General features: G+C 39.6%; 3 protein-coding genes across 3 annotated transcripts; 1 reads left to right on the forward strand and 2 right to left on the reverse strand.

Moving 5' to 3' along the window:
- Positions 1 to 10467: 10467 nt before the first annotated feature.
- Positions 10468 to 47767, forward strand: IL16 (interleukin 16; the record flags this gene model as incomplete). The annotated part of the gene is made up of 21 exons (XM_082004904.1): positions 10468 to 10514; positions 15062 to 15473; positions 25062 to 25198; positions 25917 to 26025; positions 28288 to 28381; positions 28833 to 28975; positions 31147 to 31257; positions 32563 to 32677; positions 32892 to 32965; positions 33055 to 33268; positions 34314 to 34431; positions 35630 to 35762; positions 36589 to 36676; positions 37427 to 37902; positions 40364 to 40502; positions 41612 to 42707; positions 43205 to 43388; positions 44992 to 45093; positions 45793 to 46045; positions 46948 to 47073; positions 47338 to 47767. 21 exons carry the CDS (start codon positions 10468 to 10470, stop codon positions 47529 to 47531), a joined length of 4365 nt encoding a protein of 1454 aa, XP_081861030.1. The 3' UTR covers positions 47532 to 47767.
- A 3846-nt stretch (positions 47768 to 51613) lies between these two features.
- Positions 51614 to 55081, reverse strand: STARD5 (StAR related lipid transfer domain containing 5; the record flags this gene model as incomplete). The annotated part of the gene is made up of 6 exons (XM_082005062.1): positions 51614 to 51761; positions 52325 to 52418; positions 53409 to 53526; positions 54637 to 54769; positions 54865 to 54914; positions 54992 to 55081. 6 exons carry the CDS (start codon positions 55079 to 55081, stop codon positions 51614 to 51616), a joined length of 633 nt encoding a protein of 210 aa, XP_081861188.1.
- Positions 55082 to 56409: 1328 nt separating this feature from the next.
- Positions 56410 to 78976, reverse strand: TMC3 (transmembrane channel like 3). Its single transcript, XM_082005063.1, has 22 exons — positions 78776 to 78976; positions 77248 to 77391; positions 75822 to 75897; positions 72812 to 72893; positions 72009 to 72115; positions 70881 to 70979; positions 70646 to 70788; positions 68720 to 68867; positions 67773 to 67816; positions 67454 to 67601; positions 66553 to 66662; positions 66317 to 66395; positions 65569 to 65814; positions 63839 to 63967; positions 63091 to 63158; positions 62714 to 62842; positions 61781 to 61891; positions 61139 to 61264; positions 59705 to 59783; positions 59466 to 59508; positions 58033 to 58381; positions 56410 to 57275 (listed from the first exon to the last, which is right to left on the reverse strand). The coding sequence occupies exons 1-22, from the start codon at positions 78883 to 78885 to the stop codon at positions 56435 to 56437; spliced, it is 3411 nt and encodes a 1136-aa protein (XP_081861189.1). The 5' UTR covers positions 78886 to 78976; the 3' UTR covers positions 56410 to 56434.
- Positions 78977 to 144179: the final 65203 nt, after the last annotated feature.

Below are 144179 nucleotides of genomic sequence, written 5' to 3' on the forward strand. Positions count from 1 at the left end.
AGTGTGGGGCGGTAAAAAGTAATAAATGAATCATTTCAACTTTGGGCAAGTTTAGGTGTTGTATTTGTACCATGCAACTACATAAACACAGAATGAGCCAGTTAACCAATGAATTGCAGGAATGAGAAGCAATGAGATGATCTAAAATGTTTTAACACATTTTCCATATATTAGTCCTTGGACTAGTTGTGTTTTGCTTTCTTACAACAGACACAAGTCAGTAAAAGTCCAAAAGGAAAGTCTGAGGTTTTACATTTCTGTTTGTGGTACAGGAAAAGGGTTACGATCTCAGTGGTTGATTCAGTGAAATAACATCTCTTTTATACACATCTGCCTAGCAAGTAGGGCGGTAGTTGGAAATACCCAATCTAAAGCATTAAAGATTTGCTGGCAAATAGCAAGGCATTTTCTGCAGAGGAAAAGTTGTTATATTGAGTAGTCACTTTGAATGCTTAGGAGTTACAGTCAAATATCCAAACACTGTGGAGTTACACTGCATTTATTATTTTGTCAAGTATTTAACACACTGGGAATTGACTCTGCTGTGTATTTCATATCCAAGAAGGCATGATAATAGTGGATTTAAATCAGAAGATACTTGGCAATGGTAAGTGATATTTTTATAGCAAATTATTTAAGCATCATACAGTCAGCTGTTTTTACATGTCAGTATGTATCATTTTCAACTGTTTTAATTTAAGAATTTAGAAGAGAAACGTAAGCAGATAAGAGGTAAAACCAGAGGTGTTTCATAAACTATGTTTTTCTCTATCTATTCACTGTCATTGCTGGTTTATTTTTAAATTATACGAGAAAATTGAAGTAAATTATTGTTGCTCAATTATCATCATTATGACGTAAACCAGAGATGCTCTACCTGGAAGTACCTTAATTTAGGATGCTTTTAGTTTGCTGTATAATATTTCTCCTGACACACATAAAAGCCAGAAGAGTGGACCAGAGCCTTTTGTGAGTTTGTAGCTTTCTTCAGTTTTGAAGGCCTCTCTAAACCTGCGATATTATAAGAGGCAGAAAAGAAACAAAGTCACAAATCAAATGATTCATTACTCAAAAACATTTTAAATCTACAGAATCTCTCTCACTGGCAATTAATCCTCATAAATAAGAGAAATGAATTAATTTCAAAACCAGATAAAAAGGAGAGAATATAGGATTTTTTTTTTTTTTTAGCTTTTACTAAGTCCCTTTTTTTCCAGAATTATTTCTAACTTTTCTACTCATTTCAACTCTGCTATGTAACTGCAGGCTATATTCTTTAAATATGTTATTTTTCCTTAAAGCAGCAATGCAGAAAAATGCATTTCTCCATGAGAGCTGCATCGGGGTAGTATCTAATCCTCTGAAAACGCATACACATTTCCAAATGATTTTAAAATTAAACATTAATATGATTATCTACTAGTTTCAGAGTGTAGTTCCAAGCAAGACATCCAAATGCACTATTTACTTGAATCTTTGTATGAACTAGCCTATACAGGAAATCAGTAAATTGCTCCGGAGTCTCAGCCTCAAAGGGGATACGTATTTGTTTAGTCATATACTATAAATAACATCTGTAGACTTGAAAACTTGCCAGCATTATTAATGCAGTGTTCACTTAATAGTACCCTTTATTATGAGCCTCATTAGTAACTGATTCATACAGTATGAGCCTACAGAAAAAACATAGGCTAGTATAGCACACACGTGTTGATGCTATATCATCCATACTGCCAGCGTAACCTCATTTGTTGTGGAGCTGGTACGCTCTGAGCGCGCCGCTCCTGGCGAGCGGCCCTCGGGAGGCGCAGGCAGCGCAGCGGCTTCCGGAGCACCCCTCGCTGCTCCTCTGCGGGGGGGCTGCTCTCCGGGGGCAGGTGGGGCCAAAGCACTCCCCTCGTCCCCCACCGCACCAGCCCGTGGCTGTGAAGAGATGACATAAAGCTGCGGGGCTGTCAACTTGCTTCAATTTATGCTGGAGGACTGACCCAACAGACGATGGCCTCTTCATCCCTTTCACAGCTCTTTGCTATTGGAGAGCACCAGTGATGTGATCGGCTGCTTTTATTTGCCCAGTGCTGTTATAATATTTATGCTGTCTATATTACAGTATGACACACAAAATAACCTTCATGCTTTATCACATAGAATAAACTTCGTATGCAATAGATTCTGCATAATACAAAATGAGTTGGTGTAGCATATCATTACTTGACACCAGCAAATTCTTACTGTTTTCTGAGAGTGGTTGTTAATCGTTTTGTTCTTTGTCCCATTAAAAGAATCACAGAATCACTAAGGTTGGAAAGGACCTTTAAGATCATCAAGTCCAACCATTAATCCAGCACCACCATGTCCCCTAAACCATGTCCTGAAGCGCCACATCCACACGTTTTTTGAACACTTCCAGAGATGGCGACTCCACCACCTCCCTGGGCAGCCTGTTCCAATGCCTGACCCCCCTCTCAGTGAAGAAATTTTTCCTAATATCCAATCTAAACCTCCCCTGGCGCAACTTGAGGCCATAATACCACTTAATTATCTTATAGTACTTTTTATAGTACTTCTCGTCAGAGAAATCCTCACACATCCAAGACAGCCACAACCCATTTTCTTTGATGAGGACAAGGATTCAGAAGTGAGGGAAAATAAACCTATCTAAGGTCAAAACAGCAGGTCACCATCAGAGTGGGAAAGACATCTCCATACTCAACAGAGTGTTCTGTGAAAAAATGAGCTGGGGCAGGTTGTTACTGCTTTATAGCGAGTGGTGTGTATTAGATGTGGTTGGTATGGTTCGGTTATAGTAGTCTACGCCATTGCCCAAGGTTAATTCTGAGCCTAAACTGATACTTATCTTAATATTTTTCCTCTACGCATTCTATGCATTTAAGCTTCTTTGTTTTAGCCAGAAATAGGAAAAAACCCAACTTTAAAACTCCTGTTCTTGTATGCAACCCCCAAAGTTCTGGATATTCTTACCTCTTGAATGTTTGTGTCAAGTCTTTTAAGATTCACTCCATGAATTAAAAGACAAACTTTATAATCAGTTTAAAAGATGTTGAAGAAAAATGAAAGAATGAAAATGGAAATCCTGGGTTATGTTGGTGGTTGTATGGTTGTCTTGGAACACAATTTTGGGCAATTCCTTGGGATTTAAATTCCAGAAGAGGATGTTTCTTTTGGGAAATCCAAAGTGATATAGTATTAATTCTTCCAGATAGATGCTTAGATATACTCTGGATCAAAAACAAGGATACATGAGGAAAGGACACTGGAAAATTTGACCTCCCTGAGCATATCTCTGCTCCAGTGTCCAGGTCATTCAGTGGCTGCCCTCAGGACCAAGCCTGCTGTAGTACATGGCATTGCATGAGCCTCAACGTGCTGCTTTGCACATTCACAGACATACCGGCTTTTTGCGCGTATCCGGACAGCCTTTCCAGATAAGTCTATTCACAAGACAGCCGTGTGGTCAGGAGGCAGACAATCTGTCACACAATCCAATCGTATAGCTGCTCTTGTCCCCTCCATCAGGCTGCAAAATAAATACAGTACCTATGATCTGAGTTATACCAATTTCTTATGGATTAAGGTATCCCTTCCACTTCCTCATGCTACGGAGCTTAACTACTTACTATCTGGTAGTCTTGGACTACAGACACTGTGAACCTAACAGTTATTTTTCCGGTGTTTAAACTGAGGTCATCACAAAAACTGCAGAGGGATCAAATATTAGGTCATGCAATAAAGTTCCATGACACCTCCCACCTCATGGTCCCCCTTACTGATCGTCACAAAATTAATGCTGGGGAAGTCGTCATGGGCCTTTACTGTGCCACAACAGTAACAGTCAAGTTCTTTTGGACAAATACAGAAATAAAAGCAAATGAGCATCTGGAGTAGCAATATTTAAAAGAAATGGTAACTAGATCATTACACTGTTATCTGAAGATACAGCATGTTTTCAAGATTGGTGGAATAATGTCTTTACGTTCAGATTTAGTACTTATTTTAAAATATACGCTTTATCTGGAGCAGATGTTATTGCAATCAGTACAGGAATTGCAGGTTAAATTTTTCTTCTGGGTTTAAAAGCTGATTCTGTAGGAAAAACGAAATCCAAGATCAGGAATCCTCAGCTGAGATCTCTCGGTCACTGGCTCCAAGCTATGTAACATTAGATACTGCTCTGAAGATGTAGGCTGATTTCAAAACGTGGAAGAGAAGTCATCTCCCAAAGACATTAGATCCCAGACTGTTTAGGATCCTACAGCTGACTCCAGCGCTGTCTATCACACCTGTGAGCAGGGTGTCATCAGATCTCATGAAGCACCACAAGCATTGCATTTTATGTCCTACCAGGGAGCTATTTATGTGACAGATTATACTGTTTCATCCATGAGAAACCTGTAAAATAATCTAGTCTCATCTTGCTGTCAACAATAACGCTCGTAACATGTGGTGTGCATTATGACTAAAGTTAGTGTTAAAAGCTACAGTATTGCAGAAGTTAAGAGCAAGAGAGCTGCCATTGGAGCTTTATACTGTTATCTTCAACACCACAAAAAAACCCATCTGCTCAGCTTCATTCTGATTGTCACAGCCTTAGAGATAAAGTAAAGCAGCAGAAATGTGAAGGGTCCTCAAGACTTCTTTAATGCAGTGTTAAGCAGCAGCCTGTATTAAGTAGCTTTGCCTCTGCCAGGCACCAGGAATGACAAATACAGAGAAGTAGCTAATCCTAAAGCCTTGCAGTTGAAATGACAACAGTACTTATAAACGTGGTAAAGTCATCTTACAGAGGCATAGATATCCAAGAGAAGAGATTGTGTAATCCCTCATCAATCACTGACAATGCTAATTAAAGCAAACAAACAAAAAACCCTCCCAAACCAAAAAACTCCTTAACAACCCCTCCTAAAAAAACCAACAAAACAACCCCCCAAACGGACAAACCCAACAACCAAGACAGTACCGTGCATGCTATCTGTGAAATGCTAAAGGATAACAAGCCTGTGACTTCAGCGAGACTGAGATCACACTGCTGTAGAAAGTGGTGCCCAAGTCAGAGTGTAAAATATAGAGCAAATTCTGCCACTGGTACTCAGACAGACTAAATATATTCACCTTTTCAGTACTTCCATTCATTCATATCTGGCTGTTCAAGGAGTAAAGGAGAAGGTAGTAGCAACGTATATGACAGAATCCAACACAGACTCACAATAAAATGTAAAACCAGACAGGTCTAAATACTCCTTTTATACTGAACTCAGAAAAAATATAGAGGAAATTTCAAACGATTTTTGTATGTGGAGTAAGTTAATTTTTCTTTTACTCTTTACTTTTTTTCCTGATAAATCATAGTTTTGGCAATTGATAATTCTCCTTTCATTCAACCTAAAGGGCCCCTTATGTCAGCCTACAGTTCAGGGGAATATAAATCAAAAGGAATGCAAAGTCAGGTGAAAAAAGAACATTATGTGACTGGAAATGTGGAAAGAAAAGGTAAAGTCATAACTTTTTAAAATATTTTTTTTTAAACTAGAATGACACCATACAGGGGAGCTCACATAATGTTTTTACTACTCTGGTGCTGCAGTAAGGTATAAACTGTGTATTGGCCAATGGCTTTGAAAAAATTGATAGACCTTTTCTGCAATACCAGATATTTAGCAACTTCATAGCTCACACAAATATTCTGTAGCATTTCTCCAAGCCCAACATAATAACATAAAACATAGTCTATATACCCAGTACAAAAATAATAAAATATCAAACAAAACCCACAACACTTTGTTAAAAGGATACCATTCTTGCTATGCCTCAAATACCACACCATGGCTACAGTCAATGCTCTTTACACTGATAGTGCTGTAATTTTTCAATCACACACTCTTAAGACAATACTTACATAAATCACATGGGCTACTCTTTCTGTAAACAAAGCATGGTATGTACACAGTAATATATTCTTCATAGAGTTCTAGGATATGTTCTAACAATGGGACAAAAATACTTTTTGATGCATGTACACTTAGTATTAGACCCTCTTCCCTGGTACTATATAAGCAATATTTCACAGTTTATCTCTAAGGTACTGCGACAAGTAAGGACACCAGAATAATGTTAGCAATCATGCGGAGTGTTGAGTGCGTGTCATGCAACACAAGCATATTTGGTAAGACAAGGTCTAGGAACTTTTATTAACTCACAGAAAGGCAAATCGCTGGAAAACAGTCTAGAAGGCTGCAGAGCTGGATACCATTATGAAAGAATCAGGTAATAAAGTTCAAAAAAGGAAGTGGATTTTTGAAAAAAGATCTGAAGAAAAAGGAGGAGATCTAAACATATGAAAGCAGCATGAAGTTGAGAGAAAGGAGAAGCAGAAGATGAAAAGATAAAAGTATGTACAAGATCGAGGATGACATCAGTACGGAGATCAATGAGAAAAGGATTCTACAGAGACTTGAAGATCAGGATATTTTTCCTAGTACAAGAACTGAACAAATCTTAGAGGCAGTGAGTTTAAAACAATTACAAGGAAGTACATTTTTATGTAACACATGAAACTCATTGCCTCTGGATACTCTTGAAATCAAAAGCTTAATGGAAGCCAGAAATGGATAAATTACAGTTACATTACACAGGATTCATTTCATCTGTGGAAGAAAAAAAAAGTCTTTGTGCTTCCTGGCAAAGTTAGGTATTAAGTGACGAAAGGAATTAGAAAGAGATTTACCTAATTTGACATAATGTAATACTTATCCATTACGGGGCAGCTGTAGCTTCTGCTAAAACAAGACTATCCAATCATAATGTAAAAAGCTTCAGCAAATTTGGAATACATACAAAACCTCAGGATGCCAGCCTACTCTTACCAATAAGGCACTCGGAAGAAACACTTCCTGAAAACAAGCTCTCTCCTGATTTTTTTTTTTTTTCTTTTTACAAGGTAATCCCTTTGAAGCGATTGCTATTAGCCATTGCTGGAGAAGGATACTGGATTAATGGTGCTTACAGGGTGACGCAACATGCCATGTTGCTATGTTTTGATGGATGGAAGGGCAGAGTGAAAGTTGCGAAACCCGAGACAGAGATGACTAATCCAGTCCTGGCTTAGCAGCAATGAGGGAATGGATTGTCCTCTGCAACATAGCTGTTGTCTGGGGTATGGGAAAATGTGAAAATTGTCACTGTGTTTAAGGCAACAGTAATTCATCAATTTGCTGAGCAACATAAGGACAGGATGAAAACTAGAACACTCCAAACTAATGGCGTTTTTTCCTATTCACACAAGCAGTATTTGGAGTTGGGTGGAGATCAGGACTGAAGCTAAGCTCCATCATTACTTAGATTTGCTTTGCCCAGTACTAATGTTCCGTTTAAATTTATATGCTCCTTTTCGGAAAAGGTTATCACCAGTAGCAACAGGCAAAATATTTAGTACTAAATAGTCTGCATATTTGTCCTCTAGAATCCAAACCTTAGATATGGAAAATAATTTGGGGAAAAGAGGGATCAGCTCCTGTATCTGCTATGGTTCCAGACACATCCTGATTTTAGTCAGACACAAGAGCACAACTGTCATAAAAAATAAATTCAATGGCTCCTCTATTTCCTTTTCCCACCTCCAATAGACACTAACTCCAGAGGTCAGAAAAGTTCACCCATTTTAAGGTAACTAGAACCCTATCCCAGGGCAGAATTACCACTACCTATGAATGGCACTGTCTGACTTCTATTCTGAAGCAAGAGTTGCTGCCCCTTCTGCATGCTATTCCCTTTAACTGCAGATATTATTTTCATCAACTCACCTGTTGGGGTGACATCTCTGTCCCACTGAAATCAAAGGCAAAACCGTTAACTTCAAAGTGCTCATGATTTCTGCTATCTTCTGTTCCATACATTAATTATGCTTTAGGTTTCAAGTATTTCCTTTTATATGTCTGAACTCTCTTCATTTTACAGTATTCTTCTTCTCCTGTCCCTCACATGAGAAGGCAGTAAATAAACCCAGCTGATTTTCCTTAGAGTACCTGTTATCTCGTAAGCCTTTACCAATGCAGCTCCTGTCTGCAAAGGAGAGTTCTCATAATTTCAATCTTTTAACACAGAATTCCAGCCTCTGATCAGTGTTTGTTGCCCTTTTCCTGGTACAATACCTTTGAGCTAAGTAATGAAGATTGACCACAGTATCCAATATCAAAGCATACCATTAATGCAACATGGCAGGCACAGAAGTTCTCTCCCTCTCTCCTTTTCCTTATGGTTTTCAAAAAACGTGCTTTTCTGTTCACCACTGAGCACTGAACAATTACTCTACAGAGAAGATGGAAAAAACTGCAAAAGGTTAGAGTGAAAGAACATGAAAAAATGGCCCCTCCTTGTGATATTTATGTTTCTGCTGCTGGCCCTGGCAGAAGTCCAGATTCTGAATGAACAAAACTCCCGGTGGTTTAGGGACTACAGTACTCAGCCCATAGTCAGGAAATGCAATGGCATGTGACAAGGGGAAGAAATAAAAAAGCTTTCCAATGCTTTCAGCTCAATCGTTTGTATCAAAACTCAGGGGCTGTAGAGATTTTGCGTGAATGAGTTATCTACTGCTAAACAAAAACACGTGTGTGTTACAGCGTAAGACAGTTAAGTGGTAAACAGTACGTGGCTTTGCTTCCCTGCTAATATTTCTTTTTTACAGTACTAGCACCATAAAATCCCATTTTATGTACAAGGCCACTTGTCCTCTCTATTCAAATACAGTGAGGAACTGTTTCCAAAAACACAAAATTAGCTCCCTATTTCTCCTCCTTTCCGGGAAAGCTACTTGATAACTGTTGTTCACGACTCAATGTCAAATCATGGTTCTTCTACAAGATTATAATTTAAGAGAGTTGGGTAATGTTCCATGTTTATTGTCATCCAATGATCCAGGTTAAAACCATTTCCTTCACAACAGTTTTCCTTCGGGCAACTAATATCCTGAAAACTTAATTGTTGGGAAAATAATGTCAAATTATTTTCTTTTTGTAAACACTTAAAATATGAATTAGCCACAATTGTATTATTGGGAACAGAGGGCTTTGAGGCTCCTATAGACACTGTACAGAGCAGAGATTTCATCTACACTTTTTCTCCCAGTACGTACATTGTTGTCATGGGGCAGATGCTTGTCTTCACAGTCCGTGTTTTATCTGGAAGCCACAGGACCACTAAACATGAGGCCATATCAGTGCAATATTTTAAACCTATTTTATAATTTCTCTCTCTTTTGCGAGTTTAGTGACAGACCAGTAAAACCAGGACCTTCAAGCCACAGAACACAGAAGGCAGCAGGTGTCTAAGCACTCTTTTGTTGACCATTTCCATGACCAGATAGGGCCAGCTGTAAAATTCAGGTTGCTGTTTACATTTTCCTGAAAAGTATAGGATTTATAGTTTGTGAGAACATACCAAATAGGCCTCACTATTTCAATAAACTAATATTAACTGTTTCAGAGACAATTCTTTCTGTTATGGATTTTTTTTTTAATTACAAACTCCTTATGTATCTTATTATACAAATTCATCAAGAGAAAGTAGGTTTCTGCAGCAAGATTTTTATTTGTCAGTGTGAGCAGAACTGAGGATCAACAGATGGGGACTGACACACTGATCTGTGTGATCGATGAAAAACACCTAAGTGTCCCTAGGGATGCGGCAGAAAGGTGACTGCCGGCTTCCACAATTGATGGTAGATGCAACTCAAGCAGCGTTTCGTGGGGGGAGTTGCCACAATAGTAGAATAGACTGTGAACCACTTACTTGTCAGAAAATGAAAGGTGTAACTGAGGCAATTTGCAGTCCAAGGCACAGTTGTTCTTTATGAGAAAAGGCAACAATTTTCTGAGTCCTTGATCAGGTTGGATCACAAAATTGTGGTCTAACCCACAGAGGAGAGGTTAAAGGGCCCATGCCACTTCATGGTGTACCATGCAAGGGTTTAGCGTTCAAAAGCAGCTCCTATTATGTTTTGCTTCTGGAGCAGAAGTGGCCTATGAAATTCTTACTACCTTAATGTTTAAAATGTCTGCTAAAAATTATGAGAAACATGCTTGCCATCTTGGCCTCCAGCAGGAAATCCTGCACTTGATTAGCACAGATTCTGGCTGGCCCCCCTCACCTCCCCCAAGTAGGTTTAACACGCCTGAACCCCATCAATCCTAGGACCAGAGAGCGATGGGTAAAAACAAATGACACAAACTCCTTAAATGGCCTTGCCTTCCCCGGGTAGCTGGGAGCCTGCTGGAAACAGTTTCCCCAATGCTTCATCCCATTGCTTTTGTTTATCTATCCTTGCTGACATTTTCTTCAATTAGGAAACAATAGCTCTGTTCCAATGTACTGAGCAGAATTACTGAAACTGAGTCACGTGACACCATGAGAGTGTGTTTTCAATTATTCACTCTGTCTTTTTTTGCCAGGCCTATGAAGAGGAACAGCCTTCTGCAGGAGTCAGGTTTGTCTGCCTTGCTGTTCTAAGTTCCTCCTTTTGATTTTTTATTTTGCAATTAAGGATTTATAAATTTAAAAAAAAAATTTTAACAGTAAATTCAACTCTCCAAGAATTTCTTACTCTGTATTAGAGAACTTCCAAATCTCTAACTCTTCCTACTGCCTGGAAATCCTAGACATCTGCAATAGCTCAGTGCTAATAGTACTGCTCAGTAATGAATCTGACAGAGATCACAAGGTCTAGATTAAAATTGGATGCAAGATATCGCGCTGTTAGCACTTGGTAATCTAAAACTCATCTTGTTCTTGCTAGTAAAGAAAAGTTCTATCTTTCCTACTGTCCGGTTAACAGCAGAGCATTCACATTCAATCTGGGAGCTACACCAAATTATTTGCATCTTGTAAATGCTTGGTTTAATATCCAACCAAAAATTTGAACCAAATGGGCACAGCTCAAATCATGTATTTTGTTTGCAGAAGACAGACCAAGTTAGGGCTTTTTAGACTTAAAGCTGGAAAAACAAACTTGGGGGGGGGGGGGAAAAGCAGCAGAGAAAGAACATTTGGTTTGCATTACAAACCACAGACAACTTCCATCAGGCATGCTGGAGGTATAAGAATGGCAAGAGAAAATGACAAGCAGTGAGTGCACTGGAGGAAAAGATGAATGGTTTGGAGAATTGACTTTGAAGTAATTGTCCATGCCACCAATACCTTGAATTAAATTTGGTGGAAGATAGCAATGAATCACTAAGCTTCTCTAGCACTTGTGATATTGTTTTCTATGTACAATAATATTTCTGGATTTTTTATTGGAAAACTTATAGACTATGTTTTTGGTACCTCCTATATTTCTGTCACTTATGCAACCCTGAATCAGCAGCTCTGGAAAGGATGTTGCCTTAGTTAAGATGGGCTGTGATCTAATACTTAGAGCAAGTACTTAACTGGAAGTCTTCAGGTCTACGGGGTTTATTTTCACCTCAGCCCGCTGGCTTGCTTTGAGATACTAGGTAAGTCATTCAGAGTTAAACTTGGTCTTTGAGCCGATGGAGCTCAGATGGGGGTGGGGGTGGAGGAAATAGCTGATGCAGCAGGGCCAGAGACATGTTCCCTCTGCATAAAGTAAAATTCCTCAGGAGCATTGCAGGGAGGGTGGGATGGCAGAATGCACTTAAAACAATGTTTCCTTCACTGTTTCAACAGGTGCTTCTGTGTATTCTCTGCATCCCAGATGCGTATCACAGTCAGAGAGGCACCTCTTGGAGCATTTAGCACTGATGGCAGTACTGCCTCTTATGCTCAGCAGCTTCAGGCACAGGGAGAAAGGGCTCCTGCACCTCTCCGTCCTTCGTTCTAGCAAGCTGGTCTCCGGAGAGCTGTATTTTCACCATTAAGCTATCAAGTCCTCTGCTTATCCATGTGCTTAATAGCTCTTTTTTAATTCTTTCTCTTTGGGGAAGTAAGAGTGCAGTTAATGTTTGTACAACATTGAAATCCTTGAATGACAAGTGCTATTTTATTTTCCCCCCTAGGCAAGATTGTTTAGGTTTGAGTGTGTAACTTGGGCTCATTTCTGACCTTCTTATTGCTAGTGTCTAATAGCGGCTGCCAGAATTGCAGAAGGAGCAACAATCCCTGCTGCAGACTTTCAAGTGATGTGCATTCCATATACCTTCATCAAGTTAGCCCTGTTGCTTCCTACCCAGGTGCGGAGGGGAGGCACTTGCAGAAGTTCCCCTCATCCTAGCCATCCTATTGTTTTTTCAACTCTGTATTCTGGTCTAGTGTGCCAGACTGCATTTTTACCTACTTTCAGGTGTACAGAAAAAGCAACATCAAGATTTACAAGATTAATTTCCTAATACACTGGGAATGCTAACAGTGATTCCCCAACTCAAAACTTGCAATTAGGTACATATGTATTATGGTAGACTAAAGCTTTAGGGTTAACAAAACACTAAGAATTGTCTTTTCAAAAATAAACAAACAAATTCTCCAAACCTTGAAAGTCTTCATGTATTAGTAGGGATAAGAGTCAGCTTTTAACTAATGCAATCAACAAAAAAAGCATACAAAAATTGCAAACTTGTGATGCTGAATTACACCAATAACTACATATTTTAGTTCTCAAAATTATTGTTCTAATATAATTCATATCACTTTTCATCTCTTACTTAAAAATCAATTACTGCACAGAGGTTCTGAAAAGTAGTTTCTTTCAATAGCGCAGGAAGGGAGATTAATCCTGGAGAAATAAGACCCCATATCAACCACAAAGTTGAGGTGTTAAACTGCTTTGATGTCATACCTTTCCCCATCCCCTCTGGCTTCTGTATCCTTACACATAGGTTTAGATGTCCTTTTATTCAGCATGTGCTCTCCTGCTCATAACAGAAAAGGAGCGTGTCTGTGCTGTTGGGCAGTCCCCCATCCACACCGGTTGCAAATCTTGTTATTCGTAAGAAGAGAGGCTACTCTGGGGGTGGGGGAGAGAAGTAGAACATTCTGTGTACTGAAGGGAACAGAGAATATGATAGTTCAGTTTGACCCTTAAAGCTTCCCTTATGCCAGCGTGGGGGAGGCTGGGATCCCAGTAACCTCAGTATCCTGTGGGGTGAGACTCTCCCAGAGGAGTGGAGAGGATCCCAAAGACAGACAGGAGAGGGGCAGAAAACACACCAGCATTGTGGAACTGGAGATGTTCTCTGGATACTTTCAAACTTAAACTTTGCCCTGGAGTAGTGTCCTGAAATCTGATGAGTTCCAGTACTCAGGGCATGAGTTTCTGAGGTGTTAGGCATTTTGTTTTGCAAAAGAGACATCAGGGAGCAGAGCAATATTAGGACTGGTATGATGGGAAATAAGTTATTAGGGAAGGCTGTAGGAGCATTACTTATCAAAATGCCAGAAAGGACTGCACAAATAAACAACCTTCTCCCTGAGAGATGAAGGGACCTCTTTTCTGCTCCTGAAAAATCTATGTGCAAATTTTTTTTTTTTTTTACAAATCCAAATTCAAATTCACGCTGAATCGTGTATTTCTCCAGCAATGCCATATAGCTCATTTAGACGGGTACTCAATGGCATAGTGTTTATCATCTGGTTTTGTTTTTCCTGGTTACTTTGGCGGGGGGGGTGTGTGTGTGGGGGGGGGGGGAGCACCGAAACAGAAGAAAAATCCTGTAGATTCATTATAAGCCTGGCTTGGATTTATTATATGAATCTGGCTTGGTCAGCACTTGCAAGCCTGTTTTTATTGTTGTGGCTGTAAGAAGCCTTTAGAAAATCTGATGCCTTCTATTTCTATATCACCAGTGGCATTTCAGGTACAAAGCGTATACATACCTACCTAATTCTGCACAGAAGCAGGGGAAAAAAACAAACAAGTAAACACAACCCAGTTTAAAGCACAATGTACAACATTTTTCTCTCAATAGTATACTTGAGAAGTGCTTTTCAAATTACATTGGTTTTCAGTTTTCTGTATAACACCTATAGCATCTTTGATATGCAAATCCTTCAGTTTCAATAGATATTTTCTCTGGAATGGCAGCATACAGTATCAGTTAGGTACTGTGAAAAGATAGAAAAGTTTATATAAAAAAATATTATAATAAAAATCGAGTACATCAAAGTAATTAATTTAGACTTCCGCTTATTAAATTTTCAGCACTGACACATACCTACCAAAATATTTCTAGAAAACTTTCTGAAAGAAAAAGGAAACAGTTTAACAAAGCTCCCCTTTGTTATAACACACTCATTACTTTACGCATTTTGCAAAAGCTCAAGCTTTTGCCACATTTTGATTGTATAGCATTTCTTCCATTTCATCTTAATTTTGTATGTTGAATCATATGCTGAAACAAACCATTTCTGTTAATGGGACACTTTTTGATTGATGTATTGGAGCTGTATTCCTTTATAGAGTTCAATCCCTAATCAGATATTCACATCTTAAGTGCTTTACTGGATCTGTCTGTTACTGTTAAATGCATGGTCTTAAGTGAGTTCTGCTCTGCAAAGGTAGGAGTTTTATAGCAGCCTGACATTCCTTACTCTCTCATGGCTAAGATCTACTTTTGCTAAACCACTTACAAATCAGAAGTGCCAGGCAGAGAATGTAACCTCGACAATTTGATTAATCTTCTTTGAATTATAGTGGTTTCATGAATCAAACTTCAGAAGGGGCTTCCTCTTTCCAAATAACGTTAGGAGGATAGAATAATGCTTTTAAAGTATCTTCCTTTTCAATTTGGGATTTCAACATGCAAATTCAGCAGAAGCCCAAAGGAAGCAGCACAATGGAAGCATCAAAAACATTTATTAAAAGCACTCCATTGTGCTTGGGGAGCATGGGAAGAGAATGAAAAGGTGAAGGAGAATTTAGTAGTGCACTGCACAGAAACAGAATTAGCAAGTCATGAGATATCACGTGGCTGTTAGCAGACTGAAAGGCTCTGTTGATTCGATTTATTCATTAGGGCTTTTCAGTAGTGTAGGTTATTAAGTGGGAGAAAGTGGGGTATATTACAACTTACTTTTTATATTTCCTTTCCTGGAGGATACTTAGCACCAGAGAAGCGGAGAAAGTTATTGAAAGTATCATGCCGCATAAATGGGAGAACGATAGGAAAAAGAGCAGCACCACCAGCTCTCTGAAGATGGATCGAAAGAGCAATGCTGGGAACAGGAAGTCAAGAAAGTTTCGCTCCATTTCAAGATCACTTATACTTTGCAATGCCAGAAACAGTGACGATGGGTCAAGTCCTGATGAGAAATACTCTGATCCCTTTGAGATCTCTACCAGTTGGGGTCAAGAGGATTTTGACTGCTGTCCTAGAACACAACTGTCACGCACATCAGAGACAGAAGACAGCCCACCTTATCCTCCGTGTGTGATCACCAGCATGGTCCAGTCCAGAGCTGCAGCAAATGACAACTGCAACAACATGAGAAGAAAGTTACTCACCAAGGTAGGCAACTCAGTGCAGCATATTATAATGTTTCCCATTGCAATGGTTCCTAAATGGATTAATTCATACTTCTCAGGAACACAGGATTCTACTTGGCGTTTTCAGAGCCTATGAGCCTGCAGTGTTCCTGCTCTGTATAAACCGCATGAAAATATATTAGCTTCCCTGCTGTGCTGTTACACTCTTCTGATTGACGTTCTGCTGAAATCAGTGACTGCTAGGCCACTCGGTATATTCAGACTGGTGCTTTCTACCTGTAACATAGTATTCAGCACAAAATATAAGTTGTTATATATAAGTTATATATATATTATATATTATATAATATATATAAAATATACTATAGTAAAGTGCATTTGTAAAGTGTGATACCATGAGATCTCACAAGCTATGCAAATATGAATTATATTAATACTATGAAAGACATAGGAGATTCAGTAGGCAGATGTTCTTTCTCTCTGATTCAGGAAGGAGGTAGTTATGGCTCTAAAACCACCAGAGATGTCACTTTTTCCTAGAGATGTAAAACTCTTAACAGCCTCATGTTACAATATTATTCTTTAATCGAGAAGTGATTGTATTAACCCTAATGATCTGAACAATTTTTTAGTCTGAGCAATATTTTAGATGTTTTTAGAAAGTTCTTTTTCAGTGACATATCTTAATTTTTCCACTTTCTCTCTACCTGTTGGTGTGATGTGTAAAAGGGACCTTACTGCAAGTATGATGTCTTTTAATACAATTTTTGTCCTCCTGGCGCCTCCCTTATTATATGCCTTTTGCCTGTGCAAACAGTGGGTTATGTGAAAGAACTGATTCACTTAAAATATTTCTTTCTTATATATTCTATTTTATTTTACATACTTTCAATATAAATTGGCTAAAACTAGACCGCTATGTCTAAATACACAGCGGCATAGTGGTACTGAAAATCAGAATCTTCCCTTACTCCTCAAGTTTCTTGCTAATGATCACAGCGTGCAGCCCAATATTGCAAAGACTGCAGCAGGACACGATTCTGGATGTGAGCCCCCAGCAAAGTCCTAGCATGAGGACAAAAACAACCTAACTCTCTATTTCATTCTGACAGAAAGCATAAATAGGTGACACTGACCCAAGTCCCAAAATACACTCGGTCACTGGCAAAACCACACCACCTTCTCCCTTCTGGAAACAGTCCATATGCCCTCTGCTGATTTCCTTCTGTGAGCGAAGAAGGAGCTGGCCTCTGTGGACTCCCCTCTCTTCTCTTTTAAGAAAGCTGAAGCACTTTCTTAGGTGTGTGTCAGCTGCCACAGTCTACTTGCTTGCAAACCTCCAAAATATGCAGGGCTCCAATAACCGTTGTGATCTATACACATATGAAACTAGTCAGTATCTTATTGCACACTGTAAGTTTAGGTAATTTCTTTTATAGCTGGCAAGCAACTCAAATAGGGATCTGGGGAACAGAATAAGTCTCATAACTAATGCCATTGCATAGATAAAATATAACTGCTAAGTGTGTAAATCCACTCTTAGGCTGGTGTGTTAATGTCACTGAATAGGATGCATCAGGAGCCTGGATGGATGGTGACATAAATTAGTCAGCAACCCAGCCCCTTACACAGCAGCGTTTGGGTTGCTTAGTGCCGTTGTAGACAATGGGTACATTAAATTCCTTCTCCAGAGCTCTCATAGCAATATAAACCTCTTCAGATGCTACTTTCTAGTCTTCCATACCTTTCAGAGTCATGGATCAGCGAACAATTCTAAAAAGGCTTATCTCAGCATGCTAAATAGGATGAACTTTGGTAACAGCGACACTGACCTTATCCTCTATTACTGTTGCTGAGGCTTTGCCCTATATTATGAAAGCAGTGATCTCTATCTTCCATAAGGCACAAGCCTGTCAGAACAATCTTCCTGTACCACTTGCCTTGGAGAGCTTAAGCTTAAAACCTCTCTCTTTAAGAAAGGAGTCAACAAGCATTTTTCAAGTCCCAGCATAACACTCGCTCTCTCCATCCCCATGTGACACTTAGAAATTCATGATGTGTGACTCAGAACTGAAGGATCCTTGTCTTTGTTCAAGAAAATTGATTCCATTTTTTCTGTGGTGTTGCTGAGGATATTCCACTATTATTCTGCTTTCCAGTGCCTGCAGCCCTAAGCATGACTCTGAAGGTGCTAATAACTGCCACAGAACTGAACAACTTAATTTTTGCTGTCATATTAGAAGGAGAAAAGAATGTTTAAAAGTCCTACATGACTTAATGCTCCCTTCTCCCCAGAGCTATGGGGCAACCTGGAACATCAGTATTCCAAATACTAGTTCCTCTCTTCTGTTCAAAAACTTTATCTCTCTGAGCCATACTCAGCCCACTGCGTGGGATTCACTATTGCATTAAGCATGAGCAAATCAAACAGTGTTTCAGGACTTCTGCATATGTATTAGAAGCACATTTTCCTGACTCCAAAATCTTTAGGATCCAAAACAGTCAGTTGTATGTCCCATTACTAACAGTCTGAGAAACTAGGTCCTATTTACAACAAGGAAATGAGAGGTAAGAGGAGGATTTTTGAAGAGAGAGCATCTGTGCATCATGACATCAATTCCCTTCACTTCAGTCTCCAATAGAAAGTGTTGCTGTAGCCATTGAGGGAAGCACTGCAGCATGAGCACAACCTATATCAGACTGATGAGAATCCCCACAGAAATACTTCATTCTTATTGCATTACCTTTAGAAAAGACTTTGAGCTTCAGATCTTATTATATACCAGAGAATTTCAGAAGGATGAAATTCTTATGATACCAGGTCTTGTTCATTGTTTTTTTCAACAAAACGCGCACAGGTTTTGGTGCCAATATTACTATACTGATTGGGGTGGGACTGCAAAGTGATGTCACCACTTATCTGTCATCTGACTCCTAGCGCAGTGCTAGCAAGTGTGTGTGAAGGGACCACAACCTTGGGTAAATTTGGCTCTTGTGAGGAGTATTGCAAAGGGTGGACCACAGATGAAAAAAAATAACTTGTAGCTGTGCAGATATTTTTGCTTTTAACCAAAACATCCATAGTCTGGATTTATACCGTTAGTGCACCAAAAGGGCAGAGAATGGACATTATTTACCTGTGATGCTGCCTACCACTTTTACTGTGATGGTATGTGAGCAATACCTGATGATAGGGGTTTCAGTTTATAACTACAATCTTCTAGGCAACTTCTTTCCGACAGTATGTGGATGGTAGCAGACTCAACATGTATAGCTGCCAGCATTGACCTTTCATCTGTACAGAAGTTCTAACAGGTGGAAGGACATGTGGTTAGGACAAGACTTAAATGGGAGCCCATCAAGAACTATTCAGTGGTTCATTACATTCAGGGCAAAAACCTCAGTCAGTGCTACCTCCATGTGAACTATGCAGTTACCTCAGACATTTGGATGACCAGATGGTCATTTACATCTTGCCAAGACATGACCACTGTATGTCACATAGGGCCCTGTGTAACAGTCCTTAGTGGTTATGTTCTGCTTTGACCTCAGCCTACCCTACTGCCACAGATATCTCACTTCCCTGCTGGAGCCCTATTTCCAGTCATTTTTTGTCACAGAAAAGCTGCTGCCATGACATACAGAGAACAGAATAAAACAGGAGATAACCTGGGAAAAGGGAAATAGAGAGGGAAGAGAGAGCATTGCATTACAAAGACAGGAGAAGAGGAAACAGTGGACCATGGAATACTTTAAAGCAAGTGAAGTGAGTGGAGGAGAAAGCAACAGTCAGGAGCAGTGAAGGAAGCAGTGCATCACCTAACTACTCCCCGTTTCATACCAAATGCCACATTCTTCCTTTTATTCTCTGTATCCTCAGCACGTTTTGTGTGTTGCAACAGTAGCTTCATTCGTCTGCATGTTGCACAGCAGAAAGGTAAGCACAGATGTTCCTACTAAGGACTATCACTTCATAAAGCTCCCAGCCATCTCTCTCCTTCTGCCTGGCTGATTGTACAGGAAAGCAGTAGAAGCAAATAATACATCAGCATGTACATCCAGGCAAAGAAAAGCTGTATCAAAATCGTATAGCACATAACAACTTACGCTTTGTGAGATAGTACCTGGGAAAGAACATCTCAGTTTCCATTACTCTCCTACATCCTCTTCAAAGTATCTCCTTTCATTATATATTCTAAATAGCAAAGATTTTTTTTCACTTCTCTATTGTACTGTCAGCAACAATGAGAGCAGATGAACAGTCTTCTAATTAATATGGTTTCTGTGTTCCAATATTCACTCACATTGACTATTACCTACTGCATCTAGAGCACCCAGGATTACCTGGGTATCATCTGTTCTGCCAGCTCCCAGACCACTTAGCTTCCAAGATGAGGTGTGCTTAGTTTGGTATGGACAGCTTGTCAGTCTGTAAACGAGCAGATCTCCTTTATAGTTCACTTCTCACAAAATCAGCAATTTTCAGGTGGCCTGAAAGGAAAAGAAAACAACAAAAAATTATAAGCAGTGTCTGGTCCCTTGTGCACTGTCACAGCAAACACTGTGGGAGATGGCCTTGCCTGCTCATGTCATTACAAAGTCTGAAATTACGCCAGTCATAGGGAGAACAGACAGGACTAGATAATATCAGCTCTTATTCTTCAGGGAACAACAGTCTCTGCTGGGTTTGAGAGCTGCTTCAAGAAGCATTCTGTTACCTCTTCCCTGCACCACCAACACCCTGGGAAGCACCAAGAATTACCAGCCAGAGGGGCTGGTAGTAGAGTTGAAATAACATCTAGAATAAACTATAGCAGGGAAGGGCTGACTCTTTATGCAAACATTGGATCCAAGCTGATCTGACTGCATGGCTCCACTCAGTTCTAGAAAATTCTCTAGCCTTGTCTCCATTGGTCCCTGACCCTCTGCTTGAAGGAGGGAAAAAGCAAAAGGTCATTTTTCTCCCTTGGTCATCACCAGGGTATATTTTTATTAACTTCCCTCTCTGCAAACACCAGTTAGCTGGCCCTTTGGTACCAGGACAAGTGTTATGAAAACAAACTGTAATGTCTCAAACATAAGCAGGATGGAAAAACAAAGCCAGGAGAGAAGACTGCATTTATTTAGACATTTACGTGTTCTCCTCCCTTTTCCTACTTGTCTTCCCAGCCTTCTTACATTTGTGACATCAGGGCCATGTTATCCCCAGAGCAAGTTGGGAAAGAGGCTGTTATATTAAGACAGTGTGTGCTGCAAAATATGGGCCAGGGCAAAGGCTCCCAGAAAAACATACCAAAGGCCAGATGATGGGTGGAAAGGTCCATCTGTAACATCTGATGTGCTGAATAGTCTATCTAGGGCAGAACCTGAATCCCATGCAACTTCTTGCATCATCCAAAGGTTTTATAGCTTTTGCCATTTTATTAATTGCAAAGGGAATATGCTGCTGGGAAAATGAATTACATCTACTATAAATATTTTTAAAAGACCAAGGCATTGGCTAGGGTACGTCAGAATCGGTGGAGTCACATCAGTTTATGCCAGAGAGACTGTGGCCCATTCTTTGTTAGAACTGATGCAGAAAATACTTCCTGAAGAAAATCCCCCAAAACTGTATTCTCTTAATCTTCAACTTGGAAATCCCAGACTTCTCAGTCAGGAGGCCAGAAAAGCTAAATATTTAAATTCATTACTGTACTGCTGTTAGATTTTTTAAATTTTTTTTTTTCTTTTCTAAAAACAACAGTCAATCAGCTCATTGTCATATGCTTGCTTAACCGAGTCAAAGACCTTACTTGAACTAGCCTTGTATAACACTTTACTTCATTTCAGACAATCTAACTACTGTGTCTTACGTTAAGAGTGCACAAAAGTTTTTCAGTTTTCCACAGATGCCATGGTTACCCTTATTTCTAAACAACATCTGGAATTCGATGTTTTGAGACAGGACTCTGGCCTAGAAATGTCTAATGAGAGCATGAAGGAAAAAGAAATCTTTTAAAAGGCAGATAGAAAAATGTCCTCAGAAGTTTTGCATTTTGCATGACAAAAAAGGGGAGCAGGAGGAAAGAGTTGGCCTGGATGTGCGAATTACTTTTCCAGAACTAAACACATAAAACATTAATCTACTCTCACCTGTGACAAAAACACATTCAGGAAGGCTCTTGAATTCCACCTTTGATTTGTATCTTTGAGCCAAGCAAATTCAGTTTAAAGACAAATTTTGCTTCTAATGCAGTCCCACAGACTTTCATAAATTTATTTTCACAGCGATGAGTGGATATTTTTAATGCAGATACAAGTTTCTCCAGAGTCCTGAAGTGCTCGGTGGCAAAGCATATAAGCAGAGACATTTTATTCACTGGCAGCAAATATACGTTTAAACATATGTGCCAATAATGAGTAGGCAAGGTTGACGTAGAATCACCTGCCCACACACCAAACCTGCCAAACTTATTTTACCAAATTTTCAGCATTTACTTCATTCAGAGCTATAAATCACCTTTCAAAATGAGCAGGACACTTTAAAAAAGAGGAGGATGCAAAATAAACACTGTCTTTACTCTTGGAACCGTAGCAGTATTTCTATGCATAAAATAATAAGTGAGACAGGAAATAAAAGATATTGAAGAACAAAACCCAAAGCAAATTGACTGCTGGCACAAGAATTGATCAAATGTTTATTTTTCTAAAGAACAGCTTTTATTAATTTTCTGTCATGTTGCAATAACTTGGATATGAATATATTTATCTATATCCAGGACCCAAAAAAGTGCAGATGTTGACAACATACAGATATTTGCCACATGTCCCTACAGTCCAATAAAATCTTTTTTTTTAAAGTAATTCACATAAATGAATTGCAGAAACGATTGACACACAGAGCTTATTTGAAATGTAGCCCAACTTGTTAAGATGACTACAGATTTAAACAAAAGTTGTTCCCAAGATTTTTCTGCAGTGTACAATGGATTTAACCTCTACTTTCCTTCTGACTAAGCGCATGCAACTTCATGCTCTCAGAAAGAGTATACATATCAGTTTATATTTGATGTCATTTCACATGTATGTCCCAATTCAAACCAGAATTTCCAGCCTGGCACATGTCCCACTGTATAAAATGCAATGTCTTCCCCAAAGGACTTACATGGAGCTGCAATGAAAAACCTCAGAGCTAAACTCGCTGCACCCTGTGATGTCCTGTGAAACTGGTAAGAGCCAAAAGGCTTTTGGACAATTAATTATGAAGAATTTTATAAACACCATGAACACAGCAACTGTTCACAGAGTACAAGTTACAGGAAGGGCATAAGCACAACTGTCCTCTTAACAGGGATGAGATGGGGACAGTCAGCAAAGGCCCACTATTAAGGTAAAATCAAGAACAAAATGAAGCGTGAACAGCTATGCAAAGTTCTGTGTGAGTGCCTGACCAGTATCGGTGAGAGGATATATAGATATTTCAAGTGAGGAGTGCACAAGAGTAAGGACTCCTAAGCAGAGAAGTTGGCAAGTCCAAACTTGAATTCTGACTACAGAAAAAAAAAAAAAAGGAAAACAAATTTTTTTAAACACTGACCCTATAATACAATTATTCTTTCAAAACAGTCCCAATCCAGGATCAGCTGAGGTCTCAAAATACTTAGCCAACCAGAAGAATAGTTTTCTACCTTTAATATCTATCTTACTTTTCTCATGTTTTAGAACAAGCACACTATGCTATTCAAAACACGGTGAGCTTCGTGTATGCAGAATCTGGCCTGTAATTTCTTTTGGATACCTAAAACAAAACACTAATACAAATAAACAGAAGAGGTAACTCACATTTTTGCTACTCAAGATTTGAAATTTTAAGACATCAGAATTCTGATTTTTATTTTGTTGCCATGCCAAAGACTTCAAAACACTGCCATAAGATAAAAAAGAGCATAACGTAGTCCTGATTTCAAGTATGTATATCCCAAGATATTTACCTTGGGTGAAAAGTAAATATAGACGCTCCAAAACTAATACTAGAGTTCAAACAAACTGGTTTAAAATAGAACTCTGTCCATGCTTATACACTTACCTCTTACTCACTAGAAGCACTCTTCATGAACAAAAAGAGGCTTCGTAAAATTCAGACACTCCTCATTAATGGCAGACAATCTGGAATGCAAGCAAACCCACAGAGTTAACAAGTCGGTCAACACAAGTATAGCCCTTATGCATTAACTACTGAATTCAGCCTGCAGCGAGCCTAGGGCTCAAAGTTAAATAATTCATTCACAGCTTTAGATTTATACTGGCAGCTCTCGGAATGGGAGCCAGGCTTCAACAGTCAACCTGGAAGATAATGACCTTTATTGACATTGCTATAAATTTGAAGTTTGTGTAAGTCAGGTATGATGTGATCCCTATTGATTTGTGGTGAAAGGGCATAATGATTCTAACCCTCAGGGCTGGATGAACTCTGCTTAGGGCAAAAGAATGAAACCCTACTGATGGTGAAGGTGGTTACACAGCTTTCCTTGTGCTATTCAGACGACTACAGATAACTGGAAACAGCTCATGCCAGTCTGACCAGCAGACCCAAGAGCAATACAGACAGTTGACCACTGCTATATTTTGTGGCCTGTCGTAACATATGAAATTTGCCTCCCCTTCAGAAATACATACCTCAGTCATACAAAACTCTTGGGAACCAGCCCGGATCCAGGATACACTGAGAGCCCTCTTCGCCATGTGGAGTATCAAGAGGCTGGTAAGGGCAGAGGAAGTGGGTTCACCTGGGAGCAGAACAAGCGAATACTTGAATTAGGAGATTTACTAAGCAAATAGAAAAGAAATTGTGTGCAAGCTTTTTTCCAGCTTTCCTTGTCTCTTTAGAATTTTTAAGTCTTCGCGCATTGGTGCTGCAGTAGTATATTTGCTAGACAAATGTGTTGTCTTTCATGCGCTTAGTCAATCTATTCTTTACTTTACTTATTCATATGACTTAGGACTCTTTCTGTATGGCCATATGTTAATGATTCATAACTGAGTTAAAAATGTGCTTACAATTAGCCTTCCAGATGCAACACACAGACTACAGCAACCTCAACCAGTCTGGAGTGGACAAAGAATCTTCCACTGCTGCAGTTCTCTCTGCTCCCCTACCCCCACTTAACAAGTCAGCAGCCAGGGTGGAGCTTCTAGTGTTTTGTATACACTTATTTTCCATTCAGACCTCTTCTGTTTTCCAGAGTATTTCCCTTTCTGACATATGTTTATTTTCCTCCCTGTCTTTTCTTATAATAGTTAGCATAGGCAAAATTTACCCACTTACTACAAAAAGTCTATTATCTGTTCTCTTCCCCTCTATGCAAAGGGGCACTCTATTCTAATACTTCCCCCTTGTAGCCAGAAGCCACTGAAGTCCTAAGAAAAACAACTTCTTTTAAACACTGACTCTATAATACAATTATTCTTTCACAACCGCACAGGCCTGTTCCTGTTCGAATTGGAGGGGATCTGGTTCTAAGAACAAGAACAGTTTCTGCATTTCTTAAAAAGACTCAAGATAACCGTAAGTAACTTTTTACATCCTTGGTACATTTTCTTTCATGCAACCTTTCATCTTCTGAATCAGGACAGCTGCATCTGCAGGCTGTGTACAACCACAGGGAACAGCAGCTCAGGAATCAAGCTCTCTAGGAGTCCAAACTGTGCATCTCTCTGGAAAGGGTTCACAGGCAGCCACGTGCCCACTGGAGGCGCAGCAAACAGGTACAGTACATGTGAAGTCAGCAAGCTTATTAGGCAGTCATTTGCATGGATTTTGCATGACCAGCTTTCTGTGACAAGCTATGCCTTGAAGCTCAGTTTCAGAAAAAGGCAGTGATGTTTGGGAATCACTTCTTACAATGCTTCCACAGTTGGAGAGACAGGTCAAGATTACAGAAATATAAAACTGTGACCATTCAGGGATCTAATGCTTCTCAATTACACTAAGAAATAAGACATGGAAGAATGAAAGAATGTACATAACATGAAGTTTTCAAACAGTATTTTCCTAGTTGCCCTATTAGAGGGCAATACCAGATATCACCAGCCTAGCAAGGCCACCGGCAAGCAGTATGAGCCAAAGTTCCTGAAAGGGAGTAAAGTGTATCATCTCTGATCAACTTGCAAATGCAAGATGGTGAGAGAGGAGGAATATTTTGCCTGGCTTGGGCTATTCTATGCTGTCATCTTAGCCTGGATGTAAGCTATATGTGGAAAGGCAGCCACTGATCACCAGGACTGAGCAGAAGAGAGCAACAACAGGAAAAAATCCTAGCAGGGCATAGGGTGTATCACACACCAAGACATCTCATGAGAGCTCTGTTCAAGGCAAAGGGAGGATTGCAGCTGACTCCTCAGTTAATGAGACAGGTAGCACAATAGTGCCATATTGTTCTTTGTAAAACAATATGCAAGCATATTCCTTTTTTCTTTTTTTAAGGGATGGATGTCTGAGCCAAAGGGATGAACTGTTAACACTAAATGGACAATCACTTAAAGATATGTCCAGCAAGGAGGCTGAATCTCTCATTCACCCAACAACACGGCTGGTGAACATCATGATGTCTAGCAAAGTAAGCGTGGAAGTTGTGGTCCCCTCCCACAGCTGTGGGGTGATTTGACATTTACTTGAGAGAGAAGGGGAATTTGTGCACCAGACATTTGAAGAACATGATTTTGCTCTTCCTGACAAAACCCCAAACCTCTTGTGGTCAGATTCTGGTGACTTTCAGCATAGATTTTTCCCAGATAAACAGAGGCTATGGGGAGGCCAAGGCCCTTGGAAATTCTAGCAAAGGCTGTACAACCCCTCCTTTTAGAAACACATAGCTTGCCAGTGTTATTTTTCCATTTGGAAGTTGAGCAAAGGCAGAAGTGGGTTTAAGGGAAGATCCATGAGTCCAGAAACCAGAAAGCATGCCCTGTACTGAAGTAGTTTTGTGGATCTAGCATCTATAGCTAGAAAATTCCCATGGTGAATGTTACTGGAGTCTGCTACAGAGAGAGGGGAACAGGAGGCAGCATTAATGGGTCAGCAACCCCACATTATCACCAAATACTTCACTAGAAAACCATTTTGATCTTTCTTTCACAGAGTCCATTTCATTTCAGGCTTCTCTCATCCCCACCCCAAACTAGATGGCACCAAAGGCTTTTTACTTGCACATTCTGGATGAAACTCGAGGCTGATGACTGGACAGAGTCAGTCCCCTACCACACAGTTGCCACTTTGAAGACAATAGAGCTCAGCCAGAGATTTGTTGCAGGCTTCAGATCTTGAAATTAGTGGAAAAAAGGCACTTTCTGCTCATTATCTGCAATCGTGTCACAGAGACATGATGCTAGACTGAGAAAACACCCCTGACTGGAAATGCTATCAGGTCTGAGTGTGCCTCTTTCTAGGACAGCAGTGAACACTCTGACCCAGATGTCTGCTGGATTATGCCAAGATTTTTGTTTGTTTTCTCTCCTTATAAATTCTTAAGTGCTCAGAGGTGAATTATATTAAAATTTTGTGGCATAGCACCACCCAAGATGCAGCCAGGTGAACTGTGCATTTAAAGACAAGCCTGCACCAAATTAATTAAGGGTTAATAGCAAAGTCTTTTCAAGCTAGCTAATCTAGTAAGAAAAACATTGCAAAATCATTTTCAAAATGGCTCTGTAAAGATGATCTCTTTCTTATTCTGAAGAGTTCCCTAGGGGAATGGGCCTGGAAAGCCCTAGCAGGATTTTGCTACTTGGCAATGCCTCCACCTGCTGTCGAAGAGGAAAATTATCATTCGTTAGTTCTTGAGGTATCTCCGAACAGCACTACTAAAGTCAGGCTTCTGGAAGAAAGGCTGTGTCTTGTTTGGCTCCAAACAGATTAGAACATATAGATCCTGCTCTGATGATGCTCTTGTGGCCTTCTTAGCCCCTGCAGAATATCGCTGAGCAAAACCCTTTTATATTCAGAGGTTTACTATATTTCAGTCACCTTCCATATGCTGTCTGTATTTAGTAACGTTCTTCCTTTAACTTTGATTGCTTCAGGATCAATAGCATTTCCCATGTCACAACAGAAGCAGGACTTTCGGGACCCATACATGTCCAGAAATTATTCCTAACATCAACTTTTATTCAGATGTGATCATTTATTTATTTTCAAACTGTTCTAAAAACTTGCATTTAATATAATACTAATGTTTTGCCTACAAGCTTTTCAATACTAGAATTAGTGGCCATATTTTCAAAAGCAACTAAGAGCTTCCAAGTAGAAGGGGTTGAATTTTTGGAAAACACCAAAACCTAGTCCTCAAAGGCTTTTAAACACCCAGATAGTATTTTGGCTAAAAAAAATTCCTCTGGAATCAGCAGAAGTTAGACACTATCCACCATTGCAAAGCTGGGCCTAAGAATTTTCCTTTTGAAAATAACACCCTTCTAAGGTGATGGAAACCAAGTACCCAAAAGCACCAGTTATCTCCAGAAATTAGACAAGCACGGCTACAGCTTACCCATGTATCAAAATGTTAGGCTGTCTGAAACAACTGGGGGTGTCCAATTAGTTTTCCGTCCATTTTAACTAAAGACCAGAATCTATTTTTATCTTATTACTTTTGGCAAGTTACAAGCATTTTTATAGCAATGTTTTGAGCTGTGTCCTCCTTTATCATCGTATTTATTTTAAATAATTAATTTTGCTCCATTTTTTCTGAATCAGGCTGAAAGTTGTGCAAGCTAAATTAGGAGAAATTTTATTTTTAAGTTTAGAACACTTCCAAGAATTTCTTGCATAGCAAGCCTTTTTTTTTTATTATTTATTTAAGGAGATGCCAACCTGTAAGGAAAAGCCTTTGGAAATACAAAATGTTTTCCTGCACAGTAAGGCTGCATGTCAACGGACTCGCAGTAACTCAACCAGTAAGTTGCAAAGAAGTAATCTTTTCTCTTGTAATATTCAGGGAGTGCACAGCACAGCACTTTATTGTGTGATGGTACTGCAGTGTCGAAAGCAACTGCAGCTGTTGTCCAAATTTAGTTGGCACCCTTAGCTAAGAATTGCTGATGAGTAAAAACATCAGCTTTTATATTCTCAATATCCTACAGTCAGAGGTTTTTTGCATAAGATTCCATTTTACATTTTTAAGATGTATTCTAAACAGGCCAATGCTCTTTTGGTAGGGCACCTTTGCTTTCTACTATATTTAACGTTAATGGCTGTCCCCACAGTGCAGATTGAAAGGATCACTCTCTTCAGAGAGAGATTTACAAGAAGAAAAACATTTCTAAGTAACATTTACCTGATAAAATGAATGTGCAGAAATGTCCGACGCTTGAGAAATAACCCAGCCTCTCTCCCCACGTCTGACAGGTATAAACCCGTACTGGGTAGGGGAGATGGACAGTGCGGCGCCCCGGAAAGCCGTGCCCCTCAGAGACCGGCAGCCCCACGGTCTCCATACCAGCCGCAAATCTCTTTCCCAACAGCTGGACTGCTCTGCAGGGAGAACCCCAGTAAGTGCTACAGGAAATCACCGGAAAACCAGACAAAACTGCCTCCAGTAAGAACCTCTCAATGACCCTGGCAGTCACCTTCCCACCAAAATCTACCTTCCTCACAGGCCCTGAAAGGGAAGATGGCGCACTGTGCTTCCTCCACTTTTTAACCCCACCCCTCCTCTGCGAGGAGTGGGAGAGTGGGAAAGGCTCTGTACCAGCAAAACCCCATTTCTTCAGCAGCTTCTCCCTCCCGTTGCCCCAGCAGGTTTTACAGTGTGTGTAAATCCCCCTCTGTGTGGTTCGCACCACCTTGGTAGCCACCCTGAGCCGCCTCAGAGCTCACCGTCGAAGAGGCCCTTCCCGGACGTCTCCCTGCCGCTGGCCATGGAGATGCTCTATGCATGTGGCCGATAAAACCCAGGCCTGAGCTTTGGGCCCCACCGCCGCGAGCCTCCCGAGCCACCTCCGTTGGCCAAGCCATGGCCACAAGCAGGTATGGACTCACCTCGTGGCTGGTAGTAGCTGCTCCTAGCTGCGCTGGCTGCGTGAGGCATCCCGCTTTCTGCTCCACAATGAATCGGACATATTTAAACAACCCCGTTAACATAAGCTAGAGACTGACAGTCTCTTGCTATCCAGATGTGTGCCAAGTGATTCACCACAGTCTGGGAGAGGGGAGGCTGGGCAGGGTAGAGAGGGCATAGGTATTTATGGACGAAGGTCCCCAGGTTCAAGCCTGGAGCAGGAAGATGGAAGTGAAGCTCCTCACACTCAGTGGCCCCCTCCTGCCCTGCCTGAGGGACCTGCAGCTTCTCCCCTGCCCTTTCCCTCAAGTGGGGGCACCACAGCCTGACCTAGGGCTTTAACAGGGGTGAGGAGGTGGCAAACTGGAGCACAAACCCCAAACACCACCCGTACAGACCGACTGACCCTCAGGGATTTGCTGGGCTTCCTCCTGCTGGAAGGTGGCAGATGCTGCCCACTGGCAGAGGCTCTTCGGCGGCATCCTGGTTTTGGGTATCGTTACCCACCACACAGAAATACAAAATGCACCCCCTCACACAGAAGCAAAAGAAATTTGAAAACTTCCGATTCAGATTCAGAAGATCCACAAGGGAATAAGCAATCACCCTGACCTGGCAGACTTATACTTTTCAGAGAGTATGCTTTTGGTGTTGCACAGACATTTCCTTCTTAATCATGTTCCCAAGGCCACATTGAATAAATAATCTTGTTTTCATGTCAAAATTGAGACTTATTTTCTCACATATGCAAAAGCTGAAATTTTGGCTGATGTTCCACACACTTCAACACCTGTTAAAGTTTCACTTTGCTGCGTTAAAAAAAGGTGTTGAACTCTCTTGGACTTGTAATGAGTGCAGTTAACTCTGGCCCTGCTGAACTTCATGCATAGTTAGTTTTAGGTAATGACTTTTGTCAGTGCTTAAATTAGTTCATAATACCCAATTCCATGTTCAAATAGGAGTTTTTCTTTATATATTATATTAAAGATTCATTAAAATGGGTCAAATCTCAGGGGCTGGAGTTAAAAAAATCCAATACCTGTGTAATGGAGGGAGGAAAAGCACTGAGAAATTGCTTGCCTTGGCTATCAAGCAAAAAGGATGTGCTTCACTGCTTTCAGCAGCAGAAAGAAGCCTATGCGATAGCTTAACGGAGGCAGCGCAGGGTTGTTCAGAGTCTGAAAAACTTTTGTAAGCACTAATTCATATTTTGGGCGAAATGCTGAAAACAGGTGCTATATGTCCCAAGATAAAGTTATTTAGTGGCAAGATGAAGGAAGGAGTTAGAACTTCTTTCTTAGTTCAGTTCTTAGAGGCAAGTATGAGAACACTTGTTTAGGACCCCTAATGGCCACAAATGAGATTTTGACATAGGAGAATCAAGTGAGGGCACAAATATATCTTTCTACACCATTGCACCACTTCAAGGCCCAACAGTCTAGGTTCACTCTAGTTTAGTCACTGTGGGGCAATTTCAGTAAGTAGTGATTGAATAACAAGCGGCTTCTGAAAATTAGAGAGAATTGATTTTTTTTTTTTCTTTTAAATCTTTAGTACCATCAATTGTAAGGAGCAAAATTTTAAATAAATAAGTTGTCCTAATGTATATAAAAAAAATTCTGGTTCTGCATTAAGATGATTTTTTTTTTTTTATGTTCACAGGCAATTTCAAGGCCATCTAGATCACTAAGTACAGCACAGCTAGTGCACACATCCTGTGGCTCCCAGGCTTCAGTAATCTCAAACATCGTATTGATGAAAGGACAAGGGAAGGTGAGACTGGCTCTGTTGATTTACCATAAGGTTTTACTTCATTTCACAGATGCAAGCTGCTAAGTGCAGGAAAGTGACTTCAGGTATTAAGGTTGCTACTTCTGTGTTGCCAATTCATATCCAGGCTTTGCCAGGACTGATTAGTTGTCATCACTTGCTTCTTAACCTCTTTCCACATCAAGCTAGCAACACCAACACTGACATTCACTGCCACCCTTTTTGGCATCTGGAACTAGGCTTGAAATCATAGACTGTGTCATCCATAAGTTGCACTAGCACAGCAACCTTAGAGCTTCCTTCAAGTCAGAGCTGAACCATAACGATGGTTCCGTTGCAAAGGAAAACAAGAGCTATCAGGAACACACAGGACCTCAGAAAAAACAATAAAGATTTGCAAAACCCACAATAAAGCCTGAAGAAAAAAGAAGATAGTTGTAGCTACAAAAGTAATGTAATTTAAGATGCTTAAAAACAGAATACAGAAGCTACGAACTTAAACACATAGCTTTTGAGTTTGAGTAAGGTTCTAAATTTATTCATTAAAAACCTTTTAAGTTAAAATATTTAATATTTTATAACTATTTAAGCTGTGAGGTAACTCACAGAAATCATTCCATGAAGTATCGTCATTAACAAAATAATCATTTGTTGCCTGTATTTTGGGAGCCTATGAGGATGTCACCAGCTCAGTACTTTCACTTTTCATTTGAGAGATGTTAAATGGCTTCAGAGGTGTGGATTAGTCTTGTAACATCCTTCTAAGGGTAGCAGGGAGTGTTTGATTTTCATATAAGTGGAAAAAGGGCAAAGAATAAGTAGAGGAGAAGTATCTACCTACAGAGATCTATTGGCATTGCTTAAACTTAGAACATCCATTAACTCTGGTAGAGGGTAAGAGAGAGATATCTCCACAAGATCTCCATTTGTGTCTGAAATTAGTAGTAATATCAAGACCTTATATGGTGGTTTTTATCAATCTCATATATGGGAGAGGAAATTAAGGAGAACAGATAAATTAAAGTCTCAAGGTTGCTTATTGGTTCAAGGGCAAAAAAAAAAAAAAGAATGTGGACACCCTCTTGTGTGTTTATAACAGCAAATTAATTGACTGCAACAAACAGAAAGCAGATCATGAGGGTATTCTGCTGAAATTTTCATTTGCTTTTACTACTGGCATGTGGTTGACTATTTTTTAATGGATTATACTACTTTGTTGACTAGTACTGCCCACTCAGAAGAAGCTGCAAATGAACTATTATGAGAATTGGACATGGAGTCTCACACAGTTTTTCTTCCATAAATTAGGGTTTGGGCTTCAGTATTGTTGGAGGCAAAGACAGCATTTATGGACCAATAGGCATCTATGTCAAAACCATCTTTCCTGGTGGAGCTGCTGCTGCTGATGGAAGGCTACAAGAAGGTGGGAAATCCCTTTTCTCTTCCTTTTCCTACTCCAGATTCCCAAAGAATGATACCTAAAGGCAGATTAAAGCGAAGCTGAAATGAGCCATAATTGACTTTTGCACCAGCATCCATTATTGCATTTGCAAGACTCCTTTTGAGTACATGTATCATGTAACCTGTTGCACAATACAGTAACAGTAACATAGTACTATTTTTCTCTTTAAAACCAGGTGATGAAATCCTGGAACTGAATGGAGAATCCATGCATGGATTAACACATTATGATGCTTTACAAAAATTCAAGGTTACGTACTCTCCTTCCAGAACAATTTCTGTCTTTACACACAATGTGCATGTGAACTCCACCCATTCATCATCTTTTCTTTCTAGCAGGCCAAAAAGGGTCTTCTGACACTTACGGTCAGGACAAGCTTCAGCACGCCTCACTCTGCTTCCAGCTGTCTGTCACCCCACTTGTGTCAGTCACTGAGCTCCGATACATGCATAACCAAAGAAAAGAGCTCTTTCAGTTCAGAAACTGCAGCATTCACATTAAATGCTACAAAGCCCAATGACAGGGTCATAATGGAAGTTACCCTAAACAAAGGTAAGTGCTAAAATTAACTGAGCACTCGGAAACAAAGCACTGATTGACAAAACACTCTTCATTTGCTCTTAGAATGTCTTTCCTCACTAACCTGATTCTTTTCCTGAACTAAGTTTTTTTAATACACTAAATTAGATGTTGGTGCCTGCCAGTGCTAACAGCTATCTATCAACAGCAGGATTTTTGAACACCATCTGTCCTCAAGAGCCAATCATTATTTTTTTTTCGCTCAAGCATTAGTCACATTCATACGCTTCACATGAAAAAGTAAACCTCTCGGCAACGATTACCAATTATTAAGTAGATTATGCAACTGTTATCCATAATTATGCAAGAAGTTAATTTCATTCTTGAAAAGGCTTAAAAACAAATAAAATACATATCTATATCTTCTTGTAGTTCTTTCACCTCCTTTCCAATTGTCATCATCTTCTATTTATAAACAACCACTGGCAGAATGAAATAAACTTTTAAATATTGGAACATCAAAGCAACGAACAAAGCAAAGTCTCTATGAGGTAACAGTATGACTTACCAAACACACAGTATGGGATCCGACATCAGTGATTGTCCAGAGCAAAGAGGGTAAATTCACGAAAGTCTTAAGCTGTGTTATATAAAACAGAAAGGGGATTGAGATGATATAGCAAATAATAGCTACACATCCTTAATTTTTGTTTGTTTTTTTTCCTCCTTAATTTTTGTTTCTGTCTTCTTGTAAAGTCATTTGAATTCTTCTGTAATGACAGATATTTTGCAAAATAAACTTGCATTGTGTCTGTGACACACCAGTAATGAATTGCAAAACGGATCTTGGAACCCCACAAGCCAAGTGGTGTGCACTCACTTTAATCATGAGGGGAAAAAAAATTAGAAAACAAAAAGAGACAAAAGCAGTAGGAGCAGCAGCTAATATTGAACATAATACTTTGGTTCTGGTTTGTATAGAAAAAAATGGAATTGAAGACAGTTTAAAAAAAGGTCTCTCCCATGGTTTGTTTTGACTGTTTCTTATGTCTTTTTTAATTAATATTAATTCTTTTAGAGCCAGGTGTTGGCCTTGGAATCGGGTTATGCAGCATCTCTTACTTCCAGTGTATTTCAGGGATTTTTATTCACACCCTCTCACCAGGCTCAGTGGCACATATGGATGGGAGACTCAGGTAGGATGAGAAAGAGTGTCTATCTTATGCCACAAGTTTTGCATTTCTCTGTTTTATAAGTTTATTTTTGACCTGTTTGGACAGGAAGTCATAGTGCTCTCTGTGAGTTTTGGGTTTAAAGCATATGCACTATTCGGAGGGTTTGAGCATGCGTATTTAGGATATGTGGGATTTCCAAATATATAGTAACCCAGTGAAATTATTGTCCCTTGTCCAGGCTGGGCTAGCTTTGGGGATCTTAGACAAGCATATAGCATGCTTCCTGGAGGAGATTTCCAAATGAGAAAGTATTTGGAAAAACCCAAGCATATGGCATATTCTGGCTTGTTTGAACACGAGTTTTTCCTGACACAAGCTCCTCAAATTCTATCCCTTCTTGCCCAACAGAAATACAGATTTGCTGAACTGAGTTTTAGTGGGAGTGCAGAAATTCACTTTGTAGGAGTTATGACCAATTAGTAGTGTTGAACATATTTAGAATTGAACAGAACACAGCACTTGCAGTGAAAGCTTTTGGATTTAACTTTAAGTGCTCTATAACCCTCCTCTCTACATGCCTAAGGCTTCAGCTGAAAGAAATGTGGTCTTACACTATTTGAAAGTTTGTATGATACGAATCGGTGCCTTCAGTCAGCCTCTTAATGTGTGTGGGTATTTGCAGTAGAGCAGAGAAGGGCAGTCTCAGTTTCCATGTAGGCCAAATTTGGATTTCATCTAGAAAGATTCAGCCTAGCAGTCAGCAGGATTACAATAATTTGTCACTAGAATTTTTCTGTTAACAAGTTATTCATATGTAGCAGAAATACAACATCCTTCTCACCTCAAATAACACTAGCAGACCATAAAAACGTGAAAGTAGTGTTAATGTGAAAGGGAGGAAGGAAGATGTAGGTGGAAGCAGCAGCTGAGCTGCATACAGCAGAAAGATCACAGACACAAAGCATGCGGAGCTGAACATGAAGAAAGCTCAAAAATTGCATGCGACAAGGCAGTTAGATCAAAAAACCTTGACATCCAGTTCATTCCCATTCTGTTTTCTGTAACAGGAAGAGACACATAATGATATAATCTGTGATCAAATTAAAGGTCAACCACATGAATTTGCTTTTTGTATGCTTTCACATGGGTGAGACAAAGTTGGGAGAAAAAGAAAATCTGTTTTGTTTACACCGTCTCTCTTTTTTTAATATCTCTGTAGGTGTGGAGACGAAATTATTGAAATTAACGAAGCCTCAGTACAAAATACAACTCTTAATGAAGTTTATGCTATGCTAAGCCACTGTGATCCTGGTGCAGTGCAAATTATTATTAGCAGACACCCAGAACCACAGGTAGCACACTCTATATTCTTTCTGACTTTCAATAAAGCACTTCTTGAGAACTGAAGGAGCAGGCGCCAATCTCAAACAGGTGGAAAAATGTTAACAAAAATGCTGATCTCTTTATAAGCATCGCTGCACACAAACCTGAGATGTGCACTGTCTTACATATAATCATGTAAGATTTGAAGCTCACCGGAGACAGTCCTACATGAGTTCCTGTGCTGTGAATAAGGAAACTATAGAAATAAAATTTAAGGAATAACCCAAAATATATTTCTTATTTGAGAAAGAATTCCCAATAATAAGAAAATAATTTGAAAGAGGGAATATACACCCCCAAAAGAAAGAAATGTTAACACACCCATCTTTTAGTAATTAAAATTTAGGTCTTGCCCAGCCAATATTTACAATTAAAGTAAAATATTTTATTCTTGCAATGTTTTTCTACAAAAAGTTTCCTAACACCAAATACTGTATAAATCAAGCTTAAATTGTTGTACAAGTTACCATGAAAATGTAGTATTAAATTATCTTATACTGGTAAATCCAAAACTCCACTTCTAGTGAAATATGCAAAAGAACTTTTATCTTTGAAAGACCCCATTTTATCTAAAAAACAATATAAGCAGCACATCCATAGATATACTTCAACTGTACTGGAATACATACAAATATAATGGTGTGCACTTAGCTTTAAAATTAACTGATGCATAATATAACTAGGTCTATTAATTTCCATCAGAGGACTTGTAAATCTTTGTGAAAGTAATAAATGTTTAAATGTTGCTCACCCCACAGCAATCTCATGAGGCTATAATGGCATGATATTTCCTAGGTGTCCGAGCAACAGCTAAAAGAAGCTGTTGCACAGGCTGTGGAAAACAACAGATTTGGAAAGGAGAGACACCAATGGAGTACTGAAGGTAAGAGGACAAGTGCATTCATTGAGACATGGTAATTTTGACTTAAAAGATATATAGGATGGGTACATGCTGTACTAGAATCCTTGGTAATAGTCAAGAAACCCAGAGCAGAAAGGAAGAGGAGGAAACCTCACAGGAGAGGACTCCTAACATGCCTGCTAAGATATGTTACCGGAGCAATGAGAAAAGACCAAATCTGTCTGATAGCCAGCAAAAATTTTTGTGCAGACTTCCTCTCGCTCTTGCTCATCCTTTCCAATTAGTAACCTCTGCTTAAAGCTTTTCAAACAACTGTCAGTAGTCCTGTCAACGGGACTGATAGCAAGGAACTGCACAATGCAGGTGATGTGCTGTGGACAAACACCTTGTTAATCCCCTTGTGAGGAAAACTATATGCAGTTGTGGTTAGAGCTATTTGCCCAGTCCAGCTATGATATCCTCCCACAGTAATGTACTGCAATGATACTCCTTTTAGTGTCCTCATTTCTTCTAAAATACAAAGCTAAGACAATAATCATCAGTAAACTATACTGCTGAGATAGATAGATATATATGTATATGGAAAATGAATGTTATTTTGCTGTCCAAGAATTTAACTGTTGAATCTCCAATCTACAAGCCCTTAATGCATAAATCATACCATGATCGGTTGATGCAAAGGTATTTAGCTGCAAATTTAATCATCTGAACCTTAGAAGTGAGCACTTTGCATGCATCTGAATAGACATTCTGAACGTGTTCCTGATACAGGTGTTAAAAAGCTAGAAATGAGCTGGCATGGAAGACACCCATGTGAAAAACATATCGCAAGGAATGCTGCTCATTGCGACCGCAGGACACAGAAGCTAATGACCCGCTCCAGCAGTGACAGCAGCTACAACCCTAGGTCCTCATGTAGCAATGGTGCTACATACCAACTGGCTGACTTGAAAGCAAGAGTACATAGCATTGATGTACCAATTACCAGACAGCCTGGCCTGGTGTACTCATTGTCTGGTAATAGTTCAGAGAGACTTTCCCCTCCTAATTGTAGTGAGGGAGATCGACCCTTGCAAAACACTAAGAAATCATCGGAGATCCTTGTTAGAAAACCTAAATCATCAAAGCCCAAACCTCCGCCAAGGAAATATTTTAAGCAGGACTGTACATGTAATGACGAGTGTGACGCAGACAGAAAAGAAAAGCTTGTATCGGAAGTGGCTGTATCACCTTCTGCAAGTGTTCAGGTAAAGCAAAATTTGCAAAATTTTTCTTGTGTTTGCATATTTGTGAGGCAGGGTAAGGAGGAAGGCAAAATGACTTTGTATAATGTCAGGAAGAAAGGCAGGGAAGAAAGAGAAAGTGTGCATAAGTATGTGAGGACTGGGGGAATGAGGCTCTTCTGTTTTAAAAACAATGTATGTATCTTAGTGAAGCTAGTGTAGGTCAAAACATGATGTTCAAACTAAGGTCAGAAGGCAGAGAAGTGCCCAAAGGAAATTTTCTTCCATTTCAAGGGATCTGAGTTAAAATCCCAGTGAGAGCAGCAGCAAGAATGAATTTGAGTCCCTCACTGTCACTCCTTGTGAACATGCACAACTGGTGGTATCGGACACTCTGGTTCCAGCGCGACTGGAACAGTGGTGTGCTCTGGGCTGACACTGGAAGAATTTGCACAGCCTCTGTCGTCAGCTTGTTGATCCTAACCTCAACATCTACAGAGTCAAATCATATATGAAGTAGACAAGTTGTGAAAAAATTTCTTTGGTTTAGTAGTGGATTTCTACTGGAAGAAAGCACTAATATTATGTACAGCAGGTAGTCGTTGGTTCATATACATTTCTTGAGACTAGGAGGTACTAAACTGATTTAAATTGTGAGGCACATACATATTTGTTGATGAGCTACAGCATTTGAAAAGTGAGTGTATATTTGTACATTACTAAATTTCAGTTCCCTCTCTTATCTAAGATAGAACAGAAAGACAGCTTTTCACATTTGCGCGACTGTAAGGGATTGTGAGATCTGCATGTTGAAATGAAGTTGTGGTTTGTTTAAAAGTGAAACCTCTTTCCCCTGGGTTTAGTAATATGCCAGCAGAAATGAGCAGATCTCAGTGCAATGCAAACAACCCCCCCACAGTTCCAAGCTAAAGAGATCAAAATAAAATGCTATAGCTCAGACTGAAGTCCATGTGTAATGTCAACATCCAAGAAGGTTTCAATTCAGCACCTCGCATAAGGTCACTCTTTTACCATCCTCTAAGAAGACAGCAGTAGAAACATATTCATCAAAACCTACTAGAAAATCACCTTTCATAAGTAAAATTCAGGAAAATAAGTACCTGGTTGAAGTTATCACTGCATGCAATTAACTATTCTTCAGTACTCAGTTATTCTAAATGATACGGAAAAAAATAAATCTTAAGATCAATAAAGTTTATGAAAATTCAAGCTCTGTTAATGAAGGTAACTCTAGTTAGACAGTCTGTATATCTCAGGGCAATAGCTCCTTTTAGTCCCCAGGAGAGAGGATTTCTTGTCAGAATGTATTTCAGATCACTAGGACATTACTGTCTTTTTTTTTTTTTTTTTTTTTTTTTTACCCTTTATTCCCCAAACATTTAGTATTAGTGAGTTTGACGATTGCATACCACAGTTTTATGTGGGTGTTCTGCAGACTGTAAGGTTTTTCATAACCAAGAATGCTTAATTGTTATTTTCGACTGTGACTTAAACTGCATTAATAAAAAGGTAGGTATAACTGCCATCAGTAAAGAGTAAGATCAACCTGTCTGTTCACAATGCTTCCAAATTGGCTACTTCACTTACTGAATGTCTGATATCCACATCTAACAGCAGCAGAACACAAGTGCAACTTTCAAGAAGGACCGTGGTAAGCAGGGGATGGAGAAAGGTTTTCCTAGAATAAGAGTGTTGCATAACAAACACCACCCCATTACAGAAAAGTTATCAAATTGTTCAATTACTGATTTTTTTCAGGACAATCTCATTTGTTTCTAGACCTTCATTCTCTGCCCTGTTTAGTTTTGGTTCCTATTGGTAATCCTGGAGTTTAACTACATAGCAGGGAGCAGTTCCAGTGTCACAGCAAAGCAGATGGTAACTTAGTACCATTGGTTACAAAGGAATCAAGTCATTGCAGAGCATGTGTTAATGATGTGAAGAGTGGCATTTACTGCAACCTCAAACTAATCCTCTCATCCTATGTTTCCAGCCAAAAATGAGAAAGGGAGAGCTCTGAGACTACAGTAACAATTTAGCTTGTCTAGCTTGTGCTTAAGGGCAAAAGGCTTCAACAGAAAAGGGTTTAATATGAAGTTAGAGGAAATTCGCTTGGCTGGTTTGCAAAAGTCTACTGAATGGCTGATTTTACAAAAATTGAAAATTATAGTAGGCAGCCCTTTAGTTTATTAGAAAGTTTATTACTAAATTTTTGAGATGTTAATCGCATTTTTCACAGTCTCTTTTCAAGTGCAACCATGAAATATTGTGCCAGCACTCTTGAAATTTAGAATAAATTAATTGCTGTGAGGATTACATCCCAAGCAGAAGTGAAAACTTGATTTTTATTCAATATTTCTTTTCAGATTAAAAACAAATGAAAAAACTTCTTTTTCAGATTCATGTGCAGTGTGGTTTGTATAATTACATTCTGACACATTTCTGTTTCCTGTTTGTTCAGCAGGAAGTTGGCGAACCAATGCTAGAGGGACATCAAACTGATGTAACCCACAGTGTCTTCACCACTTCTCCAACAGCATATGATACTGAACACATAACTACTGTTCCAGCGGGCAGAGATCAAGAAAGAAAAGCAAACTTAGGTATGTTTAATTCCATGAACTTTTTTTTGCAGCTGAACCTAGCATTTAGTTTGGATTCCAAAATGGGTATCAAGGGGACTTCACCTTTCTCTTTAAATGCAGACTCCAACCCAAATCAGTACATCTTGGGGTGAACAGATGAAACTTCAAATTATTGATTAAGCTTTGAAAAAAAGGGAAAACTATGTCAAAAGAAGCACGATAGATGATTTATTGTAAAAAACTGTTAATGGACAGGTCATTTTTATGCATGGTTTCAAGGCTTAAGTGCTGCAACGGTACAAATCACTGATAATAAGTTAGTATCGTGTAGTGCTAGTTAGAATCAAGGAAACTTGAGTGCTAAGGGAACTAGACAATGTCGAGAGGTCTCTTGCAACCTAAACTGTTACGTAATGGTTTAACTTCCCAGATCATTAAAAAAAATGGTGTCTTAAAAAAAATATATATATATATATTTACAGTGAAGCAGATAACAGTAACTGTGCAACTACATAAAAAAAAGTTTGCTGCCATTCAGCTCTACCATGTCTAACTATTAATACTAATCAGTCAGTGATGTAAAAAATATTCCTACATTAGAATTGAGTTTTTATTTACTAGAAAAATACAACTGGAAATGCTTGCATAAGTTTAAGGAAGAATAAACATTAATCAAAGATCTTCATGGGATATTCTTTTTAGAGTGGGATATATTTATAAAGATAGGAAAGAAAAATCATTTTTTAAAAAGAATTTACTGTAACACCAGCTTTTTCACTATGTTTCAAACAACATTGCAATTTTAGCCTTATATTTTAACTGTTATACCCTAGATAATGACTTCAGCAACCCAAAATTTCAAGTTATCTTTAGAAGTCGCAGGCCTTTTAGAAAAGGTATCTTGTATTTAAGCATGGAAGTGCTTTATTTTTCAGTTAATTTCAGTGTCAGGAATTGGAACTTGTAGATCAAGAGTTGTGAATTTTAAAAAAGTTTAAACTTTATAAAAACTTTTAAAAATACCTATTGGAGGCTTGAATTAAATTCAAATTTAATTAATTAATTACAATGCGTAGATAAGGGATGGAGAAGGAGCATTGTTTATAATCAATGTTTCTCTAATACAGGGAATCCACTTTCATCAATACAAAGGCCTATACTTAAAAGACAAGCACGGGTAGATTACAGTCTTGATACAACAACAGAAGACCCTTGGGTTAAAATTTCTGACTGCATAAAAAGCTTATTTAATCCTACGATGACCGAAGACAATGTCCACTTAGATTTGCAACCTGGCATCAACACAAGCAAAGAGTCTCAAAATCGATGCAGCTCAGAGACAGATTTGAAGAAATCAGAATCGGAAATAGTCAGTTCAAAAGTTCTAAAATCAGATGAAAATGACAGCGTGAAAAAGGGTCCTCCTGTTGCACCTAAGCCAGCCTGGTTTCGTCAAAGTCTTAAAGGATTGAGGAAAGCAAATTCAGATCTAAAAACACAGGCAGATCAAAGTCCTCCTGACCTTCAGAGTATTTCCAGCAAAGAACTGCAATCCAGTTTATCTCGTGTCTCTCCTAGAGGGTCATCAATAAAACAAAGAATAAGCTCATTTGAATCCTTGAGTGCTCCACAGTCACCTGAAAAAATACACCGAAGGTTTAGTCTGAGACCATCAGTCCACAAAGAACACTCTCCCACTGCAACAGGGTCAGAAGTGGCTCCAGCTCATTTAAACCAAGCCTTTCTCCAACATTGTGAAACTAGCCAACAGCAGTCAAAGACACCTGTGGTCATGGGTACAAAGAGCCTAGATAGATCTTCCTCTCCCAGGGAGGTTCTTGCAGCTAGCTCAGAGAAAAGCAACAACGCCAAAACTGAAAATTCCTTGGGTGTCTTAACTACAGAAACCATTACAACTTCCCATCTTGTATCGGTAGCAAAAGCACACAGCCTAAGGTCACGAAGCTTCCCACTTACTGCTACCCAGACTTGTGAGATGATGAAGCCATATGATGAGAAGTATAGCAAAATCTATTCCATCAGTAGCCAGGTGTCATCTGCTTTAATGAAATCTTTGCTTTGCCTTCCTCAGTCTCCAGTCTTTTCTGGAAACAGCGCATGGGAAACTCTGGACACATTGTCTCGGTCCTCTTTGGAAGAGGATGGGACTTCTCTCTCACCTGCAAGTGAGAATCATCACCTGGACACTGGGTTTTCACTCAAGTAAGATACCATGTTTAAAAATCAGATTTGCAGATCAGCATTGGTGAGCATCTGTGCTGATCCACTGTCAGATTAACATTCTAAGGTAGTAACACACAACAGTAAAGCACAAACTGTTAAGAACTTTTTAGAGCACAGGTTGAATGACTCACATGACCGTTACACTTGTTTGTAATTTGTACTATATAAGCACACATCTATCTCACGCTTCCTCCTGCTTAAGGAAGAATATTTCTAGCATCTGCATGATAAAGGAGATTTAAGTCTGTTTTTGCCTGGGGCCAAGAGATTATTCCTATTCTTTTATGTGATAGATCCTACTTCTGTTAGGTGATTAACTTGATTAATTTACATTTTTATGTATTTATAATACATACTATAGGAGCTACCACCCCAATTAAATCAAAAGATCACCACTCCAAAATTGTGCTGTGCTTTCGTAGGTATGTTCTTTCATAACTCAACATTTCTTTTTTATTCTTGTCACAATGGGACAGCCTCTCCGAGTTGAGAGAATATACAGTGAGCCTAGCAGACAATGAGAAAGAGGAAGAGAAACAGCAACAGAGCTCACCTCAAGCACCTGGTGTGTCAGGGCAGTCTGTCATCTCTCTGCTTTCCCCTGAAGAGTTAGCAAAGCTTATAGAGGAAGTCAAATCGCTAGACGAAGCAACCTTAAAGGTAAATCTGCTTTTTCTTTTTGTGCATGATTTTCAGAAATCGTGAAAGAAATTGAGAAAGCTGTGGAATGGATGCACCTGGTTAATCTTTGCAACTTGATATTACAACAAATAAAACAGTCGTCTCAATATGTACCAATAGAAATGTTTAGGTCTTTTGATCAAAAATCTTTAGGAAGTCCTTAAAGATAACTAAGCAAGAGTAATATTTAAGTAACGGGATAACAGTTATTCAGCAGGTAAGGTCAGTGTATGCAGAAGCAGGCATTGATATTTTGGAGGCCTTTCTTTTTATATGGGTTGCCAATCTGATACACCCTCATTTTTGGGATACTGAGCAACCTTTAGTCTTACTGGACTTATCTAGAATTGTGTCAAAGCTCAGAATAAGTCAAAATCGAGGTTAAATGTGTGCATTCCAGAACCATAAAGGCTTTTAAAGACTGCTCACATTGAAAGAAAGAGCAGGTAACATCCAGAGCTCTGCACCGAAAACAGTTCAGCTTCTGCTGGCAGCTACATGCCTTGCTGCGTTAAGACACTCCAAACTGTGCAAAAGCAGCATAACTGCAATAACGCACCAACAAGCCAAAGTTAATTAGTTTTTGCCCCTTAGCTGACTGCAGTGGCATGTCTGCCAGGTTAGTCCTGGTTTGTGTCTGTACTGCATGGATTCACATCTTCCTATCAGAATACCAGCTACACGTGCTCTCATGTCAGAGACAAATTCTTGCTGACTACATCAAATTTTACTGGTAAGTTGCAATCAAAAAGCAGTTTGACAAGCAGAAGTTATGAAAGCAGAGTTTTGTGTTTCTTATCAACATCCCACGTTGATATTTTTGCTCTGATTAGCAGTAAAAGCTATGTTGCAATGTTGCCCTCAGTGGGACATTAGGCCCTGAGGTGCTAATTTCTCATACCAAGGCATCTGTTTTCATGGAATTTTCAGGACAATCTCTGAGCAGCACATGCCCTCTGTCTGGTTGCAGCTGGCCAGTGGGTTCAATTGTGGAAGAAAACGAGACACAATATCAAAAGATGCAATTACAATTGCTCGCATACTGAACAAAATTGTGAAATCGTAGTCAAGAAAGCCATTTTTCCTTAGGAAACTAGGTTGTTACCCTATTTGGGGTAGCACAGTCAGAGACAGCTTACTCTACCTGTTACTAGAACTTTGTTTAAAAAAAAAAAAGGACTAAGAAGCAATTTTTTAAGCTGTGACACTTATATCCACGAATTGCATGCCAAGTTCTTTTTCCACTTTTTCAATGAAAAGGTCCTCTAACACGATTCAGCAATATTTTCTGTTTCCACAGTACATGTCTATACTCTTTAACACAATTCAATTTATGGTCCAGATCTACCTGATAACCTGTTTATCAAATCAGAACAATTTTAGACACAGATCGGCATTTTTTAAAATAGGTAATTAATAGGTAAATTTGGTCAAAATCAAATACTAAACATGTCTCAGTATTATGCTTATGCCACTAGGTCTCATTATAAAATGCACAATGGACAAAAAAATCACGCTGATTTTCCAATGATCTTAAAATATCTGTTAGGATCTTCTTAACATTATTTTTTTTTCTGCCTAGGAATTTGATGATATTCATGTTACAATTTTGCATAAAGAAGAAGATACCGGGCTTGGATTCAGCCTGGCAGGTGGCATTGATCTAGAAAACAAAGTGATAACAGTAAGTAGCATCTTCCTTAAAAAAATACTCTAAAACCAACTATTCTATCTAAAAATATGTAACATAATGGTTTTCTACTACAAAGGTTGGCTTTTGGCATAATCAAAGTAGGTAGCTATAGTGATAGAGTCAGAAGAATCGTGATCTTAATGGGTGAAAACAGGATCCTTCTGCACAGAGCTGCTCTCTCCAGGTGGTTGGCAGTGGTGTCCCGTTCCTTTAGGCACCGTACTCCCCAACAGCTCTGACACCCAAGGCAGCACAACACACAGCCCTCAGCAGGAAGTAACCAACACCTTGTTGCTTACAGAAGACCGTGCAGGGTGATCAGGAGGAATGAGGTGAGCACATAGACATGTAAGGGGACTGGAAGCTAGAGACTAGCTTCACACCTTCTTCCTCCTACTGGCAGAGCAGCAAGAGGGTCAGGACATAGCATAGGCAAGGTACATACACAGGCAGCAAGGCTTTGGCCACCTGATACAGGGGATAAACAGACTGCCTAGCTGCTTGAGGAGGTCTGAGCCCAGGAGAACTTCTCTGTACAAATTTATTCATCCCTCAGTCCTGAAATGTGCTAGAAGCAACTTGGTCCTGGCAAAGAATGGAAAATGCACATGGTAAAAAATATTAACTATGTAATTTATCCTGTTTTTTGCTCTTTCCTTGTGTGTGTGTGGTGACTGGACTCTTCAATAGGTTCACAAAGTGTTTCCCAATGGACTAGCATCTCAGGAAGGAACTATTCAGAAAGGAGATGAAGTACTATCCATTAATGGAAAGTCCCTTAAAGGTGTGACTCACAACGATGCCTCAGCAATCATACGACAGGCTCGACAACCCAGACAAGCTGTTGTTGTCACTAGAAAAGCTAAAGATGGAGAAAAAAATCTCAACATTTCAATCGACTCTAGTACATCTTCAGTAGCAAGTGATGTCTCACAAGAGTCTGGTAAGTTCAAGCGGCATTACCTTGCAGCCCCCACCTGCTAAGTGTTTACTCATCACCTGAAATCCTGGGTGTTCCATAAAGCAGCTGAGCCTTCGCTATATAAATCTGAGAACTGTGATAAAGACAGCATGGTTAATAAAACATTCCTGAAACAGACATTTGGAATAAATTTGTTGGAAAGGGAAAGAATTAATGGATTTCTAAAATAAAGGAACCCTCTGAAAAAAAACCAAGCGTGATCCTCTGTATGAATTCCTGTAGACATACAAAGATTATTATTGTAGTAACACATCTAATTGAAGGTATAACGACAACTCAGTGAACAGCGATTCTTTATTCTAATACTATTAGATTCTAGTTTACAAGCCTTTTTCCTCTGTGGAGGAGAATTTTGGTTTGAACAAACAATGTGCTATTGTTTGATATAGCAGGTGGCTGTATGTGAAACATAGCAAGGTCAGATTTTTGCAGAACATTTCACGTACTTAAGATATTTTGGGGGGGGGGTTTCTAAAGCATAATCTGGATACCTGCAGCTTTATTTATGTACTACAAATAAACATTAGCACCTTTGTAGTTGATAATAATATCATAACTAACATCAAATCAAATACGTTTACCTTAAATTTTGTTCATTGAACAGATTTTTCTATTTCTAGTAAATGTCACCAGCTTTCATTTTTATATTTCCATTCTGCCATGAACTCAAACACAACTTTCTCCCCCCAGCTTCTCAGAGGGCCTTAGAATGACAAAAAGAGGAATTAAAAGTTATAATTTTCACTTTCATTTGGCAGTTTATGGTGCCTTTGCAAATAAAACAGAAGTTCATTTTTTGTAACAGATGTTTTAGCTTTTCAGGCTATGTGGTGCCCATCTGCTAACTTTCCATTTGTTTCCAGCAACTGAAGATACAATCTGCACTGTAACTCTAGAAAAAAACCCCACTGGTTTAGGATTCAGTCTGGAAGGAGGGAAAGGCTCTATTCATGGAGATAAACCCATCATCATCAACAGGATATTTAAAGGTAAACACACTTAAACACATACATGGCAGGTTCTTAGCTGATGCAAACTTGTGCAGTTCATAACTGCTGATTTACACCCATGAAAATGGTTTGGTGTTTTTTTTTTTTATTTGGAAACGCAGCATTATCCTATGCATTGTCAGTAATTTGTTACCTGATAAGACCAGGTGGTTTATTCCAAACATGCTGGTTATACTTAAGTGAAAGATACGTTAAAGACTCCTCCACACAAAGAATTAAAGAAAATTAATTTTCTTCTTCCAGGGACTGCATTAGAACAAAGCAGCCCTGTTCAGCCTGGTGATGAGCTATTACAAGTGCACACAACCGCCATGCAAGGACTCACTCGTTTTGAAGCATGGAATATAATTAAGGCATTACCTGATGGGCCCATAACAGCTATCATCAAGAGGAAAAATCCAAGCTCTGTTACTGCCAAGTCATCTGAAACTTTGTAGGAGAAGGAATTAGACTACTGACAACATTACAAAGAAGGATTTTATTACTTGCAGCCATTTGGCTAGCACAGCAAGATACTCAAGAAGCACATATGAGAAGTACACGATCTTACTGCCAGTTACAGAGCAAGCTGTCTGGGGTAAAATAAGATGTGTAAAATAAAATGTGTATGATTCTTATTTCAACATTCAGAAACAGATGTTACAAAGCGTAGAATTATAAAATAATGACTTTATTAATAATATACTGGTTGTAATAAAATATGTGACAACTATAGTACTCTCCTATTTTAAGCCATTAACTTAATAACAGAAGCACCGTCTGTTTTCAGTCCTACTCTACAAGTCTTGCTCCCTGCCTTGCCCTCCTTTCCCAGGAGGAAAAAATATGTCTACAAGCCTACAACTAAGGAAAAGCCTTAGAGAATGTGTAAAGGGCAGAGAAAGGGGGATGAGACTTTGTGTGTCAAAACAACAACATGCCCTGGAATACTCCACCTTTTCTATTCAAACAACAGAACAGTCAAAACCTATCTAGGGTAACTTTCTAACAGCCACTGACAGAGCCATCTCAACTCCAGCAGCCAAACACAGGGGTGTGGGGCAGCGGGGAAAAGGAGTGTCTCACGATATTGCAAGGGTGAGGCAGGAAGCTGAGGGTAATATTGCAGAGGTTTTTCTAACCTGCCTCTGGCCAGAGGTCTCAGAGGACTACGGTAGGAGACTAACAAGGCCACTGAGAACCAACTCTTACCTTCTAACCACACACATTTTTGAAAGGTCTGTGTGTTAATTTTGTAAGGGAAAGTACCAGTCAGAGTATTTGGGAATTAAAAGTTCTGAATCCAAATGTTTATTCCGGACACACTAAATAACTTGGAGATAAATCTATGCTTCAAATGCTACTATCAGCATTTTGGCAGTGCTCTCTAAGCACTGTATGAAATTCTACCAGCAGCTGCATGTGTATCTGTGGCAAGACAGTCTTGTGCACCCAGTCTTCTCTGACCTACTTCACTGAAGGGAGAGATACAACATCAGGATGAAAGCAGCGACTCACCAGTTGAAAGCCAGATGACTGGACTGGTTATTGCCCTTGGCTGTTCATCTTCTCATAGTTGGGAATTTGCTGCACCCTTCTTCAATTACTTAATTTCACCAAACCATAAACTGCAGGAGTTCAGAAGCTATTTCCATGCACTTTACACAACGTCACAGAAACAGAAATTGAGAGAAAGGAAGGTAGGATAGACAGCAGAAGGTATCAGCTGAATCCAGGCATAAAACTTGCTTTGGCCTTACCTCATGAGTCAACTCTACTTTAATTCTTGAAAGAACATTTTTAAAAAGCCATCTGCCCCCACACTTCCAAACTCCTTCCCAATTGAGTTGTCTTTTCAAAAAAACAATCAATTCTCAGAACAAGAACAAAATTTCTATGAATTGGGTAGCAACTGGAATAGGAGAAAAATGTGAAATGGGATATTTTTGTACATTTTTCTTTAACTGGCACCTACCTGAAACTCTCTGAATATTTCGATTTTTGTAAAATTTCTTTTCTTTAACTTAATTTGCTTTGTTGGATTGGGCTTAACAAAGTCTTAACTAAATGCCTGGTACATATAAAACATTCCAAAATTTTTCAACCCACTTGTCCGTATCACCAATATAGGAAAAACATTAATGATTTCTGTGGTGCAGAAAACCAGATCTGAACTTTTTAGCACTGTTAAAAGCTATTTCCTGTAAAAGACAGGTCACACTTTTTGGTCAGCTTCGTAACTTTAACAACAGAGACTGGACTAGCTACAGCCATGGCACAGAATGCATTACTTCAATGTCATCTGCTGAAGGTGTCCTTACCTGAAACAGCTATTTAATTTCATCAATTTAAGAACTGACATAGAACCCCCAAGACAGCTTTGATCTCTTTTTTTTCTAGAGGTGCTTTTCTCACTTCACTTCCAGTTTTTGCATGCCTCTGCATTTCCTGGCATCTGCCAAGATCAAAAGCAGACAAAACAAGTGGTGTGACAGGCAGCGTCTCTCTCTGTGGAGTCCTCCAAGATCTTACAAGATGATCTTTGCCAAGGCATTTCTATCTCCAATTTGGCAGGGCAGAAGGCTGCATGTTAACAGCTCTTAATTCCTTCTGGACAGATCGTGTTGAGCACTCAGAAAAGGGATCCTTAAATTACTCCAAGGAAGAGCCTCACCTTCCACCTTTATTGCTCAGAGCAATTAAAAAAAAAAAAAAAGGTAATAAAAAGTCCCATTGTCTGCAAAAGGTTTACTTGCAGGAATAACGAGTGGTGACCTGAGCTCTGGTCCTTGAACTTTTCGCTAATTAAATTAATCATAATCCTGCAAAGACTTGCCGAGATGTTGAACTTCATGCCTAACAACTTTGGTACATTTAGATAAATATGTATGAGCCTCTCTAGTATCAGGGCCCAAATCTCTCCTCAGTGAATTTGTTGCTCTTAAGTACAGAAAGCAGCAATCTAAATTGGAAATAAGGACCAACCAAGAGCAAAGAAGTTGGGAGAGTGAGTGCAAAACACCTTTATCCCCAGTTAGTGGGGAGTGTAAACAGGAGTGAAGGCTTTTCCCTGCCTTGTTGCTTTTAACTCAGAGATGCTGGAGGTCCAAGTGCCTCTTATGTTTCCTTGCTGACAAAGCAGATGCATGAGGAACCATTTTAAACGATGATCCAGGAGAAATAGCAAAATGTGGCAGAAAAATATTTATTTCATCACAGTCATACAAGTTTTTATATCTTTGTACATAAAGGAGACTAGATGAAAAACTGATTTCTTGAAAAATCTATTCCATAAAGTGAGATTTACAGTAGGAAACTTTTTGTGCAAGTCCATGCCCTATACCAAATATAAAACAAATACAAGGACAGAAAGCAGAGCATATCAACCTTGTCAAATAATCGAGTTACAGCATTAAAATCACAACTTGCATTTAAATTCCTACTACAGCAATTAGTTTTCCTTTTGTAATTATACGTAATCCATAATAATGTCTGACATTCCTGCAGCAACCAGCACCGTAAATATTTTCTAAACCTGGACATATCACTGCATACAAGATCAGAAGTTGATTTCCCAAGATAGTGCTGTGAAGAAAACCAAGTCTTAGAAAAAAGCAATGTTCTTACAGCCTGTCAAGTCACGACTAAGCTACAGAAAAGATTATTTACCTGTTAAAACCTCTCACCACAACTGACCAAAAAAGCATTCAAGTACATTTAAAAATGGTCAGTTCAAGTGCAGTTTAAAAAATGGCAAGTAAAGTGCTTAATCCTCTTTATTTATTGCCACTATGTCAGTGCAGTTTGTTTCATGACATTGTTGAAATCATCAGGTTTGGTACAGAGGGGAGAAAGGAAGAGTGTCTATTTGGCAACCCACAGACCTATGAACTGATTTGCACTGCCAGACCTTGATTTAGGAAAAAAAAAGCACTTAAGGCATATTTACCATTAGTACTGAAGTCTGCTGGAACAAACAAGTGGGATCCTCCACACAATCCAATTTGTTCTGGTTTTTACCGTTCGCTGGCTTGGACCCACTGAAGCATCGTAGAAGCTCTATGACTGCTGTCAGCAAAAGAGCTACCTCTTATTTTGGGGAAGGAACATTGTAGGAGCCTACAGGGACCTTGTGACAAAACAGGGCTGGCCTGCACCTTGATAACATTGTAGTGCCAAGTGGATTTTAGCAATGCTCCTCCACATGGACACTGACAAAACATGGCCAAGAACAGATCTAGTACGTGCATCTTCTCCCTGAAGAAAGCCCCCAGTGCTGCCTCCAGGATTCTTCCAGCCTCTGGTGTGGTATTTTTCTAATTAAGAAAATGAAGGATATTGTGTTAGAAAAGAATGCGTTGCTTTGCATACAGATAGGTAAAAAATGTGGTTTTAAAAATTTGCTTTACTAAATCCATTGTTCCCCTTTCACAAGTATCTTTGCTGGTAGCAAAGTCCTGTAAGGCCCACTTGGTATTTCTACCCTCAAGCTGCCAGGTTTTTTCCTACCCTCAGCTGGTGATGTCAGCAATTGGTCTTGTCACACTTTTAATGCCTTAACAGCTTTGGTCAGGTTGCTGTAAAATCCAGCTATGCTAGCTGGAAAGAAGGAATCCACCACCGTCTGGGGAAGATAGCCACCAAGATCAGTCTGAAAGAAACTGAGGAGCTGAGTCCTGTCTGGCTCCCTGAAAAGACAATGCAAGTGATTTTATAGCCAGCGGTTTAAAAGCGTTAAGAACTTTATAATGACTCTTATATGTATTGTCTGGTGATAGATATTTGTAAGTACTTTTTTTTAAAAGAAAAAAAAAAAACAAACAACAGACATTAATTTCAAACCTCAATGAATGCGGCTATCCCCACAAGTCAAATTACAGTCAAACTAGGCCTTAATTAGGTACATGACTGTTTATGAATTATAGCAATGTAATAAACAACCAGATATTCATTTACCAAAAATTCAGACCATACTTGTAAGTTCTGCTGAATCTCTGCTTAAGACATCAGCAAGAATCCTACCATGATGATCCTGTAACATTAAAGACTTCCTGCTATGAAATGAAGAGAGACTAATTCATTGCACACAAGAGAGAACAAAAAGGGCACTCATTCATAATGATTACCAGCCAAAGGAAGACAGAAACACATTATTGCCAAGAGGCTACAGATCACATGTGGCCACATACACACCACACAATGGATAAGAAGGGCTTTAGAATGCATAATGTTCAAATAGATTGCTTCTTACCCTGGAACAGGTATACAGAAACAGCCACAGGGATAATTAAAACCTCTCACGAAACTTGGTTGAGGAGGACACAGTGGGTGTTCCACATTGGTGGCTATAAGAAAAAGCATTCAAGAAAAGTGTCATTTTCACAGAAGATGGGAAAGAGTCCTTGGCACTCAAAGCAACAGCTGAGATGCAAACTCCCTAAAAGAGAAAATATTTAAGAAGAATAGCAGTATAACCTTTTCAGTGTGGGGCTGTGCCATACAAGCGGTCAGAAAAGACCATGGCCATGGAACGGGGCAATCAAAGCAGTGTTGAATTTAGAAGCAGTTGTTACTTCAAGCAAGACACTTTGAGGGAGTTTCACTTAACCCAATGCTGTGTGAGGGCATTGCTTTTCTTGAGAGGTCATTCAAGTTACCTCCAACAAATCCATGCCACAGAGGTGTATGCCAGTTGACTACTGAAGCTGAGCTCTGGCAGGTCTATAAATTCCTGGCAAGGCATTCCAGAACAAGATGGGAAAATGAGACAGCTGAACAGCCGGGCAGTAAAAGCTCTGAGTTGTGACAGGTAAACAACAGGATGAAATTGAAAAAACAAAGCAGCATCCTTCCACATGGTGACAGCCCCTTAAAAATCATCACTGTTTGATTTCATAAGAACAATTATTTCCACATACAGGAGTGGTACATTTATTCAATGACTTCACCAGAATCAAGAGGCAGTGCAGAAAATGTTAAAACAGGATTTAGCCTAACAGGACTCCTTTTAGAAAGTTCTGCAAATTCTTAAAAAAGCAACAGCACAAAAAACTCCAGAACTTCATAGTAAATGAAACACACACCCAATCTCAAAAGCGTAGCAAAGGAAGAAACCACAGGCCAACAATATCATCATCATCATCTGAATGTTAAGATGACTTACATACTCTGAGAACAATGATGTAAGGAGACCGCTAATATTTTATCTTTTGATCAAGATCAGATCAAGAACTACTAAACAGCATGCAACTTATTTTTTATTGTATATTTATTTCTGGCAGCTGCTAGTTATCCCCTAACATAATGTGAAGATGTTGAGAACACAAGCACCTTACCAGCCGATAGCATCGTCCCATCTTCATATTGCTTCACGAGTACCACATCCACAAATTCTCTTGGTGAAATAATCCTCATGAAAGCTGAAGGGGTTGTGGTTCTGCAGACAGAGACAGTCTGGAAATCACAAAACAGAGTTATGTCAGCTGACACTTTCAAAAGTACAGCAGAAAAATGCCTGTACTTTCTGGTACTCTTTCAGTTACCCTTTCTAAACTGTATCAAGGAGTTCTGTTACACCTTTTGTTGAACAATACAAATCATCAGAGTCAAAAGGCATGACAGCGTGTTGATGAAAGACAGTTTAATGGAAAAAAACCAATGTGATACGTGTTGTTCTGAGGTTGTTTAAGGACAGATACCACAATTTAATACTAAATGCCTGTAAGGTTCTCCCAAGAAAAATAATCTTCTCAGGACTTCCACAAATATCCCTTGGACTGGTTGTTTGCATCCTGGCTGCCTCCAAGCACCTACATCCACTTCAGATTTGGGAATCTAGATCCAATGCCTTTTTAAGGTTCTGATACGCTTAAAAATAATTTAAAAAAAGCAAATTAGACTGTACAACTGCAGCAGCAGAAACTACTGCTCCTACATAGCCCTTTTCATCTGTAATGCTCCAAGTGCAGCATCTCCATTTTAGTGATAGAACCACCGAGGCAAAGCGCTGGGTCCAAGGTCAGGCAACCAGGTAAAGGCAGAGCACGACACGCGCAGCACAGAGCATCGCGTGCTGCAAGGCAGGGCCCAAATCAATGGCTGATGACATGAACACTTCACCGGTCAGCTACACCTATGTATTCTCTAAACTTCCTCTTCTCTCACAAATAGCTTGTTAAAAATTATCATGCTTAACTGGATTTGCAGCATTAACAACAATGTAGTGCAGGAATCTTTAAAGTTTTGCATTTACGTATTTTAAGAATGCAATATTTAACCAAAACTGGGTTAGTAGTTCCTTTCAGAAAGACAAGCTGTTGTTAAGAGAATATATGTTAAGAGAATTTATGGAGGAGGGCTGAAAAAACCCCAAGATTCCTAATCCCAGTATTGTCAGGCTGATCTAGACAGAGAGGCTCCACACCTTCGTGAGACCTTTTCACCCCCCTGCACCTAACCCAGGCCTCCTCGCGAGGCACTGCAGCAGGCAGGTCTGTGCAGCGCCAGAGGCTTCTGAACCCAAGGCGGCACTGATCGCACCGGCACGGTTCTTAAGGAACTTACGTCGCTGAGGGCTTCGACGACCTCGAAGTCCTTCACGTTTTGGTCCCACTTGGTCCTGGGCCCGCCGGCCGCCGGCTTGATGCACTCCCAGACGTCCCGGGGGCTGGCAGGCACGATCCCCTCTCCCCTGTACCTGCGGCGGGGCGAAACGAAACCACAGCCCACCGCTCTCCCCAGCCCGGCCCCCAGCACCCCGCGGCGGCCATTCCTCGCCCCGGGCGTACTCACACGTTGCCAGTGAACTCCACGGAGGGTCTCCAAGAAACCGAAACCTCGCTCTGCGGGGAGACGAAGCTTTCAGCCTCCGCGCTGGGCCCGGCCAGCAACCTCCCGCCCCCCCCCCCCCCGCGCTCACCGTGCGCCGGCAGCCCCGCCAGCCACCGGGGTCCCGCCGGTAGAGCCCCAGCTTCTCGGCTGCAGCCTCGGCCCGCCCCGCGTAGTCCATGGCCGGGCCGGGCGGGGCCGCCGCTCGGCCACCGCCTATGAGGGCGCCGCCTCGCCCCGCCCCCGCGGGCCGATGGCGGCACCGCCCCGGCGCCGCAGTGGCCATCCCCTCCCACCGGCCCTCAGGAGGCCGCTCGCCTCCCCTCACCGGCGGGGCTGGGGTCGGCCGCCCGAGCGAGGCCCTCCGGGACAGCTGGTAACAGCGGGCCTTCCCTTCCGGCAGCCTCCGGGCCGCAGCCCAAGGGGAAGAGAGCCACCAGGCGACGGGCAGCCGTGAGGAAGCGTTACTCGGGTCGCCTCCGGCCTTCAGAAATGGCGCGGAGCCAGAGCCGAGGCCTCGCTGTTCTCTTACCCGACATGGGGCAACCCCGCTCACCCGCTTACCGCCGGGCTGTGGTGCAACCGTGCCGGCTGGCGGCTGCTCGCACGCACCCCTGCAAGGCCGGGGGCCGCAGGTGAGGCGCCGGAGCCGTCCAGCCTTTGGCGACGCCACACAGCGCGGCTTGGCGGAACCCGCTGGAAGGGGAGGGTGCGGTTCTGGCTAAAGGCCAGCAGTTCTTCTGTCCTGGTGTAATCCAGTAACATGAAACAAAAAAGCAATCTCCAGCATCTAAAGAAGGAGTAAAATTGCAGCGGTGTGCAAAAAAACAGAGTAGAATTAAATTAGGAGTAATGAAGCAAGTTTTTTAAAGACCACGGATAGACAGTTTTCCACAATGAAGCTTATGAGGCTGGGCTGGAGACTGTACCAGAAAATTAGCAGAAGATTGAGGATTTCATCTAGAAGACTGGCATGCATTGCTATGACCAAATAACTCCATTGCCCATACAGTACACTCCGAAGAAACTTGCTATTCTCTTTATTTAACCTATTGCCGATTTGTTCGAGCTACCCCATATTCAAACTAGGCACAGTCAAGATACCATAAATTGTACTATAGGTAGCAACTCTATCTGTAGGAAGCTGATACCTGCTGAATTTATCCAGAGGAAGCATTTTTAGCTGTGACAGTGTCAAAGAGAGCCTCATCTGACATCTGTTTGTACTGGTTTAATTACAGTGCCCCAAGTACATAGCTTTTGATTTTCCAGGTTTTTGGTTTTTAACAGCACCACAGTAAGTAATAAATTGGAATAATTGTCTCTTCCAAATTTTGCAACTCATCAATTGTGATATTAAAGCAAGGTACAGTTACCAATAAAGCACAAGGCTAACTATGCTTTTCCCACCTCTAGTGGCTACATGTGCTGTTGTTGCACAGACTATTTCTTAGTTATTCTAATAGACCTCAAACAGCAAGTACAACAAATGCACGGACACCTGTTCAAAACACAGAAAGGTTGGGGTACTTTCTCAGACATTTGAGCATACCAGTTCATTAGGCTCAGACGTATTTAGATCAACACTGTTTTTTGATTTCTTTTTGGTGAGTTTTGTCCCAGGTTTCGGATACTTTTCCTTCCTATGAATGACCTGGATATACTGGTCATTGCTGCTGTTCTGTGGATCACTGCTGGATTCAATGGAAATGGAATCAGATTCTGTGAGAGATTGCTCCAGCTTTTGCTTTGATTTTGGTTTCACACGTGGCTCAGGATAGTTCAGGTGTACTTTCTTGTAAGCATATGGAGGCCTGTCCAGGTCTAGCTCAAAACCATCATCCCAGGATTTGTAATGCACTCTGGCTAGATCCTTGCTCATAAGAATGTGGCCATCGGCATGTTCCCCAATGTAAAATCGTGGTGCTGGGCGAAGATCAGACAGTGAGCGAGGGCGATGGGATCTGTTCATGAATTCTCTCCCAAGTTCCTCTTCATCCTCCTCGTTTTCACTGGGATGAGGGGAACACATCTGGTGTGGTGTTCGAACCACGTATCTTCTGACATTGCGCGGATACAACTCAATAATGTCTCCCGGTTCCTCCTTCCTGAAGTGCCTTTGGAGTCGGGAGGTAGAACGGAGCAACTTTTTGCGGGACTCCTTTTCATTTACAAGAAAGTACCTGGTAGCATATGGTCTACGTCCCACAAAAACAGGAGCCCCTGCCCCAAGGGCATCCGGATTTACCTGCCGAATGCCTTTTCTGAAGAGAGGCTCAGAATGAACATCTTCCGTGTGCTTTTTGAAAGTCACTGGTGTGTAGGGCTTTGCTTTACAGACCTCGCTTGTACTCCCATGCACAACACTTGGGTGCCTTTAGGAAGGGGAAAAAAAGGAAGGCAATATTGAGATACACACTCATCTATCAATCTACTTAATACATATAAAAAAATTCATTTCTCTGGAACTCACACGCTAGATGGTAAGGGTGGAGATTATGGAATCTCTGTTATTCCAAATTTTTAGGAATAGTTAGAGAAATGTACCCTAGAAATCAGGAGATTTCAGATTTCCAGATTTGGAAGAGGCAGCAGACAACTGACCTCAGGTTACGTTCCTGCTGTATTCTCTTCTTATTCTAGGAACAGTTCAAAAATGTTCTTTGTCTGATCACTTGAACAAAACCAGGTAGCTTAAAGCATCAGTCTGCTGTCTGAAGCAACACCTCCAAAACTGGTTGTCCTACAGCTTAGACCTGTGCAATCATTCTGCACAGAGTTCCTTCGCTCTTACTGTGCTTGTCTTGTTCATGGAAACAGTATCCTGCACAAACTCTTTTAGTTATATGCCAGAGGGGGAAGCTTAGTAGTTACCTTTGCTTGAGGTACGTCTAAACTCCATCAACTACATAATTTCAAAAGTTTTATAAACCCATCTCAATTAAGGAAAAGTTAAGGAGGTGGTGTCACCAGCAGTCTGAATAGTACCCATGAATGAATCTGCTTTAAAAAAATTCCTCAGCTGTTTTACTGCTCCAGACAGTCTGAATACACAGCTATTTTGTAACTAAATACATGGTATGTCATGGAGGTGCTGGAATAAATGCCATTTCAAAACCAAAGCAGTCTTGCCTGTTTGTGATATGATCATTTATTGGTTTCTGTACGCTTGATAATGAGGGAGCTGGCGTTAAAGAGGTTGAAGTTGTAGGAGTTGTGTTGACAGGTCTTGCAACATCAGTTGAGGGCACAGTTTGGGGCACAGACTGGGAAATGGTTTGTATTCTGGTGCCTTTGCTCACAGGAGATTCAAAGTTCAAGACACTGCCGTTCTTTCGGGGAGTTGAGGACCGAACAGAAGACTCCTGGCTGATGATATCACTTTCTTGTTCTGGTCTCTTGTCATTCCCATCCAGATTTTGGATTCTGGCTAGAAAACAGAAATTATTACAGCAACTGTCCAGGTCTTTAAATTTAGAAGCTGCTGTGTAAATGCAGTGGCTCAAATTCACCCTTCAGTCAGGGGAGCCAATGCTAACAGAACCCCACTGTGTTCATAGAAGAGAAGCTGGTGTCACACTGGGAGACACAGTGATAAAGGGGTGGGTGGGCACACTACGCTCCACAGCAGACATAGTATTGACGTAGAAAAAATATATATGCTACATAGCCATCGAAGAAACACTGCACATTGCACTGTAGCAGTCCAAAATGGGCAACAAGCCAATGACTCTCTCCAAGAGTCGTGTTTTAGCTCACCATGTACACCACTTCCAATATGAAAGTGGCCAAATTCAGCAAACTGGCTCCAGTGACTGTGCTGGTCACAGCCAAAAGTTGAATTTCAATTCTGTAATAAAGGAAATCCAACTAAGACACATACCTCATTGCCCTTAATAGTCACTCTTGATGACTATATTGCTATACATCAGGTATTTCACCATTTATGTGTCTGCTGGAGAGATATAAGGGGGTCACAGTAGCATTATGATCTAGCCATAAGGATACTGAATTATGTCTTCTCTTTGGCTTGGCAAATTTTTACTTGTTCTTTTTACTGGGAGGTATTAGAAGGATGACATCCTCTCTGTGGTTTCTCATTGCTAAAGTCTGAGAAGTGGGAGGTACAGGTTCAAATTCCCTCAGGCACAGTAGACAAGTAAGTCTGAAATCTTTTCATTGCTAATGAACTATTCAGCCCGCTCAGGTCAAAGAATAGGGGCCAGTCCCTTCCTCCTCTTCTGCGTACTATACTCTGAATTTTATGCAAGGTCTGATAGGATTTGAATCATCAAAGATACATCCCAGGTGCTGCCCTGCTGGTAGTAAAAGCAGGAAAATACCCAGTCTAAAGATCCCAGCAGAATTTAGGTATAAACTACACACCTTGTCTTTCAGTGCTGCCCAGATTAAGTCAAGCTGAGCTCAAAAACCATCTAAAAGGAGGACTCTACAAGAAATAGTTTTAAAATGTAGTTGAACTTCCCTACGCGTATGAGATATCAAAATGGTTTTGCATCCAAATACTCCATTAATAGTAGCATTTCAAAAGCTCACCAACTTACCTACTACCATCTGAACCACCTTTTTCTTATCTTCAGTTCTTTCCTAAAATACATTCAGGAGAATGAGCAGCAGTAAATTATTATGGATTAGTGTGTAAATCCACTGCTGTGTAAGGATGAAAAATACAGGATTGGTTTTACATTGTGAAACACTGAAAGTGAGTTTAGAGATTCAGTTAGGCTGGTACTGTACTGAGACCCACCAAATTGCATGTAAAAGTGCTTTGCGCTGTACTTACCGTTTGGATCTTCATTCTCAGTTGATTGTTGGTGAATTTTAATGATCTTGCAATACTTTGTAGGTAATAGATTAGCATGCTAGAAGTGAAAGAGGTGATTATGAGTCACTTCAAGCATTTTTGACAGTTTTTGTCTTTGATGGGTTTATAGGTCAAAGTGATGTACACGTTCCGTTGCTGCTTTGTAGCATTTCCTTTATACCGTGATAACGGACCACAGATTCTTTCAAGCAAACAGACATGAAGGAAAGAAATGACACTGAAAACAGATTAAACAGCAGTTCTAATTGTGCCTGTAGTTTTTGCAGGTCTTACTGTGAATGCAGCCCTGGGTGCATTTCTAGCTTTTTGTGGTCTGAATTCTGAACACGCTCAAAATGAAAATTTTGATAAATATTTTCTTCTCTTTTTTTCCCAGTCCAAGGTTATGGAACAGAGATACGAGAATTACAGCCGAGTTTGTGCACTCATACCAGTGTAATTTTGTTGACTGACTGGAATAACACCTTGTTTACACTGGCACAGCAGAGATCAGATTTGGCCTGACATAATGGATTACACTGGCTTTCAGATGACGTAAAGTCTTATAGCTAGACTTCATACCACAAACATTTACATATGTGCTTAGCTATCAGTTTGAAACAGTCAACAGATCTACTTAAATTTGTAAATATGTTATCTTTATGTGGCTGGGAAAAAGTTACAAATAGGAAGTATTGCTTCAGTGTTTTAGATTTGTCTGAAAAGCCCCCTGATGGGACAACTGCATTGGTCTGTGGTTTGCAGGGGAAAAAAAAAAAGATACAAAGATATATGCAAGACAAATGATACTTCATAGAAGAAAAGTGAATTTCAAACAGCTCAAAGTAACTATTCGTTCCCAGCTGTGAACAATTATTTAGAAACTAGAATAAGAAAGGACTTCCAGTAGAAAGTCTGCAGCAAGTTATATTACATTAACACTTAAGAGCAGACCTTCATAATTAATTTATCTTGTCAGAAATCAGGATGACTGAGTAGCTTCTTTAAATGATAGACTGAGCCCTGTTCACAGGCATAAACTGAACTAATGACCAGGAGGAAATGGAAAATTAATTTCTGAGGAGCTCTTCACAGGGAAGAAGGATCTTAAAACTTCTTGAAACCAACAGCACTGCAAGCCCTGACACAATATAGTGAACTTGTTCTAACACAGTATCCCAGAACAAGAAATTCCTTTTGAAAATGTGATAAGAGTCTTTTTAACACACTCTCAATTCCTGTCTGATCCATACACCATATATTCAATAAGGTGGGTTTTTTTTTTTTCACATCTGCTTAATAAAATTACAATAACACAGTGTTTGTTCCTTAGTATAAACATTTGACTCTCCAGATATAAGACCAGTATTAATACAATCAATTTAACCTGCCTGTGAAAACCAAAGTACTTACAACAAAAGTAGCAGTGCAGGGAGGACCACCACAGGGCTGCTGATGTAAGTAATCACTGTGTTGAACCATGTGGGAAAATCATTCTGAATCGTTTCAGAAACAATATCATATATTTTTTCTTGTCCGCTACAAGGAGGGGGGGGGAAAGGTGGTAAAATTAAGTTATAAGAAATACTAGGTACACCAATTCCGTAAGCAGTGTTGCACTGAATAAACAAGGAGTTTTATCCAAAACTACTTTGGAACAGTACAGTGAAAGGGCGGGAGGGCAGGGTAGCAGCAACTTTGTTCATCATTTGCCTTTTAACAATTTTTCCAAAGCACAAAAGCATTTCCCAGGCTTGGAGGGTGTTCGAATTGAGACACAAGTTGGTGACATGTGCTAGATCGCTCGGTAGCACATTATATAAACATAAAATAACTGAACCACGTGTATAAAACAAAATGTTGAGCCTCACTCAGAACGTTGACATATTCGCCTAATTAAATCTTAAACTGGAAAACACTGGCAGCAGAAAAACATTGTTTTATCATTATTTTTTTTTTAATAATTGGTAATTTGGGTATTATTGAACCTGATGAATTTATTGTGAAAGGGTGAAATAAAATCTTAGCATTTTTCATTAGTCCATTATAACTTACCTGAAGGGACCACAGCTTAAAGATGGCTTATATCGGGCAATAGCAAAAATCGTTGGTAACATGCATAAAAACAACATGAACAGCAACATGGCCAAGTAGAAATTATTGGATCTGCAAGAAGGCATAACCATGTTTCAGATTATACTAATCAGAGAGAAAAACAGAGACAACATAAAAGGTGCAAGTCTGTAGCCACCTAACAAGTTCAAGATCTAAATTTCTGAAAGATCAAAATCATCCTGCTATGATTAGAAAGTCTGACCAGAGCCAGTTTAAACAGACTCTTAATGATCAAAGTCCTATTTGCACTGCTGTCCAGATACCACTGCTGCAGCCAGAGAACCGCTTGTAGCACCCTTCTATAAAAGCTGACCTTACTGTCCAGTTGTGTCGGGAGAGAAAAAGAACAGTGGCAGAAGTTGATTCATGTTCAAAACGTGTTAGAAATGAGTCTTAAGAATTAAAGATGCCCAAAATTACTTCTATTTTGAGTAAACAAGATCTACATCACGATAGAAGAAAAAATGGGGGAAATCTGTTCTGTGGTGCAACAGACAAAAGCAGATACTTCATAGCTTTCACAGGAAGAAACATCAAGAAATAGGATTTGCAACAGTTAACACATGTAGGTTATTGTGCTCCATCAGATTTGTATAGAAGTAAAGCATTTATGTTAGGCCAGATACATTAGTCTAGGAATATTCCCTGACATATTTTTCAGTTCTTGCATATCGTTAACTACCCCGCTTTACAAACCTTCTGGTTTCTCAGTAACGATGTTTTTTCGCAGACCTTTGCTATCAGTATTACTGTCAAATTTGATTGTCAACTTTCAGAGCTAGAATCTCCTATCATTTTATTCCTATGCACAGAAGACATTTCCATTGTCTACATTTGATTTATTCTCTATCTTTTGTTCTTATTTTGACTAACCGAGATGCTCTGAAAACCTGCTGATGTGGTACATTACACGTTAACACAGCCCAGCTCCTCAGGTACATGAGTCCAATCAACTTGAGAACATTGAATGCTGGTAAGCAAGGTGAAAAGAAAGCTCCCATCCTGGAAAAATAGTATCATGTCAGTGCTCAGTGTTGCCAGAAGCAATTTTAAGAGCAACAGGACATATGAAAAAAACAGGTAAACATATGAAAAAAGCAGCTCACTATCAAGAGACAATCTCATATTGTAATGAAGTATAGAAGATTGCATTACCAATATCCTACTTGAATAGCTTTCATTGGAAATAATCAGATTGACTTAATAGTCAGCCAACAAAGGACAAGAAAAATCGCTTGTGGACTACATACCAGATCATTCCTTGGTTGTAGACCAAATGCAATACGTTCTCTGCAATTTTGAATTCTCCATATTCTGGCTACAAGAAGAAGAGTAGGATGAATACCTTGTCTTAATCTTTTTTTCAGATCATTCATTAGAAGCATTTGACCAAATCGGTTTGCAGACAGCACATAGCCTGAAACGTTCAGATCAAATACCAGCTTTCGTCAGGCAGCTGGAGCACAGAAAAACCTACTCTGCAGCAGGGGCTTAAATAAACTAAATTCCTCTCTAATTTACTTCACATCTTTAGTTAAGGACAAAGGGACAAAGACCAGTCCTCAGCCTTTCGTGCTGCCAACAGCTTCTTGCTAACCAAGTATTAGTTACCATAATGTTCTTAAAGGTCTGTATGCTTTTGGTAATTGTTTCTTGGACTGCTGTCTACACTATGGACAGATGCTACAGCTACAGAAGAGAGGATGTGGGGAGCAACTCCATGCCCACATCTCATCTTTGACTCTGGGATTGTCTCCATGATCTCATTTTGGGAAAGACAAAGATTTTTGTGCCACGGCCATGGGAGTAGGCTTTAGGAAAACATCCAGTCTCAGCATTTACCCTGTGTACATAAACTCAGTGTGAGCTGTGCCTTTATGGATGTGTGCTAACAATAAATTATTTATCTGTTGAAAGGCTTTAAGGACATTCAGTACTAAGGGGTGGAGCCTACTCAACTTCAGCATCTTAGTTTGATAAAACAAAGACTGTACTTACAAACTTGCTTTCTAGATCCCAGCACCAGCAATCACTTAAATATCGGACACACAGTCCACGGAAAAAATCAATTAGCAGGATGCTTGCAACTGTGAAAATCATGTCGATAATTGAAAGCTTTAGCATCTCCTGAAATAGATATTGTTCACACATTCTGAGTCATTCTGGAAGCAAGTGGACTGCATCTGGCTCTTTTACATTTGTACGTCTATTTTGACTCAAGCTTAGTATCCTGATAAAATATGATTTGAGTATATAAAATATTTCCTTTTAAACTTTTCCTGTTTGACTTTTCCCTTACTTGTCTTTGTTCTAGCAAAGAGAACAAATATAATCAAGCTTCCAGTGCCTTCTATTGCTTGCAGGAAAACAACTCTGGTCACGATGGCTTCAAGCCGCCTTCTTAATGACTGTTCTGAAAATTTATCTAGATAAACTGAAACACATTGTATTGATTTTACACAATCCTTTATTACACTAACTGCTGTTCTTGCTAAGTGCTTCATAATAAGAAATGCGTATTATTCATACAAAACTAGAACCCAATGACACGAGGATCATCAAGCCATAAAACAGACCTGTTTAGTGCTTACAAATGAATGGCATTATCCTATATTTAATTGAACTTTAAAAACATACAATTAAATAGAACAGATTAAATTCCAAACATCTCTAGCCTTTTCTGTGGAAAAAAACAATAACAAAAACCCATGAACACAGATTCTATAAACTGCCCAATGCCGGTGCAATAGGGAGAGGCACATACAAGAATACTAAGTCAGGATAATAAACCTAGGAGGGGTCTTTTTCTCCAGACGATCAAACAAGACCTTTAATATTGCTGACTCTGGAACATTGCTCAGCAAGCGAGAAGCACACTAGCATTATTCTTAATCTAGTGGCGTAGACATAAGTGCAACAGTGACAGAGACCAATGTACATTGGGATCAAATGACATCTTTTGAATTTTGTGTGGTTAAATTCCTCTCTGTATGTGTTATTGCCACTGCTAGTCACTCAAAATAAAGGCCACAAATAATCTACGCTTCACATGCAGGGAAGCAGAAAGTGACAATATTAAGTCTGTAGATTTTCTGCAACTTAACTGTGGGAACATGCATACATGGCACTACCACCCAAGTGGGTCCATTCTTATGAACTGACAGTATTTTGAAACCTTTTGTTGTTGTCCTCTTTCTCTCTGAAGAAGTGAAGAACCCTTGATTCTTGAGTGATTTAGTTGAGGCAGAATGAACAGAGGCTTCAGAGGTATTGTACAAATGCCGAAGGGCACAATCTCATGCTTGGCTCGGGTCTGCATCCCCACCTATTCAGGCAGCGCTCTGAATCTGCACAGGGTGCAGGTTACTGCTTATACATTTTATAGTCATGTTTCTCTGTATGAGTTTAATAGGATGTATCCTATTAAAATAGGATCTGTATCACGCATCTGTAGACATCTGCCTGTGCAGAGCTGAAGACAGAGACCGACGCCTGGCAAAAGAACATTTACAACGCTAAACACATTGTAGATACTGAGTAAAAACCAAAGCTTGTGTCTGTGGCCACATCACTTTGCATAGTCTTTACTGTTCCTACACAATCCTTAACTAAATTCTGGATTTTATACGAAGAAAAGCTCTAAAATTGAACACAGCACAACATGATCTTAATTTTTTGTCAAATGTGGATTAGGAATAAGTTGATGACATAATAAAACAATTACGTACTTGACCAACATACGTCTCCCAGCACTGATCCTGTGGGTTCTGGGTGTTATAGTTAAAGGAAACTGTTTTGTTAACCAGCGAGTCAGAGACTGTCAAGCTTTGAGCGCGAGACTCTTCCAATGTGACAATGATGTTTCTCTTAATTTGTACATCAGGAATACTTGTAGATAAGTTGTCGTCTTTAGAAAGAGTTTTGGTTGCTAAGAAAGTGGTAGAGTTGCTTGCATTGCTGTTAATGTCAGAGTCCTGAAATAATAAATGTCCCAAAAGCTACTTTTTTAACTGTACATGCATGCAGATGACTGTACCTTCTACAATGCACACACGTAGAGGCATTTCTTCATGTATTTTCAAGCAGCAGTTAAGGTGACTGTTAAGTAGCTGTCAATGTACAGATGCAGATGAAACTCTTAAGGACAGTACTGAAAGCTTATTTTAGGTAGCTGGAAATATTTGGCATAAAGTGATGGCTTTTTTCTTTTAATTAGTTAAACAATGCACAGAAATCTATTTAATGTGCAAATAAATCAACTAGCAATCAACTGGATCCAGTTATCCTAAAAAAGTACAAGTACTCGTAAATGAACATTACAAACTAAACTTAACTTTACAATCCTACCAAACTGTAATATGTTTTAATCCATTTCAAACAAACTTTCATCTGACTTCCATCTCTATCACAATAAATGGAACTCCCTCTAGAAAGTCTACTAGCTTTACACATCAGAAAACATCAAGTTAAACTTACGGTGACACTCATACTATCCACTTTATCCAGGAGAGCAATGATTAAACTGTAGAGGTTTCCCAGGTATAGAACAAGAACCCTGAAAACAAGAATAAGATATGGGTTATCGGCATTGTTGTCCCATTGACTTCTCGTACATTCTGTGGTTTGGCTGCACGAAAACATGTGGCAAGAACATGTCTCTCCTCTTCCTCCCTTTCTCCCCACATATTTTCTGCACTGCGTAATGCCTGTACCTGGCAAGCTGGAAGCGAAGAGTGGTCCTTGGGTGATACATCTCCAGAGCTGCCACAAGTTCAAAAGCAGAGGGTGCAATCATTGTAATCAGTGACACAACGACGCTTACCTACAGAACAGAAAGATGCAGCATTTTTGTAGCTTTGCGTGTAGATCTTTCTGTAGTACCGTGACTGCTGATGGAAACAGTGCTGATGCACATGCTTTGGTGATTACTTCTCTTGGAGAAGATGCTTTAAAAAGTTATTATTGACATTAGTAATAACAGTAGTTGTGATCCAAAATTATAGATCTGGAATACCACTCAGGAATCTTCACTCCAAACATCCTAGCTTTAAAGTTACTACTTTACTAATTAAAATAAAAACTTAACATGTGGGAAATACGAAGCCAACATCTTCCTCTGAAATGGATGAGTCGCTTCTCCGTATCTACTCACCTCCTACTCTCAGTATCCACTCATTTCTCTGAGTGGAAATATTCACAGAACATTCAGTATCCCCCAGCTGAAGACAATAGCTATTGTCAAAGCTGATTCCTTTCTAGTCTGTTGGCCCGGTTCTCTCAGCTTAATCATAGGTGCAAAAGCAGATCCGTAGGTGACGGGAGAGCTTATGCTTTGTCCTCATGAAATAGGGGCCAGGTAGGACCGCAGTCTCTGTGAGGCGAGGACCTGCAGCATCCCTCCGCCCACCTCAGCTCTGCTAACTCCTTGCTGCAGAGCCGAGGCTGCAAGTGTGCTAAGAGAGATCCAGGTAACGGCCACTCCGCCCTTTCATTCCTCCTTTCTCCTGGCTAATCTCTCGCCATTTACACCTCAGTGCACACTATCGCGACAGAAAGCCCCGAGACAATAATCCTAATTCTAACACAGAGGTGAGTGACAGAAAGACAGCGTACCTCATTTTTTTCCCAAAGAGTCAATTCCTTTTTGGTGCGCTCTAACCTTTGGGATCGATCCACGACGAAGTATATGATGTAAATACTACCAGCAAGCGAGAGGAGCACAAGGATGTTTGCAATAATTCTTAAGCTTATGGTCACTGCCCTGGTGGGGGGAAAAAAAGAAAAAAAGAGACGCAGCCAAATCAGTAGGTTGTCTTATGACACCAGGGGGTCTTTTCTAACATGTTTTTTAGAAGTACGAGATAAGCAGATTAGCATTGCTATCTGCATTGAAACAGTGTTTTGAAAAGTATCTCTGGTCTTATATACATACAAGTTTTTGCTTTTCTTCTTTTCCTGCTCTTCCAATATAGCTTCCTTGAAAGAAACACAGCATTATCATCTTAATAGTGTTCAGCAAAAATAATGCATATATCTTTCACAGAAGGTATCAAGTATACTAATAAAAAACTTCACATCCTAGACGTGCAAGTAGTTAAATATCGCTCTGTCCTGCATAGCGTTTTAGGAGTGATAAGTGAGCTTAAATAGCGAAGGAGATTTCTGAGAAACAAATGCAGAGTAATCAAATACTTGAGCACTTTCAGTCATGCGTGTTCAGTGGGGTACAACCAGAGGTTTACACTACCAGATCTTTTTGCAGGACGTGACTATAGAATCCATGTATCAGTAATGTAATACACAGAACTGTCAAAAATTATCCTCAGTCATCAAAATAACTAAATATCATAGCCTAGTAATTTATCCTTGATGCAATTTGAAGTAATTTTGTTCAATGACTTAATGAGAATAAACCAAAGTTGGGAAATAAATAACTTTGGATGAAAACCACATCTGTTCTTAAATTCTAAATGGAAAACATCTGTATTTAAAGCAATTTTGAGAGCGCTGTGAGATGTGCCTGGACCATTGAGAGATGAAATAAATGAGTATTTTCACATTGTTAACATGAATTTGATTCTATTACTCAATGAAATTGCATCACAAGCAAATTTGTTTCTAGTTGTCTATCTTCTTGTCGCACATACAGTGGCATTAAACAAAGCTCTTCTGAAGAAGAGCACAATGGCCTTGCTGGGACACGACGACAGCATCAGCAAGCATGACACGACTGCAATACCAGCCCTCCCCTAGGCAAACAGATCTGTAAATGAATACCCAAAAACAATAGGAAATGCAAGGGAATGAGAGGAAAGACATATATAACTTACAGATTAACAAACAAATCAATCCTAAATAATTTGAAGGTCAGTTGCTCACCCTAATGCTATTAACTATGGCGGCAGCTTTGCTCTCTGCAGCCTCGGGGTTTCCTATTAAATAGTCCCAAGCACAGAACAGTCTCCAACAGAAAGTGTAATTTTCATCAGAGGCACTTGCTAAACTCATTCTTGAGTTCTTTGCCATTCTGTAAAAAAATAACAAATACTCAATGTTGTTAATGTGTGAAGATGAGTGTGAAGGAAATCACTAGTTTGGTTGATAGTCTTCAGATGTCTACTCCTTCAGAGCTACCAAAACTTTGTGGCAATTAGGGTCATTGTTAGCAGCTTTCCGAAGACAATAAAACGGTTCAGAGCATGAGCTTCACTTTTGTTCTAGTGCAGAAGTGACTCGCTGTGGAAGGGCACTGTTCTATTTACATTCTTTATAGCTGAACAAATAAAGCAAATAAATCTCACTAGACCTGTGGACTTAAACATATTTTTACGATCTCCAAGTAGGATCCAGCTAGAAGATACTATCACTAAGATCACTATTACTGTGATTACAAGCAAGTTTGGCAAAACTAGTGATCGTGCACAAGATCTGTTTGTTTTCTGTATTGTTTTCACTCTCAAAATATATGTTACTGTCAAACAGAAACTCAGTCCTATTCTACAGACCTTGGGACACAGAAAAAAACCCCCACCTAATCATCTCAGATAGGCAAGATGGCAGAACATTGCAAAGTGTAAGAAACGACATGAAGATTAATAGCTTATGAACGAAAGGGCATCCAAAAGGACAACGTTAAAACGGGAGCTGTAAGCAGCAAAGCAAAGAGTCAGTGGGCTGAGACAGAAGGAGAAGAGCTAATCATATCCAGAAACCGCAGATGTGTAGATCAGCGTCAAAAACATCCGTGACCCTTGGCACAAACCAGCAGGTAGAATAAAAATAAACGAAAAGGGAAGGTTCGGCTTCAAAACTGAGAGTTATTACAGGCAGCGCTAAAAATGTCCCTGGACTGCACTGTGCTGGATAAATAGGTAACCAGAAGGGAAGGGAAGGCAAGTCAGGAGAGGATAGAGTGACCTTGCCCCTCTCCAAGCATTGCACGTTCCTAGATTTATGGTCAGTGCTAGCAGTCTTGCGCTCTCTGCTAAGAGCCCACTCCTGGCCCTTCAACGGCAAAGGAATTAAGCTCACATTCGAACGGGATGCCTGGTACCATCTGAAACAATGCAAATGCTATTACTTCTAGGATGGAATTTTTATATTTGTATTTCAATAGATGGGAATAATAATGTTGAAAGCATTACACTTAAAATATACATTTCTGTCATAGCAATGTTTATACCAAAAAAAGATGACCTTAGAAAGAACTTCCATGAGTGTTGGACCTTACACTATAAAAACACAAAGAACACAGATCATCTTCTGTGCTGCCCCTCCTTTTATAAACTGGGAAACTGAAAATGAAAAGAGAGCAAAGATAAATAATAGCAAGATAAAGAGCAAGATAGAATTAAACTCAGTCTGCCTCCCTGATATTAGCGGACTTGAACAGATTAATGAAAGGAGGTTGTAGTGAGGTGGGCATTGGTCTCTTCTCCCAAGTAACTAGCGATACGATGAGAGGAAATGGCCTCAAGCTGCGCCAGGGGAGGTTTAGATTGGATATTAGGAAAAATTTCTTTACCGAAACAATGGCCAAACATTGGAACAGGCTGCCCAGGGAGGTGGTGGAATCACCATCACTGGAAGTGTTCAAAAAATGTGTGGACGTGGCGCTTCGGGACATGGTTTAGTGGGCTTGGTGGTGTTGAGTTGGACTTGATGATCTTAAGGGTCTTTTCCAACCTTAATGATTCTATGATAATAGAACTATGCAGAATAAATACAGAGGAAATGGGATAAATACACCATTAATGATTGCCTGAACACACAAGCTTATGAACAGCAATAAATGGGAAGTCTTACTTCTTTAAGAGAATGATGAAGCTGTAAGCAAACACTGCCATTCCAACAAGGAAGTAGGCAAGAGGCAGCCGATATCCAGCTTTTCCAATCTTCCTGTCACGACCGTAGTAGCCATAAAACAAAACAGAGTACTGGAGGTAGCCCTGCAAAGACCAGAGGCTTTAAGTAAGAGCAGTAACTAACGATTACAACAGAACAGCAATAGTGACACAGTAAAGAGTGGTTTTAGTCTTGCCCCTAGTGACCAGATGGTGTCCAGGTCTTGAGCAGATGCAATATGCTCCTTGGGAATGGTCTTGCTGACCGTGCTGCCGAACGGTGCTCCGGCCAGTAGCTGGGAAAGAGAGAGAAGGTCTCGGAAACTGTGCGAGCCCGGCTGACCCAGGGCTGCACAGCAGAACCCACCAAGAGCTGCCCGCACGGATGATACTACCAGGACAAAAGTGAGTTTTGGGTTGTTCCTCGTCCTAAACTAGAAACTCCATGAGAAATCCCGCCTTCCTTTTCCACTAAACCAGATGCGTTTTTTTTTTGCTATCTGTGCGCTACCTCTGAGGAAATTTAGTGCTCTGTAGACATCTTCAAAATGACTAAGAAATTACAAGAGAGATCAACTGAAACCACTAACAAAATAGCTTTGAAAGCTATGTTTATTTTAATTTAAGCATTTTTATATTAAATATGACATTTGATCTGAAAACGCTATTTCAAGATTAAATCTACTCCTTAAAGAAGTAAAAAATGCAAGTGAATGCCTTTTTTAATTTCAGTTTGCTTTTTTATCTTGGGGGTACTTACTTTTTTTTTAGTTCAGTCAATGAGAATAAAAATCAGATATTCCCATGTTTTCTGACAATGTTATGAAAGCACAGATTAGGTGAGGCAGAATAACATTTATGAGTAATTTAACAAAGTTAACAAATAGCCTTACTTGCACACAAGGACTAAACAAAGTTTGGCTGTTCAGGACTTCCAGAAAATTATTTCTAATAGACAATAATCCAGAGCCTGGAGAGGGATGTGATTTTTTTCTGCGTGTAAATGACACTAACAGGACTTGAGCTTACTCAACACCAACTACAGCTTTTAGGATTTGGTTCTCCATTTTAGTAATCGGATACAAACATATTCTGTAAAAGCATTAGTATTATGTTGACAAAATATAATTTCTAACACTAATAGAAAAAAATCTCTTATCCTTCAGCAGAAAGAAACCTCTTAATAATGGAACTTATTTTAAATAATTCATTTTAAATTGCACATTTCAAATTGATGTATGCCTTTAAGTGTGGCCTTTGTTTAATTCAGAAAGGAAAGTGCAACCATAAGCATTTTTCTGTAAATGTTAACAACATGTTCTTACCTCTGGTAAGACTACAAATGCTCCTGTCATTATGGTAAGTACAATATTGATTCCAAATAGCCATCTCAAGAAGATGAAGTAAGAGGCAACTCCAGACCCAAAATGACCTTAAACCACAGAAAATAGTTATCAGAGCTACATAGTACATAAAAGCTCATATCATTTATTCATGAGGTATTACTTAAATAATAAAACAAAAGAAAACCTTTCTTATTCACACAGGCCATACAGCAAAGTAGAGAAAATGTTAACATGTCATGAGGAAAATATAATTCCAACAGAAACTCTGTTGAGGAAGCCTCACGATTACAACCAGCATTTACGCAAGAAGCTGCTATGCGAGGTGACACCACGCGTCCGTTTTCCTTCACCACTGAAGGACAGCGATAGGACCCGACTGCTGATGTATGTTAAGGGCTGCTTTAATTCCATTCAAAGACTCAAGAGCTGGTGATGCAGGTTACAACCACACTTAACCCTGGGCAGACCTGGGGATGTTGACCCAAGGATGCCGCCCCATAGGCTGTGATAAACTATAACCAAATCTTGCTGCATTTTCAGAACCACAACGGGACAAATTTGACTTTTCAAAAGTTACCTCCCAACTAAGACCATAAATGAGAACCGTGCAGAGTCTAATGCACCAAGAAAAGAAGAAAAAGCAAAGTTTTAAATGAAAACGTCACTGCTGAAAGTCTCCATTTAACTCTTTCTCCCAAATATTATTTAATTCAGTAAAACCCCAAGACCCACCATTTTAGCAAGTGCTTTACTGTTCAATACCATTAAATCTTTATACTTACTCTCGATTTTCTTTATTCTCATTTCCCAAGGAATAAAGATTACCACAAAATTATATGCAAGTCGAATAAACTTCCTCCAAAGCTGAGCAAAAAAGCAGAGAAATGAGAAATATGACACTTCTGTATGTAAAAAAACCCAAAACAAACCAGTGTTTTTCTCACATCTCTTTCACCTTGTACCACAAGAAATCTTACAAGCATTAATTACTAAGATCTTAGAGCACGCCTGTGGGTAAAGCAAGCCACAGAGGGTTTTAGAAACGCACAAAAGATGGGGGGCACAGGAGTCCTTGACTTCGCCAGCCAAACGCCAACGTAAATGAGACAGAGCTCCCTTTATGACCGAGGGTACAGTCAGGAGCCACCGATCTCCACCTTTTGCGCACGAGGACCATGAGGAACCGACGGAAGGAAGCCAACGGGCGCCACTCCCTGTCGCCTTCGCCGTGGTTGGGGGCTGCCGAGAGGTCGGGGCAGGCGCCGCGGCAGCACAGCCCATCCGGGCTGGGTGTTGCTGGGACGCTCAGCCGCTGTGCGACTTACAACGGATTCCCGCTGCGCTACGCAGAAATTGGATTTCTAGGCTAAACAAACGAACACGCAACTGAAGCGAAAAATTTGAGACGCGAGTCGCCAGTTTTTCTTAGAGGAAAAATAAGCTTTCATATTCAACAGCAACAAATTCAACTACTATATTCTCATCTCTGTGTATTACAACCGGCACCTGCAGAAAACGTGTAGTTTTATTTTGTAGAGTCTTTATTTAATCTCCTTTTTTTGCCTGGTCGGAGGAAAGCACCTTCCTGCACACAACGGGGTGTGCATATGCACGTGGGAGAAGAAACAAAATCTGCATGTGCGAAATTGAGTGCGGTTTTTCGTTTGTTCAATTAGAGATATAACTTCACAGTATCAACAGAAAAATAATGTTCGTATATCATTCATTATAAAGTATTTTTAGTATAGGTAGACATTAAACCTCCCCTGTATTTTAGTCAGCAGCATTATCATTATTATATCATGTAATCTAATCTCCTAAAACTAAAGAGAAATAAATAACCTTTTAATTACCGAGTATATCATCAATCACGTTGGCCAAAGTTTATTTTTTATGGTGGCATGGGTATTTTATTGCACGAACAGGAAGTGTTTTAATTAAACAAAGAGACTGGAGATGCTGTGAATTGCATGGGAATTGCTGGGATTGCTACTTTCACTTGAAAACAGGGTTCACAAGGCTCAAAAAGGAATTGAGCAGCTTGTGCCAGTTGTACTGCAGATTTATAAAGTAGACAAAGCTGTCCATGGGGGAGTAGTATTTGTTAAAATTATAGTTAGGTATCCATCATCTCTTTTTCTGCCTCCTGCGTACCTGAACAGATAATTTATACTCTTAGAATTCAGAGTATAGGCATCTAGCATTAATTGCAAATGTAAAAAAAATACAATGCAAATATAAAATAATTGAACTGAAAAGGAAAAATGCTTTCTGTGTCAAAACAGTAAAAGGTATTTTAACTTCAATTTTCTTAAATAATAGCATGAATGGATTGTCCAATTATGAACAGTTTGTATTTTGCCAATTTTAAAAACTTGCTTAAAAGCTTATACACTTACAGCTGTGTTTTGTTCTTAGCCCCTGTTCAACCATCGAGTTCTTAATTTTGATGTAGTGCTTGTTTTGCTGTGCTACAATTTTTGTCTCCTTGGTCACCAAGCTATTTTCTGAGAAAATACATGAAAACGAAGACCTTCCAGTTAGTAAAAAAATGCAACTCATTCTGTTGCATTTGCTGAGTTTATCCCTGATGTAAAGGCTATATTCCCTAATTTGTGCTAGGAAAAAAGAATACAGTTCCCCTAAAGATAATGAGTGGTACTAATTAGCTGCTGAATTATATCCCTCTGCTGAATGTTTCCAAGGAAATACACACAATAAAGGCAGTTCGATTAGATAGAAACTTTTAATCATTGTGAACTCCAAGACGAAAGCCTTGATTTTGTTATAGGAAGGGGACTATGAACAAGTAACAAGCCCAATCTCTGATTTACTGACATGTGTTACAGACCCTTAGTGCTTAATTCTCTTTCTAGGTAACATTCTAATTCTGCTCAAGTCCAAGGCAAAAAACAGTATTTATTTTAACAGCATCCTACTTCCACTGCAATTTGCCACACAAAGGCAGAACAAGGAAAAATTGCTCTTTCCTACCTTGGAAAGTAGTACTTTTAACCTTTGCTGTGGGCCAGCATAAGAGAGCAATGCATACGTATGCTGCCTTTCGCTTGTTCACGTGAATAAAATGCATGGTGTTCTATTTTACTGTTACAACTCTGCCTTTTTGAATTAAGATAAGTTACTCATTAGAAGTCTACTCATTACCATGACAAAAATATTCGTGACTGCTTAGGTGACTAAAGATGTCTTCTCTGTTAGTTGCATATTAGGGACAATTTCCTACATGTTCTTAATTTCCAGCAACTAGGGCCAAGGTCTATTTTCAGTGGTGTAAAAATAATTTGAATCTAATCTTAGAAAAATCTATGAGTATTAGGCAAGCAAAAACCTTGTTTAACAGTGTATTTACCGTAAGCTGTTGTAGGGTTGTCTTCCAAACTAAAAGCTAGACACATTTTTCATACTAAACTATTGAACTGTGGCCCCAGAGTCTGGTGAAATAGCTCTTCGGAGAATACTGAATCATGTTGTTGGTATCCCATTCCTGTCGCCCCCTCTAGCAGGCATCAATATTTGTAGATTATTTGAGAAGGAAGCTTATACTGCATTAATAGAGAGACGTTCATCCCTCAACACATCAAATTAGTCTGCAAAAATGTAATTACTAAATTCACAATAGAAAAAAAAGAAGCTTTTAACTGCTTTTTCCTCCCTCTACAGAGTTCCTGAGTTGGAGATCAGGACTGCACAGCAAGTGTGCTTCTGTGAATGAAAACTGCAGATGACCATTGGTATAGAAAAGAGCTGTAATTTAAGAAAAAGCAGCCCTACCTCTGCCCCAGCGGCTTGGTAACCTCTTGTTCTCGTGAGCCTCCCTTCATACTTCAGCACGATCTCCTTCGCCTGCCTGCAGAAGAAGGTGGCAGCTTGTTTTACATCGATCCCATTACTCGGAGCCCCTTATTCTGCACAAGCAGCAACTAGCAAAGGTGTCAAATGCTCTGAAATACAATCATGGACTGTCTCACCATAAAATCCTTAACCAGGCAAAGCTTTTTTCTTTTCCTATTGAGGTGTGCACTGACACTTTAAAACCACTGAGAATTTTGTCTGAGTTTTCAGCATTCAGAAGTTTGACTGCAGGTAGAGTTTCCTATTCCTCTAATTTTTTTCTCTGTCCTTTTGATTCAAAGTCTTTCTTTTAAAATGGCACAACCTAAATGAGTAAACTAAAAGGATCCCTATCACAGTCTGGTTAAGCCCATGTGGATACTAACACCTCTTCTGCAAATATGGTGTGGCGTGCTTGCTAAGATGCGAAGAGGTGCATGTTCATCTGGTCCTGCTTCTGGTCATATGCAGTCTTTGACTGCAGCAGAAGGTGGATGGGGACCACCACCATCTCATCAGCAGGAGCAGGAAGGCAGCGACTCACAGACTCTGCGTAACAAAGAAAAATCTCTCTTTGCTTCGAAGATTGCACAAGGGCTCTGCTGCTGGTAGGGCTTCCTTATGACTAAAATGCCGTTCTAGCATCAGGCAGGGTTCTGAGAGAAAGATGCCAGATGAAAAGGAAAAATAAAGCAAGCCTCAAACAGACCACCCTGTGAAAGACTTGACACAATTTAGGCAGCCAGTCCAGAGTGAGGCACTTACTCTTTCATGGTAAATTTAGAATTATTAATATAATTGCAAACTTAATCTGTGAAACATGTTATTACTACACTGAAGATACTCTTTAAACCTACAAGTGTGCCGTATTTACTGCCATTTATGATACGTTACCTGGGGATTATGACCAGCTTCTGTTCTCATTCTATGCAATCATCACGTGCAATTACCTTGAAAACTGTAAACTGTTTTCCCTTTTGGGGACAGAGTTAATTTTAATATTTTAATTTAGCTTAAAAAACATGTTACTGAGCGTTACCAACAGCCTTTCCTTGGACCACTGAATAGCTGACACACTGTTGTAATAGCTAACAGGCAAAGCGTGGTTTCTTGCTCTCTCTCCTGTACCGTGACTGTCTAAAGGGAGCCAGAGGCATGCACAGGACACAACTGCACCTGCAGACTTCCCACCCCGAGGCTGCTGCCTTCAGCCAGCTCTTGGATCTCATCAGAGCATCCTCACAGCGTGCTCTCCTAGCAGCTCTTAACCATTTCCGTGCTCAGTCCCTTCCAGCTTACGCTGAAAAGCTTCTGAGGCTGGAGGTACAGTCAGCGAGCCTGAAAGCTTTCATGCAAACACCTTTACCTGAGCGCCCTCAGCTTCTGCCTCATCGGCCATGGCCGGCAGCGGATGTTGGACATGATCTCCTTCTGGTACTGGATATTCTGAAAGATCTGCTCTGGGTCATGGCGCTCAGCCTTTTCTTCACCAGTATCATCGTCGGAGTTGCTGGCAGCCCAGCACACACCCCATGAGAAGAAAAACAAGACAAATTAGTCTCACTCAGATCCCCAGCAAACTGTTGTTTTGCACAGGATCCAACCCGTTACAGCAATGTACCAGCCAGGTATAGTGAGCTAGGGAACATGCATGACCTTTTTGTTTTAAAGTTGATAAATAGTTCGGATGATTTCCTCATCTCCAGAATGTGCCTCTCTCCCTCCCCACCACTTCTGCTCGGTCATAAATTATCCCTGCTCCCCAACACGAATCCCAGTCTTTCCTCTCCAAGCATTTCCAACCACACAACTTGCACATCATGCTAGCAAGACACTCTGTGTATTTTTATGGAACGAAGTGCTGTCTAAACATCTCCAAGCATTTCCAACCACACAACTTGCACATCATGCTAGCAAGACACTCTGTGTATTTTTATGGAACGAAGTGCTGTCTAAACATTTCCAGCAAGAGCACTTAAGATTATTTATTCACCACATGGCACTGGCCTTTTATTTTGATTGTAATAATGATAAAATATTTTCTTGTTAGAATGGGGGCCACAGAGGCTTAGAAAGTGGTTGCTCTTCATCCCCGTTCCCTGCCAAGGGGGTCGGGAGTATGGGACTCCAGAGCAGCAAGAATTACTTGTCCCCATAAAAAAAAATTCACATGCTTTGTTGCAGATTTCTGTGGACGATTATCAAATCTTCTTTTCTGATGCTGTCACCACATTTGCTAAGCTACAGCTCTCTCTCAATTCCCTCTTTGAAGCAGGGTACTGTGTATGAAACTAGTAACATTCATTCTTGCTGACACTTATGTCTAAAAACCTGTGGCAACTGTTTCCCCTCAAATGAAACGACGAGATCTGAAGTACTGCAACAACCACCAGCTAGGAAGTTTTCTAACTGTAGTGCTACGTACTTGTTGGGAAAGTCTCCTGCAATTTTGCTGAAAAAGGAACACCTTCTAATCACTCAGAAATAAATCATAACCTAAACCATGTCGTGTAAGAACACTCAAAGGACATACTTCGTCAGACCACTGACCCATCGGTCCACAGTCCTGTCGTCTTGGTCACAGGAGACCTTCCAGGGAAACGTATAATACACAGGACAAATACAGAGAGATTTCTTACCCTGCTATACCCTGAACTCATTGGAGTTACACTGTTCTGTGTACAGTGTTTACGTTGCAGTATGAAACATGACTTTTGTGAAAATTATAACACTAAAAAAGAAGGTTAAAATACATCCAAATATAGACGAAAGAGTGACTTCTCTCACATTCCTTTTCCTGTTACTACACTGCCTAAATGAAAGGGAAAACACCAGATCCCGCTTTTGTGCTAGAGAAGGCAGATCTGCGCTCCGGGCGAGCGGGGGTCTCTCACCTGTGGGGCGGCTCCCGGTAGCTGTAGATGCTGGCGGGCCGCTTCACCGGTCGATGCTTTTTGCAGGACTTGGCGCTTTTTGGGGCTGCAGAGCCCGTTGCCGCTGCCATGGTGGCAGCCGCCGCCCGCACCAGGTGAAGCTCCGCCGCGCTCGAAGGGAGCCTTTAGCTCGCCGGTCGGATGGCTCGTAAGCAGCCGAGCGGTGGCGAGCGGCGAGTAGCGAGCGCCCTGCGCGCCGCGGGCCGGGGGCTGCGCCCCGTGCGGCGCCCGCGGAGCGGACCTCCGCCCCGCCGTGCCTGCGCGCCTTAAAGCGGCAGCGCACGGCAGCGCCGGCCGGGGTGCTTTTAAGCGAGAGGCCCAGAAGCGCGGTAGGGAGCAGGGTCCAAGGGTGGACCAGCTGCAGTCCTTAATTCAGAGCCAAATTTCGCTTGTCACGGATGAGGTGTTCCTTCAGAGCGCCATCCCATCGCGTCGGGCTGGCCCGCTCCGGCTGACGCCTCCACCGAACGCACCAGACACGCTGTTGACATCGTTGCCTCACATGCCTGAGAGAACGTTACAGCTTGAGGGAAGCGAGGCAGTTTGCATCTCGACTAACAGAGAAAAGTGCAACATCATTCTCCTGCAGGACTTCCAGATCCTGAGGACAGCCCCGACAGCACCTGCGGTTGCAGCTTTCCTGGGCCCTGGCCCCAGGCTCTCTGCATGGCCGTGGTTCATTATGCCTGAATTTATGGCTTTTCTCTTGGAGGTAATCAAAACACCTGCTATTCAGATCAGTACACATTACCAAGCAATACACTCTTCTTTGATAGTTGTAATATCTTAATTATGCTCAGTTCCATTAATTACTGTATCGTCTTTAACACTTACAACAAGCATTGACTAGATTATTGATAGTAATAAATTATTCCTAGAGCTAAAACACTGGAAAACATTACTGTGTGGTGCTCATTTCCCATTTCTTCAGCTCTACTACTTAACTACTTTTATTACAAAATTAATTTAATAGATGCTAAAAGTATATTTAACACAGAGAATCACTTTAAAAGACAACAAATGGACTGGTGCTGTGAGCTTGAGGACCCTGTATCAAATAACTATTCTCTCACTTTCTGTATGCCCTGAGGTCAAGTCTTGTACTTTTATGCCTCATTTCCCACCCTTAAATAAGTTAAATAAACAAGGTAGCATTTCGGCATTTCACAGGAATGATGCACTCAGTGCCTGTCATATGATGCTTACATGTTATTATATCATTAACTAGCATCATATGGGCATGAACTTCCTAATTCACACAAAGTATTCATGCGCATGGTAAAACTGATAGCAAAACACCAGTTTTTAGTTTTGAATGTCTCAACCACCAAAATACAGTAGCAATAGCTTTGACTCAGTTTACATCTAGTCAAAAAGTAATCCATCCATTTAATCCAAGATTAACTACTGAGCAACTGACATAGCGTACTTGCCAGCAGTCATATTGTCATGGTGGAGAGCCCCCTGACACCGTTCCTATAGTCAGCGCCAACACCACCTCTTCGTCAGCATCTCTGATACTGGTGTTGGGTTCTTGGGACAGCATAGACTGCTCCAGGCTTTGCTGGGGCCAAAGAACTTCACATATGGTCAAGTGAGTTTCCAGAGCCTTTCTCCATCGTATAAATTGTGGGTATTCTGGGTCACATCATTAAAACTGAGCAAAATAGAGCAAGAAAACTTGATGTGAATAGTCTCTATGGCCACAATTTGACACTCAGAATGTGGGAGAGAAAGAGTTTACAGGAGTTTTAACTTGTTCCTAACTTGGTATTTCCTCTCCTTAATAGCTATGTGCACAATGCAGCAAGGGTTTCTGTTACATAAATCAATGGTTGTAGTTAGCTTTTATTTGCAGCCTCTGACAAGAAAGAACATTAAGTTCTCTGTGCAAAATTTCCTGTAGAGAATAGCACAGGCTGCTTTTTCCCTCTGCCCTGAGTTAATCTAAAATATGGCCACTTGCTGAGAAATTTTACTTTTCCATGATCATGGTTCTGTCTATTGTACTATATTTACTCAGTTAAATAACTAAAGGGCTAAGCAGTCACAAGCCTCATTAGTTATACTCTGAGAGTTACTTGCATGGTTTTACAGTTTTGAAAGAGTGAGTCCATTTGGTGTCATCTAAAATTGTGAAATGAATTACAACAAAGGACCAGGTTAGACAAAGACAACTCTGCATTTCCGAAATGTAGTCAATAGTAAAGCCCAGAGCCCCAGGTGTCTCTTGTTTGTAACGTCCCCAGAAATCTGGGACTTCAATTGGCACAAGTCAGAAAAGCATGAAAACAGTAAAGAAATGCCCCTAATGCCCTTATTCAGAGCTCAGTAAAACCAGGCAGCTGTGTTCTGCACCACCCCTTTCACTCCCCCTTTTGTCACATATGCATGACTCTCAAACCTGGTAAAAACCACTGGTGGAAACACCACTTAACCATGTTCTACTTGCTACGCTGGTTTTTCCAAGAACTGAACTTGCTAGTCCCAACTCTGTTCTGAGCATCTCTTGTACACACCTCCTTTAGCCACAGTAGAGACTAAAGGGTGTGGGCTCCAATTTCTAGGTTCCCAAGGAGGATGGGACCATAATAATTTTACTTTTTCTGTGCTGCATTTTATTATTTTTCATGGTGAAGTCTGTAAAATAGAGGCTGTTAGAGCTTTGACATCTGCACCATACTTAAATATACCAGCCTTGGAATGACTTTCTTTTTTGGCTTCTAGATCACAGGACAGAAGCAGCATCCTACTATCCTCTCTGTATGTCAGACCATCATCAAGTGAAAGCAAACAGCCAAGAGGAACAGGTTTCAGCCCAGGAACACTAAAAGGCTTATCACCTCTTGCCAGCTGGGGAAGCAAACAGAGGAACTATTCTGAATGCCAGGAACGCCCTTTGAAGCTTTGATGCTCAGAGTGTACTGCAAACACGCCCACATCACCACTTTTTTTGACCTGCTGCAAGATATGCTTTCCATTTTAAAATTTAAACGCAATAATAATGCCAGTTCAAATTCAAAATTTCCTTGGTTGCAGTTATTCCTCTGCCTCTTGGCCAGTGGCATGGCAATAGGGGCCAGATTCTGCTGCCTTAGCTCATGTGAGTAAGTGCTTTCTAGTCATGCCAGTCGACTAAAGTCCATTAGCTGCCTATTCCAGTTATGTGCAGAACTGTTAAAACCACATTGCAGATAGACACCTCACTAAGGAAAATTCCCTTACACCCGGAAGGTAGGTCTTGACACTTTAACATCCCACATCCCTCAGAGATAAGCTAGATCTCCAAAAACTACAGGAGAGAAACTCAGCTGTTTCTCCCTCTGTATTACTATTCCTACTTCCCACTTTTCCCTGGGCTTTCCCTTTCTAATTTTCATTTGAAGGAACCATGCTGGAGAGATTAAGACTTGGCATCATTGGTAGTTCCCAGATATTACTACATTTCACAAATAAAGTGGTATCCTTTAATATGATTGTGGTATAGCACTATCAAAAACATGAAAATGCTGACATTAATGCTTTACATAGATGTAATTAGCTAGTATATCTTAGCATGTCAACAAGGAAGATTAATTTTGTTTCTCTTTGTTAGAAGAAAGCCTAAAGTCTAAAAAACAAAGGGGCAATTTATGCCTGACGTTTATATAGCTCTAATACTGCCAGTGCTGGAATCACATACGTAATCTGAAGTTACTACCAACCACTAAAAAGCACGAGCAGCAAGAGGCTCATGAATTCAAAGCCCATCTGACAGGAGGATGCAGAGTACTTTTTAAGACAAAATAGAAAGCAGGCTTCAGGAGCTTATCCCCGAAGTTGGGAGCATCTTCCATTGCCTATGACCCCTGCAATGGCCTCTTTAAGAGAACTCTAGCATTAACTCGGGTAACAAACAGAGTTTTTGTTTTCCTTTTCAACTCAGCAAGCGGTTTATCAGCCAGAACACCCAGCTGCCCATTTCAATATGCTCTACTGAATCCAGAAACCTGCTGGGGTTTGTTTTGCTCTGAATGAGTACTACAGGGGTTATAGATTTGATTTCAATTGCCATTAAGTGGACGTAAACCAGGACATTAACCTTTTACTGCAAAACTTACAGTGGCAGCTCTCTGTGCGTAATAGGAAGCCTCACATTTGATCCCTAGGATCATTTTGCATTTTCAAACACTTATCCAGGAAAAAAAACAGGTTGGTGAAGTCTGCTTACTGAAAATTCAGGCAAACAGTAGGCTATATTCTCCATGCTTTTCCATTCTTGAGGAATTTCAGTTTAAGTTTTACCTGTCTTTCCAGCACTGCAGTTAAATTCTGGGGCCTTTTCAAAATCTCCCTGCTTGAGAGGTTCACAACACTGCTGATACCAGTTCCAAGGTGAAAATTCAGAGAGGACTGAGTTTTCCAGTCATGTCTGTGAAAAGAGAATGTTATTCCTCCAGATCCTTAAGTACATAAAACAGGCAGAGGAAAAAAGTATTTGGAAACACTGAAAAAAGAGACTGGTGCATCTTTACGTGAGCATCGGTACTGCTAAAAACATGCAATGCCATACAAAGCAGTGATAGGTAATGATGCTGTGCAGCATCCAAGTGTGTATGAAAACACCGAAACTACTCTTGGTTTGAGGACCTTTACTTTTAGAGCTGCAAAAACTCAGATCAAAAGACAACCCCGTTGGGCTTCAAAGACGGACGTTCCATTCTCAGATTGCAGTCTCGGTTCACCTGTTTGGTCCCCAGAGACATTATAGGTGCTCAGCTGGACGTAAGGACAGTTATGGGATTGCCAGCATAGCAAAGCCAAAGCCGTCATCTTCACTTACTGAGAGTAAAATTGATCTACTGAACCCTGCTAGATCACTGTCTCCCCATAAGATTGTTTGGACAGTTTAATTTCGTACAGTAGGTTTCGCTCTTCACTTTCAGCATGTTCATAACTCTTGCTGACATTTATCAGATTAGGATCAAGGGGAATACTCCCATCTTGGTTCAATTTTCTTTGTGAATTCACATTCCACATAAAAAATACTCCATTTAAAAAGCTCCTCATATGCAGTTAACTCATCTTACATCATCATAGGATGACTATTTTTATTCATTAGATGAGTATCACGACTATTAAAATGTACATTTCTGCGACAGTACAATCCACAACAGAATACATTGAATTCAGAATACCGTCAAGAGCATTTTAGAGACTAATGCAAAGACAGTGGCTAAGGACAAACAGAAGGGGAGCAGCGAGGGGCTAAGGACAAACAGAAGCAGCCACACGCAGATCCAATCACCCATGGTGGGGCAGAACAGGCCTCACCAGCTTTTACAGACAATCCAACTGATGCACGTGGCTTGCAGCGCTGCCCTGGTTTGCACGACACACTTGCAGCTCTCTGCTTTTGGGTGGCAAGAAAAGTAATAAGGCACCATAAGAAAACTTATTTTTCAAATGTCATAGTCTGTAGCTCCTTCTGCTATGAGGGAATCTGTATTTTGTGCAGCTTTGCTTATCCAGCAGTATGACATGCATCCTACAGACATATTCATTTCACCAGACACTTTTTTGAAAGCACTGTAACCAAATTATTTTCCAGATCTACGTGAGTCGTTACAAGCCAGACCTAGGAGTCAGTGAAAATGAAGAAGGTAATTACAGAACATTTAAAAATAAACAAACACATAAAAGGAGCAATTCCACATTTTAGAAGAAAAGAGGAAAGTTCAAGGAATTGACAATGGCAAAAATTAACTGAACAGTCAGGGCTTGGGGTTGGTGTAGCATTTTTGACTGAGACGAAAACCTTGAATTTCACAACTGCTTTTAAGGGTCTTTTGGCAACACATTCTTCCAGAAGATGGTCTCATTTTGGTGCGAGGTGAGGAAGCAAAGAACTGTCAACATTTGAAATGCGGAAAGATTGGGTCTGATTCAGTTCAAGTTGGTTTTCATTGTCCTCCAAACATTAGAATGTTGTTTTGCACCATTTCTAATATTCATCAAAACCACAACTTCAGTCAGAGCTTTGTGTCACTTTGAAATGCATGAGATGAAGTTCTTCAGCTAAGGAGAACTGAAACAGAGGTGTCAGCAATTTTCTCAGCCAAGGCAAGGGCTGCTGAGCACCAGTAGTTAAGCGTCTCAACTTCCTCCTGATCTCTCAGAGCTCAATTTTGCACAGGTCAAGTTCTTTAGGCACGCCTTGTTCTTCCCAGATGATCTACCATCTGGAAGGGTTGAGGTGCTATGTGTTTATGCCATGCCTAAGTCCCCACAAAGTTTTATCCCACATGCCTAGCATGGAACAACATGATTGAGCTCCACACACAGAGTTACCACAACCACCTTCATTTAAAGGAAGATGAAAAAGGTGATGATAATTTTGTCCAGTATCCCAATGTTGAAATCATGCACTGAGGAAATACAAGACCTGAATTCTGTCTCTCAGACTAAAGGGATTCAGAAAATCATACTTTTCCTCTGCTAGAAGAATGCTTAGGCTATATCAACTAGTTAGAGGTAGAGAGTAAGAAGTATGGGTACATGTGAATTTTATTGTCAAGTCAACATCTCTTTGCAAAACTTAATGTGATTTATTGGCCAAATGAGTCATTTAAGAGAAGGGAGACATGATTTCTAGTACCTGCTAACATTTTGTACACAGATTTTAGCACAGTTTATCACTGATAGAATTATCCTATTTGAGTCTGCAGTGATCTAGACATAAACATTAATTCCTTGACACCATATTTCTGAAAAACCAAAAACCACTATGTCCAACAAAAGAGAGGGGAAAAATGCTAGTAAATATTGAAATTGCACCAAAAAGTGCAATAAAAGATATAGTTTGAAATGTACCTAGTGACATAGTGACATATCTCCATCTGCATCCCACACAACAAAATGATAAATAGCAGCAGGACAACTGCAACAACTGAGAGGTGCATGAGATGTATTTATTTGAGAGCAGCAAATCTGAAATCCTGTCCTGGGGGAAGACAACAGTAGAGCTTTCTACAGTAACACATGTAAACTAAATTCACTACTGAAACTGAGAGGCTAACATTCTGATTATTGTAAGATGGCTAGTTAAATTCCCAATGCCTTAAAGCTTTGATAAGAAAAAAATAAATACAAAGCATTAAGGCTTCATTTTAAAGTCTCCAGTGAACGTTTTGAAAATATTGGTTTAGGGGATAAACTCAATCCACGTGATGTTGGATAATTGTGTGAAAAACTAACTCCACTTCCAGCTTTCCCAAGGGAAGCACTGGGCAACTTAAAAGAGGAGACAGGGAAATTAACTGCAATAAAAGAATCATGAAACACATTTAACTGAGCTTCTCTTCAAGTAACTGTTAAAATAAAGATTCCCCCCCCAAGTCATAATTGTACCCTTGGATTACACAGCTCAGAGTCCTGGAAAAGCTAGGTTTGGACTAGATTCTCGGGTGGGTCAGCAGAAGCATGGTGTGTAAAGCTGAGCAAAGGGGATACTATGGAGCTGAGCCTTGCCAACTGCTATTTCTGGTTCTGAAAATGACGGATTAAAGGGCTGCAGAGATAGGGCGAGTAGGAAGTAGTGGCTGGGTAGAGATGGGGAGGGAGGCAGGTACTAACGTACCTAGCTGTAGCTCTGACAGCAGACATTCAGATTTGGAGAATTCAGATCATGGTTTTACCCATGTATTTCCATTCTTATTATACTGTACGCTGTTATAATAAACGGTTTCAGAATTATTTCATCTAGAAACGACACTGTTGCTTAACGTGTATTAAATACAAGGAAACAGTTCTGATTGACTACAAATTTCTGGAGTGAGGCTACTTGGGAAAGTCTTACAAGTCAGAAGCCTGGGAGAGGTGTGGTGTGGCTGGGGCAGACATTCATAAAAATCTGTGTTCCAGTTTCCTTGCTTTTTTTAACACCTACTCAACTTTACAGCCCCAAATTGCACCCCAATTTTAGAGGGCCTTTGGCATTGAAGTAGTAAGATTATTTCACCCACATTTAATGTCTAACTTCTTCATAAACCTGATGCTCACAAAAAATGGGAGAGGAAGTCCAGATCAGTTTAATTTAATGCATAAAGAATTATATTAATTCTGTTACGGCATCACCTAGGAAGCTCTTTAAATACACAACAGTTAACTCATTAGCAAACAATAATCATCTTTTGTCCGAGGAAAAACCACAAACACAGCTATTCAAGGTATTGTCTGCAAGGAGATGCACTTGCTCCACTTGCTTTCCAGGGTATCACATCAACGCAATACTCAGAAAAGCTCAGCTGTACCAGGCTGTGGTTGCGTGATCACTTGAATTCAGCACCTCCCCTCCATAATACTTCTGACAATCCCCTGCCTCTCCCCACCTCCCAGGTGAGTTTTCAGCAGATCAGTTCTTTGATTCAGCTACTCTTCAGCAGCATAATCCTTACTGTGAGCACAAGAGAGGTGGTGGGAATGAAGCAGGAGAATGCAGAGGGTCGGGTGGACTCATCCCTTTCACTGATAGCATGGACTTATGTCAAAGGTACCATGTAACAACTGCCTGACAGTTTTTAAGGGCCACAGGATCCCCCTGCAGTAGTTCATTCACAGCCTGTACCTCTTACAGGATGTTTCCTTCAAGCTCTGGCTGGTCCCCTCCTCCTTTCCTTGGAAATGTATCTGCTTCCTCTGTTAAACTTGTCTCCCTGTTTCCTTATTCAGTCCCAAACTCTTTTAGTCTTCTCAAGACCAGACTTTAAAGACTTCACCAAAATCCATCTCTCTCTTCTCTGAGGGATGCTGCTCCCCATACTTTTCCCACAGGGAATTTGGAGCAAACTTTCTCTTTAGACCTAGGAGGCAAAATAAATCAAATATTGCTTTCAGTGGCCAATATGCTCGTTGACAGTTGCCTTGTGGCCCATTTCTGTTTCTTAGCCCATGAAGCATATGGTAAGAGTGCAATGAAAGACAGCCAAGCCTATACAGAGTTTGCACTATTAACACAATATTCAGAAATTCTACCTAGACAAAGTCCACAAACCCTCAGAGTCAACAGTGCATAATGAAGATATACAATATCCTTAGCCTGGGAAGCAAATCCAGCTGATTATCTCTAGACATATTGTAGACCAGGCTGGTGGTGAGAGGAACTGATCGCATACCAATTTAGCTACAAGAGTTTTCTAAAGAGAAAAAAGAATTTGCATTAAGAAACATATTGGTTAAAAAAATACAGCTATTACCATCAAGAAACTGCCAAGGGGAAAACTCCAAAAGCAGAATAAAACAAAATAGCAACGCTTTGCAGACTTCAAAACATTATGCCCTGGCACAAATATGTTCTTAATATTCTTCAAAGACAGCGTGCTAGTGGCTAAATGCCACAGTAACTCAACACAATAAGATTTGGCATTTCTTCTTACTCTACCTATAAGACACATCTCAGTTTATAGGAATAATGGTGTTAAGATTGATGTTTATCAAAATTAGCAAAATAATTTTATTTCATACAGTCTCAAAAGTGCCATGCTGCCTGATCTCACTATGGATTGTATGACCTTGAAAGTGCTCGAGTCACGGGCAGTTCAAGCTGCAACCTAAACAACCATCTTAAATCTTATACATTGTCATGTTCTCATTATCTGGACTTTGTACTTTCATACCGTGGAATGATTTTCCACATAAATTATACAGGAAATGAAGCAAAATGTAATTACAGTGTCCAACAGCTCCAAGGCAGATAGATAGCACAAGGCATGGAACACAGTTCAAGAGTCAGCTTTCAATAAATATCACCTATTAGGAAGAATCTAAATGAAACATATATCACTAAGCCACCCGTTTCTAAATTATATCATTATCTCATCACTGGAATAAGGAGTTGTAAGGTTACAGCAATTTCAGATAATCAGCTTTCAAGCAGATTCCTCAAAGGGACTTTCATTCTTTGCTTTTACATATCACCATTTGGACTTTAACATACACTAGAAAATTCTATTATAATGTATTAAATTGAATTATCCCAATGAAAACATCTCTAGTAAGGTTAACCCAGACATTTAATAATCCATTAGCAGCCTCACTTTTTCAACATAAGTTTTCTCATAATCACTTTTTAGTCTCAAAAGGAAAAGACACAGCTATAGAGCTTTTGAGGATTCTGAATTGATGCGATTCAGTTGAATAGAAGGAACACTACAATGATGAATAAAATCACATTTTTGCCCCTGACTTCAGTGGATGGTAAGTCAGACCCACAGCCTTTGTATTAAATGCTCATAGCCTAATTTTTAGAAGACAGCACAGAGCACTCACAACTTCAAGAGAAGATCCTTTCTTAACCCATTTTTGCAGAGTAAGGATCTTGGACTTTTTGCTTGTTTAGATTTGGGGGGCTTTTGTGTGTGCTATCCGCAGTGCAAAAGAATTATAAAAACAATGCAAAAAATGGAAAATATAGTTTGCAAACACTAAGGAAATACTAATCGAATTGTAATTTATATTTCAAATAGTCCTTTTCTCCAAGGACCTCATGAGGCAAGTACGTAAGCCTTATTCTGCTGCTGAATTAAATATTATAACTAATGTCATGGAGTGCTTGAGCTCCAAAAGTTAGAAGAAAAACCTCAAATTATATAAACAGTGTAGAGACTTTCTCAGATATGGTGGTAATGTTCATCTCCTTTCTGCCAGCACACATTAGACAGACTTAGGAAAACCAGCGTGTGTTTATTGTGGTCACTGGTCTCATGGTGTGGGTTTTTTTTATGTTCTTAGTAGGTGGTATACTTTGAGAAAGCCCTGTAATAGACAATATGGGCTTATCTGAATTAACTCATCTAAGATTTGGTATGTGCTATGAAGACTCATGTGGACTGTCACTGAGGCTCAGCTCATGCAAAGCAATTTAAGCCTTAATAATAGGATTGTGGATCACAACCTATCATTAACATTTAGTTTTTCATTAATGTTGCACGATAAAATTAGACGGATCAGCTTCATGTTTTGGTCCCCTTGTCTTTCCCTGCTTACAGTGTGATCATGAAGTTCTCTTCTAATCACAAATTTTAATTTTCACACATTTTTAAAAAAGCATATGTTCTTCTCAAGGTTTTAAGAGATGTGGTTCTTTTCACAATTTAAAAACGTTTCCAAGGTGAAACCTAAATGCAGAAATTATATCAATGGTATTAAATAGATGTTTTGCAGGTTTAATTAAGTGAGTGCAATCTCTTTTTATACTTGTAAATCATCTTAGCTGTAATGTATACTGATTTGTTTAATTAGGTAAGGGGTTTAAATGCCTAAAGAATTAAACTGAACCAACTCCAAGTTAGGAAGTTATTTAATTCAGCCTATACAATTTGTACGTATAGACAGACCTTTGAATTTGTATTATAATTCAAAGCACACAAAAGTGAGTGAGAGAACAGAACCACTCAAAGTATTAGCGTATGATCTAATGAGTTCTTTTAAGACGAGCATTCATTTCTAAAAGGATGCCATATCTACCAATAGGTAAGAAAAAATTAGGAAAATTAATAAACGGGGCGGGGGGGGAAGAACATTAGTCAGAGTTAGTCTTTATAAAAAGTCTTACATCTATCAGTGAAAGGATTTTCCTTTGAGCCTTTATTTCTATTATCACACAATAAATCTCCTGCCATTACAAACACAGATGTTCCCTTCAGCCTGCACAAATGCCAAAAGCTCCGTGTCTTAATACCCACTCTGGAAGGACTTCTTTGTTAATGAGGATGGATTAGCAATTTATTAAGTAATGTTCCTGCATCTGCTGCTGGTCCTCAGCCTTTCCCTTCAATGCGATCCAACTCAAGTACTACACAAGATGAGCCTGGGAGAAGGCAAACCATATACTGAGCTTATAGGCAGGAGTCCAGCGAGGAAACAGGGCGAGGATCGCATGCTGCCTTTATTTGTAAATGTGAATTTGATGCATCCAGGGGTGATGAATAGGCTGAGGACCCCTTCATCTGCACGTGACAGGAGGCTGAGAGTGCAACCATAATGCGGGAAGTTAAATAGGCATTTGCTGGGCTAAATGAAATGCATTGGAAATTAATTTCACCGTTCAATGCAGTTTCCAGACCTCGGGGCGGGCGCAGGGAGAGATCCACACCTCTTATTACACATATAAGCAAAAATCACCATAAAGAACAGTATTCCTAGGAGAACGTACAGGACTCTATCGCCTTCTTTCTTGGCAGAATCAGACAGCACTTTGACCATTTTTTTCTGCGGCGAGAGCAGAAAGCTCCACCATGTGGCCAAGCTGCTTCCTTGTACAGTCCTTGATATCAAAGTTAACGAGTTCCTTTGGTAAATGTGTTTTTATCTTTAGTAAAATTTAGATTAGCTCCTGGGAAAGCAAACAAAACATTACAAAGAAGATGTTTTCAGCTAAAAAATAAAAAAGGTGCATAGTTTATCAGGACATATTCTGACTCGAATATTTCAACTATCACAATTTCGTTTGGAAAACCTGAAAAGTTCTCCTTGGCCATTTGACTAGCAACTCTGCCACAATTACGGTTCTTGAGCTAGTAACTGGTACGGTTTGGGACTTCAGACGTGCAGGCCATTCAAATAGCAATAACTTTGACTCACACCATTATTTATTTATTAATTTTTCATTATTCCCCCTTCTTGTTCTTTTCCGCTAACATACTTGCAGTACACTTGGAACAAGAGGCTTCTAGCTAAAAACCAACTCTAGGTACAGTTGTGTGTATCTAGCTTAGTTGCACAGCATAAGATGGCACTGGGAATCTGAGATACAGATCACAGGAAATTGATGTGAAAGTCTAGAAACAATTAAATCCTCATTTGAAATCCAGATCAGCATTTAAAACTTAAAGGCTGCTCTTCAGATTTGCTAATAAGAAATAGCAAGCAATTAATTAGGAACAAAAAAAAAAAAACCAACCCATGTAACATGCAAGATACTTTTACTGTCCTTCTTTCTTTCTCTTGGAGATATATGGACTGCATCACTTCTGCACCTAGGGGTGTTTTTTTTATTTGCTTTTAATATCGGAATCATTAAGATGATAGTTTTTTGTCACTTTATCTTTTCTGCTTAAGTCTTCAGTGAACTTTTTAAGTACTACTTCTTCAGTATAGCATAAATGTTCCATACCACATTAAATGCTTAATATCTGCAGATGAGTAGAGAAATGATTATTGTTATTAACATTTATTAACAGGAAACTTAAATGAAGGGATATTCAGGCTCCAATTCAAAGCCTAAGGTTGAAATTTAATTGAAACCCTACTGAAGGTTTTCAGTAATTTCTCCAGTGCTTTCTAAGGGCTCTGAAAATGCTCTAGTGAGACTGAGGATTCTAACCATAAAGATCTTGAAAATATAATTTCTACAGGGTGAGAGCTCCGCCTTCAATGAATTGCCCATCATGGAGCAGCTGAAAAGGTGGGAATGCAATACAGCTTTCTTCAAAGTCTAAGCCCAGACCCTAGAGCAAATTCATACGTTTACATAAAAAAAAATTCTGCTGAAAGGTGAAGCTCTCATAATTAGATGTTTTTGATTTAAAAAAGAGGCTTCTGATTCAGATGAGTAACGTGTTTCCTAGAAATGCGAATCCATTGTCTAACTGTCATAGAATAAATTTCTTTTTTCTCAGAATGATGAATAATAAAATCAATATCCTGTAAGTGTGAGATCATAAAACAAGCTTGCAGTGCTCTTATGTCGTGTTCATAGGAGTTTTTGAAGAAGGTAAATGAAACTTTCAGTGGGAACGACAGCAACATTCCAACTATGAGAGCATTCTTCAAAAAACTTTCTCGGGCTATTAGTTTAATCCACTGTTTACTTACTACAGAAAGCCTCCTTGAAATAAAATTAAGGGGGGTGATGCATCCAATACTGAGTGCTGTGTTCCTCCTGCACACCCAAAGTAGACAAATTCTGTAAAAAATACAATTTTTTAAGTACCAGGTCCAGACATTGAAGCTATTCTGTTTAAGAACACAAAACTAATCTGATTTTGTTGTAATCTGATTTGGAATTTGTAACATGACCTAATATGAAGAAACCAGATCAATGAGATTAGGAACCTGCACTTCTCTGAGGAAAAAAAGCCAACAGAATAAATCCACAGACATACACAGAGACAAAACAACTGGAATCCGAGATGAATGTAGCTAAACAAGATTCTATCATTTGAGATGACATGCAATAATTTCCTGGAACATTTAACATTAATGTAATTTGCTATAGACCAATTAGGAATCAAGAATACCTGAAAGGGAAAGGTTCAAGTCACTGGGTCACAAATCCCCTTTTCAGAACATCAAAATTGTTGTGCACCCGTTCCTGCTGGTAATATTCTCACTCTGGCCAGCGCAGCACCTAGCAGGAAATTCTGGAATGGAAAGAGAAAGTGTAAAAGCAATGGCCTAAAGCATTTGTCTCCTGATTAGGGGAAGCGTCTGCAAGATCCAATTTTGTAGAAGCAGGAAATGTAGCAATGCATCAGCTACCAGACAACAACAGGAAGAACTGGAGGGAAACAGGTTGCATCAGACCTGATGCTGGAGCTCAGTTATTCAGGGCTATGCCTCATACCATATCCAAACCAATCTGAAAGGACTTGCTTTGTGAGACTGGTATGATAAACAGCATACTGCCATATCTAAATGCCCAACGAAGTCCAGATCTAAGAATATCTAGAAGATTATTAGCAATGAGTCTCATTGGTAGTTCATGAACCATTCATGTTTCAGCAAATAACATGAGCAACATATGAGATTTCCATGGCAGCCTTTTGCCATGACCTCCTAGAATGGTGCACGATCTTGGTTTCCAGTTCAGAAATTTACCCATGATAAACCATGTATATATTTAGACCAAAGGCATGAGCCATTATCAAGAAACCATTTCCACGTTGCCCAACATATCCAGGAAACAAGGTCCCTAGGAGACAACCCTGAGGACTGAAATCCTCCTATCGGCAAGTGGATGGTTAAACATGGCGAACTCGCATGTGGAGGGGATGGTGGTGGTAGGCCAGCTTGCTAGAGATCCTCAGGAAGTTCCCCTAACGAATTAAAAGAAAAATGATATTTAGTATTACGAACATATTTCTACCTGGCTGCGGTTGACAGCCTCAGACTACCTTTCGGAGACAAACTGCCGGTGAAGTGCTAGAAGCAGAAAGGGAAGCTTCGACTGGAACAGGTAACAGCACATGCTGTGGGAAGATGCTGGCTGCTGGCAGCAGTACGGCAGCAGGACACAGGGATAAGCATTGTCAAAAGGCAGTAAGAATCCTTAGAGAAGAATTCATGAACCGAATGCCCTGTACCTCCATCACTTGATCCTGTCAGGACAAACCTGCTTCTGGAGGAAGCTTGTTTCGTCTCTGCCTTCCTGTATGCTGAATCCACAAACCCCTCAGGAAAACGATTGCTATTTCTAGTGGAGTGAGCATCCTTTGTTTCACTGGTTCGCAGAGCAAAGAACTGCCAGGAAAACACAGAGAGGAGCACAGTAAAGCAGTTGGGGACAGTATTTCCTTTCTTTTCACAAGTCAAATTTGGCTGGTTGAGTCGGCAGGATGGGAACGGTAAGGGTATAATCAGGGAGAATGGGAAAAGCATCTAGTTGATGGAAGGAGGAAACAGAAATGGACTGTTCAGCCTTCCAGCCTGCAAGTACGGCTGGCAAACGCAGCTAGCCCTTCCGAGGCTCCTTCGGGAAGTCAACAGCAACTCCGACAATTGCTGTGCCGTAACGCGATAGATTTAGCTTCAGCATGACAGGGACCTGCAGCTGCTCTGCAGCCAGTGCCCCAAACTCTGCCTCCTTACTCTTCTAGTAAGTCTATAGCGGGCGGGGGCAAACAGGATTTAAATGTAAACGAGAAATAGCCTGCTACTGCCTACAGTCACTACTCCCTGACATATGCCGTAGGACTCTGCTCACTCTGACCCAGTGACAAGCAAGTAGAGCCTAGAGTTTAGGCTGCCAGCAGCAAGGCTCCATGCTGCGTCCGGCACGGGTGTCCCTCTCCGGCTCTGCCTTCGGGAACATGCACAGACTCCCCGCGAGATGGCTGCAGAGACTGCAGCATTATTGCTGAAGGTATGGACTCTTAGTAAAAGGGCTCAGAGTATTTCAAATGCACATGGACACTCCAGAAGGTTGCTTCTTTCAAAAATGCAAATCCTCGTGAGATTTTTTTCAAAATCTCATTAAAAAGGATGAAACATTTAAATTAAACAATTTTCCCTTTTAAAACTTTTTTTCCCTCCTTCCTGTTTTTCATTTTGTTCTCATCCAGTTTTTGGCTATTAAACGTGCTGCATAAGCACGTTTCAAATCATCAGCATTGGATTATTTTTTATTTTCTTACTGCTTTTTTAAGATAAATGGTTTTTGGAAGATCATTTGAAACCATTACAGTCCTGTTGTCTGCTTTTTGTGTTGATTAGTCTGATTGTCAAACCTGTCTTTTTTTCCTGTGTTAGGCTGTCATTCAGCTGTTCTTGTAACTGTTCACCATGCCTGGTCACTATACTGCCTATCCCTTTTCATTTTGTATTTTTTGATAATTGGCCATCCCACACCCTAGCCTCACACTGGCTGTGGGTCTTAAACTTTAATTCAGCCAACGAACATAAGCATAAATCCAAACATAAGCTTAAGTACGAAAAGCTTGGCCAGTCACCTAGGCTTGGAAACCTTGCCCTGACAAGGAAGATCAACACCACCTAAACAGAAATCTAAGCCGAGAACTCCTTACTCGCTGCCTTACTGGAACCAGCTGCAATCCAACTTCTTTCTCATCCTACCTGAAACAGTATTAGCATGGGTAATGCAAAAACTTTAGTCCAGAGAGATCTACATGCCCTTACCCTGCCTCAATAGTAATTTTCTGAGGTCTGAAGGGCATAACATTGATTTCAGCCTGGGAACCTTTTCTGTAACAGGTATTAAATGTCAGCACAGCCCAGGAACCCTTTTTTAGCCTGTATTTAATTGCAGCCTTTGTTTGGAAAGCTCCACAGAGAAAACCTACAGAATAGTTCTCCACAATGCAGCTTGGTCCCTCTCTTGGTTGAAATCTAGCTCTTAGCAAGTTTTTCTGCCATTCAGAACTCTTACACTTACTCGTCTATTTGATATCCACATATTGGAGCAAACCTTTGGCTAAACCTTAAACCAAAGCCTATCTATTTCTACCCAGTCAAGCTTTAGGCATGATTGCTTACAGATTTCTGTCCCCTTCTTACCATTCACCCATTTTTCAGACTGATTCTTCTGAAGTTCAGTCAAAGTACTGATGCCAACCTTCGCCACAACTTTAGGGAAGCAAGCTACTGTTGCAGAATTTGATTTGCAGCTAGGTCTGATGAGAAACTCTAACGTTATCCTTTAAACGTGCCCAATCATCAGCCAAAAATTTCTACCCCCGCACACATACTCAGTACCTTTGTTGTTTTATTTATATCCCTCTTCCTGCCCCAGCAGTGAAAAAAATGATTCAGTGTCAGACCTCCACAGACCCAGTTTATCAAAAAAAACCAAACCCCAAACAAACCCCCTCTGATAAAACTTTCCAACACGAATCAAACTTCATGGCCTCATCTAAACCCAGTCCCTTAATTTTCATGATTACAGGGTATGCAAAGTAATGCGAGTCACACAGATATCCATTTGGATAAGGCCATAAAGACTTTGTTCTCTAAACCCTGAATATGCACATTTAACCTTCTGAAATCAATCTACATAGCCATTACTAGCTGCTGTTTCATGCTTGTGGATTTGAGGCTTGGCTTTCATTGAAGAGTTGAGTGATTAATTTCAACATTGCAAAAACCTCATTTAGCTAGGAGGACATTTCTGGAGTTTAATTTTCTAACTGAAAAACAACCATAAGAGTACATTAAAATTATCTAATTTTGAAACTCTGAAGTTTTTCATGAGAATTTGCATTTGGACATATTTCTCATTTGTTTTTTTTTTTTTAAATACTTTCAGTCATTGTGTCACTGAAATTAGACGTGTATAACTTTTTCCCTATTTCTTATTATAGAATCTGAAGGAGATTCTCTTGTAGCCTGCTTACAATTTGCAGTCTCTAAAAAGTGTGAGAATTAAGGAAGAGGGAGTTAGGACACCCCAAAACAAGGTCCAGAACATATCATCTATAGACTGAGGTCCTAGACCTGTGCATAAATACCTGAGACACAAATGCTAAACCAGACAAAACTATTTAGTTTAGAAATCTCTCGGTACTAAATGAGAACGAACTGTTAATTGCTTTGTTTCTCTTTCCCTAGGAAACTGTTCTATTAATGGAATTTCCCACCAAAAAAAAAAATATTTCATTAATATTTCATTTGAAATTAAATCAAATTATGATCATTTGAAGAAAGTAATATAATAGCAATTTAATTTATTTTCCATTTGCCTTTCTAATTTTATTCAATATGTGATAAAGAATCTGAAATTGGGAGGGGGCATCTTTTTTATATCTACACTTCACAGTTGTGACAAAAGAACGAGTAGTAATAAATATTTGGGGAAACCTTAAATCTTCAAAAACCAACATGAAAACATGGAACGCTTTCATGTACAAATCACAAGTCAGCCTTTGAGGTGAAACAAAACGCACTGCAACATTCTAAGATTTTTAAAAGGAGTGATAATTTATATCTAGGCTTGGGAACAAAGGAAGTTGCGAAAGAAAGATTTCTCAATGAACACACAAAGATGAAGAAATTGTATCATCAGATGAAGTATGAGAAGGGAGTTACTTTCCCTGCTCAAATTACTATTTTCCCCCTTTCACAGAAGTCCTGTTAAGGAGATGTTAAAAAAATCCTGGTAAGAAACACTTTCATAATATGTATCAATTAATACATAACAATCATAGTCAATCAGACAGGAACTCCCATTTTTTGGATGTTTTACATTCTGAAGTAGGATTAAAATTCATGCATCATCATTTGGAAATAAAACTTAGTATTATATTATTATTAAACTATATTCTGGATATAAACATTACCTTTATATCAAGTTTTTAAAAATTACAACCTATCCTACATGCATTTCATTTTTCTATAAGTCATACATACAGATGAATACATACGTATATCTTATGAAGTTATGGAAACAAATGAAATATTAAAATTACTATGAAATTACATGTTTTCTGGCCACTTACATCTGCTCTCTAAAAAGCCATAGCAGATATATTCCATAGACTAATCAAGTGCTGTAGGCTTTGTAATTATGCAGCCAAACAAGTGACACAAAGAACAAGTATACTTTAACTGGTTTTACGATATCTAATATTGGTGGTTGTGTTGATCCCCACCTACTCCTCTCCAGAACCTCTTTGCTTTTTTACTCTGCTGATTCTACAATTGATCAATACCATACAGGTTTTCTCAGTTGAGAGCTTCACCTTTTCTTTACCTCAAATACCCTTCCATATGGCCCTATGATTCTGCATGATTGAAGAACCTCAGTGCATGTTGGACTTATTCTCACCTTTCAGGAGACACAAAAATGCCAAAGAACGCTTACAGATGCCCATGAAAACACCCCTTATGGAAAGGTCACTTCATGTTCAAGAAAGATAGACTTATTTGTCCATCCATACACCTGAAATTACATAAAAAACCACTGAGCTCTCTTGGGAAAAACCTAGCTGCTTAAAAGAAAAGTAAATGGTGAACAAGAGACACAACACTTAGACTAGAAATAAATCTTGTCTAGCTAGGGAAAATGTACCCGTTTGAGAGTAATTTCTTCCCAGGATACAAACCTAAAGTAACTTCCAGACAACGAGCTGTCTCAGGAATCCCAGTCTTGAAGCAATTCTTGTAGGATAGCTGTGTTGTGGGTGTGATGAGTATGGGAGGTACTCTACAGCAATTATCTCCTATTAATGTTGTTTAACTAAGAAACCAACATTTAGCTCTTCCTCTTACATGGACAGCAGTGTGACTGCTTGGATCTTATATGATCCAAGAAATATCTGTACATGAAAGAGAAGCACAGTCCATCCCTTATTTGGCTAATTAAGCAGAAAAACAGTATTAGCAGCTTTGAGAAAATCCAAGTCAAATTTAAGCATCTGGTATTTTCCACTCATCTCTTAACTTAGGCTTTCTTGGCATATGAGCTGTCTTTTGGCCAATTTCCACTACAAGCAGAGAGCTTGTGTTATAGGAGAAGTCAAGAAGAGTCCTTACTTTCCCACCATCCATCCTCACTCTTTTCCAAAAAAACAGTGATAAGGCCAGAGTAATCTTTTTGGGTATTGAAGGCATAGTGGGACACGTGACTCTGTTCTAAAAAATTTATAGTATATACAGTTGCAATATTTTTGACATATTTTCCCTACAGATCAAATTACTTGGGGATTCTTGACAGCCCTTTTGGCAACTTCTTTTCTTGCTGCCTCCTCTGCTACAAAAGGCTGTTTTCCTTGTCAATCCTAGTTGCATTTGTGGAAAAAATAGCCAAGACAAGATTGCCAACAAATCAGTGAAAGAAGAAAAAACCTCTAATTCTCTTCCTCCTCAAATATTTTCATGTATCTACATTCTGTAAAAACTGTACCAGGGGTTGCAATCATTACTGAAAAAGGAAAATTTCATGTTGCTAATCTTCAAAATGATGGTGCTTGGAAAACATTCAGTCTCTTAACTGAGCTTATTTGACTTCACTGTATCAGGAACACAATTTTACAATAGCTGATGCCCAAAACATTTAAAACCTGTTTCTTGCGGATGATGAATACAGATCTTGCACACATTCCGTCTAAACAGTTCCAGCTTCGGTTCAAGCAAGACTACAGTGAAATGGAGTTTGGGGTCTCATGTATAACACCAGAAAAAGAAATTACAGCAATATAAATTACAATTTGATCTCCAACATAGACAGTTTAATAGACCACGATTTAGCAAAGCAGTTAAGCAAATATTTCAATCCCATTGATTTAAGTGGGATTTAAGTACATATTAAGTACTTAGTTGAACTGGGGCCATACTGTGAAGGGACTCTTAGAACAAGGAGAGCACAGTAGGCTTTGGGGATCTTTATTTACAGCTCAGATGTTTAACTTAGCAAATTTGGCTTAGGAACCTGTATAATGCAAAAGGAGCCAAGGACAGACTGCAAGAACATTTGGCTGCCCAGGGTCACCTCAGGCTATTACAACATACCAATATGGGATGGATTTAGTTTCTAAAATACTTTTGTAATGTACCACATGTAATTTATAATTAAGGTGGTTCGCCTTCATGCGTCATTCATTGTACATACAGATTTCTCATGCTGCCAAATTTCTTGTGCTCTTATTTATTCCTTTCCCGTTCTTCCCTCCCACTTTTAACCCCACCTTCTGGTTACTGGGTGAGGAGGAGGCAATATGACATTTGCTGTTTGTCAGTAAACTCTCACTGCATAACTAGAAACATAAAAACCCAAGAGCAACAAGTGCCTCACCCTGGCATATGAAGACGTGGTTCTCCAAGCGGAGATCAAACGAGGGATTTCATCGCAGTTAAAGGAGTTCTGTTAAAATTATGTAATTTCTCTTGTAAGTATCCTGGAGTGATATCAAAACTATGTTTAGTCTATATATTTTCTAAATATTGTGGCTGTCACAAAATATTACATTGTCTATAGGATGACTTAATTATTTCCTTATCTTTTCTTCTTGACTCCAGATATTATGCAAGTTATCTAACTCTACTGACACTATTGCAGATGGTCGAACTATTTCTATTTATCTTGCAGAGTATGAGTTCGCTTTTGGGGACATTAATAATTCTTGTTGTCAGCTTTTCTTTTTGGGAATAAGCCTATTTCCGGGGAGGTCTGGGAAGCTTAGTTTTCTTGGTCTAATAATAGCTCAACAGGAAACAGAACATTATATCATGTCCAAGCACTACCATTCATAGTGAAATTAAGACTCGAGGTTTTATGAAATCACTTAATCATATTTTAAAACAAATTACTTTTAGGACAAGTTCTTGTTTTGCTGTATGCTGAGACTTATTAGAAATCTTTTTCTTGGAGCTATCTTCATGGCAGGTCCAAATTAAAACATGACCAAATTTTAGACATCTAAAAAACCAACCCCTTAATCTCATTGCTCAGGCTTATTTCTAATAAACATTTCTTTATATAGTTAATGCTGTAGAAATCAGTAATAGCCATCATTCCAGAAATAAATAATAAGGATTATTTTCTCTTCGATAAGAAGGAAGAACAATGTTTTTCAGGCATTTAATTTGATATGGGGAAAGGATCCTAACAAAACTAATCCCCAATTTATAGATAAAATTTGCACATTTGTGCTGAACAGATTTGTGATAGTGCTGGAAGTTAATCTCACCTTTCCTGTCTCCTGCCGGGTGGTAAATTTTCAGAAAACCATGTTTCATTCCAAGGAAGATACATGAATTCATTGACAGTACAGCCACTACAATGAAAGTACATACAATTATTCACCCAGCTCAGAAACATCTCTCAAAAAACATTGCAAGACCAATTTAATTACATGATAAACTGACTTTTCTGTCATTGCATGCTCTTTTATTTTTGGGAATTAAACCCTGCCAAGGAAGTTGCATTAACCAGTGAAAATCCTGACTTTTATGGGTGCAGGTGGAGACAGATAGACACAGCCCTAAGCATACAAGCAATCAGCCCTACTTGTTCTCACCTGAGCGCATGCAAAATACTGTAATTCCACTACATAGACTTGTTTTGGATTTCTTAGCACTGTGTTAATCCCAGCTTGAAACTTAGGACACAACAGTCTGTGAACTGAGGCCAAGTGTGTTTCTAATGATTAGCAGATAAACTAGGAAACTACTTAGCTTATTAAAATGAGCATACTCAGAAATGTAATTGGATGGTGAATCAAACCATTCCTTTCACACTGATTAAAACAATAATGTGGGATGATGGTTCGTGCTCTGAAAGTGTTACCTGACATTTCATACAGTTTGTCAGAAAACAAAGAGGAAAAAAGAACTAAGTTTAGTTCCTTTAGCAACAGCATTCATACTACTTAAAGAAGGGTCAGTGTTTCCACTGTAAACACTTATCCCAAAGCAAATTTTTGCACTACCCAACATGTAAGTATTTACCATGGAAAGAGGTTTATTTTTTCTTCATTCTCAATCATGACAAAACATACTGGTCTCCTTTATCTCCTCAGCTGAATAAAGTCTTTTTGACAGAAGTATAACATGCTACAGAAATCTGCTGTGGGAAAAGATTTAAGTGAAGAACTAAATAAGAGCAATATTCTTTCAAGAAATACAGTAGAAGTTTCCGGTACTTTTTGTTTTCACTTGCAGACTCTCTGGTCTGAACTCCCAAGCAGTAGAAAGCAAATAGCTTACATAGCACAGTAATACAGTGGTTTTCTGCTGGAGGGGGATAAATTAAAGATTTTTCAGTAAACTTTCTGTTCAGTATATTACTACATTGAGCTGATATCAGTTTTAGTCAGAATTTATGTTGCGTGTTGTCTATCTTAACAAAATAAATGCTGAAGAGGGGCTGTTCTCATTCAGAAAATACAAATCCATAACCCATTTCAATTAATGGTGAAGTAGAAATCTCAAAAATCACAGTGGGTCTGAGAACATCATGCCTGTGGAGTTAAAATGTACACAGTAGTCTCACCCCAAGTGGTTTTGGGGGTTGGGTTTTTTTGGTCAGTTTTTGGGGTTTTTTTTGTGTTTTTTTTTTTTTTGTTTGTTTGTTTTTTTTTTTTTAAAGTCATCATGAAAGCACTTAATGATTTAGGACAACTGTCAGTGTCTCTGTTTAGAGACGGTAAAGTCTGGGACTGATGAACTATAACCAGGATGACTGCACTTCGTTTGAGTCCTTCTGAAAGGCTCAGTAAACGCAACCATCGAGGTCTGCCTCGTTACAGAGCTGCCAGTGCCATGGATGAAGAACTAAACCGGCATTTATGGGATATATTGTTTTTCAGACCGCAGGAATCCTGAAGTACTTGAGCTAATGCTGCACAGGCCTGCTTGGAAGCCATCCAGCAGTTGCAATGGAGAGATCAGGAGAGATTAGTTTCATCTACCGCTTGAGTAAAATAATCTACTGCTTCAAGGTAAAACAGCACTTTTTGACCTCATCCTGGTAAGATTAGGCTGTTTCTGGTATCAGACTAATTTTAACACAGTGAAGGACTTCATTGCAGGTTTCAGAGAAGGCAGACTGCTCTCTTCATTGCCTTGTTTTTGTGACTCTCAGTACAAATCTGTATTCATATCTTCTGCAGTAACATAGGTGAGGCATGCACAAGGTAGGAGCATCATCAGAGGCTCCTGGCAAACCACTGTCAACCCCACAGCACAAGTGAAGGACCACTTTGCCTCGCAGGCAAGGATGCACAGATTCATCACCCCAACACTTTGCTGGACTAAGACGTCTATTGGGACTCATCCAGTGACAAGACTTTAAAGGAATGTGGTGAAAACCCTACTTGGCCTGGGGAATTTATTGAGGAATCATCCCAGATGAGGAGGGAATTTACTGAAGGAATTATCCAAATGAGGCAGGGAGGCTCTAACCAATGTAAGAGGTCTTGTTTATTGCTAGCATATAGGCCATAAATTATCCCTCAGATGGAAACGAAACTTCACCACAATAAACCAGAAAGAGTCATCATAACTTCAGAAGCAAAGCTATTTTCAGGCCAACAAAGAGATAAGGATTTTGAATTCTCAGCTATAAATATTCAAAATCTTCCAAGAAGCACTTTGAGATCCCCTTAGACATGGCCAAAAGCACAGACCTTCCAGCTACTCCTGTTTCTATGATGTTGGCATTGGGTGATTTTCTATAATTTTCCACTGAAATCTTTGTCTTGTCCTCCACAGCTTATGATCCCTGTAAGGCTACTGGTGACAATGCCACAGAGAACAGTTTTCCCTGTAGCTTTCCTCCATTTTAATAGGCTATCCTTTATGCTTTAAACACAGTGAGGTAGACTTAAAAGACAATTACTTATTCCATGTCCCACAAATTTGATAGCAGAGCTGTGATTCTATTATACAGACATTTCTGCTGCATCTCAACGCAAGCTGTAACTTACTTGCAGATAACAGAGTGTGTTCATATGAATTACTGCTAATAGTTACTTAGAAATGTAAAGCAACTAAATTAAACAACTATCCTTGTAACCAAAACCACAATAATCTCTATAATTAGTTCTCTTTCCTTGGTTTTTTTCCTCCCATAATATAGCAGCAAAAGTTCAGGACTTCTAGCACACAAGAGTCAAGAACAGAGAATAAGATCAAATATCTTTGTTTTACCAACAACTTTTAGGCTCAGAGACTAGCAAGTCTGTGGGAAAAGTCACTACATGGAATCTGTGGGCACCATTATATCATTTTCTGTTGTTTTTCCAAAAACTCCGTGATCATTTAATGTGTCACTGGCAGGAAAAACAGAAAGGAGCATTGAAGGCAACACTACAGCAATGTGGTGCCATCAAATGCAAATACACAGCATCCAAAGATTATTTCCAAGAATGTCATTAAAAATAATCAGCTCCATGAATTCTGAGAGCCCAAGATGGGTGTGTCTAACACATACCAGAGTACCTCTCTGGAAGACCATTGCCAGCAGTCGGATTATACAGAAGGCAGAATCCAATAAATTAGGCCATTCTTTTGAAGAAATGCCAAGGTTGATAGATAACCAGTAATCTGAAGAACAACCCAAATCCGAGGAAGGCAACACAAGTATCGAAATGAGTACAGAGCCACAAAGTAGTGAATTTAGGTTTCCAGAGGACTGGGGAGACACCGATTTGTTCAGCTGCAGCGGGCACAAATATACATTTTTCCTTTGTGCCTCTTACTCTACAGAGTAATGGTCTTGAGGCCTAACACCTTCAAAGTTTTACCTCTGTATCTCAGCACAGCATATGCCCTCCACCAGTCAGGAGGGTCTAGAAACTGGTTGTACCGGCTTGGCACACATTGCAGAAACACCCAGGTCAACAAGCTAAGAGAGACTGATATTTGCTGCAGTAGAGCAGCAGCAGAAAGCGGGGTGGAAAATCCAGCTCAGGCTGTTTTCATCAGGGTTTAATTTAACCCTGTGCTAGCACAGTTTAAACTGTGTTAAGTGTCAGCTGCTACTATAAGACTCATTAGAAAGGAGTCTAAATGGCACCTTAAAACAGCATCCTCTGTTTGGAAGAGGAAAGTACTGGGATTGCTAATATTATGCCCAAATACGCTCAGACTCTAAAACGAGCTCTGGACAGTAGATTTAATTGGAATCAAATTTTAACAACTTATTTTTAGTATATGTCAAGCGCTCAGTGGAGGGGAAGAGATCCCCCACCAAGTATTCAATTAGTAACAATGATCTCACAATCATATCCCTGCTGCCTGGGACACAGATTACTCATAAAACACTGAATTCTGAACACTGACTGAAAATACTGTCACCAAGTGTGAAAAAAGACAATGGGAGAGAATAGGGAATAATAAGAAAAAAAGACTTATAAACCTATAAAAAGAAGGCTGAACATTACAAAGTAGAAAGCAGGAGGTGTTGGAGAAATGCCCACACTAGAAGACCTCAGACTTCTACTTTTTAATGCCTTTGAAATCTAGAGATTTCAAAGGGACTTTGAAATCTAGAGATTTTCTTTAGTGTACAGTTAGGATCATAGGAACCACGATACCTGATCTGTCCCATCTTACAGATTTTCAGAGGACGGTGAAAAATTTGTGAAGGGCAATTATAGGACAAAGAGAACGGTATCAAAACATCTGCATAACAGCTAGGATAATGCTTTCGGTATTTCTCTATCCCTCTGGAAATATACTCTAAACTCTCATTAGCTCCTCTGACAGCCACCACCAGTGGAGTCTACGTGATGCATGTCTTCAAGAATTCCACACTGGCCTTGAGCTCAGCTGCTTTCAAAGAATCTTATTCTACCACCCCTTACAATAAATTTCCACTAACATCACACTGCTCCAGCATTCCACTTCAATTCTTGCTATAGTTTGTCACAATGCGTATAGTGTGTCATGATGTGTATTCTATTCTATTCTCAATTAAGCTAAATAATGTTGTTTCTCTTATACTTGATAAATTGCACCTGATGACTGGAGAGAGCTCTAGTCATCAGGACAGGAAATCTTTTTTCCCTTTGTCTCTATGTGTGTTACGCCCCAACTTGGATTTTCTGTTGAATAAGGCAAGAGACTCAAGATGGCAATAGAGAGCTGGAAAAAGCATATTCCAGGACAGTACTATAAATATCCCTTTTGTTGCTTAGCGTGTTGATAAACCTCTTGCTAGAGAGGCCTCTGGTGTTAATCTGCCCATCAGCCTCTCAAAAATTCCCATCTAAAATTATCAACAAATAGTTTTTTCAGTAGAGAATGTTTATTTGCACTTGCACAACTCTCAGTTTGCAGAATGTTAGCTGCTTAAAACATAACCAAACAGCTATAAAAGCCAGTACTATGAAAACAAATTCATAACCTTATTTTGCAGTAAAATTAGCGTTACAGGATTTAGCATCAGTTAGCATACTTTGGACATATCAAGTGCCTTAAGGGCAAATGTTTAATTAAAAATTTTTTAAATAGTGCTCAGTAAAAAATATGATTTTAAGACGATATTAGAAAACAAACATATGTTTTTATGAAGAAGAGGTTTCTACTTTCCCTTGCATGGCATCACCCTACAGTGCAAACTGGATGCAGTTTCTGAATATGCCTTGAGACTGCTGTGCAGCACTGTGTGCTCCTTGGCAGCTGCTGCCTTCCATCCCGGAGGTGGCAAATGGTGCGCGAACTTATCCGTACAGCCTTAAGCTGCCCGAGTCCGAGAGATATAGCTAATATGCATTACATACATCTGCCTGGATTTGGTTTAGTAGCATTGAAAAGCCTCCCAAAAGTAGGAAATTGTAGAATCATCACTTACCAATATTTCCCATGTTACGCATGTCTAAAAAAGTAACATTTTCTAGAAGATTATCCTTAATTAGTATTTGTTCCTTGAAGATCTTCTAATAGTACACCTCTTTCAGCCTAAGTGGCTCTATACTTGCTCTGTTAAAGGCTGGGCCGGAGCTGATAAGCATTTATCGCTTACTTCAGTGGACTTCAGATCAAGCCTACAGCTCCTGCCAGGGGAGAAAAAAATGTTTTTTATAAATAGAAAACACTAATTTCTCCCTAAGCTCCTGTTTCTGATCAGAGCAAATGTTGAAGGCTTTAAAGCTTTAAAGGTGATTACAAATTAAAATATCTGCATCCCCAAACGCTTGGCCAACTTCAAACAATTGGCTGTCACTGTTTGCTGAGCTGGAGCTGCAGGGACAGGTATGCCGAGAGCTGACACCGATTGCGAGATCAGAGGAGGGCACTAGGGCTTAAGCTACGCTAGGACTAAATCAAGACAAAGCGGCGGGGGGGGAACAAACAGTGAAATGTGTTAGAAATAGTCTTTTGTTATTCCGCTGGTTCTCTCATATAAAGTGGGAAGACACAGGCAGGGCTGGAGGCCCGTGGGACAAGGTGCCGCAGCAGCTCCAGCACAGCTCAAGGGGCACGTTCGGTCACCAACATTTACACCAGTGCCTCCAAACTGCGGTAGCCTCACCCCACCTACCACAGTCCTCCCCTCTGTCCCACCCTGCACGGGCAGGTCTTTGCACGCTGTTTCTCTGTTGGGATCTCCGCTTGCGACGGTGCTGGCAGCAAGCAGGTACACCCGACTGACAGCTATTCAGAGAGGTGCTGAGCTGCCTGATCCACCATGCTGAGCAGCAGTCAGAAGGGTCAAGAGGTGTCCCCTGGGGGCTTGGGAGATACAGTGAATTTTACACTGCAGCTTAACAGTGATAAAAAACCACACGCACCCGACAAAAAGCCCCGTTGTGTCTTGTTCTCCTTGTGGCTATGAAAGAAATGGAGTAACTGCATTACGATTGTTATGCCCTGTTAAATCTGATGTGGTATTATTTTCGTTACGCAGGACTTGCCATGAATTGTGTGTGTTCTCTGTTAAGGGGTACATTCAGAGGCGATGGGCAGGCTGGAGTCAGGAGAAACTCAACACTATGCCATTTCTACCAGCCAGCTCAGCTGTTTCATCTACCTCTGCTAGCAGTGGATAGGGATTACCTGGAGAAAGAGAATCCAAACTAGGCGTTCTCTCTGAAACACCTTCTGCAGGAATATTTTGTTCCCCATTGTCTCTACAGGGGATTTAGGAAGAACTGTACCACATACTAGCTAAAATGGACACGGAAATATCCACTACATATCAATAGATCCATATAAATCTGAGTGCAAGACATAAGAACAGCTGTACAAAGTTAAGCCAAATTGTCCTGTGTGACAGAAGGTAAATGCAGAAGACAGTAATAGGAGAGCAAGTGATACCTTCTTCCCAGGTGTCCTCTCCCAGCTTCCAGCAATTTCTGGCTCAGTGACTTCAAGTGAGATGATGTCTTTTTGTTAAATATCCCTTGGTGGATTTTTCCTGCATGGATTTCCTCCATTTTCCTCCAGAGATGAAGCAGAAACCTAGAAGACAATAGAGCGAATTAATTTTCCTGACATTCATTTATGTTGTCACAGAAGACCAGCCCCAAGATTCCTCCTTACCCCACGCAGAAGTCAGTCCTACACGAGGCTGCTAAAGTAGTGCTTATTGGCTACAACTGCCTTAGAGGCATAAGCGTTTTGTCTGTAACGCTGCTTTACTCACTATGTCCATTCCTTACCACTGAATATGAAACACATGAATGTCCCTCCTGAAAGTCCACATTCACCTAAACCAGCCTAATGGCAGCTTTACGTTTCTAGGACTTGGAGAAACCAGAGGCCAAAAAGCCCTTTAAGAGAAGAGAAAACCTTTAAAGAAGCACTTCAAAAGCAACTGCTGTTAACAGCTTAAAATAATATTAAAATGCAAAAGTCAAGTACAACACCAATGTTGGGAAACACTATTTGTAAAACCAGTGGGATAGATACATATGTGTAGCTGCCTTCACACCATAGACATCAGCTAGCCTACGGTCAGTGTGGGATCGCTGCATTGCACCCTTCCTAACGGCATTAGCTGTAGCGTGTACTGAAACATTGGAGGATGCATTTGCTAGGAAAGTTGCAGCCTAAGAATGTTTTCTGTAAACTTTTTGTTGTAAGAAGGGGTTATTTGATTCTATACGCTAAAACACCTGAATAATCTACATGTCTGTCCAGTATAGATTGTATTAGGATTTCTTACTATCAGCTTGCAATATATGTACATGTATACAATATGTATATTTAAGAGCCATCTCAAAGTGAGGGAAAAATTATGCATCAAATATTATATTATCTAGCATATATTTCTCTGTAGGCTAGAGGGGAAAAAATTTGGTTTATGCCTAGAAAGATGTTCCAAATCAACTGAAAGTAATTAAAATTGCATTATAATAACAAGGAATTACGAGTACAAGAGGCCATCACTCTTTGGTTTTTTAAATGTTGCCTGTCAAAATGCAACAGCCCTAGCATGAGTTTCTTCTATACTTAAAAAAATAATTACTATTGTGTTCTACTGAAAAGTGAGGAAAACCTGAATTTTCTAAAATAGATGGGAACAGAAGGGGAGCAGCACATTTATGTGTAAATTAGGGAGTAATTTTAGCAAAGTAATGAACACATTGGGTAGAATAAAAAAGAAATGGTAAAAATTAGGGAACAAAACATTTGGGTTTATGGGGCAGCTTGTCTTCAGAGAGAGACTCTACCAGCCCATACAGTACAGCACCTCCTTACAGACTGACCCTAGAAAAGCTTATTAATAAGCAACTTTCTGATGTATCTGGGTCTAGCATATCTTCTTGCAGCAGAAGTCAAATATTCTGGGATTATTTTATACTGCTCTAGCCTCTCCTTTGGACCAAGACTTTTAAATCTTATTCTGCAGCTTTTAGATCATCTTCTGAACCTGTTGTTACCCAGACAGATACCTCCTCTGTTCTAATAAGGAAATGTTAATGCTAGTCTGCTAAAACCTTAGAAAAAAATACAAATCATTAGCGCAAATATCAGCACCCAAGGAATCCACGTGAACTTGAGACCAAAGGAAGGAAAAGGCTAAACAAATTCTTTACAGTGAGGTAAAGCTGTTGTACATGCCATAAATGTGGGCTTTGCTAGGAGACTTAAACAACCTATGTTGTTCACCTGGTCAAAATGTGTCTGTATATGTATAATAGCAAGTACAAATCAGCAACGGAACATACAGAATTCCTAAAATGTGAACTTTGTTAACAGGGAAGACCTTGTCAGAATTTTTTTTTTTAACTCCTTACAATTGACTCATGCCACCACTGAAGTTTTCATGACTAATATCACAGATTGGCTATCACTTCTCTCCAAAACTATCTCCTTTTGCTTTTGTCTTTGCTTTTCAAACTCAAACAGTTGACTGAATAAGCTGAAAATGCAGATTATCAAACACAAACAATTTTGTTTTTCATGTAGTCCATCACACGCTTATGGAAGGCAAGTCATTTTTATCCAAGCACCAAAATAAGAACTGTATCTTGTCAGATTCTTCTTGTAGTCAGTAATCACACCTCAAAATTAACAAAGTCGTAAGTATACATCACTGAAATGTATTACGTTACTGGGCAGCTATTCTTTTCATGCACAGTCACAGACGTGACAAAAAAGGAGAGCCTGATTGCATGGATTAAAGGTATGATCTGCCACAAAGAACTAAAAAGGCAGTAACACCCACAAAAATTTACTACAGTTACAATTCAGGCTCATACCACCGTTGTGTTGGAATATCTGCGTATTTTAGCATAGACAGTGCAGGAGGCATACGTTATCAGAAGTATCCAAAGGCTTTCCATTAGCCAAAAAAAGAGTAAGAAAATACTTAAGGAAGATATATTCTTGACTATAAACAAGAGTATACTGAGGTGCAGCTCAAAATGTTGAAATTGGTCTCTGTGCCCCTCTTGTGTAAGGCTGGCTAGGAGAGAAGGATTCTTGATGACACCTTAGGAGAACTGGGAGCTGAGTTTGAGCTGAAGTAGTTAATTTATGGATAATGCCAGCTAATGAGAGCAGCAACAGTACATGTTTATCACAAACGTTAAAAAATTCGAGGGCAAACATTCACAAAGGTGAGAGTCAATAATGCCTTAATAAAGCTGGAAAGTTAACAGACATAAATGAGAACTAATTTTATTTTTAAAAGGGAGAAGACAATTATATTAATGCAGATGTGGAATAAGAAACACTCACAACAAATGGAAAAATAATTAGGATAAAAGGTGTGGAAGCTTAGTGGGATTGATTCGCTCTTTGAAAGTTAATAAAGAAAGACACTGCCTTGGAAAGGAAAAACAGGTCCGCTAAAACGCAAACACTCATTACTTTTATTTATAAAAGCCTGAAAAATAATGAGGAAAAGTTGAAAGCTAGAAATGTATTTTGGGGGAATACATCATGCCCTAAAAATTAAATGGGAAAAAAGACCAAACAGCAGCAAAATGTTATTTCAAACTAAGACTTTTGGAGAGATGAGATATATATTATAAAAATTGCCCCTTTCTCTTGGAAAGGGGACAATGATTTTCAGATCTTCCTTTAAATTTAGACCTTTGGTGTTTTCAGGTATTGAATATACCATCAGGAAGGGTTAGGAGCAATATCACAGCTTCACTGACACCATCCATTTCTATCTGATCAAGCTTGTAACAGATTGGACACAGATTGATCAGGATAAATTTGTACAGAGATCCCCTCCTCTCCCCGGAAGAAAGCGCTACATGAAGTTAAACATGGTTTCATGGTATTATGAAAAAAAGTGATGAAAACCACACAGAAAAGCAGAGGAATACTTTGAGACCCTCAGAATTTGTAAATGAAGGGGCTTCTAAAAGAAGTGATAAAAATTATGCAGGAATTGCCCTAACATTGAACGTTTCAAACATCCTCTGGCACCTCATGGGAGGGCACTACTAGACTGATTGCTGTAGGACGGCTGAATACGCACGTATGTTTATTCCCCATGAAATCCGCCCAGCCCTTATTAAGGCAAGCAAGGGAGACATGAGGACGTGTCATGCTCCTTTTGATATTATCGTCCTCTCAGAGCCCAGTAGGGATTTGCTCTGAGGGTTTATTTCCAGCTTGTGCACAGCTCTCCCTAATAACCATCCAAGTAACCAGAGCATCCCTGTGCCTTTTGATTATAAAACATGCTTTTCTGAAGACAAAAGAACCACCACCCACCCACCCCCTAATCCCAAACAGACCAAAACCTTGGAGAATTTACAAGTTTACAATAAAATAAAACATAGCTAATTTCTAACAGATCAGTGCTCTATCTCTTCAAGTTTTGTCTAGCAACACATCATCCACTTCACTTTGAGTTCACTTTTACTTTACAGTTTGCACCACTTTAATTACCTCTCCGAGCCAAGATCCCAAAAGGATTCAGAAAGGTGACCATTATTGTGGCCATCTACATAATGTGTTGGCTGTGCTTATTTACACGATTAGAATAGAACAGTTTTCATGCCAGTTATTAAGATATTGTACAGCCAATTTATAATATAATATTTTCATGACATTTATAGTGACCGTCTTAATGAAAGAAGGATGACTTATTTCATTGCATTGATTTTTAGTTTGGGGGATGACGATACTACTTTTTAAAAACTCAGATGAGGACACCTGAAGACCTCAAAAAAGATTCTTCATCATCCAAGCTGCATCATCTATATTCCAACATATAACGCAGCCGTACATAAAAGCTCAAAATGTGAAAACGCTTGAGGAAACAAAGCGCTTTTCCTGGGTATGCATCACATTAAACATCTACTATGACTGCATGCACACGCCTCTGCGTACAGCTGAACATGCAAAGTGCGAAAGTGCTGGTAACCCAGTGGCCCCATGGGAGCTGCTCAAGTGTAACCGGTGACAGCATCTGTTCTTGCCTCTTCTGCATTTGTAGTTTTGGAGAGAAAAACCCTCACAACTTCTGCTTCGCTGTGGTAGATGTTGAGAAATAACACATTTACACTGCAACAGTCACGATTGTGCAGACCTGTTCCGCATGCACAGCTACACAAAATAGCATTTTATGTGATTGAACTGAAGGGTGTACAGTCTTGCTCAATATACTTCTTCCTTTAACCGCAGAATTTACTGCATGTTACAACAGCTAACAAAATCTTAAATTGTGGTTTTACTGAAATGTACAGCTAACCAACAGTTCCCCTGTAAGAAAAACCGATTACACGAAGCCGTGCAGCATTGCAGCATAATAATGCACACATTTAAGATTTACAAATTTTCAGAAAAATGAGCAATTAAGAAATCTCGCCAAGACCTTGGGGGAATTAAGACAATTCTTACAAACTGAGGAGCCAGCCCTGAAACTGGAACAGAGTTTCTCCAGAGGGAAGGCAGTAGGTAGGACTGAGTTTTGTAAGGCAATGCTCATCCATACCTCAGGGAATGTTTTTGGTGAGCCTCATGGGGCAGAGACAGCTCCTTCCACCCTGCAGGCTAAAACTCCTAAGTTTCATGCACAGCTCACAAAAGCTATAAAGGACACTGATTTAAAAAAAAAAAAAAAAAAGGGTTGTATTTTCCAGCCCCATGGATTCCTGCAGCAACCTGCACGGTTCTGAATGCATGGAGTAAGCGGTAGTTTGCTATGGGAGGAAAGCATTTACGGTAATGGGCTAAATTAATGTCACATGAATAATGACAACTTACTCCTTGACTAAATGTTAACATTACCCTGCAGCCCCATGAGATGTTGGCAACACCTGTGTAAGTTACACCTCAGAACTTAGATAAAGTCACCATATGCTTGTTCCCTAAAAGGAAGAGCCGCCTTTAAAAAATTAGAACTGCTCTTTTGTTCCTGTGGTATTTTTCTTTGATGCTGGTAAACAGAACATGAAAAATATTCCAGCAATGTAAATCACCTGAAGGTTAAAGCATTCCTACACTAAACCTAATATTGTCTGCATGGCACTTCGTTTCATGTTTGTAATGAGATACTGTGAAAATGCAAGTGAACTTGACCTTAGCCTCATCTTTGGACTTTCCTACAAAATGATCTCTGCTTGAAACTTCCTCGCATTTCCTTTCATGTGCCAGATCAAGACTGAGACCAATCAGATAAAGCAGCGTGTCTTGAAAGCTTGACTCACAGCTGTCCAGACAGTTAACCTTAGCTATGGAAGACAAAAAAAACCCCAAAAAACCCACAAAAAAAAAAAAAAAAAAATCAAACAATCTGTTTTCTTTTCAGACTTACAACCACTGTATCACATGATGTGACACTAATTTCCCAACAGTGTATACTCTCAAGCTGACAAGTGTTAAGCCATGATTAAAAATTCCAAATGAATGTAAGTACCTGTCACTCAGACGGGTCCCTCGGTTGCATTGGTAACCACAGGAAAATACGCAGGAATCCATCTGCCCATTTATGTTGGAGGAAGGTGCTGCAGAGACCTAATTATAGGGCGAACCAGTTAACTTTCTCAGCAGCAGTAGATCAGATACAGAGTTGGCTCACAATCAGCCTAAATTAAACGCAATTGGTTTTTATTTTACCATTATGATCAAGGATAATACAGTAGACCAAAAAAACCCCAGTATGGGAAATTTTGCATACTTGCTTCCTAAAGCTCACAGGTCTGTTGTGATCAGTTTTGCTAAGTACCTCAGAAAAATAGCTGTTTTATCAATTAATTAAAACATGTATCCATGAAACAGCTGTACCAAGGATGCACTAATTGTAATAAATAAATAGGAAGTGTAATTGGATAACTGTAGTACCTGCAGGGGAAAATGCAACTTTCAAAGTAACCTGTCAGACAAAAATGATGGCTTTTAACAGACAGTATGTCTTTGATAAGTATACTACAGATTATTGTGCATGCTTTGAATACTCATTTGCAATTAAATAAATACGTGGTGCCTTGTTAGCAGGACACAAGATTGAACTATTTTTGCTTCTTTGATAAATCACTTATTCCACAACACCTTTAGAGCAATACATTCACTTTCGGTAAAATGCAGCTAACTGTAGAGGTTGTTAAATTGTAATAAATAAATATTATAAACATTAAATACCAAGTGAACACACTAAGTAGGAACACTACAGATTATTTAAATCAAGAACAAAAAGCTAGGAAATTAACAGAAAAATTCAAAACATTTGCAATAATTAATAGTTACAGCAAATATTCAAAGCAGTTGTTTAGTCTAGATTAAATCCTTATTTGGGACACATTAGACTAAAAATGCCTTCTGATGTTCTTGTGCTGGCTTGCTTTCATGGAGGAACAGGAGGAATGTGGGAGAGGAACACTGACATTTTGCTCCCAACACTTAATTGTATGAGTAATTTTACCACACGAGGAGTCCCGTTGAGTTTACCAAGACTATTCATGTTAAGGAGTTCCTCACGAGCATGATTATTCACAGAATTTAAGCCATTAAAAGCTATTAACTCTCCTCTCTGGTAATAACATTATTTACATATTTCTTCTCAATGAACAGGGCCAGTCATTAAGAGGAAATAATGGAAAGATTTTCCTGGACAACACATTTCTCAAAAGTACAATTGTTTGAATTATAGGTGGTCAAAGATGTTATCAGGCAAGGAATTGGCTAAGCAAATCAGAAGTTTTTAAATCAGTTTAGACTTAGGAAGCACTTTTTTTAACACTTATTTTTTAAAAATAATTCCAGAAGAGAGAAGAAAAAAAATAGTCCCTGACACTGTAAACATCTGTAACTTGTGAACGCCCTCCTTTGACTGCAGTGCAGAAGCTTCCAGTGCACAACAGTTCCTTCTCCCTTACCCACGCCGGGAAAAGTGACGCTCAGAAAAATGTTACAAAACAGACTCCTCTCCCTTGTTTTGGCTTACAAAATTCCACATTAATTTTGACGAAAGCAAGAGCTAAGTAGTACAGCAGTTCACCCTTAAATTTGTAGAAAATAGCAGCCCTCTTCGCTGCCATAACAATTTTCTCAAGTCACTCGAAATATCCACGGTAGCACGGGCATATGTTTCTCTGTGGAGGACCTCTGTGTTGCGTGTGTGCAGTGCCCTGGTAAACTCCAAGAATAAAACAGCAGAGAAAATGGTGGTTTAAAACCCCCTGCCCCAGGGGACCCTATGTGTTATACACATCGGATTGCCTCTTCTGAAAATTCTTCACTTCCCCCCACCCCTTTTCATTTAGGTTGGGAGAAGTCCATGTTAGCATTGGATGCCTCCTTGGATTCTAGTTTCCCTATGCAATCACCACTTCTATTTTCAAAAAAGGGGTAGTGGTGGCACGGCACACTGGCAGTTAGGTCAACGTGGACTCATGGTTATCTGATCTGCACATCCACCTACGATAACTTCTCTTGCCTTTACGAATCTTTTTTGCCACTGAAAGTGACATTTGTCTCATCCAAGAGCAATGGGCTTTAAGATACAGTTATACCGATTCCAAAACTACTTGCAATAAGAAATTAGTATCTTGTTAGAAACATGACACTGAAATGATGGCATTATAATCACTGAAAGATTTAAACGGACATGATTGCAGTAATTTATATCTCAATATGATTACAGTAATTTACGTCTATTAATTAACACACATTTTAAATCTCTTGCCGTGTTAACTTTTTCAAGGAAATGATACACTTCGACTTAATGACATGAAATTCCCCCCAAATACGTTACTTATTTCTTTTCAATTTTGTTGCACAACTATAACGCAATCACAAACCAAAACGTACCAGCTACAGAAGTATTAAGTTACCTAAAGGTGATCAGAATGTAGTTGTGGGTATTTCTAGTACTGTCAGTAAAGGCATTTTCTGGAAGGGTCTTCTGCATGAGCGACATAACTGTTCTCTTCTCTTGACTTCACCTGTCTTAAATATAGCATTAAAGGAACACATCAATCTCTCTTCTATACATATCAGTATATATCCCACTTGCTTGTATGTCATTCAGATCCATCTGCATTTCCAAACTCCACGGGAGAGAGGACTTCTGAAGAATAAATGTATCGAGCAATTAGAATGAATGCCTAGAGTGGAATCTTGCTAGGATAATGATAGAAAAGTAATAACAGAGAAGTAATAATATGTCATATTTTATGTGTTGAATGGAATTTGAAAATATGAATCACTGACCTGAGCAGCAGCTAGGCATACATGCTATTGCTATTTTACAACTGAGGAAGGTGAGAGGCAGCTACAGAAACATTTGGAAGGATAAAATCAATACAAAGAAAGAATAAGAGTAAGCACAGTTTTTCAGACAGTAAAGTGAAACTCTCAACAGGCTTCTCTTCCTTCTTTTCTCTCATGTCTCCCTGTGACATAAGGACTCTCCAGGCTGCCACTTAACCGTTTTCAAAAACTGGAAAAAAAAGCTGCTGTTGACCAACTCTTCAGTCTACTTACTTTTTAGCTCTTAATGCTGGCCAAGCATTTTTCTCCTGGATTTGGATGACGATCCCTACACCTCTGGAGAAGGATGTGTAAGCAGTGGCAAGCACTCAGGTTAGATGAAGATGGTAATGAACGAAAATAAATAACAAACCCCAGCAGCGAGCTAGATAAAAAGGTCACAGACTGAACAGTGCCAAAGTAAACTGAATTTGGCAGATGGGAAAAGAGAGGGGAGGAAAAACAGTGCCAACACCAAATTACCACTCGTTAGCACCACCTAGAGCAACCCCTCCCTTCCTAAGGCACACAATCAAATGCTATTGATCTTCCCTAACTTCTAGCAGATTTCAGGCAGAGGAGCGTCAAGTTTCAAGAAAACAAATCAGGTCCCAGAGCCATGATACATATTTCTGCCTCCTTTCCCTGTTAGGTTTTGAATTTCCTGGGCAGGATTGAATTCCATCCATTTCTCGTTAATCATTTTAATGTTTTACATTTACAGTAGCAAGCCAGAGCCAGCAGCACTTCTGCTTCTATCTTAAACTGGCATAATTTCAAAATCTTGTGCCATAATTTCATAAAACAAGCTGGGGACGCACTTATTTTGTATTTACTGTTGGCAGCGGTTTATACCAAAGAGACACTGTGTCAGGACACTGAAATAGATTTTAAAAATCCAGGAGAGTGCTCTATACAGCATACCTTTTTGGAGCTAGTTTCAAGCAACCCATGTATAATGCTGTTATCCTCGTAAAAACTAACACCAAAGCTGAGCTTTTTTATAGGCTGACTTGAGTATGAGTCATGAACACGTGTATTTTTAAGTTCAAAGCTAAATCAGGAGTATTTGACTCCAGATAAAGCATTCAAATACATCTACACAGCAGCTAAAACCAACTCCAGAAATTATGCGAGGACATGCAAGGAGGAAAGTGCAAAAGTTGGTTTATATTAAAATTCATGTCAAATTGGCTGTCATTTTCATTTTAAAAATATAAAGTTCTCCATTTGTCACTTTGATAAAATACATGTTTAAAAAAAGTCCACTCCTACCAGATTTTTTTTTAATATGGCTTAGTTTTTACAGTTCACATAAAACACATATATGGCTTATTATTTTTAGAAGCTTTCAAGGAATTCAGAAAATCCTTTAACAAAATGTCAAAAAAATTAAGTTAGCCCCGTTAGAAGAAAGGACAGATAACATACTTATTTATGAATTGCTACATGTTGGTTCAATACCCAACGCCTCCCAACTTTCTCTGCAAAACTGTCCAGGTTATTTATCTGTGTTCCCAGCTGCCCTACTTCCCCCAATTAATCCTAGAATTTCTTGCTACCTCTGCCTACATTATTTATGAAGGTAATACCTTCCTGAAGCAGAGACTTTGATTTCTTCTAAATGTATACAATAACTAGAACAAAGGGGACCTGAACTAATAACAGAAGATTTAATCACAGTAAATCAAGTAAATACTACGGAACACATTTTACAACTAGGTAAACTGAAGTGAATTGACCGAGGTGAGGGAGCAAAGTAACAGCAGACTTGGAAATCAAAGCAAAAAATCTTATCTTGCTGTTTATTTTAACTAAGCCCACCGGATAGAAGCAGTACACGTATGACACTCTTCGCTGCATGCCTTCCCCGTGCAGCATATGTTTCTTAGAGAGAGGCTCATTGCTGTTCAGAGTGCTGCTTGTTGCTTAATGTCATCTGCCAACACAGAAGTCACCTCCCTTGCTGGAAATGATGAATATGCAACAGAAGAGGGGCCATATATAGTATAGAGGGTTTTTTCCCCCCCTTCATTTTTTAAAGAAGAAAACGTTGCATTACCTTTGAAATTCAGATGGAAGAACATGCCTGTACGGTGAGAGAGAACCCCACCAAAGAGGCTGCTTTGACCGCTTTACTATTTTGTCATCTGTTCAGCTATTATATGGCCATACTGTAGTAGGTGTCAGAATTTTAGTTGTGAAAACAAAAACGTACAAGAAGCCTGTAATACTGGGTTAAGTATTTTTTTTTAAATAACTGACCACTGCTAACTCTTGAAATAGCAGTATATAATGTAAGACAAGAAATTACCTCTAGCTTCATATTTCAGGATGTCTCCCTCTCCCAGCTCTGTCAACTCATCTGTGCTGCATCACTTACAAATTCCTTATAAAGGTGATGGAGATCCTTTTCTTCTCCCACTTACTCACACTATGAGATGAATCAGAGCCAATAGACTTATGGTAATGACTGTAAAAGGTTCACAGTCTGTCCCTAAAAGAATAATTGAATAAACAATGACAAAGAGAGAAAAAAATTCCATGATGTTACCCTCACTTTCCCCAAAAGAGAGGCATCAGAAGGAAGGCTGCTTGACTTGATAAACTAAAGAATGCGTTTAAATTAAAATCTGATTATTGTCATAATGCATTTGTACTTAGGAAATCAAATGATTAACTGAAAAGAAAGCAAAAAGAAATGAAGTGTGGACTACAATAGAGTTGTGGAGGCAGCATTCTTTAGTGGACTAAAAATGCAGATATCTCTATGTAAAACTGCTTTCAGGTTTTGTTTAGTTGGGGTTTTTTGTTGTGTATGTTTTGTTTTCTATTTTTCAAAAGACTTAACCATGAATTGTATGTGAAGTCTAATTTCAGTGCTAATTAGTTTCTGTAGCTTAATGAATAAACATTCATAGTAATGCAGATTTTCATGTGTTTAAATTTAATTTGAATATCTAATGAAGAAAATACAGACAAAAAAATGATTGTGCTTCTCCAGGTTGAATGGAAATCGGCTAATCTTACTGTAAGAGAATTTCTTGCTGGACACGTTTCATAGACATTTCTAATTTATCTGTAACTCCCTGAGCAGGTGGAACATGTTTGAAATAGGAGCAGTCCTAGCTTTGCAGTGCTAATTCTATAAGTGTGAAATGTAGGCATTTATTCTTGTAATTTGCAGGTGTCTGTATCATCACCAGTGATGCCACTAACATTTTGACTAAAACAATAATATATTTGTCAGTGTTGTGTTAATATTGTCTTTTATTTAAATAGAATCTTTCATTCATTTATTCGTTGTTCATTTGGGAACATTTCTTGTCATTTTCTGTATTTTTTTATTTTTTAAAAAACAGCCTATGCTTGGACATTCATCTAATAAATCACTCTTCCAGGTGAGGCTAAATAATATTTCTTGCTGTCACTGCAAGTGAGGAATAGCAACTCAAATCAGAACTGAGTCTTTAAAAAGGTGAAATGATCGAGACAGAAGTACTAGAAGTCTGGAGGTGAAAAATAAGTGTCAGGACAGTTTCTCATCTGTATATAAAATATACTGAAAAAGTTAAATGACATAGGAAATTCTAGTTGCTCTGATAACACGCAACCATAATGACACATATTTTCCACTCCAAAAAGGGGTTTCGTTCATGGAATCATGAACAGTCATTATGGTTTTCTTACTTCCTACCTTTAGAAGAATGGACGTATTACAATACACTAACATAGCTACATTTTATTGTACATAATAAAAAGCCAAGATTTTGTTGGAAGAGGCTGAGAAAAGATGTGGCACAACAAAGAACAAAAAGGACTGGAAACAGATCCCACTCTCATTCCAAGTAACAAAAGTGTTTTTATGAGCCAAGGACATCATTCACATGGAGACAGACCATGCATCTCTCCCCTAAAAACTTGCAATGTTGGTGGTGATTTAATACTTCGAGCCTCAATGGAGCTAGCCGAGCTCAGCAATGTGCTACTTGAAAAGAAAACCACAGCCCAGATTGAAGAGGTTTCATGAAAGTCTCATGAAACCCACACTAGCGGCCAAGACTCCAAGAAGGCTTCCTTCACTACTGTCCCCATGGGACTACTCATACGGGTTTGAAGGCTTGGGTAGGTGGGGACACTGCATCTTAACCATACAGTCTGGAAAGGAGGAGAAAGACAGACAGATATTCTAACCATCAAGATTCATGAGGTGGAAAAGCAGCAACTCAATGCTCCTCAAGCATTAGCACAAAATTCTTGATTTCAGGTGTGATGCAGTGTGATGACAGTTGCATTGAAGTCAGACAGAGAAAGCATTAAGCTAGAGCTGCAATTGAAGATGATGATAGGAGTCAAATATCACCCCCTTTCATTTCTTGTGAGGTCAGCTGCCAGACAGACACATTTTTCTCCGAAATGCTACATACCTTAGCTATATTTTTTACTATGCATCCTTCTCAATATATACAAAAAGACTCAAGGCGTAGTATATTTTTGTATCAAACATTCTGGTGTTTTAAACCTGCAGTCAATAGTCTACATGATGAATACTAGCATTTTAACATAAATGAAAAGACCTTGATTTATTAATATTTTATCATTAAATAAAAAGGGGCTCCAGGGGCTTTCTTAAAAAGTAAAAATCAATGAAGCAGTGGCAAGGAAAAATTGATCGTCAACATACTTCTGAATTGGGAAAGTCTAAAAAAGTTAGTAAACACCCTTATTTCCTTACGTTCTGTTAAGAGTCGCTCCAGATATTTACCCCTTGAAAAGACCCTCTTTCAGTGGGTCAGTGCTCACAGACTTCCACACTCTCTTCCAGATTCTCTCTCTCTCTTACTGCATTTTCTTTCACTAACTTGAAAAGTGCAGCCTCAGCCTACCCTGAAAGGTGAAGAAAACAAAGGGACCCTGTTCGTGTATCAGGAACTCCCATGGCTACTGTTGTTTGGGCTTCCATGGTGAAAACAGGAACATTGTGTGGGGACAGTTGGATTTCTGGTATATTTTTAATGTGAACAAGCAACCCTAGGAACTTCAGACAACCTGGGAAGCCTAGTAACATCTCTGTGAAATCCTACGATAACAAAAATTAGATCCAGCAGCCTCTACAGTGAAGATACAGGGGGAAAACAGAGTAGTAAAGCCCTCGCCTTCTCCTTTATTGTCCATATCTTTTAGGGCATTTTGTCCACTTGCTTGAAAAAAATTCTCCAATATCAATGAATGTGTTACAGTTCCAGAATAGTTATTGTTCAGTTAAACTCTCGTTAATGTTGCATGTAAGTATAACACAATCCTCTGGTTTCCATTGCAACCACAAAAAAGATAGCAAAAAGTATGCAGCAAGGTAATAAAACAGACTTCGCTTACAAAAAAAGTAGAGATTCACATATTTAAACACTATTATTTCCTCCTTGGAAATGACTGTCCTCTGCCTTTTTACTGAAAAGCAGAACTGTTATAAAATATATATGAAAAAAATCATCACTGCCAGATGAAAAGGATTCCGGGTAAGTAACACTCCCAATTTTGCATGTTATAAAGGCATAGAGTTGTTTGAAGTTGGAGACCCATGCAGATGACGAGCTGCTTTCAAGTGCCAATATTAGCCCCTCTCCTCACTCCCCGGTTGCCCTTTTTTGGACTATTTCTATAAATGTGACAAGATGTTAGATTGCCAAGATCACTGGTTAGAATGCTTCAGGTCCTACCATCTACTAGGAGAATCACTGAGCCACAAACTTTCATCATTTCAGATCTTTTGGATTAAGTCATGGGTAACATCACCCTGGGAGTCCTATTTATAGCTCTCATGCTTCGTTGTAAGGTCTCGAATTAAAGCTAAAAGATTACTTTTCAGTTCTTTTGTACACAGAAGAAAACCTGTGGAAATAAAGTCAGTTCAGTTGACTTTTCAGAGCAAAAGGAAATCAAGCATTCACAGTGTTGCCTTTGAACAGTGAAAGGAGCTTTTATTCTTTTTATAAATATCATATTTTATGAGAGGTTTATAAATACAGTTGGCAAAGAAGTTTCATACAAACGTTAGCAATTCATATCTTTCATTTACAGGATATTGACCCAGTTGATTTGTAATTAATTGCAGACCTTTTTCTCATTAGGTTATCGATTGAGTAGTCTGCAATGCATTCTTGACTGTATTATAAATTACAGCCTTGGTTCCAGAGTACATTTGGTTGCAGTTAATTCCGGTTGCCTACATTTTTCACGTTGTAAGAGTTACCTGCTGTACATCTTGCCAAACTATATCCTTTACCATAGAGAACTACAGGTCCTTTGTTATTGTAGATCCACTTCTATGAGTAACAAATCCAATTCTCTACTTATTCAGATTTAAGAATACAACAGTGAAAACCAAAAAAAGCCTTCATTCTCATGCTCTCAAAAAAGGCATCAGCCAAAGCTCATGAAACCTGCTGGAGGTGTTTCAGTGATTTCAGAGAGCTTTGAATCAGTCTCCTAAGTGAGTAAGTTGTTGCAAAAGAAGGCTTGAAGATCATACTTTTAAAAAAATAACCAAAACTATAGCATGAGAAAAGAAACCCCACACCTTCAAATCATTATTTAAAAAAAAAAAAAAAAATCCTTTCCTGGAAGACCAGTCAACCTAGCAACTTTGTAAACCTTAAAACCTCAGGTAAAATAAAAGCAAAAAAAAGTCCAGGAAAGGGATAAATTCTAGATTCATTCAAATACATGCAGGCATTAGGCAACAGCATTTATAAATGCTTATTTTTCACTAAAGGTACGTTCTCTTATTAAAAATCCCAAACAAACCAACCAACCCTGTGCTTAAAGAGTACTTACCTGATTTCATGATAGTGGAGTTCAGTAATGTATTAAAGTTAGCACGTAATCAACATTCTGGACCATCTTTAGTGTCTATACAAGAAAAAATAAACACAGTGAGAGATGAATTTAAAGGAAAACTAATTCAGTCTAGATTGTGGTAGGGGAGAACGACGTCACGCAGTAAATTTCATTTAATAAGCAAGACTAGAGCAGCTCACACTACAAAAATTAGAGCCATTTCTTTTTCTGTTTCAGAAGGTGCCTTTCTGAATATCAGTTCTAGCCACAGATGCGCATCCTGACCAGTACCGCTGTCAAATACAGTCTTCTCAGCAGCCCATGATTGCTTTTCAGTGTTTTAGGGTTTAAGCTGGAGGCTGCTTTCCCCAAAATACATCTCCTTGGCACTACAAACACAACATCCTGAAAATGAAAGGAATTCTCCATTTCTTAAGTGCCTAAATTATAGACATGCTCAAGTCATTACCTAGAGGAAATGTTCCTTAGAAGGGTGGAATTATGATCCACTTTGGCAAACACTGAAGTGCTGCATTTCCACAAAAAATGGGAAGGCCTCTGAGGCCAGTCACATTTTAAAGGTCCAGCTCTTCTCTCTTGATTTTCACAGCAGGATTTCTACTGACTAAAAACCCAACTATGAGGGAGAAACTAATATCTTGCTTTTATATAAATGTTTTCCAGCAAATGAGATAGAATTGAGCTGAAAAATTCCAGCTGAAAAAAAGCATGCCTCAGCAAGAGTTTCTGTGCCACTGTAGGCTAAACCAGTCGCTAAAACAGAAGCTAGTTCAACACCAGAGAGTTATTTTACCATTTCTTTCAGGTTCTTTGTCAGTAGAGCTGTACCAGCTTTAGGGTCAGTTGCTTTGCTTCTTGTGCAGCACAGCTACATCGGTGAAAATTTTAAGTACGGGCTGAGGTCATGCGCTGCAGGTCAATGTCACTGCAGTAGGAAGGTCAAGGTCTTCCCACGTGCAAATGCCTTTTAAACTGACAAAACTGCACTTGCACCACTGAGCGTATCCAGGTCCATTTATTGCTCGCTCCTGCCAAGCGAGTACACGTAGCATAGCCAGAAAAAACGCGTCTGCTCCGAGGGCTTCTCCTTACACAAACCTGCCTGACAGGGATCAAACTCCTTATGAAACCGGGCTTGGCGCAGACCCGCCAGCAAACATCTGCAGTGTAGCCATGGTCTAACAGCCACTGCTTTAAAAGGAAAGGCCACCAGCTGAGTCTCACTTTCTCTTTGATCTTTTTGAATGCTGTTATCAAAGCCATCCAAAGGGCCTCTGCTGAAATGATTGTTACTGAATTGAGAAGGCAAAAATGGAGACACAGGAGAAGAGGGATGCTGTAGCACTCCCCCCCCCCCCCAAAAAAAAACCCCAAAACCCAAAACACCACACATAGCACCCAAACCCCCCTGAAAAGGACCTTCAAAATGGGGTCTTGGCAATATTAACTTTATTGTGCAGAACTGTAACTGGATATCTGAAGACCTACCATGCTGCTTATATAGAAAAAGTCTGAATGCATCTGGCCAGGGATTACATGTCCATATGTGCAACCAAACCATTAATTAAATAACTTATTTCTCTTCTGCCACTCATCAAATTTCTTTCAGAATGGTATCAGTTATAATGTTTGCACAGATGGAGGCTTCCCCCAGCAAAGACTAAATATCATACACTCAAGACGTGCAATATAAAACTACCATGGCAGTGCATTATTTTAATCTCTGCACCTAATTGCTTCAAGCTCTTGAAAAAGGTTACTGTTTAAGCTATAATTTATGAATGGACTCAGAGTAATCAGTGACTGCGGCCAGCACGAAGCCATTGATCAGCCTGAATCCATTCGCCTGCTTTTGACGGAGGCTAACGTGCTGTGTGGTGGGCTGGTGTGCAGCTTCTCCCTCCCCGGTTGGAAATTCCAGACCCGTTCAAGTGTCTGCTCGTTTTCCAGTGTACTAGCCGAGACTGGACAAAGATAGGTTGAGACATGTTCTCACACAGCCGAAAGCAGCTTGAAATAAGGATTCCGAATACGTACGAATGTCAGCTCACTGTCACACGGGGATTTTTGTTTACCTAGAGAACCTCACCCCTTTCCCCAAGGCAAGCCAGCCAGCTAGCCCAAGGGATGGTGACCTTAATCCACATTAAGTTGACAGAGCTCCTATTCCCTGGAGGAAAGACACAGCACTGACCACAGTTCCTCAGCAGATGGTGGGCGTCTCAGTAGCGGCCTTGAAGAGCAAAAAATCACAACTGCCAAAATAATGAAAAAAAGTCTTTCAGAAAGCCAAAGAGCAGACTGATCAGGTAATTTCTCTTCCCCTCTACAGCACACTGGAGAACAAGGCAAACTCCAGCTGTCTCACGGGGGGAGGGTAGAAACTCATAATCCTTTAAAGCAAATAGAAAAACAGAAAGCCCCAAAGGAGTTCTCTTGTACGTGTTTATTAGCAAGACTAATCCTGGCCTCTTAGCTCCCTGATTATGCTTTTGCAGACTAAAGGAGAGGATTTTAGCTTTCCTGGCAGCCCCACTGAAAACTGCCAAGATGAGGAACAACTAAGAAAGGCTTTTGAATGCCTAAAGTCAATGACAGAGGGAGACTTCTGAAAAGTACGACAGAGATGATGTAAAACGGAATGTTCTGGAGAGGGTTAACTCTCCCAGTAAACTACAAAAGAAGGCTGGTCCTGATCCACCTCTGAGCCTTTTTGCTTCTGATCCATCCCACATTGCCTTCCGTCTTTGTTCCTCGCTCATCTAGTATTGTCTCTGTCCCTGCTCTTGACCATTCCCGATTAACCACACCTGCCTCTGAAGCACAGATACACACATTCGTGCGTATACACACAAACACCTCTCAGAAAATAGAGCTGAAGGTCTCCTCTGCACTGCCAACCACCCACTTTGCTCTGATCTATTGGCTCTTGCTTGCTCCCCAAACCACTTTCAGATTGACTTTGTGATGTGGACTTGTGCGCGTCATAGAAACCAAACCAGGCATGCATAGTCCTAGACATCCTAGCTTTGAGACTCTAACTTAACAGATGCCCGAGATGAAACGTCCCTAGGTACTTCATAAATGGTTATTTTTGTAATGAGCTTTTTATTTACAGTATCCCTACTGAAATGCTCAGTGTTGCACTCCTGTGCACAAACAGTGAATTATTTTGCTTCAGTTATTGTTTCTATGCAGACAAGCTGGCTACTGCTTAGCACCGTTAAGCCAGCCTTCTCAGTGGTGTAACATGTATTAAGATCAAATCACAGTTGCATGGGTTTTGATTTACAATTATCCTGCACTGGGTGAGGGGAAGGAGGAATTAGACTTAGTTTCAAGTGACATTAATTGAAAGGATTGCAAACATAGCGCATTAGGTCAAATACACAATTACTAACTAGAAAGCAAGTGCATATACCTTTTGTGTGCTCACAAAAATCAGTCTAATGGACTCTTTAGGTGGCAAGTCTTATTTACACAGAGTGCACCACAAAGGATACCGATATATCGCCCAGTTTTGATGGAAGAGAGCCTCAGAAAAGGCTGGAGGTGCAGACAGCATACAGGGATGTAGCTTATGCTTGTCAATCACAAAAGCATAAACTATAGTAAAACTTCCTTTAGCAATTTACCTTAATCTAGTGACTGCGTGATTGGCCTAAAATATTTATCTGCTGGGTTTACTGCACCTACAAGAACAAACCTTTAAACAGGTTGCATTGGTGTAACTGACTGGATTTTATGCAAAATTTTAGTGAAATTCATACTTCTGGACAAGACGCTTCTGTTTGCCACTGTAACCCAAAGACAATATGATCCAGCATTCTCTAATAAAGTGATTTAACTTGCTTCCATTCTAATTTGTCATTTTATCAGAGGCAGAGAAATCAAACAACAGGGTGGAAAGAAAGAAAAAGGGAAGGAGGCGGGGGAAAAAGGAAGCCTTTTCAAGAGACTGGAGCACAGTTTGTGTTTTGGTTTTAGCAACCTAGACATACGATTCAGCGACATCCAGGAGAACTGGAAAGTCAACACACAGCATTCATATCACCAGTGTTACGTGCCTAACTTTTCCAATGGATGATTAAATGGGTGTAAATTGGGCAGTTTTTCAGTGTGACGTTTCTGCCATGACTTTATCCAAAACACAGAGTATCAGCTATCAGGAAACATGCCACTTTCTAACACAAAGGCTTCAAAGAGACTCTAAGCTAGAGCAGGAGTTTCAGTGACAGTTTGAGTGCGTAGCTTGCTCCATAGGGTTTTCATTCCCTAGAACCATATCATCAGAGAATGGTGTCGAAGCTGAACGCGCTGTGAAAGATAGAGCTAGCCTGCAAACGTAGACTGGTTTGTGCCTTTCCTTGCGCATGCCCCGGGTGGCCAACCGTCTGTCTGGGCAGTGAGAGGAAACTGTAAGCGGCTGAATGTAGTCAGATCCTTCTCACTGCAGAAGGGGGGGAAAAAAAAAAATATTACCAAGGCAGCTGACGCAGAGGGATTTCAGTTCATTGGCTTTGTATTCATTATTAAATGATTCCCAGAGAAGTGGGAAACTGCGCAAAATTATGACGGCCAAAGCCCGACTGCCACATACAGAAATCTAAGAGCCCGTTTAACTGCATCTGACCTATCGGGCATGTTTTTTGTGGCAACAGGTATCAATAGGTCACCTTAATGGCACGAGTGGGTGTTTTTTCAGATGAGTGGATTAATTGCTTGAATCGGATGATGCTTATAACCTGTAGTCTATAAAATGATTAATTAACGTGACTAACATCAAGCAGTTTGAGAGTCTGTGTGTCAAAAGCAAACTGATCATACCTTCCTTTGCCCCACAATGTATTTATGGTCTTGTGCAGAGGAGGAAAACATTCGGTAAAGAAGAAAACTACAAATACTAATGGGCAAACAACCATGGCAATTTCCTTTTTGTCATGGTAAAATGAGAGTTTTTAGCAGTTAATACCGGAATTGACCCATATGCTTTGAAAGAAAGGAAAAAAAAGAAGGGAGGGGAGGAAAAAAAAAAGAAGCTTCTCAACCCCTGCTTTATCATGAGCAAAGCTGACCTTTGGGGAGGAAATGGTGGTTCTCTTAGAAGGAGAATTTTATCAAACCATTGTCAGTGGTGTTTTTTTATGGTAAACCATTGGGAATTTAAAAACAAAATCCTGCTGTTCCCTCACAACAGCCATTCTTAGTCAGATATTTTTTAAATTACTTTCCACAATTAGATGGCCTTGCTGGTGAATGGTGTAAGAATGGTCATGATTTGCTGTGCTACCAAATTCAGTCTTATTGGGATCAGACCACAGTGCACTTTGCAAACATATTTCTGCAGTAAAATAATCTAACAGAGTAAAATTGATACCTCAAGCACATTGTTTGACCCTCCTTGCAAAGCAAAATGATGTTCTCCTTTCTTAATGGCAGGCCTTTGCCAAACGGCTTAAGAACACAGGACATGGCAAGAACTTGAACCCAGCAGTGCTTAGATTTTTACAGGATTTAGAACTCTTAGTGCTGGTTGTGTAGCAGCAACCAGTTAGTCGTGCAATGCTCTTTTCACAATCCCTGCCTTGTCACAATATACATTCCTGAAAAAAGAAAACAGCACAAGAATTTCTAAGCCTGAAATATAAAACACTACAGCAAAACGTTCACACACACTGTTTAATCAGGAACAGTGCAGCAAATTGAAATAAGAAGCATTTTTGTAGAGTGGTGACTGCAGCTGAAAACCTTATCTAAAACACAGCAAAGAAATGTTTTTGTGCACTGCCCAAGGCTAAAAATTCATAGTGGCATCTACCTCTAGAACAGAATTTTTCCACAGAGAGATCTGAAAATACTATCCCAAAAGAGGCTCTCTGAGTCCTGACATCTCAGAAATCTCACCGCTGCTTGGAGACAATTTGTAGTTGGAAGCACCATGCCTTTACAAGAAGCTATTAAAATAGACAGTGCTGTACCGGGTTTTCCTGAAAATCAAGTAAATTTAATAACCAATTTAAAAGCGTATCCACAATTGCTTTTTGATATTTACATAGAACCTTTCACCAATTCAGAAAAATTAATCCTACACAGAACAAAGAGCTTTTATATCAGCTTCACAGAAGCATATGACATGTTCTCATCATGCACACGAACAAACAGGAAAGAACGGATTTATTGTGAACTGGGATTTTTGCTATAAATTAAAAGGCCATTCCCTTTTATATGTCATGTGCATTTAATTTCACTCCATAGGGTAATCCACTGAGAATTCAGAGTGCCAAGATCTACTTTCCCCACTCCTTTTATTTCCTTAGGCAAGTATCTAGAATTAGAGACAGAAAAGATGAAAAAAGGGAAGGCCAAGGGAAATACAGAGGTCCAAGAAAGAAAGTAAGACCAGTCTAAACAAGGATTTTTCCCGGCCTATGCAGGCAACACTGCTTATTTATAACAGGCAAAAACATCTGTCTTTGATTATGATTTCATGTATACTGTGGATGGTGGTGAGCTTACTGTGTGCCAGAGAAGACTGTCATCCTGCAGTATGAAATTCCAGTGAGAAAAACTAATCTCTCTCTCAGGGAGAGAATTCTACCTTTGACTAACTGAAGGACAGACGGAAAGAGCTTTTATGCCAGGAAAAATAAAACTGCAAGCTGTTACAGAATGTAGGGAAATAAGATGTAATTTATAAACAAAAGATAGAGTCAAAGCACATACATTTTAAATAAGTATACTTGAAAGCGTACCTGCTTAAAGGTGTTTCAACCAGTTTAAGTTTTGCAAAACTGAAGGATCCGTATGATGGAAAAGACCAGCTTCCTTTTGTGCAAACCTTTGGTTGGTAAGCTACAAATGGCCTTTAGTTTTATGTTACTTGAGAAGCATATGCACAGTGGCTTCAAGGAATAAAAGCAGCTTAACGGGCCCAAAGAGGTAAGTACACCCCCAGGATGCAGGCAAGACACACGTAAATCTGCAGAGTTAACAGAGAAAGACATTGTACCGTCTCTCAACTCATGACAAGATGCTTCAGCCTAACAATCTATTAAGCTGGCATGTAAAACATTAAACCTGCTGAGTCTGTGTGTTACAGTCCCTTTCAATGAAAACTAGAACTTCTCCAGCCACGCCAATTCACAAGAAGTGGAGATAATAGCAACCAGAAGTACCTTGCAAGCAGAGGAGTTTTTCAGACTGGAAAGTGGGTGCTATTTCAGTGCTGTCCCTCTTGAAACGGCAGAAGATTACATACTACAATGACAGCGGTAAGAATCATCAAGACACGTGACACGTCGCAGTCTGAACAAGTGCTCTAAGCATTTGTTTCCTTTTCGAGGGCTGAGGGAAGCAGCTTCCAATTATCCATCCCTGTCATTCAGGACACCTCGTTTGTATCTGAAGTCAAATGAGCAAAGCATGAAAGTCTTCAGGACTTCCTTCTTCTCATTGATGTATCTCTCAGATACATCAGAAAGAAGCTTCGCTTGCTCATCTCTACTCCACCGAGACGGGATCTTAGGCCTCAGTTACAATCAGAATCTCTTTCCTGCCTTTAAAAAAAAAGACACCAACCAACCTAACTGCACTACCAAAGCCACCAAAAAGGACATCTGCCGATTTGGTGGACAAGCGATGGTTCGGAGCAGTCTGAAATCTGTACAGCTTGTTAAGAGGCAAGGAGCTGACAGCATTCCATTGACACATTTCCTCAAAGTAACGTGCAGACTTACAGGTTTGATTTTGAAATATTCTGCATTTGAACATTGCCAAGTGATAACAACACGTCACAGGCACTGAAACTCCAGCAGTTTCTCATCAGCTTGAACAAACTAGAAGGAAGGGGTCTAGATATTTTTTAATTGTGGTGGCAGGGTAATTATGGAAGTTTATCCACTGGAGCAGAATGCTGTCCAAGAAAAGCTGTTTTACTGATTGGGTGGCTACATCTGGTAACATATTATATCAAAACTCTAAAAATCACATTGAACTCTTTTTCTCATAGTAGCTACTATTTTACAGCTCCTCATTTAACACACTCCATTAAAAATCAGAACATAAATCCCTGGTACAATAACAGAACCACGGTCACTAATCACCACTGGATTTCTTTAAATAATAGAGCTTCAGGCCTGAGCCCATACTGTTGATGTGACTGGGACTCCTGCCATTTCAGTGCCACTGGAGTGGGATCAGACTTGGAGTCGGTTAGTTGTAATAATAATGATAAAGAATGATAATTTCTAGCAGGCAGCCTGAGTTAGCAGGGAAACCTGTCACATTTCCTTATGTACCCGACATTGTGCTGAGAAATTACCATCGCTGCACGAGCTGACTGAGGGCAAGTATTATAAAAGAAAACGTCAAACTAAATCCAAACTATTTTCTTATTCTTCCACTTCACCTCCCTCTTTAGAGCTTACTTAACCCCTCTGATTTTATTTTCAGATCACAGCATTTCCGAGCCTCAACATGCCTGCCATTTTCCAAACAACTTGCAACATTTCTTTTAATTCGGAAAATGGAGGAGGAGGGGGCTACTTAGAAGATTCATAAGGGGTAGGGCATTAATACTGAAGCCAATTTTTATTTATTATTATCAGTGGTTTCTGTGAAGGATGCGACACGCCCAGAAACCCCAGTTTGTCAAGAAAGGCTGTTCAGCAGTTTCAGACTGTTAAGCCCCTCAAAGTGCCCCAAATGGAGCACTTTAAGACTAAGGTCACAAAATTCCTAATGGCATTTAAGCGTTTTAAAGAACGCCCAGTGTAAGTGCATTGAGTTTGCTTTGCACATTTTCAAAATCTTGACTTTATATTACCTTCTTCATTGATTTCTCTGTGAGAGGAGAAACCAAACAAAGCATCTGTTTCCTTCTTCAACACGAAGTCCCAGCAGGAGGAATACGACATTCATTTTTTGGACGGCCTTAGTTGAACGGTTTTTATCCTTTTGGGGCTATAAAAAGATCCTTCCTCAGAGGACACAGGTAAAATTTCAAAAGCAGCAGCATTGGCTTCTCAGACAATAATGAACATCCCCAGCAACCCCAGGAGCTCAGAGTCTGCTACAGACTTGGTGTGTGTGGCAAAGTCAAGTACAATAACAGCGTCCAGATCTAAAACCTGTGACTAAACAACTTCGAGGTTAAACGTCAGTCGCTAGAGAAAGCAAGAGGCTTAACAGTGGTGTAGTAACTTACTTGCTGCCAAAGTACAACAATAAGGCTGCTGGAAAAAAGGAGAAATACTAAGCAACATCATCAAGTGCACCCCCATTTAACAAAGAGCAGGCAGAGAAGGTTTCTCACGCTTGTGCTTTTACCTTAATTCCTTTATTTATTTATCCCTTTGTAGTCTCTGATACTAAAAAAATGTTTAAGGCTCAATGTGGTGAGGCAAACATGACAATTTGGGAGGATGGGTTAAATGTTCTAACCCTTAATCCAAGTCCAAGAATCAGTCCTGGCCTAGGTTTCTAGGGAAAATATATTTATGGTCTTTGTGGACACAAACACATTTTGGAGTACTACGCCACATGGCAATAGCAGTAGTCTTGGGAGAACAAGAGCTCAAGGAATGAAGTCCAAAGAGCATCATGGGTCAGCATAGTGACAAGAGCAAAGAAAACATGTTGAGAGTTGTAGAGGACATCCCCAGGCACAGGCTCAGTTAGCCGCTGCTGCCCAGATACCACGAACGGGGGCTTTTCCAGTGGAGTCAAACCACTGCTCTGCTTTCTGCTTGCGCACAACTGCAACTGCTTCAGTGATGTACCACGTGATTTGTTACCTGTTGTGGCCATGAAAGCCAACACCTGGGCCCTGGAGACACTGAAGTTCACTCCTTGCTCACCCTGCCTGTTCTGTCACCTGGGGGGGTAGCAGGACCTGCAATCTCTGCTCCCCTTCTGCCTCTAGGCTGCACCTGTAGACCTTAGTGCTCACCACCAGTGACCACAAGGCAAATTTTATGACCTAGAATAAAAAACAGAGCAAAACCCAACCTCAAGGACCATGCTATGAGATGAAAGTGTTTCCCATCACCATCAAGTCTAATGTAGGTCAGAAGCTGTGATGCCACATTTGCTTTCCATACTACCCTGTTCCTGCAGGTTCCTCTGTGCTATGCTGCATTAATGAGGAGTCTGGCACTCATCCACTTCTTATGACTGGTGATCCCACTCATGAAAATTTGGCCTGGCAAGAGAATTATAGTTGTCTCTCAATAAAGTAGATGTGCCCCACCCCCCAGTATTTTCCCTCTCTTGAGTTTAAGTGAAATCCCTCACTAAAATATTACATATTTTCTTAAACGCAAAAGTTTGGAGATATTCCATGGACAAATGCGAAATAAATGTGAACTCCAATTTAAAACTAATACTCATTGTTACTCGTAAGAACTTTAAAAATCCCACGTCTTTATATGATCAACTATTTTCATATCTTTTCATGAGCAGGAATATCAAACTGAACTACAGTTAACTAGTTGATCTGAAGTGACACTTTTGAGCACTGCATCTTTAAGGAGCGTGTTTGCATTCCTCTCAATCGAACACTTAAGAACAACTATTTTTAAAAACGTTTTTTGCTATACCAGTCTCACTGGAATGGGAGCTATAGAAATAAAATTCCCATTACGATTAGAGGCATCAGCAATCAGTCAACAGGCCAGAAGAACAAAAATGCATTTTTAAGCAACATGTCTCATTGTCTTTAATGCTGACTTTGTACAAGAGAGGTAAGAAGGGACACGTGGTTTCAGCGTCACAGACAAACCTGGCTTGGAGTTGCAGAAATACAAAATAAACATCTAGTCATTCAATCAATTTTAAACTAAACAACCTCATGTCTTTTAAAAGTGACTAACTGCATTTATTAAAACATCATTCAAGTTCGACTATACCTTACCATTCAAAATTGGGTGAATATTTATGCATGACTCAAAACCCCTGCAAATCAAAGCTAGCTACGGAAACAGCGACATAGCTACACCAGCATGTCAGTTTTGCCACTACCATAATGAGCTTTAATTATGTAATTATTTCACACTTCAAGCGATTTGCACATGTTGTTCATGACCCCAGCAGCCATAAGTAGTAACACACGAGGAATGATAAAGCTCTGTCCCCAAAGCCAGACATTTGCAAGTAGGAGGAACAACAGAAAATCCTTAGGAATCTTGTCAGAGTTAAAACATCATTTTCGTGCAAGATCATGACAATTCTTACCAGGTTCAATCTTGCACTTTCTGGATATTCTGTTTTAAGAGGATGCACCCCTACTGAGGCCTGTGCTAGATTAGTTCTCCACACTAAGATTTACTGAACTGTTAGGATTAAAATTGGTGTTACTGAAAGCTGGAAGCGCGGAGACAGCGGAACCCAATTTGAGGTTTAACAATGAATAGAACACAAGGAGGAGATGCTTTTCATTGCATTAGGCATATTGAAGACTGAAGATTTACTGCATACACAGACCTTCTGGAAATGATCAGTTATTCTACTGAAGTTTAAAAAATTGCAATTGTCTTTGCAAAACAAATCATTAGATTTGCATACAATAATACTGTGTAGCCACATGAAAATAAATTATATTTTCTGCTTGCATTTCTGTTGCTGATTTAATTGATGTAACAGTGCAGAAAACTGAGACAAAATTTTATTTCTTCTGCCTTTTAATTACCATCTGCTAACATAAGATTACATTTCTTAAAGTGACTGGGTCTACCTGCCAGCTGAATTTTTCGCCTGATTTCCTCAAGCTCTGGCAGCTGCCTTCATTATTGGTGAAAATGGCATGGCAAAGCTAGCATGAAAAATGAGGCTAAGCACCTGTCACTTCATTTTTCTGCAAAGAAACAAAGAAAACACATGAAACTCTCTGCTCTGCACCATCTATACTCAGCCACAATTTGCTTCAAAAAGAATAAAGCATCAGTTTGTTCTTGCATGGAATAAGAAGCATGACATAAAAGCACTTCTAGCAACCTACATATTTATGCTAATCAGAAAAGACAAATCTCCAAATAAAAAATACAAAGAAATAAAGCAAAGAAAACGTGCATAAAAATTTTCCCCACAATCACTGAATTTCTTCTATAAATAGAATCGTTCCCTAAATACGGGCTGTTTGGGGAAAAGAGCATTACTAACGAACTTCACCTAACAAGCGAGTCAAGCCTCTTATTAATTTCCTCTACAGCACCAAGAGCCTCCTGTTAAAGCATGAATCAGCCAGGTACTGAGCACGTTAAGCCCATGAGTAATCTCACTGCAGTCACAAGTGTTTGGATGCCTTAATGTTTTCTAGAACTGAGCCCTTGATCCCTGTGGAAGATAGCTAAGATCTGGTGCATCTCAAGCCAATGCCTGCTGGAAAAGGTAACTGTCTCATCAGAATCAGCTGTTTGGGCATCCTTTGAAACCTGTCAGCTCTCATGAATGGGAGAACACACCTGAAGAGAACCCAAGAATGGAAACTATGGAGAAGAGCAAAACAAAACAAAACAAAACAGGCATAAAAAGCACATTATAACAGCTTGTTTCTACTGAATTTTCTGTTTCATCACAAAATAAAAATGGTTATGTCAGCTGCTTTTTCACCAAAGCAAAATTACCCGTTCATACCTGAAGCAGTGCTGATGTAGTTAAGCTAAAAACAGGGCTAGGTTAGGCTCCATCTCCAAGTACAGTTACAGCAGTGGCTCTGATTGCCTGGGAGGAACAACAATGCATCTATGAGATAATTCCTTTAAATGAGTGCAAAAATAAGGTAAAGAAATGAGAGTAGATTTTATTCTGGATGAATCATAACCAGCTTTGTCCAGCATGTGGAATATCTAGAACCACTTGCCATTTAGAATAACTTTTAGCTCTACTTCAAGTACAATTGCAAACGGTGATGGCTCTTAACAAATGCCCTGCACAGTGCAAAGACACATATAACTGCTGAAGTAGTGAGAATTTTCTGGGCAAGAGTTCCCAGTATTGCCAGGCCACAGAGGTAACTAAATTGTGAGACAAGAGATAATTTTCGTCAGGCGGGATGCGTAGAGCAGCACTGCCTACCTTGCACAGTGACAGTTACATCCCACCAATGTTAAAAAAAAAAAAAAGGCAGAATATAGATTTGCTGCTTCTGCAATTGTTTTTTCTGCATGTTCTTCCACCTCCTCCCCCTTTCATGCCCATTATCTTATTTTCTGCCAAATTTTGAGGGAGTGACTGCAGAACTTTTTGCCGAAGAGTGACAGGAACTATGAATGATCTTAATTTTACAAATGGTCCAGCAACCATCTAAAGGAGAGACCTCAAGTTGTCAGATGCAGAAGTTTGTTTATACAAGGTCACAAAATGACTGTGATACAAAGCTAAGCAAATACTTTTAAAGAATTCTCAAAGTATTTTTTTCCCATCAGAAAGACAATCATTGCTCCTTTTTTAATTTTTATTTCAGTATCTCTTCTTTCTAGAAGAAGCATGTAAAACATAAAGTCTTATATTCTGGAGATACTTGGGTCAGTTCCATGAAGTTACTATAGTCATCCTCTAATACAAATGATCTATGAGAAGCCAAATTGCCAATTGCGAACAAAAGTTTGAATTGTCTATCTGAAAGGCATCCAAAATACTTATTCTGTGAGATTCAGTTTTTGTACAAAACTGAAGTTGTCCCTTTTTTCCTTTGGAAGTGAACACGCGTGTGTCCAAAGGTGGAATTTTTTCCCCTCTGCTTTGCCAAAAGAAAGATTTTTAGAAGGGAAAACCATAGAGAGTCTGCAATTTCAGTCATGCTGGAATGAATAGATAAGTTTATGGGATAAATATATTTATTTCATCCATATTTATGGAAGGATAATTGACATTTTTTACTGCACTTGAGCGTCTAGTGGGAAGCATGAAGAGCTTTATTAGTTTAATTCTTTTTAAAGACATTTCTAATTTTTATGAGACTAAGACTGAAATATTGCACCAATTTTTAGCATAATGCCAAAGAAATCATTAGACTTAAAGCAGTGAAGTGTTCAAATAAGGGTCAGATAATAGTAACGCTATGTGGGCTGTGATTAACTTCACTTTTATTGCAATTTCTTACAATTAGCATGTTAAAATACAAGTTCCAATGCCCACACTAAAAAAAAAAAAAAAGACTGTTAGCAAGTGCCATGTTGCAGTAATCTCATCCAGATTTTCAATATTATACATGGCTGTGTCATGTAAAAGCTTTGACTCTCGCACGTTTCTTACAATAAGCAAGGCAGGATTTGGTCGCTGTTTTGGGTGAGAAACTGGCAAATACAGATGTTGCAGGAAACAGAACTGGTAGTTCAGTAGGTGGCACTCTTCCCTTGGAGTTGGTACTGAACCAAAGCACCAGCGTTTTATTAAGCACCAGAGAAGTTATATGATGAAGTAGCTACTAAAGAGAGACCTTTAATCACACAAGGTCAAAGATCCCAAAGTACCTTTTCCAGAATATTAGTGGTAATCATAGCCTCCTGTTCAAGTTTCCCTTTTGGTAGTCACAGCCCATCAGATTTCCTCTTGACATTTCAGTAGGGTAAAGAATTGTGTGGTTTGTGCAGCCCAACGCCGCAAATACACAAGGGTTGAGTTTCCTGAGCAGGAGGCACCTGCAGTTCAGGTTGTCCAGGGCAATACTAGCACATGCCTCCTGGAGTATGTAACCACTTCCAAAGCTTCAGGGTTTACTGGAAGAAACCCTTAGTGAAAAAAACGCTTTGTCACAACTACTCCTTATGAGTGAATACATCCCTGAGTGGATTCTCTAACTTATCCGTTATGGCATGACTTATATTATTTTTTAATTATGAAAGGAAAAGAAAATCAATATATTTAAAAAAAAAACCCATTCCAACCTCTGAAAAGACAGTCCAGATTATTTTAAAGATGTAGTAAATAACTCAGTTTCCAGAAAGAAATATGAGAATATTATAACTTCTGTCACCACATCTAAGATAGAAGCATGCAGCTGGAAATGCATGTGGTTGTTTATCCTAATGTGCAAGGTGGTCCTTATGTATTCAAAACGTTGTACACCATGGACCAAGTCACCATCTATAGGCTCCTGCCAATCTTTAAACCAATTTCAACATGGCAGCTTTTTATCTGTAGACTTACCATATTCAGAAAACCTCAATCTTCATGTATAAAGCAACAAACTTAATGAACAGTCATATAAGCCTTGAGTCTTTAAGGAAAAATTAATTTAAAAAATATATATGTAGTATGTGCATTTAATTCAATTTGGAGGAAAAATAATTTAGTTTTCTTTGTGCTAGCTAACTTGAAGGTAAGCAAATGCCTCCTGCTTCTTGTAGGTAAGGTTCGGCAAAGCTCTGATACATATAAATGTTATCTGGAGGTTCTACTACATCCAAGTTTGGGCAAAGAAACGCCAGATCACTTGGTGCATTGCAGATCTGTGATAAATATACCACCAATACAGCTACAGTGGGGAAAAAAAAAAAAGTCAGATGAAGTTACTCCTAGAATATTAGCAAGAAAAACTGTGGTTCCACTAGAATGATTTTCTGCATAAGAAATTGAACTTTTTTTTTTTTTTTAACTTATTTTTCCACAGTGGCTTCCCAACTATGAAAAAATACCACTAAACATTGAAGTCTAGATTTTTGTTTTGTTTCATTTTTAGGTGTTTTGATTTGGCATTTTACAAGTCTTTTTCAGTTTAAGAATTTTATGTCCGGAGACTCCAAACATGGCTATCTACAAGACAAAAAAAAAGATTTACCAGAGTTCTTCAGCTTATGAAGCAGATCCTTTGGGAAATGAATAGCCACGTACCTGAAGCCAGAAGGGACAATTCCTATCATCTAGTCTAACTGCTATATGGCACGAGCCAAGGATCCTCTTTCAATTATTTCTGGATCAGGCCCATAGTTTCAAACTGAGCTATTGTAGCTTCTTCATAAGGATGCTCAGGCGTTATTGAGGGAAGTTCTTCAGCTCACTGTTTACCAAACTCTACTGCTACCCCCAATGCCAACGTTCATTCCAGTCCTAACTATAGCCCTCTATGTTCCACATGCCACAGAGCAAATCTCCAACCCCTTGCTTACGTTTCCATCCTGTTACCACTGCTAGGCTTTCATTATATAAAAGAAATGGTTTACCAGCAGATAACCACTTTACCCTAATACCGGCTGCAAAACTATGAGGCTCAAAAAACAGGAGAAACTATATGCTTCTCAGTTATATAGACCTCTATTCCATACGGCGTACTTAAAAGCTCAATGAAGAGATAGTATTAAAAAAGGTAAATTGTTTATATTTGGTCCTTTGACTAGATCTGTGGTTTAATATACAAAAGAGCTTAAGATAAGTTCAGTATCAATGGATACTGAAGGACTGACCCACCACACTCTGGTAGTTGACATAGGTCTTCTCACCTCCCTTTCCCAGCCCTAACATTAACCAAAGTTTTGGCATTCCCTGACACTTTTCTGACTATGTTCATGTTTCTGTAGAGGTACAGCTCAGATTCTGAGCTAGCAATGCAAGGGAACAGAAAGTCAAGGATTTTCTTTCCTCAGAGGATGGCCTGAGCATTCTTTAACTCTCTTTTTGGAAGATAACAGTCGAGACTTTGTCATTTTGAGGTATATTGGAGGGTTTCCTTGTTCAAGTATCAGAGGGTATATTTGGACAGAGAGAAGATGCAAGATTGCCCAGGTAATCCGAGAGGATACTATTTCAAACATATTTTCTGCTTTCATTACATATGTGGCATCACGTAAAGAAACAGAAAGCAGGACTTATTTATGTGCTGTTACACATTCTGCGTTACAGCCCAGTACTGTATGTAAAAGAACAGTCTGTCTCAAGCAGCACAGCCATAAAACTTTGAGTGGCAAACTGCATTTAGTAGACTGCTGGGAGGTCTGTGTAAACAATCATCATTTATGTCAGGACTTATGTTAAGGGTCATTGTGGTTTTTTAGCATAATGATGTTAAACAGTTTGACTTTTTTATTAGCAGATATATATTAGCAATATTTAATAACTAGTTATACTGTAGTCCTATGACAAACTCATCACTGGGATCACCCTCCCCACCCCCCCAGTTGTCTAAGATTTCCAGCCAGCCAATTTATATAAAAGGTACTTTGGGAATAAAATAAGCTCTGTGGTAATTCAATCTTACAGCATACTACACTGCATAATAAGGTTTATATCAAAAATTTGCAGAAAGCTGTACACAGATGCTTACGTTTCAGCAAATAAGAGTGAGGATAGAAGCAAGCCTTTTCAGAAGTTGAGTGAAAGCCAGGAAAGACCAACCAACCAGTCGGCAATTTTTGGAGCAGGACTCCTCTTCAACAGAGAGATCCATTTACTCTTCCTTGATACCTTCCTTATTATGTGTGTTCCTACTGTGCTAACTTCATTTTTTTGATATGCTTTTTTTCCAAGTACTTCTGACCATGAACCACATGATAACATGTTAATTGACATATGCTTTTTGTCTAAAATCAGTTATTGACTCGGTCTCACAGAACACAAGTGCAGAAACACCTCGGGCTGCAACCCACAGGTAGTCAGTAGAGGTTAGCAACCAGAAGAGCCACCAAGAGAGCATCACCAGGAGCATGCCTAAAAGTCACACAACAGTTTGACAGGATCAGTACAAGAGTTGTCAAATTTTGGCTTGCAGTTTTGTGCAGATCTATAAAAAATGGTATCGTTTCTGTGATGGATCTTCATATTGTCAGCTGATAGAGACAGAAAATCAAAATTAAACAATCCACTTTTCCATAAAAGCAGAAATATGCATTTCTTTAATGTAGCTATACTGTGCACTCCTCCCATCCAAAACAATTTAAGGTGATGCATACTGCAAATCAAAAAAAATGGCAGAATCCTAAAATTCACCACCAACTTTTGAAGACATAGCATATTATTCTCACTGTTTTTTAAGTATTGAACTGTTAGAATTTCCACAATAGATAGATTGTACCCTGTCAGAAGTCTTGGTCTACTTCTGAAAACATTTTTGGAGAGAGAAGACTAGTTTTCGCTTCTAGAATGAGGACAACTATGGCCCATAAAACATGAAAAGGAGATACAATTAAATTAATTTTGAACATATTTCTTTTCCTGTTGAAGCACTCCTCTCCATTACACCATTTCTCCATCCCTAATTTCTTTCCCCATTTCCTGTACTTGTTCTTTCTCCTGACGACATCCCTTTCTTGGCTAGATAATCACTATTTCATTTCTCAATGACTATTTCTCTGAATGTTCAATGGAGGTATTCTCCTCCCCGATCCTTCCCCCTACCAGCTTTGAGCCAATACCATTTATTTTATTTTTTTATTATTATTATTATTATTTGATACCCGGCTTCTCCTAAACCATCTTCATGGTAGCATTGATTATTTAGTCTGTCCTTCCCAAACCTTTCCAACAATCAGCCTTTGATGCTGTCCTCAAAGAACAAACTCGGTATTTGAAGCTTTTTTTTTCTACTTCAGGCTTTATATCTTGTCCATTCTTCACTGCTTAAGGCTCTGTGCTTTCAACTACTTTTTTTTTCCCCGAACTTCTATGCTTGTTTCAACCTGGCCCATCAGTTTTATGCAATTAATGTAAATGTATTTGTAGTTCTCAATTCAAATCTGGTCTACATTATAAGTTGCGTACATGCAACTAAGGTAGTTTAGGAATAGGGGGGGAAGTGAAAGTATAGTTATTGTCTTTTGCTACAGAGCAGTTCAAAGGTAGAATATTCGCCCTGATTCTGCTACCAGTCTTTTCAAATAAGAAATCAGTTTTGCTACTTCACTAAAAATCACAAGACTCGGACCTTACTAGGAAAGACAGCATTTTAACAAAGCAAAACCAGGATAAAATCCCGTGATGGGGAACTCTACTTTCCTTTTGCAGTGTTGGATACTGCAGGTTGGGAGAAATAGGAAAAGTCCTATGTCCTGGATGAAAGACATGTGAAACAATCTGGGAGTAAACACCCAATCCAAAGATACCTAGTCATCTCACCACGCTCCTGTATTTTTATTTCCCTCTGCCCTGTCCCTTCCCTGCCAGAAGGCTTACCACTACTTCCATATTGTCACTATGACTCTTGCTTAGACCAGGATTAATTTTATCTAAAATGACTGCTTAAAGCTCCCTTTCTTATTTTTTTTCTTCCTTCACACAGTTTGATCATGTTATCCCTTCAAAACTCCTCAGTATGGACTCTGTCATCAGGCAGATACTGTCATAAGCTTTTTACCTTTCCATCCTCATATTATTTCTCCTCTAAGTAACAAATTTAGAAGCATGCTGTTAAATCCTGATAATACAAAGTCCTGTAATACAAAATATTATTTAGCACAAAGTTTCCTCACCTTATATATAGGAAGCTTTATTCTTCTACTATTGACTCTTAACAGGAGTTAGTGTTAACTCAAAACTTTTCCATACACCCTTCAAGCGTATGGAAAAGTGTATTCTTCTGTCAGAATTGTTTTGTATTTATACTACTACTGCTTTTAATTTACAGCTTTGTCTTCTCTCACTCCAGTCTAACCACTGCCTTGCTTGCTATCTATATGCAAGTCGCTTTACACAGTTCTGTAAAGCATTATCTCATTATTCTGTCACTGTTGAGCATTTTCAGACCCTCTGTGTGAAAGATGAGATATAAAAATAAATTGAATTGGAATACATGATGCTAAGTCCTGAACTTAGACTACACTCACAGTGCATATGTAATTTGACAGCTACAGGCTATACTTTCATGACATACATCAAAAGGATTAATGCAAGGGAATTAAAGTTCTAACCATTCTGGGTAGTCTGACCTAGACATTAGACTCATGGCCATATAATCCCAGGCTGTTATTAACTAATCTGACAAAGAAAAACCGGGCTGATTATTACAGTGATTACTAGTTACACTGTGTGCCATACCAACCTTCAAAGCTCAACGCTTCTGTAAATGTTCCTATCCTGTCCACCATACCCAGGTAGCATGCAGGCAGCTATCTTAGCTGCCTTCATCAGTACAACTTGAGAAAACATTTGTGAACTTATAGATTTCTATAAGTTTAAATCTAACAGATTTCTGTCAGACACAAACAAACAAAAACGCAACGACAACCCCCCCACACACCTCTCGTACCCCTCCTCCTCCAAACACCAC

The sequence above is a fragment of the Phaethon aethereus genome (assembly GCF_964289735.1).
Source record: "Phaethon aethereus genome assembly, chromosome: 12".
NCBI classification, from domain to species: domain Eukaryota; kingdom Metazoa; phylum Chordata; class Aves; order Phaethontiformes; family Phaethontidae; genus Phaethon; species Phaethon aethereus.

What these genes read in the sequence shown, in the direction of transcription:
- TMC3 (XM_082005063.1), bottom strand. Translation starts at nt 78,885, where the DNA reads ATGGCAGCGGCAACGGGCTCTGCAGCCCCAAAAAGCGCCAAGTCCTGC. An exon ending in CAGAAGCTGAGGGCGCTCAG is followed by an intron (nt 75,898 to 77,247) that starts GTAAAGGTGTTT and finishes CTTCTTCTGCAG; the next exon opens with GCAGGCGAAGGAGATCGTGC. An exon ending in TTCATCATTCTCTTAAAGAA is followed by an intron (nt 68,868 to 70,645) that starts GTAAGACTTCCC and finishes ATTTTTTTACAG; the next exon opens with AATGGCAAAGAACTCAAGAA.